Here is a 131916-nt window from a genome sequence, read left to right on the forward strand (position 1 = left end):
TGTGTTTTTTCTGTTCTGTGACTGTTGTTTCATGTTGTTTTATGTAGCACCTGGGTTCTGGAGGAACGTTGTTTCATTTCACTGTGTACTGCATCAGCTATATATGGTTGAACTGACAATAAAAGCTTCTTGACTTGACTTAAGAAATCAATTATGTGATAGTTTTTCAGGGCAGTACTAAATAAACTGCTATGTGTATGATAGTCATATATGTGAATACACATTTACCTTGCTACATGTACATGTCTTCATTGAATTGAAATGTATCCACAGGACATTCCTGCTATGCTGCTGTTCGCTCAGTGTGGACCTCAAGATTGTGAACGATGACATCACTACTTTCATCAATGCTGTTTGCCTAACGTTGGGCAGTTACTACAGTTTCAACATTCACTACCTGTCAGTGCTTGAATTCCTGCAAAAGGAGGGGAGGTTCACTTAATATTTACAGAGTTTCAATGTTTTTTCTTTCTTTTCAAGGTGTTTTTTCATCATCAATCCCGAAAAGGGCACAGAAGTTGTGGAAAAGAACAAAGAGCGACTCCCCAAGAGCCTTCACCCTAATCTCTGCCCTTTCTGATCATGAGTGGCGAGAGACTTTGTTCAGGTGGCCTCTAAATGGTTTCCAAGTTTAAACTTTATAAACATTGCAATGTTAATGACTTGAGTTGTAACTACGTTTAGCGGTGGCTATACTCTGTAAGCACTTGTGCCTTGTTCTGCTTTAGTAGTTCTTACTGTAAATGTTTATCTGAACCTTTACCTTCTGTATCTTAGGTCAAAAAAAGCTTTTCAGACATGTTGATCCTCCTGGTCTGGGTTTGGGTTGATCTAATAACTTAAATTTACTCTGATTAAGCAGCAAAAAGTGTTGATATAGAGCTAGGGTTTTGATGATTTAATTTAGGCTTGTGTTCATTACTCAGAATGAAAGTACTCTTAATAGTTTCTAAAAGATAAAATCTGAATGTTTAGAAATGTAACTTATCTCTTCTAGCTCCCAGCTAGTGTGATTACATGGTGCTTTGAATTCACTGTGGTTATTTATAATAAAAAATAGTTCAACAGCATTTACATATTTAATGTTTTTTCCTTAGTTTAAATAGTTTCCTGTTTGCTTTGTGAAATAATTATAGGTTCTAATTGTATTACAAAATAAACCTTTAAATTAAACAGTTCTGAGCTGTGAAAAAGATGGTATGAACTGTAATTATTATTACAATGTAAACCCTGTATTTTGACGGGTATAAACAGCATTTTTGTAAAAACGTAAAATATACAGTACAATGGGTGCAATCCTGTAAAACCTATAACGTTCCTACCGTACTTTTGACGGTAAAGTTCTGGCAACCACAGCTGCCGGACTTTGACTGTAAAACCTACGCGTTATGTTTTACAGTGCGGAGAGTTATCAAAACGTTGCTTGTCTGTTCTTCACCAGTATATCAGTCTCACTAGAGACTATCAAAAATTGCCATAGCCGACTATATTGCAAGTCGTCCAGGCGGGGTATTGGGTAAAGTTTTCAACTAGCAATAATCGCGCCTCGGATAAACCTCATAGGCTACGATACTGCCACTGCGCAAAGCTGAGGAAGAAATTAAAGACCCCGGGAGAAGAGTTCAGCTGATTAATACACGCACTGATGGTGAACACTATATATCACCCCCCCCCCACCCACACATAAACACAATCAAAACATAAATAGCAGTAGGATAAACACCAACTGAACGAACACACGCACATTCACGCACACAGTCACACGAACTCACGAGTTTCCCTGATCACTGAATGAACCATTCCAATACAGCATTTGGAAACACTTGCATAAATAATCATTGCATTAAGCAAGATATGGAAGATGAATTAAGGAGCCAATCAGAAACGAGAGACCGTAGAACAGGGAGACCTAAACACCATTTCCAACTGTACCAATTTCCAACAATAAGTTTTTACACATTTTCCACAACACAGACTAATAACTCAGTTTACAAAAATAGTTATAGTTCAAAAGTTTAGATACACTAGAAACTAAATACTGTACGATATTAGATAAATCATGAGCATTTCTGGGTTCTGTGATTATTGTTCACAAGTGTCTTGTTTAATCTGAAACTTAAAACTCATACAAATGAACCCAGTTCTTGCACGTTATTTGCTTTTTGACATGTTCTGCATATTTAGCCCCTTTCTACCACTGACTGTATCACTTGAAGATTTGTCTTTAAAATATGTGGACATCTGAGAGACGGGGGTAATAGTTGTGTATGAGTCTTATAATTGTCATTAGTGTTAAAAGATGAGGGTCATGGTCAGATATTTGGATGCTGGAAATTCAAAGCATGTTCAGGACCTGGTGGATTTTGTTTACTGTCCCAAATCAAATGAGACAAAACAGAATGTTCATCTTTCATGTAACATCATACAGTATTAAGCATTTGGGGTATCTAAACCTTTGAACTAGGTTATTTCATTAAATGGAGTTAGTAATTTGTGTTGTAGAAAGTGTAGAAATCTATGATGTGATAGTTTTTCAGGGCAGTACTAAATAAACTGCTATGTGTATAATAGTCATATATGTAAATACACAATTACCTTGCTACATGTACATGTCTCCATTGAATTGAAATGTATCCACAGGACGCTCCTGCTATGCTGCTGTTCGATTCATGCTCAGAGTGGACCGCAAGATTGTGAACGATGACATCACTACTTTCATCGCTGCTGTTTGCCTAATGTTCGGCAGTTACTACTGTTTCAACATTCACTACCCTACTGAACTGGCGTCAGTGCTTGAATTCCTGCAAAGGGATGTAAAGACACCTCGGAGAGGAGGTTCACTTAATATTTACAGAGGTTCAATGTTTTTTCTTTCTTTTCAAGGTGTTTTTTCATCATCAATCCCGAAAAGGGCACAAAAGTTGTTGAAAAGAAGAACAAAGAGCGACTCCTAGTGAACCCAAGAGCCTTCACCTTAATCTCTGCCCTTTCTGATCATGAGTGGCGAGAGACTTTGCAAAGGTCTTTGCAAATGGTTTCCGAGTTTAAACTTTATAAACATTGAAATGTTAATGACTTGAGTTGTAACCACGTGTTTAGTAGTAACAATATACTATGTTCTGTAAGCACTTGTGCCTTCTTCTGTTTTAGTAGTTCTTATTGTAAATGTTTATCGGAACCGTCACCTACTGTATCTATCCAAGCTCAGTTTAAAGTGGCAGTTAGGTAGCAGAAATGTTTTCCATTCTGAGTCTAAATTTCAAATGAGTAGTCTTCCCCGACTGATCTTAAACCTCTGTACACTTCTGTTAAAACACGAGAACAAAAACACATTTTTTTTTTTTGTAATGTAGTTTGTAAATATCTGGCAACCACAGCTGCCGGACTTTGACTGTAAAACCTACGCGTTATGTTTTACAGTGCGGAGAGTTATCAAAACGTTGCTTGTCTGTTCTTCACCAGTATATCAGTCTCACTAGAGACTATCAAAAATTGCCATAGCCGACTATATTGCAAGTCGTCCAGGCGGGGTATTGGGTAAAGTTTTCAACTAGCAATAATCGCGCCTCGGATAAACCTCATAGGCTACGATACTGCCACTGCGCAAAGCTGAGGAAGAAATTAAAGACCCCGGGAGAAGAGTTCATCTGATTAATACACGCACTGATGGTGAACACTATATATCACCCCCACCCCCCACCCACACATAAACACAATCAAAACATAAATAGCAGTAGGATAAACACCAACTGAACGAACACACGCACATTCACGCACACAGTCACACGAACTCACGAGTTTCCCTGATCACTGAATGAACCATTCCAATACAGCATTTGGAAACACTTGCATAAATAATCATTGCATTAAGCAAGATATGGAAGATGAGTTAAGGAGCCAATCAGAAACGAGAGACCTGGAAGCCCAAGATTATTTACACTTGCTCTTTTTCATGCTGAAGTGAGAACTCACTCTCTCTCATCACACACACACAAACCCTGATACACTAAGCTTTGGAGAAAAATAAAAAAAATCAAAATGAACAAAAATGACCCATACATACATACAGTACATATATATACACAGAGAGCGAGAGAGAGAAAAAGAGAGAGGCAGCTATAAAAGCAGAATCATATTCAAGTATCAAAATACACACTGATTACAGTCTATTATTGTTCACATCTTTAATAAAAATCGCCAAAAAAAAAAAAAGAGTGCCGACGTTAGCATCGTTAGCTTTAGCGCTGCCCTGCCAGTGTTCAGCACTGTACCAACACCCATCAGATTTAAAATCCTAAAATAAATTTCATTTTCTGTAAACTAAGACTAGATGTGTAAAGTACCGCACTGTTCTAGGTTTAGCATCTTCTATACACTCCAGACTCGCACACGTTTTCGTTTCAGCATTCTGTCCGACTCGTTCATCAGCGAGTCGATAAAAAAAAACTAAATAAAACCAGAAAACGAAACATCTGAAATCTACACACAAACTGATTTTAGTGTCACTTTATACAAATTAAAAGTACAATTAAATGCTTTAAAGTACATAAAAAAAAAAATTTTAAGAAAAGGAAAAAGTACCAACTCTGGGGAGTAAAGGTATTAAAAAAAAAAAAAAAAAAAAAAAAAAAAAAAGGGATGAATTGTTATACTCCAGCTAGTATATGAAGACGAACAAAAACCTGAGGACATACGCACTTCTATTTCATAGTCTTCGGACACGGCAAATCACATCAGCATTACATTATAGTAGGTGAAAGATGCAGTTCTATATATAAAACAAGATTGTTTATAACGTCACATCTAAAGGCCACGTGTTCGGCTTTTGAAATGTTTCCCGATCTTGTTTCATCTGCAAAAATATATTACAAGTGGGTGGGGCTTAGGATTACTCAGGGGGAAAAAAAAAAGAAAAAAAAAACACTTGTACCGCTAAACCGTCCAGTAAAAGCTTCAGCTCGGCCCAGACATACGATCATGTCCTGCTGTCTGAACGCATTACACCAAGAGCACTAGAGAGGCTGCAGGAGAAATGTTACACAGAGTGCACGAGCAGAGTCAGTATCGAGGGTTAGTCATTAAAAAACACGTTTCACGCAACGTCTGAATGAAATACACAGTGTCACAATAACAGGTTAGTGTCCGAACAAGGAACGTGAGGACCTCGGCTGGGTTGAAGTGGTTTGGGACACGTCCACAGTGACGATGTAGTGCACTCTGACTGTCGTACCCTCGTGTGCACTGTTATATCCAAAATTATGGAGTCTGTTTAAATCTAGTCACGTGATTTCTTAGAAATGAATAGGAGGAAAACAGTGACAATCATCCAGTGTAGCAGAAAGAGATTAAGCCGTCTATTCCGTGTGTGTGTGTGTGTGTAGGAGAGAAACACTGATCCGTAATAATGCTGTCTGACCATGGATGGAAACGCGTGCACGCACACACACAACATGCACACACACACACACACATATCAAAGTGGTGATGTGTAAGGTGAACAGTCAGAATCATGCTACTGGTCCTGTGTGGTTTGGCATCATGTTCAGCTATGGGAAGACACACACACACACACACACACACACACACACACACACACACACACACACACACACACACACACACACACACACACACAGAGGTTAAATAGACATACATTAAAACAAAAAAAATAAAAAGGACTGTCTGCTGTTCTTACTGGAAAAAAAAGGAAGGAAAGATGCAAAGCTTCTAATAAAGCGTATTATAAAGCTTCTAAGGCAGAACCGATTTGCCCCCATTGTTACTACGGTAACGAGTAGCGACCCCAATGTCACGAGATTCGACACCACAGCTTCAACTTCAAGCCGAAAAGCTCTACAGCAGTCACAAATATTAACAAAGAAGTGCAGAAAGCTGTAAAATGATTGGCTGAGGCGTAGACTTCGACCCTGTTTGTTCCGGATGCATGCTGTGACTTAAACTTGATAAAAAGTTATTCCAGAGACCGAAAACAACAGATAGCAATTAAACCTGCAATAAAAAAAAAAAACAGAAATAGTATGTCCGGCACTACCAATTAAAAGTAAAGACTTATTTTTCTGTTTGGTATGAAGGAGAGCTCAGTTTTGGTTTACACGGCGGTCCTAGAAAATGTAAATTAGGTGATTTGAAGGGGACGTGGACTGGGTGTGTATAAGGGAGAGGTCATTACAGTACTAGAAGATGTGCGGATTTTTACAAATGCGTGTGTGTTTAAAATGCTACATGTGGCTCATCTGATTAACACGTGAGGCTTATCCTCAAGTAAAGACGGAAAAGTAAAAAAAAAAAAAATAAATCAGCAAAATGAAAAAATGATATGTTTAAGTTTGTGCAGATTTAGAGCCTGCATGTGCAGCCATGACTTGATGCTACCAAGATTTTTTTTTTTCCAAACCCAGGCTCCGTCCAAAACACCAGCATCTGACAGAACCAGTGCATGCAATGCCTGTTATTGCAAAGCCTCTTACTGAGTGACCGAATTCGAAGTTTGTCAGCTCTTAGTTTCCCGGTCTTCATACGTCTGCCCTTTATTTCAGGACACACTAATCTGAACTTTTCAGTAGTGTGATCACAGTGGATTATGGGTTGATATAACAAAGTCTCGTTATTCTGATTCCGGTGTATGGGACAGAGCCATGATAATGGTGTCACAGTGAGGGATAAAAACCCCATGAAGAAGAACAGTCTGACAAATCATTTAAACAAAACCCTTTTTTTTTGAATAAGTGTCTCGCTCACATTATGGACTCGATTCATGTTGGGTAACAGAAAAAAAAATCCTCCTGTCTGTGTTCTTGGCGGTGGCGAGGTTGTTGTTTTTTTAGTTTGGCAGTTGCATTTCCGTTCAGATGAAAGAGAAAGGAGGACTGACTCCGCCCACAGAGCTTCGCCATGGCCGATGCCCACTACACATTTGCTTGCGCAGCACCAGAGATGAGAAGACAGACAGTCAATCGGAAAAGGAAGACGGAGGCATGAATGAATGTACATATTAAGGGGCGCTGTGTGTGTGTGTGTGTGTGTGTGTGTGTGTGTGTGTGTGTGTGTGTGTGTGTGTAGAGACGATTCTTTACATAGACAGCACGAATAGAGATGAAAACAAAGAAACGCGTACACACAGGAAGCAGTCACAGTGAAGGCACCCAGGAATCAGAGAAAGGGGAGAGTGTATGTGTGTGGGTATGTACAGGGGGGTGTTTAATAGATGGGGGTCTCATACTTAGTGCCAACAGTGTGTTTGGGCTCTTTTGGCTCCACAAGCCAGGCAGGGTCTTCTGCAGACTCCACCTACAACACACACAGATTTCTGTTACACAACTACGATACAATGAACTCCACCCACACTGATACTGATTAATGGCACATATTTCAGACAGTCATGTGTTCCTGAACAAACTAATCTCTCCATTAGCGGTGGGAAGCTCTATATCATTTTAGTGATTTGTTTTGGTGATTTGGACGAATCTTTGAGTCATTTGGTTAATTTCGTTCCTTTAAATCAGAAATAAAATAAAATGTTACAGGTATAATAAGCAAATCCTCAACATGTCTACATACACCAACTTTGACTATAGTTCCAATAATTCCTGTACATAGATATTAGGAGTGGCACGGTACATGGGAAAAACACCCGAACCGTTTGGTTCGCTTGTCTCGGTTCAACGCATGCGCAATGTAGCCCCGTGCTCAGTTTCACCTCAGACAGTTTCGCGCGAACATACATATAGACAGTAAAAGTTGAGTAAGGAGTGCTGCAGAAATGGCAAGTGGAGGAGATAATGAAGGCTGCCCGGAGTTGGCGGATGCGCCCGCGTCGTTCAAATCCGGTGTGTGGGAACATTTTGGATTTCATTTTACTTACGATGACAACGGAAATAAAACAGTAGATAGAACTGCGACTGTGTGCAAGCATTGTGCAAAATGCATTCAATATGCTAATGGCAACACTTCTAATATGACAGTTCATTTGAGAAGACATCACGCCAATGTGTCGATAAGCACAAACAGGAAACAACTTCTACTGTCTGCAGCATTGAAGCAGCCTCTCAGTGATAAGTCAGACAGGGCAATAGCCATAAATATGCAGCCATAGATATGATATTTATAGCAAAAGATATGCAACCGTGCAGCGTGATTGAGTGAGAAGGATTTTGTCAGCTGATGAATGTACTCGAGCCGCGGTTTAATATTCCCTCTCGCCGACACTTTATTTTTTTTGGCCAATAAACGAAAATCATGTCATCATCAATGTCTTCTCTCTTGCTGTTTTAAAATCTCACCTAGCTTTTACTCAGAGATGGTCCCAAGAATGTGCTTAAAGTCAAGTCAAATTCAATGTTGAAGATCAAAAGAAAAAATAACAACAAGAACCATACAGAACCGAAAACCGTGACCCTAAAACCGTGATACGAACCGAACTGTGGGTTTTTTGAACCGTGCCACCCCTAATATATATATATATATATCTGCATATATCTCAATAGTTTAGATGGGAGTCACGTGACAAAAGAGCAAAGAATCGGGGTTCTTAATTAATTAATTAATTCTGTTTCCTGTGTAATGCACTGCATAGTGGCTGTTTGAGTCATATGATAAAAGAACAAACAAGTGGAGTGGTAAACTACTTAATTCTGTTTCCTGTACGTAACCTTACTTATGCGTGCTCTTTGAGTTGACTCATTCTTCTGGGTCAAATTGAAGACTCATTCAAAATAAACAAATCGTTCATGAACGACCATCACTACTTTACGTGACAAACTGGGAGAAACGAGTTTTAAAAACCTTGCTATGATCTTCTACCAGCGAAACACCTGCCACCTCCACCATATAGTTCCTCTATGAAAACCCACATATATAGAAAGTCACACGTAGGCGTACTTACCCCTGGCTTTTGAGTCCCTCCACGTGGTTTAGGCACTGGCCTACTACTCTTGTTGTTGATCTCAGACTCAGTCCCTCCTGCCAAACTTTGTTTCTGTCTCTGATTGGTCCTCTGAGCCTGCAGAGCAAGCTGATAGGCCACTTCAAACGCTTGTCCGAGAGTCAGGATGATCTCATAGGTCAGATTCTGAAGAGGGAACAACACGTTCATTGAGTTTATGACTAGGGGTGTGTGTGTGTGTGTGTGTGTGTGTGTGTGTGTGTGTGTGTGTGTGTGTGTGTGTGAGCGTGCACATCTTACCACATCCACCGTGCTGAAGACATGACAGTAATGGTGGTCGGTCTGCAGGTCTTTGGTGATGTATGCGAATGTGCACAGATCCTCTGGATCCTGAGCCGCGCAAGAGATGTTCCTGATCTCGTGTTCTGCTATGATATTCTACAAAGTCGCACAATCACAATCGCACAAATCAGTCAGGACTGTCCTGATCGAGATATGATAACACAAGAGGTAGAGAAAGAGAAAGAAAAACCTTATTAGCAGCATCGATGAACTTGACTCCTTTATATGTGATGGAGAGGATGATGGAAGGAACCTTCCTCATCTGCTCTGTAGACCTCTACACAGAAAGAGACAGACAGACGTCAAGACATAAGTGCGACAGTGTGTATACAAACAAATGAAAGACACGCATATTTGAAGGTACATCCATCTGTCCCACCCAGAAGACATTTCATAGGGACATAAACACTTACTCTCATTTTAGCGCAGGCGTCTTGCGTAGACTCTGTTCCTCTCAGGTCCTTAATGAGCATGGACCCTAAATACTATACACATGCAAAAAACAAAACAAAATAAAAACAATAAAAAGTTATGCAGACAGAACGCATAGTAGCACACTACCCAGGTACTATACTGCTTTTAATCAATCAGAACTGTTGTACATCCTGACAGATCACAGAACAGGAGTGAACATCCTGCAGTAGATCCTGACAGATCACAGTGTGAATATCCTGCAGTAGACCCTGACAGATCACAGTGTCAACATCCTGCAGTAGATCCTGACAGATCACATTACAGCTGTGAACATCCTGCAGTAGATCCTGACAGATCCTGACAGCTGTGAACATCCTGCAGTAGATCCTGACAGATCACAGTACGGTTGTGAACGTCCTGCTGTAGATCCTGACAGATCACAGTGTGAACATCCTGCAGTAGATCCTGACAGATCACAGTGTGAACATCCTGTAGTAGATCCTGACAGATCAGAGTGTCAATATCCTGCAGTAGATCCTGACAGATCACATTACAGCTGTGAACATCCTGCAGTAGATCCTGACAGATCACATTACAGCTGTGAACATCCTGCTGTAGATCCTGACAGATCACAGTGTGAACATCCTGCAGTAGATCCTGACAGATCACAGTGTGAACATTCTGCAGTAGACCCTGACAAATCACAGTGTGAAAATCCTGCAGTAAATCCTGACAGATCACAGTACGGGTGTGAACATCCTGCAGTAGATCCTGACAGATCACAGTACGGGTGTAAACATCCTGCAGTAGATCCTGACGGATCACAGTGTGAACATCCTGCAGTAGACCCTGACAGATCACAGTGTGAACATCCAGCAGTAGATCCTGACAGATCACAGTACGGGTGTGAACATCCTGCAGTAGATCCTGACAGATCACAGTACGGGTGTAAACATCCTGCAGTAGATCCTGACGGATAACATCCGCCTGCCCTTCTGCCACCTGTACATCTGGTTACAGCAGCTCTCTGTATGTCTGTCTAACTTGTATTTCTAACTAACCTGTATTTCTGTCTGCCTGTCTGACTCAGTGTTAAACAGTAGGTGTACATAATCAGTTGAAATACGCTTTGTGTGTGTGTGTGTGTGTGTGTGTGTGTGTGTGTGTGTGTGTGCACGCAAGTGGTTTGCCAGACATACATTTGCTTCGTATCCGCAAGACTCAAATATGAGTTTCTCTGGTTTGTGATGCCAGTTCTGCACAGGTGCACAGGGAGCTGCCTGGCTGGGGGGCCGCAGGGTTAACCTTGACTCTGCATGCTGATCCTCATACCTCTCCTAAAAAAAACAGAGAAAGAGCAAACCATTCATCAAACCCCTTCCCAACCCTCTATTCATATAGAAGATAAAGTATTGACAGTGCGTACCTGTGCTCTTGATCTGACTGACAGGTCGTAGTCTGACTCCGCCCCCTTTGTCCTCCCAGAATCCCCTGCAGGGTCCATTAAACGACGTGTGTACAAGTCTGGGAGACCCAGATTCGATGATGATGCCTGAGGCATCAAATCAGGACACTGACACCACACACACAAAAAAAAAAAATAATTAGACAGTAGATACGCATGTGCGTGTGTGTGTGTGTGTGTGTGTGTGTGTGTGTGTGTGTGTACACGCAAGTGTCCTACTCTGATCTGAGAAAGTCGAGGTGGTTTCACTGGTGGCTCATCATACAGTCGCTCAGTTAACGATGCGATTATTCGCTTCCTGTGACCCAATAATGTGATCTTCAGCACCTACACACACACACACACACACACACACACACACACACACACACAGCAGAATAAATAAATAAATATCTCTCCTATATGTTTTTCTGCTTTAATATGTAACAATAATCAAAATGATTGACTGAATTACTAAAATGATAATAATAATGAGTTACTATTATTCATGATATTCATAAACAAACAAAAAAATTCATTTAAGATTTAATATCTTAACCCCCAACAGGTACGCTCCAAACTCTAGTCTAATTTCCTCCCAGAAAAATGAAGACTATATAAACAGTAAAATGGGCAGATAAATCTGGAATGGGATGTTCAACAATCACAGATGGGTGTGACTGGTCGGGTGTCCACATACTTTTGGCCATAATGTGCAGTCCTAAAGGACAGGACTGGCTTGGAAAAATGTGCAAAAAACAGACCCAGCAAATAAAATTGAATGTGTTTTCTAGACTGAAAAAAAATAATAATAAAAGAGCCGGTCTATGTTATTCGCCCACTAGGGGGCAAAACACTTACAGAAATCATGTCCCAGTAATTATAGTACAGTGGAACCCGGTTATGTCGATGTCCTAGGGGGTGGCCAAAAAGCATCGAGGTAACCGATGCACGTGTTTTTGAAGGGTTTTTTTTACACAACAGCGTTGCCGCGATTTGTTTGATGAAGGCATGCTATAAAAATACATACAGTACATGTTTATCTGTCAGGAATCCACCTGCCACGCCCCTTTGGCCCTCTTCAGCGTGGCAGGTGCTTTCTCAGCCGCTTTCTCTGAAGCTCCCGGCTTCAATCGCGCACATATGGTGCTCGTTTATCATCATCACCAGCTCCTATTTAAACTTCCACACTCTCACTGTCCGTTATTGGTGGTATATGTTGGTTCACGGCGGTCGTTGTTATCGAGCATGCGTATCCCGGTACGTGCCTTCCCACCGGCACTCTCTCAACGGCTGCTCTTTTCTTCCAAAAGCCGCGCCGTGCCCCTACTAACACTACGAACACTAGCACTAACTAACAGCAGAGATTCACCAGTATACAACACAACACCTGTAGCAGCTGTAAGCCTTGATTTTTCCGCCACTTCCGCGAGTTCTTCTGCGGTTGCACCGAGATAACCGACGTTAAATGGCAAATTTTCCCCCCCTTGTGCTCGAGATATTAGGGTTCGGCGACATAAAAACCCTACTTAACCGATAAAAAATGCTTAGAAAAAGCGAGAATTTGGCGGTTCCACTTCAAAAACGTCGACTTAATAGGGTTGTCGAGGTAACCGAGGGCGAGATAACCGGGTTCCACTGTAATTACTTGTGCCATCATTATATATATCTATCTATATCTGTCTATCTATCTATCTATCTATCTATCTATCTATCTATCTATCTATCTATCTATCTATATATACACACACATATATACATTCAATGCAATTCGAACTTTCAACGTATGTGCATAAATTTACTTTATTTAAAACATTTACAAGTATATTTTGTCTTCATGCTCTATGTTGAGTTTGGTTTCACTAATAATAAACATACATTTGCATAAAGCATCAATATTTGTCCATGGCCATGTTGTGGATGAATGAACACAAATCTCCACAGGCACACTCTAAAATCTGATGGAACATCTTCCCAGAAGAGTGGGGGTGGACATCTTTTGATCAGGAAACCTTTGAGCAAATAGGGTATATGAATGTACATATGCAGTATGTGTGTGGGAGCATACTCACATTGACTATTTCAAGCTCCCACAGGTTCCTCACAGACTCGATCGTGTTGTATCCGCTTTGCAGGAAGTTGTGCAGATATTCACTCAGACCCAACGAGTCCAACCAAGAAGAGAGAGAAAGACTACCCTCACAGCTTCTAACCTAAACACACACACACACACACACACACACACACACACACAGAGAATCTTAGGTCATAAACTATATGCAATTGCATAACAAGCACCATGTACCCCAATCTCCTTAGTGTTCTCCAGTTTCATCCTACTTCCCAAAAACATGAGCCAGGGTGTAAATAAGCATGTGAATGGTTGTATGTATGGTAGGAATTGTAAGATTTATGACTCGCATTGGTGCATCAATAGGGCTGTCAATCGATTAAAATATTTAATCGCATGATTTTCATGAGTTAACGTGATTAATCAAGCGCACATTTCTATCTGTTCTAAATGTACCTTAAATTAATACTTTTCAAGTTTTTATTACTCTAATCAACATAGGGATGGACATAAATATGGATGCTTTATGCAAATGTTTATTAACTCAACATAGAGCATGAAGACAAAATATTCTTGTAAATGTTTTAAAGTAATTATGGTGTTTTAAATCCAAAACACCGAAACTTTATGTTTCCACAGGGACGGTTTTATTTGCCGGATTTGTGCGTCATTGTGATTAATTTCAGCCTTGGCGCATCAGTAAAACAAATGTTTAGTGATTAAGAAAAAAAAGTTTTTTTAAAATATCTGAGTAAAGAAAGGATGTCATAAATGTGTGTTGAGTTGAAGGTTTTAATTTCACCTCTTTTATATTTATTTTTATTTGTAATAAAAATTGTCCAATCACATCGGCCTCGGTAACGGAGATAATCGTGTCCTCTTTTGTCTGTACATCTGTACACCCTGAACGCTGTCTCAATATTGTGCTTCTTTAAGCTTGTACATGTACGTGTGCGTGCGTGTGTGAAGAAAAAAGACCTTAGGCAGTGTGCGAGCAGCTTCCAGCAGTCTCTTCCTTTGAGTCGCATCTGTGATCCCGATCTCTTTCAGATCCTGCTCCTCCATCACATTGCTCCCCTAGAAGTGCACACAGTTTTGTTTTTCACGACATCGATTGCAAGACGAAACCAATCCAAATTCCCTGCCCAAATCATATTAGTTGTTCCTAGTTATGACACTAGAAGGCCTTTTATTTCCTCCACGATGATAAAGTATTCATTCTGCTCAATGTTCAAAATGCCATAAAATGCATAAAATAATTTGTGTTTCTCTCACCATGAAACTCAGATCATCAAAGCCATTTAACAGCAGTTTACTCTCATACTGTGGCAGGCCCACGCGCTCCAGCCAGTCACCCACCGACTGATCAGAGATCATTCCCAGCCCTTGTGGATAAAAGCGAGAAAGAAGATTACCTGCTGTGTAAATTCCTATCTTCCTTCCTTCCCTTCCATTCCTGTTCCTTTCCTTCACTTCCCTTATATAAAAACCGTGTTGTAATTGGAGTTCAGCTATCGGCAAAAATCCATACCGATAGTTTTTCTGGCTTCGGGTCAGCTGTCATAACAGGAGCGGCCTCTAGAGGCGAATCACTGACACCACATGCTGTTTGTTTTTACATGCGAGAATGCGTGCTGCACGGTGAGCGCTTTATTATATTTATTATTTATAATTCATTATCTATATAATTATATTTATTAATTCAATTGATATATTCATTTATTTCATTTTGCACATTTTCATGATTTATTTTTTGTGTTTGTAATAAATTTTAGTACTATTTTACTAGTTTGTGGGGTTTTTTTTATCCAGTATCCAGTATATTTAATCGGTTGATTAATCGGTTATTGGCAAGTACGATTGGCCTAGTCCTATAAAACAGTATCTATTTAATCAGTTGATTAATCGGTTATTGGCAAGTATGATTGGCCTAGTCCTATAAAACAGGAGGCAGTAAATCATCTGGTACCAGGCCTCAGAGCAAGAACTAAAATTTACATTTTTATTTTAATTCCATTTTATTAATTTTTGCAATCTGCAGGGTGTTATATATAAAAAATTATTACATATGCTTAGGCCAATTCCCCAGTGCATCGATAAATAATTGAATAAAAGGTTAAATCATTCAATCAAAGATTTACTGAGTCGCATCAGTGCATCGGCATTTAAAGTTAACCAAGGTATGCTATTAAAAAAAGCGACAATTTTAACATATTTGCATCAATTTATTTATATATAATTATTAGTAGATGACCTATACTATTATTATTTAGTAAGTGACCAATATCACAACACTACGGAGACCGAGGCGTGTCCTGAGAGTCACATAGAATACAGATTAACATGGCAGAGGTAGAGCTGCATTTTCCTGGAGACAGAAAAGGAAAAGAATATTTGGTTTTATTTAGTTGTCTTGCACTACAAAGGTCTGTTTGTAAAAGAGTCATGCGTCAGAAGTCTTTTAAGTAAACTGATGATTTGCTGTTTGTCTGAACCACAGAAATAAAAATTAATCTATACTATATTGAATTGCACAGTAATTTTTTTTTTCATTGCATCGTGTTGAATCAAATTCGAAATTGGATCGCACTGCATCGTAATGGGGGTGAATCGTATCGCATCACATCAGTAGCTGCTTCATATTCATCGTTATCATATTATTAGCTATGCATAAGCCTCGGTTATTCAGATGCACATCCCTAGTCTTTGGGGTTCTCCTTTTAAGTGATGCTCTTGTCTGTATATCTACATCTTCATACCACACCCTTTTAGGCTTCCATGCAGAGATATGAGCATTAATGACCTTGTTTGTAGGAGGTGAGAAAGTCGAGCAATAACATTAGAAGGTTGTACCTGTTAAGCCGCTCTCTTGCTCTTTAGGGATGTCGATTCCCGCTCCGATGAGCGTCATGATCTTCTCGATCTGAAACGGAGAGTAGCAGACGACAGAAATAACATCAGATCGGAGGCTTATTTAACAGAATGAGACTCAGCGCTGATGCAGACAAGACCCGAGAGCGAGGATGTGATCCGACTGGCGAATGAGAATGAGAAGGGAATACACCTTCAGCAGCTGAAATCAGGGAAATAAAAATGAAAAAATTATAGAAGGAGCTCTTTTCTAATCATTCATCTTTTCACAGTTTTAGTCACATGCTGAAGCCCACATGCTAACGCATCACAGCAGGAGATACCCACCGCTCAGAGGAAAGCCATTTCAGTTTAAGAGACAGAATCAGACAATACCACACATCCTCCCCCTGTAGATCTAAAATGGTTTATTCCAGCGTTAAAGGGATAAAGAGACAGGATGTCTCAGGGAGAAACAGTGTGACGGAGAGAGAAACTGTAATAGATAATATTATTTAAACACAGACAATCAGACAGACGGATAAAGGAATTAATAGATAGAGATCCAGAGAGCAAACATACAGACAGAGATATAGTCAAAGTGCTGGTGGACGGACAGAGAGAGATTATAAATTATAGTACAGGGGGAAAAAGTGAGAAATAATAAAGAATATGACAAACAGATATATGAAAAAGCATACAAAAAAGAAAATTAAGAGAGAATAAAAGAATAAGACAGACAGACAGACAGACAGACAGACAGACAGACAGACAGACAGACAGAAGGCAGACAGATGGCAAACAGAACTGCTGCTGTATGTATAGAGAGATGCAAGATTTATAGAAAGACAGACACAAAAAAAGGAAAGACAGACAGACACTCTCAGACAGATTGATGCTTTTCACTCCTCTACAAGGATGATAAAGATTTATTGACGATGTTTGGTGGAGCTCAGAGCTCTTGGCTCTCTGTCCTGAAGGTCACCGTGATGGAGGACGATGTGAGATGAATGCGTGTTTAACGCTCACACGACAGCTGAATCAGAAGAGCTCTGAATAAACGTCTCAAACTCTGCATATCATCAGCACATCATGATTATTCATAAGCAGCTGAACCAACTGAAGGAAACAAGCTGGCCTTTAGAATTTGAACAGGAAGTGATGAAACCAGAAAGTGATGTCTGATGACATGTTTGATAATATTCAGCACCAGGTCTGAATATTCACACCTACTGAGAAACATCTGCCCTTCACCCGTCCATGCTGCAAGCAATATGATCTGAATACAGAGGCTGGTAGAGAGAGACAGCAGTGTAGTGAGACAGGAGGGCAATGGAGGAGACAATCTTACGTTGCGCGTGGATGAGTGTCTCCGCCATTCGGACGAATACCGCCTCTGTCTCTGCTGGGACAAAATCAACTTTCACACAAACCACAAAGGAACGAAATAGGAAAGCTTAAAAAAAGAAAAAAATGTAAAAAGCAACTGTATAGAAGGAAGTGGGGGGAGGGAAAGAAAATTAAATGGAAGTAAAGAAAAATGTAAAAATAGGATTGCTGAAAGAAGAACTGAAGTAAAAAATGTATGTATTTATGTAGGAAGGAAGAAAAAAAGAAAGGAAGGAAGGAAGGAAGAAGGGAAAATGACAAAATAAACAAGGCCAATGAAGTGATAAACCAAATGCAGTATGGGCAGAGAAAAAAAAAGACTGGAAGACAAGTTTAGAGAGAAAGGGTGAAGGAACAGATGAAGCGAAGCCAAAGAAGGAGGAAAGAAGCAGGTCAAAGATGTAACACTTGTCCTTTATGCGAGACAGACCGAGAGGAGGAACGCTCTCCTACTGACTGCCGCCATGGTGATCAAGCTCAAACAATCAGGAGGTCAAAGGTCAAGCAAGAGTCACAGGTCAACAGCTGAAGAGTAGCCATGTGGTGTGTGTGTGTGTGTGTGTGAGACAGCGAGAGTGAGAGCCTCCAGCAGACACGGGCAGAAAATGAGTGTGTGTGCCAGCTTCTGGAAACAAAGGAGAAATCAAGAGGCATTTACTCCCACACTTTCTTTCTCTCTGCAACACGCACACACACATGCACACAAAATGAATACAAAGCAACATCTACAAACAAATTCAAACTTCAGCTTGTGTCTCGATCCAACTCATCATTTGAGTTTGGGTCCCAAACCACATGTCCAACAATCGGTACAACCCTACATGTGCATGTACATTTCCAAAGTCATGAAAAATATGAACCCCTTGATACAATGCTGTGCTTTGGTATGTTGTTTGACAGTGCGCGTTACAGGTAATAAACAGTAGACCATCGAACAAACTACTACTGGTGTGTGTGTGTGTGTGTGTGTGTGTGTGTGTGTGTGTGTGTCCATCCCAAATCACCTGCTAAACAGCCTCAGTGAAGGACAGACTGGAATATGCACTCTGTCTAGTCTAATGCAAACTCAGAGGATGAATCCCAAACCGCATTAGAGAACACTGTGGGTAAGTGAAAAGTGCTAGTGAGCTAGCTAATCCTTTAGCATCCATCAAGACTTTCCCAAGAACCACGTCAGCCTGTGAGTGTGTGTGGCTTCTCCCAAACGACATACTACAAGAGAATTTAGTTTCAGTGAAAGAGATACTTACAAACGCAGATCTGACAGCAGCCATTAAAAGGGTGTAGGGTGTGAGGAAGCAGGAGAGTGGACGATGGGAACACGCTTGAGTTTTGACACCCTGAATGTCAGCCTCTGCACATCCATATGTGTGTGTGTGTGTGTGTGTGTGTGTGTGTATGGGTTTGAGTCCTCCCTTCTTTCCTTAAACAAAAGAGTTGAATTAGCATAAGCCAGCTTTGTCTAACTCCCTCCCTCCCTCACACACACACACACACACACACACACACAGTGTATGGGTACACTGTCACTCAAAGCCAGTCTTGACCAACAGGATACACACTTGTAGACAGAGAGAAGCCACACCTCCTTTGCTGTGACTGAGGCCACACCTCCTTTTGGAGTCGCTGTGATTGACACCAAGGCATCTTCACTGACACTAAAGCCAAGGCCACACCTCCTTTACTTCACTGAGGCCAAGGCCACACCTCCTTCATTGACACAGAGGCCAAGGCCAAATCTCCTTCTCTAAGGCCACACCTTCTTTGAGACTGACACACCAGGCCACACCTCCATCACTGAGGCATGAATGAGGCAAAGGCCGCACCCCTTTCATTCAATTAAAAGGCAATTTTATTTAATGCTATCCATCACTGTCCATATTTGCACCCTCTTCGTACTCTTCTTACCTCGTCCCACTCGGACGTGAACGACGGCGTTTTCTCCATCCTCCTCTTGGCCGCGCTGCAGTTGGACACAGATTCGCTGCGGCCGCTAAGGCCCACCTCCTCTTCAGTGGGCGGAGTCGAAAGCAGGTCCGAGTCCGATTTGGACAGGCTGCGAGAGAGCTTCAGGTCTCCGGGCCGGTTCCGGATCGGCGAGTCACGGGGCTCTTTGTTCACAGTAGCGTAGATAGCCTTCGGGTCTGGGTCCGCTCGGACGGTTGCCATAGAAACCGGGGGTGGGCTCGCAGGGGCCGCGGGACCAGAGGGCAACCGCGAGGGCTCCGCTTCTTCCCGTGTGTCGACAACTGGAGAGGATCCGTAAAGAAGACCAGTGAACTGCTCGGGCACGACTGAACTTTCTGTTATAGAGATGAGGAGAATAGATGGGTGGGTGAAGAGAGAGAAATAGAGACAGAGAAGGGGACAGAGAAAGGGACAGATGGACAAACAGTGATGGAGAGAAAAGGAGAGAGAGAATGTTACAAAGTGTGATATCTTCTCTAGCTAACAGGAATCCACCCACATCTCTGTGGAACAGATCTGCTATTGTCTGCATATTGGAACAGGGGAAACAGAGAGAGAGAGAGAGAGAGAGAGAGAGAGAGAGAGAGAGACAGACAGACAGCTGGACGCAGCTGACATTCTTCTAGTGTGAGAACTATGTTTCTCTCAGACACCACATCTGTCTGTCTCTCAATGCATCTCTCTCTTTCTCTTCCTGTTAAGTCTCCCTCGTTCCTCAACTTTTCCTATGAATCCATCTGTGTCACATTCTATTAAACAGAATTCAACGGTCTCTCTTTCTACCGCCCCTCCCTCGTTCTCATTCGATGTCTCTGTAGCATCACTGCATTTCTCTGTTTGTCTTTCTTGCTGACTAAACCCTCTGTCTGTTTAACCTCACTCAATCCATTATAGTCTCTGTCTCCCCCTAGTCTTTCCTTGGCTCTCTCGTTCTGTAGCTCACCGTCAAAGTGTATATCTTATTTTTTTATTCCCTCTTGTTCAATTCAAAGCTTTCTCTCCCGTTCTCTTTTTCCCACTTTCTCCCTCTTTGTCCTTCTTTCTTATCCAAGTCTTTCTTTTCTAACAAGCTAGACAACTTTAAAAGGCTGAAGATCAAAGTCAACATGGTTCGTCCCACACACACACACACACACACACACACACACACACACACAGACACACACACAGACACACACACAGACACACACACACACAGACACACACACAGACACACACACAGACACACACACAGACACACACTGCATTGGAAAGAACCCCAAACAGCCAATTTTTTTTTTTTGCTTTTTTTCTTTCTTTCTCTCACCTTATGTGGAGCACTATCCTTGAGGAGCCATTCTTCACGGTTAACACACACACACACACACACACACACACGTAACTCTAACTCAGCTCGGTACCTCAGACACACACCAGGCAGCCAGGCAGAGAGCCATAACACATGCTGCAAGAGAAGTGGAAGAGAAGCATGTGTGTGTGTAAGTGTGTGCACAGAGTGTGTGAGAAGGTCACGGTGTTTGGTAACAGGCAGTGATGTCAGAATCAACCTCTAACCTCCGTCCTTAAGCGACAGACACAAGTTGTGTTCTGTGTAACAATACAATGATAGAGAATGCGCGACAAGCTCAACACTCTGCCAACGTCCTCAAGAGAAGGAGCGAGTTGACGTCAAAAAACAAAAACAAAAAAGGCACCGGCCAATCACGCAATGCCATGGAATTGCTCCAACTGCTCATGGGCTACATCCCAAACTGAACTGCAACACACTAAAACAAGTACATACTGCTTAGTATAGGAGGGCTAAACCTTGAGATTCACAACATTCCTTGTTACCATAGCAGTGTGATAAAACCTGGAAATTCTAACATCTTGACCTACTACCCAGTGCGGAAATGTATGCGACTGAAACGCACGCATTCGGGAACGTGGCTGTGTCCCGAATAATTTCAGCAAAATTAGTACTGCGGACATGCAGGAAAATCATTTAGCTGCGTTTAAAATTATCGAATGCGATTTGGGATGCAGCCACAGAGTCTCTGAATGTGTGTAAGTGTGTAAAAGGGAAAAGTGTGTGGGTGTGTTTAGAGTTGTATGAAGTCATGCAGACCGGGGTCCACCCAAACCCCCCACACCAATACGTGCACACACACAGAGTTTAGGTCATTACACTGGGTTTTATCTGGTGTGTAGCTGCTCAATAAATGTAAAAAATGATAAACAGCACATGACTAGCGCGCACTGCGATCGAACTTTGGGATGCATTGGATTGCTGACTACATGCGCAGGGCTCCTCACCACACCTACGTCCCTACCTGAATTTACTATCACTCGAGCACAAATCTCCACAAGAACACTCCAAAATTAAGTAGAACAACATCTCAGAAGAGTGGAGGTTACCATAACAGTAAATGGGGACTAAATGTGAACGGTGATATTTAAAAATTACGTTCACGATAAACTTACGACTCGTATGAAAAGATGTGTGTATATATACGTACAGCCGAAAGAAGATGACACATACGATTATACGTTATAACTTGTGCCTCATTATTGGCATTTTTTTCTTTTAATATTTGGTGTATTTTGCCTGTAGCTTTACTTAAGCTTTTATTCGAAGGAACTGTCACTGACATTTGTACATATGACAAAACATTTGGCAGACACCATAATCCAGAGTGATTTACATTACATTTTATACAACCAAGCAGTTGAAAAGCCAAGGGCCTTGCTCAAGGGCCCCCGATGGTGGCTGATTGTAGGTGCCGGGATTTGAATTCACGATTTTCCGACCAGAAGTCAAATATTTTATCCACTTCCATATAGTGTAAAGGGTTCAAATCCACTGGAGCTTATTTAGTGATGTCACTAACCAAACACAAGCATCACTCCACTGTTGCTGCCTTCCTGTGGAGACTGAACATGTACAAAACACCATTTCAAACCCCTGTCCTGCTGCCCGCTTGTATATTAGTCATTTAAGACGTGGGCAGAGCTCCAGTGCACTGTAAGCAAAAGACTTGTCAACTCGCATACTTTGGCAGCACTCAGAGCCCAAACATACACTTCAACAACACGAGGTAGGTTTTATATGTTGTTGCTTTCGAAAATGTGTCAGGCTGAAATGTATTGCACGCCGCAAGTACACGCTGCATTCTGAGCGCTGCAGTAAGGGGGCGCTCATCAACTCTGGGGCAAAGGCTCGTTCCTAATGTTCTCTTATACAAGACCCCCAGTTTGAGAAATCCATAACAGAGCTGGTTCATTCTATATATCCACATAGTCTGTTCAATTAATTTTATTCTATGTGTATAGTGCTTTACAGAGGTACTGTGATACAATATATGGACAAAGTTCGAAGGTTAGTTTACACCTGACAATAAGACTGGTCTTTGATTTTTGGACATCTTATTCTACATAAAGTCCCCATTTGCTGTTGTAATGACCTCCACTCTTCTGGGAAGGTGATCCACTAGATTTTGGAGCGTGTTTGATGAGATTTAATTGGTGTTGAAATAAACCCAGATGTTAAGCTAATGCTTAACGCTCAGGAGCTGCTGGTTCCACAATTCCATCTGATTGTATTATACTGTAGAAAGGACATTACTCATTACCACACACTCCAGTTTCTCTTTCTCTGGTGTTTGTATTGTGGCTTTTAGGATTTATAATCACACTCCTGGTGTCACCCAAATGAGGATGGGTGCTCCTTTGAGTCTGGTTTCTCTCAAGGTTTCTTCCACATACCACCACAGAGAGTTTTTTCCTGCCCCAGGCTTGCTCACTGGGAATTCACTTATTTAAATTTTAGTTATTTAAGTCTTATATTCCTTAATGCTGCTTTAAGACAATGTCCATTGTGAAAAGCGCTATAATAATAAACTATTGTGATAATTTAGCCACAAGGGTGTTAGTAAAATAATGTACTGATGATGGAGGTGAGGTGAGGAGGCCTGGGGTGCAGTCAGCACTCGCATTCATCCCAAAGGTGTTCAATAGAATTGAGGTCAGAGCTCTATAGAAGGAGATCTTCCACTTCAAACCATGTGAAGCATATCTTAATGGTGCAGGCGTTGTGCGAGCCAACAAAGCCAAACAAAGCCAAAAAAGCATGCTCAAAACACAGATTTTCAGATCTATTAAGAAACCAAGTACTTAAAAAAATATATATAGTCAGAAGCTGTGCTCCGAATCAATCAATAAATCAATTAATAAATCAATAAATTACTTTGAAAAATTAAAAAGAAAGTTGTGTAAACTAAAAAATCTAGTGCAAAGATTACTTGCCTACATATGCCTGTGTCTCAAACTACATACTATATAGTGCACCTACCACTGGAGTTTCTTATAGCTACAATAAGCTGCCTTATAATGTAGTATGCGGTTAGGGACACAGCCACAAAATTGGAGAAAAAAACATGCATGATTGGGTAAAACATTCAATTGTATATAATAAATCATGAAGGTAGATATAATACACACCTGTAAACACACACACACACACACACACTCCTGTTCCTTCGAGTCTCAGTCAGGAAAATGGCGAGGTTGTACTGTAAAACACTCTCCAGACATTTGCATTTGGTTAACACCCTGCTCTCTCTCTCTCTCTCCCTCTCTCTCTCTCCGCGTGTGTGTGTGTGTGTGTGTGTGTGTGTGTGTGTGTGTGTGCGGGGCAGCTGCAGAGTGCTATTACAGCTGATACAGTATGTGCAGCCTGTCAGGCATTTGGGATAGAGGGATCGTGAAGTGTTTGTGTGTGTGTGTGTGTGTGTGTGTGTGTGTGTGTGTGTGTGTGTGTGTGAGAGAGATACAGTTGTTAGTTTAGTGACAGGAGGAGGTGGAGGGCTGTACTAATGTGTCCTGTGAGACTGAACTATTCACATTAAGAAAGCACACCTACTGTACCTCTAACTTAGACACACACACACACACACACAAAAACATATGAAGTTATGCAGTCGGTGGCCAGCCACTCAGCTGACACACACACACACACACACACACACAAGTGTTGCCACAAATACACACACACACACACACACACACACAGAGTTCTTGCTGTAGAGTGTGTACATGGCCCTTTTTTATTCTGATTTTTGTTTATTTTCTATGTGTGTGTGCATCTTTAAAAGCATATGGGTGTGTTTAAAGTCATTTGAAGTTATGCAGTCAGTGGCCAGCCACTCAGCTGACACACACGCACACAAGTGTTGCCACAAACACACACACACACACTTACCTCCAGAAGATGGAAGAGTGCTGCCAGAAGCCTTCAATGTATGTGAGTTTGAGCCTGGAGGTCGAACGTCAGCGGGTGTGGTGCTCTTCCACTGATTCAACATAAAAACAGAGATTTTTTTTTTTACAGACAAACACGGAAATGATACAAATGTAACATACATACATTCCATAATAGAGCTACATAATGCTACCCGCTCCTACCATTAACCACAATGTCAGATGAACCCCAACTCTAAAACCTACCCCCGATCTAAACTAAAAACACCAACCCCTAAACCCTGCACCTAATCTAAACCCCAACACCAACCCTTAAACCATAACCTCGAGTCTAAACCCCAACACCAACCCTTAAACTATACCGTCGAATCTAAACCCCAACACCAACCCTTAAACCATACCCTCGAATCTAAACCCCAACACCAACCCTTAAACCATAACCTTGAGTCTAAACCCCAACACCAACCCTTAAACCCTAATCCTAACCCTCACTCTATCCCCTATACACTACTCCCGATGCTTACACATAAGCATTAATCATTACTTTATCCCCTGAACAACAAAATTAACTTAACTGACCCGAATTATTTTTATTTAAAAGCACAAAGTCAGTTCTTTTTTGTAAAAGTTAAATACCAATCACCAAACACACACACACAGGAACGTTTTAGTTTTGTGTTACCTGAGGTAAGAAATTGTTGGAAGACTTGGCCGAAGAATCCTTATCTAGAGAGAAAAAAATAATGACAAACATCAAAATCTAAAAGCGGAAAAAACAAACACAGTACACAAACCTTCCTCACAGAGGAAAACCAAGCCAAAGCACAGAGGGAGTCACGCTTCAAGCTGTGTGTGTGTGTGTGTGTGTGTGTGTGTGTGTGTTACCCGTTTGTGTGTCAATGGAGTGTTTGGTCTGTGCTGTGTGCAGAGTTTCGTATGTATGATCCTCGTCATCTTCCACTCTCTCATCCAAACTACTGCTGGTGTAGACCGCCTACAGAGGGAAAGAAGGGGAGAGCGAGAGAGAGAGAGAGAGCAGTGGTGGGGGGGAGAGAAGAGAAACAGACACAAAGAGAGAGGTGGGATAGAGAAAGGGAGAGAGAGATACACAAAGAAAGACAGAGAAAATACAGAAAGTGAGATGGAAGGAGAGAAGGAAAAAAAACAGTGAGATTCGCAGAGACATGGAGAGAAACCTACATTAAAAAAAAGAAAAAACGGTGTGTGTGTGTGTGGGGGATATGCATACTGCACTTCCAGTAGACAGGTTAAAAAAAACTAAAGCACAACTTGAATCTCTTGAAGCACAGAACTAGTGAGTGTGTTTGGAATTTCTTTGGCTATAACCACTATTTTCATGGACCAGCCTTTAAGGTGTCGCAAATAAATACAAGAAAATAAAACGATACGACCAGCAAAAAAAATGGTATTTTCTATATATAATAATAAACGTGAATCCACTGTGGAGGTGTTTCTTCATTTTGCTAGCTTGGGGGGTGACCGAGGGAACCATCATGACATGCATCAAGAGTGAGTCATAGACAGATGTGGCGGAGAGAATCTGGTAATTTTCCAAAATAAAACATCGTTCAGAATCAGATAATAAATAAAACGGAAAGAATGTAAGTTATGTATTCTTTCTGTGCGGCCCGGTACCAATTGATCCACGGACCGGTGCCGGTCCACGGCTGGGGGGGTTGGGGACCACTGCATTAGACCACAGTAGACCCCACCGAATCTCACTAAAGCCACCCAGACCCCGCTGATCTAATTAGACCCCACTAGACCTTACTAAACCTCCCTAAACACACTAGATCTCACTAAATCCCATTAGACAACACCAAAGCTCACTAGACCACACCTGGACCTCATTAGACCCTACTAGACCTTATCAAACCTCCCTGACCCCACCAGACCTCACAAGACCCCACCATAGCTCAATAAACCCCAGAAGACTCCACCAGATCTCATTAGACCCCACCATACCTTATTAGACTCCTCCAGACCCAACCACAAAACACTATAACGTGACTAACAAAAAACACGATTTTACCTTTAATACATTTTTTCTATCCATCTACCTGCTTCTCTTTCCACGTGTGCATCGATTTTGCCATTCTTCAAGCCGTGTGCATCTCAGTGACTGCGTGTGATTGGCACGTTTTAACGCATTAAACGGAGGATGTTGGGGGGAAAAACAAAAAAAAACAAATAAATAAATAAATAAAAACCTTGTTTACCTCGGAACTGAGCTCTTCCTCATGCGCTGTTCCTCCAGAGTGGGACGGAGGTGGAGGCCGGTCTTTCACAAACGACTGCAAAACACACACACACACACACACACACACACACACACACACACACACACACACACACACACACACACACATATTAATGAACTGTACACTAAAGACTGTACAGCACATTATAGTGCTAAGGTAAAAATGTTTCACAGAGCATACGGTCACGTAACCATTAACATCATAAAAAAACCCATATGTTTCCATTTGATAAATGTTCCCATAGCTAACTTGTTACAGGCCTTCATAGTGACAGAACTCACACATTTAGAAAGCACTGAACTGAACACAGTTGGAGTGTTGTGTTTTCAATGTTCCATCACATTCCTAGGTCTCTCTGAATGTAAAATAGACACCATATGGATAAATGTTAGTGACCACCTGCCCATAAGATGGATATTAGAGGTTGACTGATTCATCGGTTTTGCCAATTTATCAGCAACGATAGTTGATTGCTGGAACGAGCAACAAAATTCCACAACGATATCAGTTTTTCCGGGTTGCTTTATTTGGTACGAGAGCAGCCTCTAGAAGCGAATCAATGACACCACGCACTGTTTATCTGAAGTGTGCTGGGAGTGTTACTTTTTGTTTCGGTCTGAATGCGCGTTTTATTTTTCTCAATATTTACTAGCATATTTAATATATTCATATTTAATTTCATTATTTAGTACTGTTTTTTTTTTTTTATAAAGTTTAGTACTGTTTTACATGGATTGTTGTGGGGTTTTTTTTATTAGTTATCCATTTTAAAAACTGTCAGCTGATTAATCAGTTATCAGCAAGTAGGATCAGTAAAGCTATAAATCAGTATCAGCAAAATCCACTAACAATCAAACTCTACTTAATATGTAATCTTTGAAAATCATCCAAATCCACATAAAGTCCCCATTTATTGTTATAAGGTCCACTTTCCTGGGCAAATGTCCCACTAGATTATGTGCTCATTCAGCCATAAGGCTGTTAGTAAAATCAATGTAGTCATCATATTCAAAAGAGTTGAGGTAGCAGGAGATCTTCCACTCCAACCGATGTACAACTGTGTCTCCTACCTTGTGGGAACAGTTTGGGGAAGAACCACATATGGCTGGAAAAGTGAAGTGTCCCAATACTTGTGTTCATATAGTGTAACTTTGAAACGGCGTGATTTTGACTCCATCTAGTGGACGCGCCTGGAACTGCACACCTGCTGTTTTGCGGTATTCAAAGACATCTATGGTGACCTTATGACCTGGCACTGTGTGTGTGTGTGTGTGTGTGTGTGTGTGTGTGTGTGTGTGTGTGTGTGTGTGTGTGTGTATGCGTATCTTACTCTGCCAGCTTCACTCTCTGGCCTTCCTGAGTCTCTGTCTGACGATTTCCCGCTGGCTAAACTGTCCAACGAGTGACACGATGAGGCTTCAAACAGCGCTTCATAAGGACTCTCCTCACACACGTCTACACACACATCTACACACACACACACACACACACATTTAAATTGAGCAAACAACAGTAACAGTGATCTTTTGTTTGTGTATAAACACTAATAGAGGTATAAAAAGCCTGTTTGAAATGACCTTGAACCCTTTTTAGGTTCTCCTGGGTAGTCGGCCCTGGTGGAGGAAGGAGATCTGGAGGCTGCCCGCTCATATGAGCTACAGAAAAACACAAACTTAAACAATTGACATTTGGAACACTTGCTATTGGATATTCAGACAAAGCTATTCAATAATTTTTCTAAAAATAACTTATAATTATGGTCACACACACACACACACTCTCTCTCTTTCTCACTCACCCTGGATGAGAGAAGCGATCTGACTACTTTTCTGGGATGGCATTTCCTTCACAATGTCCAGCGCTGTGCGATTCTTACTGTCCACAATGTTCACGTCGATACCTGAGACAGGGGAGACTCGCATCAGCACCAGACATCAGCGTAAAGATTCTGAACGTTCTCACTGCAACGCATCTATTTTCTAGAAAGATTATCGAAAACGCTCCAGAATCACCAGTAATGAGTTTTATGTTCTAAAAGAGAAATAAGAGGATCCCGTGAAGATCCTGTGTATGATAGTTGAGGATTCCAAATGTAATGACATTCCGGAAACCTCAATGCATGAACAACTCAAAAATATGATGAGGTACCTAGAGTTATTGAACTTAAAATATTTAAAAATACAGATCACACATGTGGAACGCCGCAATGGCCATCAAGCTCTATAACTCCTCTCCTTTCATTAGGGAGCAGAGCTGACACAATGGACACTGACAGCAACACTGTGCCATTATACGTTATTTTATTTATTATTATTATTTCGAATATTTTATTATTTACATTTTATTCGTTATACGCATCAAAATCTCAATACTTTAACTTGCGTTAATAAAATACCACAGTCAATATTACACCATCATGTGCAATATCACATCGCATTCAATTTCATATCAATCTATTCTTAGTTCCCCAGCACCTTTTTTATTTTGGAAAACATTTGCATACATAATATATTTAGTTAATTTATCAATTAGATTTCATTTAGATAAATTTTTGTTTCATGTACTCTGAAGGGGTCTCTGGCAAAAGAATTTCCTTCCCCATTAACAAATTTGAATCTTATCTCACACTGCTCATGCAGTCTTTTTTTTTTATAATCAAAATTGCAGATTTAATGGCAGAGCCTTTCGCAAAATACTGACTCTAATACATCAAATTCAATCGAACAATTAATAACTAATCACAGGCGTTTTTTTAGTTTGCGATTGTTGCAGATTGCACCAACATGATCCCCATGTCACACTGCAAGATCTCAGTTGTTATAATGCCAGACTGTATGATAGACGCACACAAGAAAAAGACTCGGCTTAAAGTTTTACGTCATCAGTCCGTGAAACGTTCAGACCCGTGTTCGCTCACTGACGGTAGCTAGCAGCGAACAAAAACGGAAAATCTGTAGCGTTCATCTCTCGCACCATCTACACTCTGAGGTGCCATTACTCGAGGCAGCAAAGTGCTGTTTTGAGGGCGGAGACACACTGAAATTGTATCAGGAAAAAAACGGGGTCTAGATTAAACGTCTGACACTTACAGCCAAAAGCAAGTACAGGAGTACAGAGTCTGTTGTGTGGATGAAGAGATACGTATGGATTTAATAATTCATAGTTATTTTTCAATGATGTCATTATTTGGCCTCTAAATAAAGATTTTTTTTTTGTTACCTGAACTGAGCAGCTTCTGCACCACTTCGGTCTTCCCAAAAAGAGCAGCTTCATGAAGGGCACTGCCTTTCTCCGTCTTTATATACACATACACACACAAACAAATAAGTTGAGTGTAACTAGGGCAGAAACACAACAGCAGCTTGAGTATGTGGAGCATAAAGACGTGTTAACGAGCCAACACAGGAGGGGACAGATTGGTCACAGTGGTATTAAGGGTGGTATTGATGCTCTGATTGGTCATAGTGGTATTGAGAGTGGTATTGATGCTCTGATTAGTCACAGTGGTATTGAGGGTGGTACTGATGCTCTGATGATCACAGTGGTATTGAGGGTGGTATTGATGCTCTCATTAGTCACAGTGGTATTGAGGGTGGTACTAATGCTCTGATTAGTCACAGTGGTATTGAGGGTGGTACTGATGCTCTGATTGGTCACAGTGGTATTGAGGGTGGTACTGATGCTCTGATGATCACAGTGGTATTGAGGGTGGTATTGATGCTCTGATTGGTCACAGTGGTATTAAGGGTGGTATTGATGTTCTGATTAGTAACAGTGGTATTGAGGGTGGTACTAATGCTCTGATTAGTCACAGTGGTATTGAGGGTGGTACTGATGCTCTGATTGGTCCACAGTGGTCCTAAGAGTGGTAACGATACTCTGGTCACAGTGGTTTTGGGATGGGAAACTGCAGTCTGATTGGCAACAGTAGGATTCACAAACTGTGCTTCTACTGGTTACCAGTACTGGAGGTAGGAACTGTGGTCAAACTGGTTAAAAAGGTATTGGGGTCAAAAACAATGATCTAAATGTCTACAGTGGCATTGGGGTGGGAACAAAGTTACTGGAAACTGTGGTCAAATTGGTTACAATTGTATTAGGGTAATAATGTATTGGGGTACTAATGACTACAGTGTTAATGGTGTGGCTCTGATGTTTGCCATGGTATTGGGGTGGAAACAATGTTCAAATTGGTTACAATTGTTTACAATGTGTGAAAACAATGACAAACTTAGCGAACTCCCATAGTGTCTTTTGAGTAGTTGATGTTCATATGAATCCAGCTATTTACCTGGTAGTTGATGTCCATTCCGGCATTGAGCAGCACCTCTACAACAGGCAGGTGTCCATTGCGTGCAGCAAGGTGAAGCGGCGTGTGTGTGTGTGTATGTGTGTGTGTGTTGAGCAGGTTGGGGTGAGCGCACAGCAGCAGCTTGACGACCTCGAGGCGGCCGTAGAGGGCGGCGAGGTCCAGCGGAGTCTCGAAGCGGTTGTTCCTCATGGTGGGGTCTGTCAGTTCCTCTAGCAACACGCGAACCACACCAGAGTGTCCGTACTGTGCTGCACAGTGCAGCGCTGTCTCATTGTCATTGTTCTACAGACATGCAAGAATGAAGGGGGAAGAAAAAGAGAAAGCACACAATAACATTTCCAACAAATTAACATTATTCAGTTCTCTTGTATTATCTTTTGAGCTTCCTTAAGCCCTATTTCATTGGTTAATTCCGGTTCCAGACTTGGTGCCTAATCTGCAGCTGTTTCATGCTTTCCCATTACAATGTTTTCAAAAGTGGTTGACGATCGATAATCAAAAGGCTGCCGATCAGCAACTGCATTGGCTGTTATTTTATAACTAAGACGAGCAAAAATGACATAGCTACCAATACGATCGACATGAACATTAAAACCACATAAACAACAACCAGTAAACCTAATCAGAATGTTCATTGATGTATTCGCGGTAGGGGGGGTAACGGTACACGTATTTGTGCCGAACTGGTCTGGAACAGGACTTTTGGTACGTGCATGAGTACCGAATGCAATCCTTTATTTTACATGCGGAACACAATTAAAATCTGAGTTCCCTAAAAAAAATATTAAGTAGTGGACCGCAAATTTGTTTAGTCTCCGCAGCGTCACACTGTGGTTACCGGTACTCTATCTGTACCGGACAGAGAATGTAAAGCATACACACACACACACACACACACACACACACACACACACACACACACACACACACACACATCTGTATTACTCAAATGCAGTCGAAGACATGTAAACTTTCTTTAAATATTTCAGTTTATTTCATCACTTTTTATTTTGTGCCTATTAAATTAATTATTATTCGGTTTAATCAATATAATAAAAGTGTATAGAATTAATTACATTTATTCTATTTAAAAAAAAAAAAAAAATGTTATAGTTGTAAAAAAATGTATACTGTCGATGATCAGAAATATTTAATAATTAATTTGTAATTATTACCAAAATAATTTAAACATTAAATGTTTTGCATTTATAACAACTAACTCTACAGAAATTGTACCGAACCTGTGAATTTTGTGTCCCGTTACACCCCTAATTCGAGGACACTTCTCAACTAATGGTCTGAGAAAGACCCTCACAATCGTCCCCAAAAACAACCCAAGTGTTAGCTATGAGCACTGAAGCTGGTGAGATGTACTCTAATGGCCTACAAACGCAAAATGAAAAGCGAAAGGCAACAAAATCATGAACTGTTTTTATGCCAGGTGTTATTACACTTTCAAACGCAGCAATGCTGAAAAAAAGGCACCAACACCAGAACAGATAACAGAGGAAGTAGCGGGCTAATCTATGCGGTATGGATACTCGACCAAATCCCATCACCAGATCGCCATATACCTTCAGTGCACCATGACCAAGAAAGAGAAAAGAGGGGAAAAAGACTGAAAACCTTCCATGGGATTTTATATGATTGCAGGTTTGCCTATAAAGGGGAACTTAAAAATCTTCCAGGATAATCTCGGTTAAAACAACCAGCTTTAATGCAATTTCAGTTGAATTTCTATCTTGCACATTTATCAATCTCATGCACACAGCACACTTACTGCAGGGCCTCTGAGGCCACGCCTCCTACATGTACTGGTCCCCAAACTTTATTGTGCCAAGGACCGGATCAATGTCGGACAATATTTTCACAGACCGGCATTTAAGGTGTGGCGGATAAATACAACAAAATAAAATGATACCATCGGCATAAAAACGGGTATTTTCTAAATATAATAATACACGTGAATCCACTGTGGTGTTTGTTTATTTTGCTCGCTTGGGGGTTTGAATTTAGCTGTAATGTATTATGTGTTAGCGGCAGGAGCAGTCCCTTTAAGAAGGTAGCGGATGGAAATAAGACATGTGACCGAGGCATCATGACATGCATCAAGAGTGAGTCATAGACAGATGTGGCGAAGAGAATCCGGTAATTTTCCAAAATAAAACATCGTTCAGATTTAGATAATAAATAAAACGGAAATAATGTAAGTTATGTATTCTTTCTAATTCATTCCCATAAACTTCCAAAATTCCTGGTAAGTTTCCAATCTGGAATTTTTTAAAAATTCTCTAGATGAAGTTCCCATGGAAAGTTTCCGTCCCCTTTGCAACCATAGAAAAGAGTGAAGGAGACCTACTCAAGCACCATGTGGCAAACAAAAAAGATCAACTGCAGAGGGGAAAAGGAGAAAAACAGACACAGAGTAATGTATAATCATAAAAAATAAATAATATGCTGTTGAATCAATACTTTGTGTTAAAACACACTCATATTGGCACGCTATTGATTTGATTCGAAGACTAATAGGTGGTGAGGCAAATAAACAAACAATACATTTATTACTCATACAACTGATTCCTTTTGAGCAACACCACGTAGCAGCCTGTGTGTGTGTGTGTGTGTGTGTGTGTGTGTGTGTGTGTGTGTGTGTGTGTCTTTAAATGCACGAGTGCAACATTAAGAAGCCCATTTGGACAAAGTGCAGTTTAAACAGCTCACTCCCATGATAAGGAATCTCAGCAATGAATCACAAGCACACCCACAAACACGCGACTCACAAAGTGCATCAGCGTTTCGAGAGCGTTAGAATCATAATATGGTTGGGGTATTTCCCAATCCAAAGACACGGGTTTTGTTCTTGAGCATAACACACCTGAAACAGACAAACACTTTCCAAAGGGGTGTGTGTGGCGCCGGTAGAGATGAGGATGAATGCATATACACACACACACACACACACACACACACACACACACACACACACACACACAGTCACATTGTATGATAATTGAGAACAAAATCACAAAAAATTTAAAACAACTCTGTGTTCATGTCCACTAGAGGACGCTGATGAAACTGAATCACTGAATCATAGTGTACTGTACATAATCGAAGTTCAGCGTACGTGTGTACCTGAGTGTTCCAACTGTGTCTAACTCTTTGTAACTGAAGGTTTTTATTCGACACATTAAGAATCATCTAAAAAAATATGCTCTGGAAATTTCAGGTCGTTTTTATATGTTCATCTGTCCCTGGTGCTCGTCATGATTTATAACGTTTGTCATCTGATCCAGAGATAATGTATCATTGCATTACATTATACTGTACAAATCGTGACATCATATCCGTGAGAGTGGATCAAAGATTCTTCTTCATCCAGTCTAGGGCACGTGCTTTACACTAACAGAGTGCTGGTGGATCAGATGAGGTGGGATTTGGACAATAGGACAAGATGACGAGACGAGATGATGAGACACCAATTCACCTTCATATATTCCAACAAACAGATCAAAAACGCCTGCAAAATGTCAGTATGGTAGATACATCATATGGCTCATATGTCCACAGACCATCATGTTCCTCTTTGGCATGACCTCTGACCTCACATTTGTCATCTTAACGAGTAAACAACAACAACGCAGTGATTCAGAAAAGCGTAGGTAGTGTGTGTGCGTGTGTGTGTGTGTGTGTGTCAAAGTGTAAGTGAGAAAATTGGTGCATGTGTGAAAAAGAGTGCGAGAGGGTGTTGAACTTCGCAGCATGTAACAGCACGAAAGATACGTGCTACAGCCTGTTTTAAAAACGTGAACAACAATCCTATGATATCGATCAGTCAAACACAAACAGACAGGGCTTAGAGCATGATGTCATCAAAAAGCGCCGGACCAGTAATGGGTTGGGGCTGAATACTATACAAATCCACAATTTTCCACTTGAAGGTCTGCCAAACTGGTGTGTGCATGTGCGAGTGTGTCTGTCTGTGAAGCTCACACACACACACACACACACACACACACACACACACACACACACACACACACAATCACACGATCACAAATTGATCTCAGCTTTGAGACTATAAACTTCTTACATCCACACAAACTCTCTAGAGGATGGGGGACTTTTATGTCATCACTATGAGCCTGAGGGCCCCACGGGCACACACTCTCTCGCGCACACATGCACGCACATACACACACACACACACACACTTACACTTGTCCATCCTATTCAAATAAAAAAGGAATCACCATATCTCTCTTAGGTTTTTTTTCTGTCTATCTCTCTGATCATGTCACACCGACACCGTTGACTTGGATACAACCCACCTTTAAGAAGCAGAGCGGTAACTCAGTAAGACACACACACACATTATTTTTCCTTCAGCCACCTTACACACACTTCTTGATGATGATGCACCCAGACAGAAACATGGAAAAGCTTCCTACCTTCCAGTCTGTGTGTGTGTGTGTGTGTGTGTGTGTGTGTGTGTGTGTGTGTGTGTGTGTATGTATGTGTGTGTGTGTGTATATATACATATATATATATACACACATACATACATACACAGTACAGACCAAAAGTTTGGACACACCTTCTCATTCAAAGAGTTTTCTTTATTTTCATGACTATGAAAATTGTAGATTCACACTGAAGGCATCAAAACTATGAATTAACACATGTGGAATTATATACATAACAAAAAAGTGTGAAACAACTGAAAATGTCATATTCTAGGTTCTTCAAAGTAGCCACCTTTCGCTTTGATTACTGCTTTGCACACTCTTGGCATTCTCTTGATGAGCTTCAAGAGGTAGTCACCTGAAATGGTTTTCACTTCACAGGTGTGCCCTGTCAGGTTTAATAAGTGTGATTTCTTGCCTTATAAATGGGGTTGGGACCATCAGTTGTGTTGTGCAGAAGTCAGGTGGATACACAGCTGATAGTCCTACTAAATAGACTGTTAGAATTAGCAGCTAAGTACAGAAAAATGAGTGGCCATCATTACTTTAAGAAATGAAGGTCAGTCAGTCTGAAAAATTGGGAAAACTTTGAAAGTGTCCCCAAGTGCAGTCACAAAAACCATCAAGCGCTACAAAGAAACTGGCTCACATGCAGACCGCCCCAGGAAAGGAAGACCAAGAGTCACCTCTGCTGCAGAGGATAAGTTCATCCGAGTCACCAGCCTCAGAAATCGCAGGTTAACAGCAGCTCAGATTAGAGACCAGGTCAATGGCACACAGAGTTCTAGCAGCAGACACATCTCTACAACAACTGTTAAGAGGAGACTGTGTAAATCAGGCCTTCAGGGTAGAATATCTGCTAGGAAACCACTGCTAAAGAAAGGCAACAAGCAGAACAGACTTGTTTGGGCTAAAGAACACAAGGAATGGACATTAGACCAGTGGAAATCTGTGCTTTGGTCTGATGAGTCCAAATTTGAGATCTTTGGTTTCAACCACCGTGTCTTTGTGCGACGCAGAAAAGGTGAACGGATGGACTCTACATGCCTGGTTCCCACCGTGAAGCATGGAGGAGGAGGTGTGATGGTGTGGGGGTGCTTTGCTGGTGACACTGTTGGGGATTTATTCAAAATTGAAGGCATACTGAACCAGCATGGCTACCACAGCATCTTGCAGCGGCATGCTATTCCATCCGGTTTGCGTTTAGTTGGACCATCATTTATTTTTCAACAGGACAATGACCACAAACACACCTCCAGGCTGTGTAAGGGCTATTTGACCAAGAAGGAGAGTGATGGGGTGCTGCGCCAGATGACCTGGCCTCCACAGTCACCGGACGTGAACCCATTCGAGATGGTTTAGGGGTGAGCTGGACCGCAGAGTGAAGACAAAAGGGCCAACAAGTGCTAAGCATCTCTGGGAACTCCTTCAAGACTGTTGGAAGACCATTTCAGGTGACTACCTCTTGAAGCTCATCAAGAGAATGCCAAGAGTGTGCAAAGCAGTAATCAAAGCGAAAGGTGGCTACTTTGAAGAACCTAGAATATGACATTTTCAGTTGTTTCACACTTTTTTGTTATGTATATAATTCCACATGTGTTAATTCATAGTTTTGATGCCTTCAGTGTGAATCTACAATTTTCATTTAAAATAAACAAAAAAATAAAAATAAAGAAAATAAAGAAAACTCTTTGAATGAGAAGGTGTGTCCAAACTTTTGGTCTGTACTGTATGTGTGTGTATATATATATATATATATATATATATATATATATATATATATATATATATATATATATATATATATATGTTAGTTAGTGCACATATGCCTTTTGTTGTTAAATGTTATGTGATGAATGGGAGGCGAAAGCCGCCATGTGATGTACTGTGTGTGTGTGTGTGTGTGTGTGTGTATATATATACACATATACATATATACACATATACATTATATATATATATATATATATATATATATATATATATATATATATATATATATATACACACACACACACACACACACACACACACACACACACACACAGTACATCACACGTTCGCCAAGCGGCTTTCGCCTCCCATTCATCGCATAACATTTAACAACAAAAGGCATATGTGCACTAACTAACAGCAGAGATTCACCAGTATACAATACAACACCTGTAGCATCTGTAAGGTTTGATTTTTCCGACACTTCCGCGAGTTCTTCTGCGGCTGCACCGAGATAATCGACGTTAAATGGCAAATTTTTTCACCCTTGTACTCGAGATATCAAGGTTCGGCGACATAACCGATAAAAAATGCTTAGAAAAAGAATTTGGCGGTTCCACTTTAAAAACTTCGACTTAATAGGGTTGTCGAGGTAACCGAGGGCGAGATAACCGGGTTCCACTGTATTTAAGAGAAGTCAATGTGCAGCTTGTGTAACAGTACAGATGTACTGTCCTCTAAAACTAATTTAGTTTTGGGACATACAGCCAATATTGTCTTAATAACTGGCATTGAAAGTGAGTACACCCTAGATAAACATGTTAAAACTAAAGTGTTCAAAGTGTCGATATTTTGTGTGAGCACTGTATTATAAATCACTGCCATAATCCTCCTGGGCATGGAATTCACCAGAGCTGCACAGGTTGTTGCTGGGATCCTCTTCCACTCCGCTGCTGGATGTTAGACACATGGCACTTCTCCACCTTCCGCTCGAGGATGCACCAAAGATGTTCAATAGGACTTAGGTCTGGAGATGTACTTGGCCACTCCATCACCTTCAGCTTCCTCAGCAAGGCAGTTTTCATCTCAAAGGTGTGTTTTGAGTTGTTATTATGTTGGAAAACTGCTGTTCAGCCCAGTTTCTGAAGGGAGGGCATCATGTTCTGTTTTAAAATGTCACAGTACATGTTGGAATCCATGCTTTCCTAAATGAACCTCACCTCCCCAGTACCAGTGATGCTGCCACCACCATGCTTGACTGTAGGCAAAACAAAATTTTCTTGGTACTACTCACCAGGACCAATGCTGCAGCACTCATGAGTCTTTTTAAAGCAGCTTCTGCAGCTGACACACAGCACGAGGACCCAACATTTTTGATGGACCCTTGTGTTGCCTGTTTCGAGTGGAACCAGTCTTGGAAAACCTCTCTATGACCCTGACCACTGTAGTGTAACTCAGTTTCAGGGTGTTACTGATGATCTTATAGCCTCGGCCATCTTTGTGAAGAGCAACAATTCTAATTCTTAAATCCTCAGAGTCTTTACCATGAGGTGCCTTGTTGAACATCCAGTGGTTAGTATGAGAGAATTGTACTCAAATCACCAAATTTTAACTGCTCTAATACAAGATACACACATTTGTATGGTCCTGTCAAGCAGACAAAAAGACGTGGATTTGCATGGTTACACACAAATAGCTGTTGTCACTAAGGGTGTACTCAGGTTTGTTGCCAAATATTTCAGTTATTTTCAGAGGATAGTAAATCTATACTGATAGATATACACACACACACACACACACACACACACACACGAGTAGTAGCAATCAATTTTAGAGTAGCAATCTCCAACAAGACATGGCAAAGCATTTCAGCTGAATGCTTGGAGAAACGAACTTTCTGGATACTAGGAGTGTGTAAAGCTGTTATTCATGCTACGGTAGGATTTTAGAGTAAAAATAAAGTTGAACATCATGACATTTAGATTTTAGTTTGGTCAAAGTCAATCTTCATATAGTTAAGTGACCTAGTTTGTAGCATCGAAACAAAAGAAACATCTCTCTGAAAAAAAACACTTCCAAACATTTGGTTTCCAGCACATACATTTAATTACATGTGATGTTCTTGGATAAGGTATTATACCTGTTTCCCATGTAATACTGCTACTACCACTCCTTCTACTACTACTACTGCTGTAGTTGTAGTAGTAATAATAAGGTACAACATTTCTTGTTAGTTTATTATCTGTCCTTCTCTCTCTCACAAACTGTTTTGTTGTGTATAAAAACTGCAGGCATTCAAAAAAGCACACTTTTTTTGGGGTGAAATATCTGCTACAGGACAGGACTAATGGCCACCACATTTACCACGTTAGAACACTAAGCATGTGTCACCGTGTCGAAGCTCTGAGGTGCAAGGAGTTCACACTGGAGTACGCAAATTGTCCAACATCAGAGCTGCACCTACCCGTAATGACAGATTGAACAAAACAAACAAAAAAAAAACAGAAATCTTTGGGAAACTGGAATATTCCTAGGGATTATTCGAAGAAAAGTCAAGCAGCAGAAGCACCTCCCCGAGCAAAGCCAAATAAAAGGAAAAGCGAGCATGCAGACAGGTCAGAGGTCAGGGTTTCAGAGATCAGGGAGAGCTTGGGTACACACCTTGGCATTAATATAGGGGTCAAACGGGCCACAGCGTTTGAATTCTCTGTGGTCTAGAGTCTGGGGGAGGAAAAGAACAGGATGGAGATGAAGTCAAACGTTTCACACACGCACACAGGATTAACAAACACTGCGATGGTGTTATGAACCAGGCAAAGAAACACTACAAAGCGAAAGGAAAAGGCTAAAAATGAAATGAACAATTTTCGCGTATTCGTTTTTTTTTATTCGCTTTTGAACTTATTATCAAATTCAAGGTAATGTTTTCATTTCATTTTGAGTCATTTTTTTAAATAAAAAATATGGGTGAGAAGAAATAACAATTAATAAGGAAAAATAATTGATGACAGTGAGATAAGCGATGCACAGCAGCCTAACGTCAGCATTGTAACACATTCCAACACTTTTAGCATCAGGATGTTAATATTACAGCACCATAAACACACGCTCGCACACACATACACACACGTCCACTCCGCCTGAAAAATAAACACAAGCGCACTACATACTTCTAAAATTAGACTTAGCCTAAAGACTGAGAAAGAGAAGACAGACATACAGACAGATGGTCACAAAGTCTCACAATCTGCTCTGGCTTTACAGAGAGATCGGCAGACCCACAGATAATCATTTATCACCCCCTCTGCTGAAACATGGTTTGCTCTGGGTTTGGGAATAGACTGATAAGGCAGACAGACATAAAAACAGACAGAGTGAGAGACAGGGAAAACATCAGGTCCCTATAGTTGTTCAGGAATGGTTTCTTTTCTGGCTTTGTATTTATAGTAACACAAATAGTTTGACAATAAGACAGACAGACAGACAGACAGACAGACAGACAGACAGAGACAGACAGACAGACAGGTCTCCTGAACTTCATAGAGAGAAAGACAGATTCTTCCTTCTCTGCACAAAAATGGTTTGTTCTAAATTAGGATAGACAGGGAGACACTTGGGACAGACAGGAAATTAACCAGACAGACAGAACAATCTGAGCACGTGGACATACACAGTGAAAGACAGGACAAGGACCCAGACAGCAGGTTTTTAAAAAGAAAATCTGATCCACCAGTTTGATAGGTAATGGTTTCTTTCGGCTTCGGACAAACTGATGAATTAAATTGAGACAGGGAAAAAAGAAAATGACAGACAGGTAGCTTGAGAGACAAGACATCCCCAAAACCTCCCTAAATGCTCAGGTAGGCAGATTAAAACAAACCTGTTCATTGAGTTTGGGATACGTCGCCCCCTTGTGGATGAGCAGCCGGACGATGCGCTGATCTCCTTTCCACGCAGCGAGGTGAAGCGGATAACAGCCCTTATTATCGGCTACGTTAGTGATCGCCTCGTTCTTCAACAGCAACTCTACCACCTCACTGGCAGACAAGCAGAAAGACAGAGAAACGATGTTAATAAAAGTTCCTCCTTCTGCCTAGCCACACCTCATGGTTCTAGTTTAGACTCACCTGTGTCCGTTCAGAGCAGCGTGGTGGAGAGGCGTGTATCCGTTACTGTCCACGCAGTTCACATTAGGGACCCTCCATATACTGTAAAGACAAATGCGGTACTTTATTAGGTACGCTAGCTTACTATAAGTTCACGTGGCAAGATTTTTTGAGAGGATTTTTGCTTTATATGTACATGCATAGTTAGCTTGCTTGAGCTAATCTGATAGGACGTTTGTTTTAATTTTTAGTGCCAATGTAGTGTAAATTAGCAAACACAACAGCATTTTCATGTTATACGCAAAATATTAATAATCCTCAGTGCTAGCGCTAGCTAGCTAGCTGACGAGTTTGACTTGAATTTCTGAAAGAATTTCAGTTTATTCATGCACATTCATCATTTTCTTCCTTTGTGAATGCCACGTAGTGAAAATTTAGTTAAAATGTAGTGAGAATTATCCAAACAACAGGATTGCCAAAATAATTTTCACATTATATTCCAAATATGTGTACCGTAATTTCTGGACTATTAATCGCACCCATATATAAGCCGCACCCACTGAATTTGATTTTTATTTTGAACATAAATAAGCCGCACCTGTTTATAAGCCGCAGGTGTCTACACTGAAACTAATGTACTTTACACAGGCTTTAACAAAAGACACGTTACACACGATGTAACAGGTGAAATATGTTGCGCTTCCTTTAGGAGCATAGCGGTATTTTGGGAATAGCCTGCCGCCGCATTTTTCCGCTATTACTGCATGTGTGCAAGACCGAGGATTATGTACTTATTATTTTCTGATGCTCATTTCTAAGTTTCTTTGACTAACCCATAAAGCTGTTGCCAAGAATAATAAAAAAGCACGTGTTTTGGAAACCTGTCTGTGCTTATATGATTTCTGTTGCAACTGGAGTTAGTGAGCTCTCCCATGAACCAGACTCAACGTGTTACAACGGCTTGTATCTAAACAGTAGCCGACCAAGAAAATCATTGTTCACTGTCTTCCTCCTTCCTTTCACAACTATTTCTCTCGAGAGTTTATCTTTTGGCATTGTCGTGCGTTTAAGAAAAACTTTTTTTCTCCCGATGCTGTGCAGCTCAGAACACAGGTGAGGTGCGTTTTTTTGTTTCCGTTCGGAAATTTCATTGTTCTAATGTTATGGGGTTCAGTTTTTTGGACAAGGACCCAGACAGCAGGGACCCAGACAGCAGGTTTTTAAAAAGAAAATCTGATCCACCAGTTTGATAGGTAATGGTTTCTTTCGGCTTCGGACAAACTGATGAATTTTGTTGTTTCCGTTGTTTAAGCCGCAGGGGTTCAAAACGTGGGAAAAAAGTAGCGGCTTATAGTCAGAAAAATACGGTAATCTACAGTGCTTGGTACATACAGCTAATTTTCAAGAGCTAGATAGTTCAAATGTCCGCTGATGCTCATATATAGATCGCTTATATAAGCTAACCAAAACTGGTTTCCAGGTACAATTAAGAATGTCGATCATGTTGATTACTACATAAGTAGCTTGAATTGTAGCTTGTATTTTATATTCATAACGTTTTATCATTGTAACATGCTAAATCCACACAGCTAGGGTAAATATAGAGGTAAATAGCTGAAACAACAGGATATGTAAAGGGATTTTCACATTATTCAAAACAATTTATAATCTTTTGTGCTAGCACTAGATGGTTTCTTCCTCATACTATCTCAGGGAGTTTTTCCAAGGCATCATCGCCACTGGTTTGCTCGAACCAATCAACTGCTAATTATATATAGTTAGCTAACGTTAGGTAACCTGACAGGATTTTCAAGTTACAGTGATGAATGTTTATAATCTTTACTGCCAACACCAGAAGCTGTTTATTCGATCCAACAGGATTTTTTTGGTTACTTTCATTAATGGATATAATTTTCAGCACCAATGCCACATAGCTAGCTTACATGAGCAAACCTGACAACATTTTAAGCGTGATTTTCGTTTTATATTCAAAAAAAGGTCGCAATCCTCACCGTCAATGCTAATCATATAGCTTTCATCGGATAACCTGATAGAACTATCAGGTTATTGTATATTTTCATAAGTGTCTCAAATTATCATTGCAAACAAACTGACGAGATTTCTGTGTTATATTTAAAATGTTCGTATTCCTCAGTGTCAATGCTAGTTACATAGCTTTCATTAGATAACCTTATAGGAATGTCATGGTATTTTTACAAGCGTCTCCAACTGTTGTTGCGAACCCTGAAGACTACACAAGATAATCTCACTGGATTCCTGTGAAGATTTTGAAATTCTGTAAATATTTGATAATTTTCACTGCCAATCCTGACAGATTTCCTCAGGATATTTTCAGAATGATTCAAATACATGAACTAATTGGATTTCTGAGAGAACTTAAAAATGATCAATATGTCCTAAGTCAATACATTATATTATCTCCACTGCTGAAGCTAGATAGCGTTCAGAGCATTCACAATGCTAACTGCTAACTCTAGATGGCTAGCTCATCAGCAAATGCTTTATAGACATTGAGAGAATTTGCTAGCCTAAATGAGTCAACCTGGTGTGATTTGTTTTGAAGGATTACCAACGTTTATTCATAAAGGTTGGCTGCCAACACAACCAACGCAGGTTAAAAGGGTATAAGGGAAGAGAAGAAAATCGAAGAGAAAAATAGAAAATGACATGGAAAAGAAAAAGAAAAGATAAAAAAATATATATGAAGTCAGATGTGGAAAGGGGCGTACAGAGCAAGAGAAAGAAGACGAAGAGAAAAGTGATGGGGCAAAAGATGAAAAATGAAATGAGTCATCTCTCTCTCTCTCACACACACACACACACACACACACACTTAATGACATCATCCACGTCCATTCTTTAATACCCCAACCTTGTTGACCCATGCAGTGGTATCGCCATGGCGACTAAGCCTTGGTGCAGCAATCGAGACTCGTTCAGAGTGATGCTGTGTTAATGAGAGATAATGAGGGAAGAGGAAGAGAGTGGTGGGGATAAAGAGAAAGACGCAGACAGAGGCAAGAAATAGAGGCACAGCAATAGACTGAGAGAGACAGAAAAAGAGAGCAATAAAAAGACAGCAATAGAAACAGAAAGACAGACAGAAAGAAAGAAACAGAGTGACAGAAAAAAAAGAGACAGCATTAGACAGAGGAAAAGAAAAGAGGAGAGCTTTGCATGCACACCTTTAGTTACAGATTCCCTGAAATATCTTGACATAGAGAATGAACACAGGCATTTTTATATACGTGTGTGTGTGTGTGTGTGTGTGTGTGTGTGTGTGTGTGTGTGTGTGTGTGTGTGTGAGAGAGATAGAGAGAGATCTTAAGAAGTGCACACTGAAAGGAAACTCTAATCCCTTATATCCCCACAGAGGGATCGGACCAATAGAGGGTGCAGCTTACACTACATTTTCCCATGATGCACTGCAAACATTAGCGTGCCTGTATCCTCTTTCAGGCCAGTAGAGTGTTGCAGAGCCGCATCTTGTGTTGCCCCTTAATTAGCCCACTTTCAGTCAATACTGTGCACTTTATGGATCAGATTATCTGATTCGTTGTAGATTTGACTCATTGCCTCTTAACACTTGTGATCGCTGTTGTTCCACTCATCCGAACCCTTTCGTCGATTTCTTTCGCTCTCGCACTGCCGTCGCTCGTCACGTTACCTACTCGTAAGTTTTACGCTTGCTCTTGCAATTTATCGCTCTCACTTCCATGCGATATAAATGATCCATGACGGACTTTTTAGTCTCAAATCCCACTAATTTCTATTTAGAGTGTGTACACAAGTATACAGGGCTCCTACACGCTTATTTCAGAATTCCATACTTTTCCAGACTCAAATGCAGACTTCCTTAAAGATTTTTAAGTCTATATTTAACATCTGAAATATTGATGTTAAATTCCAACTATAACATGCGTTACGTTACAATCAATGCTGCATGTCAGGGTCAAAATCTCTGAATATTTCCATGTGTTTAGTCGCACGATCGGGGGCACTGTACTGGCATGGCAACTGCTGCCTCACAACGTAACACCCAACCACAGCTGCGCAGGTCCGGTCTAACGGCGATCTTTTAGCAGCGCTGAGAGTCTGCTCCTAATTCCACAAAAAAAATAAAAAATAACCCCTTTGGCCATGTCCACACTAATACGTTTGTAATTGCATATTTTTCTCGCAGTTAATTTTTCTCATTTTCAGCTTTTTGACAGCGCTCTCCAAAGCGGATCAAAAAATGCTGGACAGGGGCTGTAGAAAACGTCGTTCGAGTCGACAATTCAAAGAGCCAGAAAGTAAATAAACCGTGAAGCGGGTCGAAGCGCCTTATGTTTTGCTATGCACAGCGCAGGGACGTAAACGTTTTTCAGCTGTTTCCGTGTGGATAAGCAACTTTTGGGAAACTATTTAGATGAAAAAGCCACAATACAATACAATACAAATGTATTAGTGTAGACATAACGTAGCCTTTGTTTAATTAAAAAAAATTTAACTTAATTTTATATTTTAGAAAACCAAATAGGCAATAGTATGAAAACCCCCGCTATAATAATCCAGACCTGGAAATCACTTAAATCAAATTCTATACTTTTTCATACTTTTCCAAAATGGGTAGGAACCAGTGGTGGACAGTAAAGAGGTGAATGAAATTTGTTACTGTAAGTAACTACTTTTCTGAAATATTTTCATTTGGGGAGACTTTTACATTAACTTTACTACATGTCAATGTCTAATATCTTTCTTTTTACTCAACTACATTTAGCGAAATTAGTCGTTCCTTTTTATGGGTGGATAAGAACTTAACAGCAAGCCAATCAGGTTAAAGCGTGCGCTCTGTTTTGAACTGTTTTGATTGGCGCTTGGTGGGATCTACTCAGCACGAGCACAGTTCAGCGCAAGTTCACCAGCAAGCAGAACATTTTGAGAGGAATAAATGATGGAAGAAACTCCTGACTCTGACCTGCCACAACACCTGTGGCCTCATTTGCACGATTGATTTAAGTGGTTGAAAAGCTTTTTGGCTTATAATTTTAATACATATCAATTAGTGTTTAAATAATTTATATCATTCTATTAATAGATTGGCGTGCTAAGAGTAACAGAGTCTTTTCACATAAACTGAGTTGATTTAGTAAAGAGTCTTGTGATAAAACTGATAATAGGAACATTATAGCTGAAATAAATCATAGCACTTTGGATACTTTGTCCGGATACTTTGATAAGTCGATTGGAGTCAAATACTTTTTTACTTTTTCTCAAAGGGAGCACTTTTACCTGTATTTTTTACTTGTAGAAACCCTTGGTATAGTGTAGATATGGTGCGATGGTCCATCCCAGCTTTGCTAAAGAGGAACAATTCAGACTCTGAACACGTCTTAAGTGTATTTTTGGGGTAAAAGGAAACATTGGGGACACTTTTTTTTTTTTTTTTTTTTTTTTACAGAGAATGCTCCTCCTTCGTGTCAAGTGCTTGCATGCTTTACAACATCGTTGTTCTAGATGGTGGCTGCAGTGTTTCCTGCCATTTTCTGGCCATTTAAATAGCGCACACACACACACACACACACACAAAACTATTTTTGGGAGAACTGGGTCAACCGGTGCTGTGGGACTTCCTAGCCTGTCCAGTCTCTTCTCTTATACTGATAACCAAAACTAAAACTGCAGCCAGCAATGCAGGGGGTCACTGATACTGAGGTAAAGTTTGTACAACGTTACGGCCTTTGTATTTCCAAAAGGTGTCTCGGAATCACATGAAGTCATGCCAATTAAAAACCATAAAGCAAATAAAATATATAGAACATTGTCCACTCTCAAAGAAGCAATGGTTCAGTGGGTGTTTGGTTTGCCAATGTGGCAAGTCATGGTCATGTGACATACTTCTGATCAAGCCTTACAACAAGGTGAAATATTGTATTATAATGAGGTCTATGTATTGCTGATGGTATACTTAGCTTGTTGAGCAGGTATACCTAAAAAGTGTCTTAGACACTTCAATCTCTGCAATTTATAGAAAACATACATATATACACATATCCAGGAAGAAGAAAAAAACTACAATTAAGGCATTCTTTTTAATTCCTTTTTTTATTTCCTCTTGTGCTAAGAACACTGCTTCAAATTTTATTTGAGCTCACTTTTGTTCTTTTGTCCATTGTTAAAGCTTCTGGGGAAGAAAAACAACCCAAAAAATCAGGTCTGTTTTCGATACTTAGCAACTCAATATACTTTACACCCAGTCACGTATCTACTTATTAATAATCATTCTACCAGTTTTTCTTTAGGATTTTGCTGGAGATCCAAATAGACAGATCAGGGCATGTTACACAAGGAACTCAAAACACAATGGGGAAAAGGCCACAGCGTAACACATAATGAACTGAGAGAACGTTTATCAGTCAGTAACACAGCTCAGCACAGGAAGTGTTTAAAAAGAACACATGACTCTTCAGCAGAAAATGAAATGTCTGCATCCCAGTTCTTAGAGTTCTTGGAGTTCATTGCACAAGTAAGTCTATTATATATTTACTTGTACAAGTAATTATATATAAAAGAACACACCTTACATTGCTTACAATGAAGAAGACTTTACAACTTCAGAAGCAAACTAATCACCTGATAATTAACTTAAGGTCACCAATCAGGCACAACTTTGCTGCCAAAACTGTATTGACTCAGAGCATTAACAGCATTAACTTCTTCAGCAGTTTGAGCTATAAAAGCTCTTCTGTTGGATTGGACCACATGCCCCAGCCTTCGCTCCCCACTTGCAGCAATGAGCCTCGGCCGCACATGTCCCTGACACCGGTTCACCCCTGTTCCTTCCTTGGACCACTTATGATAGATATGACCACTGCAGACCAGGAGTTTTGGAGTTGCTCTGACCCAGTCGTCTGGACATCACAATTTTGTCAAACTCGCCTAAATCCTTAGGTTTGCCTATTTTTCCTGCTTCTAGCACATCAACTTTAAGAAGAAAATGTTCAATTGCTACCATATATATCCCACCCACTAACAGGTGCCATGCTGAAGATATAATCAGTGTTTACTTCAACTGTCAATGTTATTCCTGATAATATTTATATATGTATGTGTAATTTTATGTATGTATGTATATATACACCATTATATTATATATGTGTTCAATTAAAAAAAAAGAAAATGCAAGATGTAACTTTTCATTGAAAAATCCTCCCTTAGCATGAATAACCACTTTTATATCAGGAGTGTAACAATACACGTATTCGCTTTTCAGTACAGTGCTTTTGGTTCGATACACGTGTGCAATTCTTTTATTATTATTAGATTTTAACATATGAAACAAATGCAAACATGGTTAAAATCTAAGCTCCCCCAGGAACGTATTAAATGGCGGACCACAAGTTTGTTTAGTCTCTGCCTCGAACTTAGAGCGCATTTTTTAAAATTATTATTATTTTTAAACTTTCAAAACATAAAAAACAATGCCAGGGGTAGGTATATATAAACTAGTTTTAGCGCAGTGTCACTGTGGCTACTCACTCTGTACCGGAGATAAGATTCGTTTTAGCAAAAACAAAAAGGACCAGCTTCGAGAATTTCTCTTAAAAGAAAAAAGATCCGGATATTTCTGCATATCGAGGGAATAAATGAACTGAGGATGGAAGGAATGAAGATATTGGTTAAAGTATGCTGAAATAAGTAGAACAGTTAAGTAGAACATAGTTTTAGAAAATTTTATATTAAATAACACAAACCCACATTAAACTTCATTTGATCAATTTAATTTGTGCTAATTTAACTGCTTACTCGGTATTCATTTGATTTATTCTCTTTTAATTTTATTAAATATTTTATATAAATATTAAACCATAGAGGCATTTTATTTTAAAGCCCAGCCATTTGAGTTGCACAAGCCAGTGCAATTTCATTTTTAAAATGAAACTGTTGATCACAAATGTTAATAATAATAAACTGGATTAATACAATATAATTAAATATATAAATGAGAAACCACAAGAAACTTTGGGTTTTGCATTTTTTCCCCTAACAGTACCAAAATTGAACCAAACTGTTACTGTAAAAACCGAAGTACGTACCGAACCGTGAATTTTGTGTACCGTTACACCCCTAATATATAAAGATATCTGAGCAACACACCAAACGTACGAACGTAAAACTGACCGAAAGCAAAACAGCTTCTGTACAATTCAGTTTAGAGTTGAGTTGGAGTTTCTATTCATGTAAGGGCACTAAATTAAGAAAACTAAAAGGAAGTGTTACTTCAAGACTCTAAGAAAGACAGGGTTATGAGAGAATAAATGGAAAAGGGTTCTGAAAAAGAGTTCTGTTTTCTGACTTGCAGTACTTTTCACCATTTTTTTTTTACATTTATGGAAGGAGTCTCCAGTTTAAGTGCTGATTCTATAGGGCAGAAAAGTTTCCAGTTTCTTGTTATAGTCACAAATCTTAATTCAAAGAAAATAAAAGAGAAAAGGGGGAAGTTACTTTTGGGATTTCTGGCAAATCAGACGCAAAGCTTACAAAGAAAAGAAGGCAATAGCTGCTGTGAAACATGGTGGAGGGTTTTTTTTGTGTTCTTTTTTTTGTGTTCAGAGTTAAGCGCACTACACGGTGTCAAAAAGATCAATAGGTCCCGCAAGTCCCAAGAGGATAATGACCCATACAACTAAAAGCAGCCAAGAAGAACAAACTGCTGGACTATTCTAAAGTGGCATTGTATGGATCCTGATCTGAATACTGCCACCTATCTATGGAAACTGGGAAACATTCTGCAAAAAGGCATCCTTCCAACCTGAGACAGCTGGAGAAGTTTGCTCATGAAGAATAGGCCAGATGGCATGTAGACAGGTGCAGAACTCTCTCTGAGAGCTACAGAACTCGATGCCTGCAGTGATTGGCTCTAAAGGTTGCAAAACCAAATATAAACCCTTACGGATGGCAAAATTCGTTTTTGTCCATTTAAAGTTACAGGTAGTCCCAGAGATGCGCTGGCTCAATTTTTCGACAACAGCGATAAGGGAAAGATTTTCACACGGCATTTCCATTTACGTATGATACGCTGGGATTAGAGATGTAACAATTCCTCTTGAGTTATAACTCGAGTAATTCAATTACGAAAATTACGCTTCTTTTAGTCCATTTAACAAAACCACTGTGTTTCCTATGGACCATTATTACCGAAACTCCGGAGAGCTCTGGACAAGTAAACACAGAACATTTGATCACACGCACTTTATCAACTTGCGCTTGTTAATATTATGAACAGCAGCTACGCTAATTCCACTCCACTGCTTCTCTTTCTCTACCCATCCCGAGACATCCTCCAGTCACGTCCCACCTCATGAAGATTGTGGACCTTTAAAGACGTAGATGCCCGCAAACATCCCAAACAATCTAGAGACGTACCGGCGCCATTTGGATCCCACTTCATGTGGAGTTCGGACATTGGACCTCTTTGAGTGTTTGAAGGCTCTTTCATGGAGAAGCTGGTGTGGGATTTATGATGATTGCAAATGTTGAGCTATTTTGTGAGTTGCTCAGTAGCCCCTGGTTTCATAACCACAAATGACTGTATAAGACTGTATAAAGGACAATAATCTTAATCACACATTCCGGTGCTCATGTTAGTTCTCACTCTCCAGTGTTCTTTATTGTTTAAAGATTTATAATCACTCTCTTATCATCCAAATGAGGATGGGTTCCCCTTTTGAGTGTGGTTCCTCTCAAGGTTTCTTCCTCATAAGATCTGAGGTTTTTTTTTCTTGCCACAGTTGCCATGGCTGCTCATCAGGGATAAATACACATCGTTCACCTTAACTGCTTTGAGACAATGTCTGTTGTGAAAAGCGCTATAGAAATAAACTTGACTTGACATGCTGCAGAATGCAAAAAAATAGAAGGACAGAGCGAAAACAGCGAGGGCCGAGGAGAAGATTCATATGGAAGGCCGTTTCTGCCGCATAAAAAAATTTGCCATATCCTGATTTTATTTCTCACAATTTCGAGAGAGAAATCTGTCTAACGATCAGCTCTGGAGGAGACGGAACAAGACAGATGATGCAAAGGAGACCTCGTTTATACACCAACAGCTTCAAACTTCAAGCCCACAACATGTGTGTGCGTGTAATTGAATATGAATATATTATTATCAAATGAATTGTACAAGCCCATACTAATCACCACTCTTTAAGACTCTTTAAGGCTAGGCCATGTCTCAACGATATTCAGTTAAGATGGGCTCATCAGAACGCATCTTCATCGTAAGTCGAGGACTACCTGTATTTTAGAGAAGATTGTAGAATTCAAATTTTCTCATCAAGTGGTACCAATAAATTTGTTTGTAACTATAAATGTATAGCAATCGTGAGATCAATCTACAATTAATGAAAAACTGATTCTAACTGAAGAATTCTCTTTATGAGTACTTGTCGTTTGTAATTTTCCAACAACAGCACAGTCTGGTTTTACTCTTTATTTTCTTTACCCAACTCATCTTGATCTTTGCGTTACCATAACCAGTTTGCCTACAAGATGAAGAAACATGCTTGGTCCTCGCACTCCACTTAGCATACTCATACTGAGACACAACCAAAACGGATATCAAGATCCCCAGTGCCTTTAATAACTTCCTGCCTTTCCAACTAGAAGTTACTTTGTAGATTGATGGCCCCCGAAATCATGAACTACTAAACCAAAAGGCTGTGAGCTCAGACAACCTTACTTGACCAGCTTGTCTATGTTCAGATGTTTGTAGCGTGTGTTCATCATGTTGATGATTCAGGAGGTTGGTGAGAAAAAAAACAAAACAAAACAAAAAAAAACACCTGCAGCTTTACATTAACAGAACAATGGAACTGGTGGTGAATTTCCAGTTTGTTTGGGAAACCAGTCAAGCCGGTCTGCATTAATGGTGGAGAATGTGGAGATGGTGCGTGGAGGTGTATCTGAACAACAGGACCGAACTGGACCAACAGCACTGAAAGGCTTTTTTCTACGGACGATACTGTGCTCATTCATCAGCCTATTGTGGCAAACATTCTCGTCTTCTGTGGTCTGCCCAAGAAGGTGGTATGCTTAAGAAGTGCTGAACAAGAAGACCAAGAGTCTTAACTAAAGCCATATGTTTTATCCACAATATCATAGTGCTACCCATGATCTCTGTACAACATCCTCGCTTTTTAGCTTGGGCTAAATCCAAAACTGCTGCCTATTAACAACCGATAAGATTTAGCCACAATGAAAGAGTGTCTGCTTGCAAGTATTGGCACCCTTTGAAACAGAAACGGGTGGTCCGCCAGAGCCATTAGTCTGCGGAAAAGTAGATCTTTTATGAGGAAAAGACACACATGACTTTCTTTCTGAGGAAAAAAAAAAAAGAAGTCCTTTGTCAGCTGTGCTTCACTTTCAAACTTTCTGAATCGAAACCAAAGAGCAAAAATCTCCCTACTAATCAGCTCTGTCTTTGTTAACGCTCTATCAAATCAAAACTATCACTTCTATTTTCACTTTATCTGCTGACCCGGACAGGAAAAACACATCAGGTGCTGAATTTCATGAGCAAAAGCTGAACGAAAGGTCAAGTAGTAGCCAGTTAGCATAAGGGCTTCATGAGGGCTTTTCCGACTGCAAGGCAAAAAAAAAAACCTTTGAAGCATGCATAGCAGGAAAAAGGGGCCTCAGATGTGTAGCTTTGAAAACAGCGGGTGGGCCACGGGCTGAGGAAAAACAAGAAATTCGGGAATCACTGAACTAGAATCCCAACCCATGCCTCTGGTAACCAGGAACACGCTTTTATCATGTGGAATTTACGGTGGAAAACAAATGTGTCATTTAAGAGCACATTCTTGGTAAAAATGTGACACTGAGGATCACATAAATAATAAAACACTTTGTGTGTGTGCACATACGTTTCTGTATGTGCAGTGTGTTTCTATTTTAACACCAAAACCACAGCAAGGCAATGTAAATCTGCGCTTCTCACGTGATGACTCAGCACGATTTTCTCAGCCAAGACTGGACCACTTTTTATTTATGACCTTCTGAGTAAAAACACCACAGCTGTGAGTTTTGCTATATCTCTCTGCCAACGAACTAAAGAGACGCCTCAAGATGACGGCATCAAGTAGGCATATTCTATTCTAGTAGGCATGGGTTGGTTAGCCATCGGCTTCAATCGCTCGCTTCGATCGCTCCTCAATACATCGATGCATTGTAAAGAGAGACAATAAATTCTAAGATGTTCTGTATTTTACATAAACATTGTGGAGATCCTGCCACCCTTCACTCCATCCTGCTAAGTAAATTTCTAACTAATAGAAAAAAATTACAAATCCAAATCATAGAAAATGATACCAGAAATCGTCAGAAGCGGTGGATGTCAGTGAAATGTTACAAACGAGACACAGTATTTCACACAGGACGCTTTCACTCAATAAAAAAAAAAAAAAAAAAAAAAAAACATAACAGGATGCTGAGGCAAAATGTGCTAGATGTGTGGGGACAAAATGGACCTCAAACACGGGGCCTTATATCCTGTGCATGTATTCATTAGTACAGAATATAACTGCCTTTCAGAATGGCATTCTTGAATCACATTATTAATTAGGACAGTTTTCTCTCAAAATCCCTGTCTGTCCTCATGTCTGTCTGCTCCTCCACACATCTTTCTATCTGCCAGTCCATACGTCTGTCAGCTTGTCCACACCTCTTCCGTCTGCCTGTCCATACATCATTGTCTGCTTCTGCCTCTCCACACCTTTTTCTTCTGCCTGTCCATATATCGTTGTCTGCCTGTCTGTCAGTTTATGCATCAGTTTCCCTGTCTTCTGTCTGGTCCATTGTCTGTTTGCCTGTTGAGCTGCATGTCTGTCCACATCCACCTGCCTGTTTGTCTTTGTCTGTCCATTCATCTGCATTCCTGCCCGTCTGTCTCTCTGTACATACCTCTACCTGTATGGCTACCTGTCCACAAATCTGTCTATCTGTTTGACTCTCTGTTCAATATAATGGCTGCCACTTCCACCAATCATATAGTTTCTTCTAACAGCCTTTTCTCCGTCTGTCCGTTGAGTGTTTGCTTGTCTGCATAAACAGTAGTCCACCTGTCTGTCCTTTTGTGGTTGCCTTTCTGTCCAATTTCTTTTCACCCTACCAGGTGCTTTGCTATCTGACTGTCTATCTGCATTTTAGTCTGGCTGTACATGCCTGTCTGGCCATTTATTAACCTGTCTGCCTGCCTGCCTCCATGTTCCCCCTGATCTCCTTTCTTTTTTGTTGTGAAATTCTGTCTTCCTCACTATATGTCTGGCTATCGCTCTGTCTGTAAATGCCAGAGCGATTTGTCCTATCTGTCTGCCACAGAGTCCTGCCATACATCTGCCTGTCTGGTCAACTGTCTTCCTGCATGTAATTCGGTCCGTCAGTGTGCCAGTCTGGCCTTATGTCCGGCTGTCATTCCAGTGGTCTGTCTGCCCACACATCCGGCTTGTGGGCTACCCGTTCATCTGATGCACTTCACATATGTTACATACACCAGATTTAACGGACTGCATCTGACAAAAATCAGGAAATACCAAGTGAGCATAAACCAACCACTTCCTGTTAGTGCAATAAAGCTGGACACAGAGCACCTCATTATTTACACAATGATTTACTCAACCCTGGTAAATGACACTGGAGAGAACACCAACCACTTCCAGTTTAAATGGTGCCATTTAATTAGCAGTGAGACTAAGTACAGAGAACATGCAGCAGATAAAGGTCAGAAGGCGCTGAACATTTTGTCCGGAATGTTTTGCTAAGTATCCAGAACACAACATCAATAACACAACCCTTTTACAGCAGTACGGGTGTTAGCATTTAATTAAGCATTTTATATAACATAACAAGCATTTAATGAAGCATTATATATATAAAAAATATGCTATATCAGCATTTTTATTTCTCTCATTTAAAGTGTTAAAACAGGACATTTGACAACTTCTCTTCATGAAGCTTCCTCTTTCATTTAAAGCCATACTTATCTCTTAATTCACCCAAAACAGTTTGGTGACAGAAACTGTATACAATATACAGACAAAATTATTGGGACACCTGACTTTTCCTGCCATATGTGGGTTTTCCCCAAACTGTTAACACAAATCTGGAGGCGCACAACTGTACAGGATGTCTGTTGAAACCCGCGTGATCATCCAGCATGACAATGTCCCTGTACACAAAGCCAGCTCTATGGAGATATGTTTTAAATAGGTTGGAGCAGAAGATCTTGAGTGGTCCCTAATGAACACCTTTGAGGCTTCCGCACCTGACATCAGTACCTGACTTTACTAACACCTTGTGGCTGAATGCGCACAAAGCTTCACAAGTACACTCCAAAATCTGGTGGAACATCTTCCCAAAAGAGGAGAGGTTATTATAAGAGCAAATGGGGACTAAAAGTCTAATACAATTTTCAAAAAGCACATACCAGTCGTACGCTCGGGTGTCCACAAACCTTTGTTTCTACAGTGTATGCTGTTATATGACGTAAAATCTTCGGTGAAGATGAAGGTGATGAAGACAAAGATGTGCATTTCAGCTGACGCATGAGTTTATTGGTGCCTTTTTGATGCCATTGTTGACACTTTAGAGCAGCATGATGAGAAAAATACTCCATGAGTGGATCCGAAGGTCACGAGTTCAAATCCCAGACACACACTCACTGTCACTCCTGGGCCCCTGAGCAAGGCCCTTAACCCCATAGCTGCTCAGTTGTATGAAAATCTAATTCGCTGTGGATGAAGGCACCTGCCAAATTCCATTATTATAAATGAAAAGGTCTTCTATACATGATGTTTGTAGACAGACCAGGTGATTTCTGGTGTAATTTTTAAATGTCTCGTTTGGGTGAATCTGCACCCATGACGGCTCCAGAATTCTGCCCTGGCTGACAGGAATGGAATCCAAAGCAGCCTATTGCTATTACAGCTCATAAGGCATTGCCTGTTGTGCATGCTAAGATGCTTTTTTGCTTGCTACGGTTGTAATGAGTGATTACATGAGTTGCTGCAGGACTTTCCTCACTGTTTTGTGTAAACTCTACAGACTGTGGCATGTAAAAATCCTAGGAGACCAGCAGTTTCTGAAATACTCCAACCAGCCCACCTGGTACCACAATCCATAAAACGGTTAAAGCTATCGAGATCACACAGTTTACTACATATATAGGTGTACAGGTGTTCCTATTATATTGAACAGGAACTATTTTGAGATTTGAAGACCTATATGAACGTATCAGCTTCTATTTCAGGCTACCCAGAGTGCATCTGCAGCGTACATGATCGTGCAGCATGTCAGGGTCTGTTATTCGGCCATGATGGAATGAGACGAATTCCTCGGGATGTACTTTAACTCCGTGCATGGCTCTTGCACAACAAATCGACAAGTTCTGACATGAAAGCGGGCGGCGCGCTGCATGTGAATAGCGAACAGAAAAAACCCAGCAAAACATGAAGAGCTTCTCGAGCATTCCTGATCAATTAGGAAATACTGAGAGTGGCACACAAATCCGCCGAGACTCACCTGGCATCTGAGCAAAATCATTCGGTACTCTATTATAGTATATGGAATATATTAAGAGATCAGAGAAGGCAATCCCTTAATTCTGTTCAAACAGAGCATCACAAGCGTGTGAAAGAGAAGTGTGTTGGGGGGGGTGTCTGATAGTGGGCAAGGCATGAACAGGTGTACAAAAAAAAGTGTACAGTCTGCTGTCTAAGACATTCAACATCACTGTGTTACTGCTGTTTATTATCAATACTGGCGTAATAAACATTGATGATTAGTGGGTTGAGAATCGGGGAACATCGCCTGATTGCATTGTGGGATTTACTGCACCAAGTTATTTGGAACAGCAAATTTATCCTGAACTGACTGATTTACATAAAATATATAAAGATAAAGCAGGCTCCTGTCGCTATGTTTCTCTCACCTAGATAACTAATGGAGCAAAGGGAAATAATAACATTGATACATTGTATTATGATCATTATACTCCATTCTCTGTTCCTGTTGTTGAACATGATTCGATCGCACAACACCTCGGAACTGCGTTTGCAATCAATTAATCCAATTAAAAGTAACAGTGCCTTCAGGCAGCCAGCTCTGAGGTGTGTGTGTGTGTGTGTGTGTGTGTGTGTGTGTGTGTGTGTGTGGACTAGATTTTCCCAAAATGCAATTCCATTCTTTTTAGAGAACACAAGCAGACAGAAAGGGCTGTGAAATGGGCAAAGAAAAGATGTATAGACCAACCAGCAAAGAGATGAGCAGGGTGATGGAAAGATTGGTAGAGAGAAGCAGAAAGATGTACAGAGGGGCAGACTGGTAGAGAGACAGTCACAGAGACAGTCAGAGAGACAGGCAGAGAGACAGGCAGAGAGACAGGCAGAGAGACTGAATAAAGGGCAGTCAGACAAGCCGAGAGACAGAGAAACAGCCAGAAAGATGGGCAGATGGGCATAGGGATGTGAGAGAAACAGGCAAAGAGAAAGCATGAAGAACAGAGAGACAGGCAGGAAACGAGTTCAGACACAGCATGAAGAGCAGCGACAGAATGAGGGACCACAGAGACGAACAAAGACAGGCATTGAGGCAGCATGTAGAGCACAGAGACAGGCAAGGAGGCAGAATAAAGAGCCTTGAGGCAGCAGGAAAAGCACAGAGGCAGCTTGAAGAGCACAGAGACGGGTAGAGAGGCAGCATGAAGTGCACAGAGACAGGCAGAGAGGCAGCATTAAGAGCACAGAGACAAGCAGTGAGGCAGCATGATGAGCACAGAGACAGGCTTATGAAGTAGCATGATGAGAAGAGACAGGCAGCATAAAGAGCACAGAGACAGGCAAAGAGACAGCATGATGAGCACAGAGACAGGCAGCATAAAGAGCACAGAGACAGGCAAAGAGACAGCATGAAGAGCACAGAGACAGGCAGTGAGACAGCCTGAAGAGCACAGAGACAGAAGAGAGGCAGGATGAAGAGCACAGAGACAGGCGTTGAGGCAGCATGATGAGCACAGAGACAGGCAGTGAGGCAGCATTTAGAGCACAGAGACAGAAGAAAGGCAGCATGATGAGCACAGAGACAGGCAGTGAGCCAGCATTTAGACACAGAGACAGAAGAGAGGGAGAATTTAGAGCACAGAGACAGAAGAGAGGCAGCATGATGAGCACAAAGACAGGCGTTGAGGCAGCATGATGAGCACAGAGGCAGGCGTTGAGGCGGCATGATGAGCACAGAGACAGGTAGTGAGGCAGCATGAAGAGCACAGAGGCAGAAGAGAGGCAGTATGAAGAGCACAGAGACAGGCTTTGAGGCAGCATGAAGAGCACAGAGACCGGCAAGAAAAAAAAGCAGAGAGGGAGATACAAAAATCTAGTGGATCAATCCAACATTTGGGATCATTTTAAACACTAAGGTTATGAACATCTTCGTTCTTATACACATGGAGAAGAGGAAACGCTGCTCATCATCGCACACTGAACACGAGACTAACACCTAATCAAATCCCAATCCATTTCCGGGACTGCATTGTGTGAAAAGCTGAAAATATACTGCTTTGATGTGTTATATTTGTATAAAAATAAAAAAAGAGTGTGATGTAGAAGTGTGTCGCTGTGTCACGCTTTGTCATGGTGTAAAGGTTTGCGATCAGACGATTACCCCCTCTCTTTGTTCATAACACCGATTTAAAGGACATTTCTGTTCTTTACTGTTTACCCGATTTTGTTTTTATTGTGGCTCCAGTGTATAATGGGAAACGTTTCATGTTCTGCATATCATCCAGGTTATTTTGGACTGGTCAAGAATTAAAAATAAATTAATGAATTCAAACAATCGAATATTGCAACATCTAGTACAACTATTAACATGAAAAAAAGCACTGTGACTAAATATCATGCCTGCCACCTTCACACCGAGTCTCGCCCAGTTACTGTAAGTACAGTGAGCATTTTATTAATGAAATTCAATGAGTACAGATTCGTAACAAGATTTTTTTTTAAAGACACTGTTTTTGCTTTGCGGTGATCATCTTCAAAAACTGCTTCATGCAACCATGTTAACAACCCGCCAAAAACATTAACAACCCTGAAGCATGAATATGTTCTGGTGGACGATTACCATATAAATCCCCTCCACGGAGCACACATTTGCAATTTTATTCATACTTCTGCATCGGCAATTCTGAGAAAACATGCGAGCGTCAGCACAGAGCGCCTGCGCAGGTGTCTGCAGGCTAAAAAACCAACAAAAAACCTCTCACAGTAGTCTTACTGTAATAGAGAGGAAGCAGAATACTGCATACGTCAAAGAAAGTCACTTCTTACACCGCAATTGAGATTCCATGAATTGCATTTCACACTTGGCCTCGTTGTACAGTCAAGAAAGGACAAATCGATCTTGAGTTATCCTGCAGATTGAAGTAAAAATCTGCAAATAGCTGATATTTAAAAGCGTACATTACAAAACGTGTTTCTAACATCACTCGTTTGCACATGGCGACGCCCACAAACTTCCACGAAAGGTAAAGTGTACCGGTGACAGCCTGTGATTAAACTGTCACAATAGTACAGATTTATTTTTTTAGCTTATTTGCATTTCTAGCTACGCCTACAAAAACCCATAAAAAGAAAAGAGTTTGAATTGAACAATCAACGTAAAACCTGAAAGCCTGTGATTAAACTTTGTGTGATTGAGCTCTGTTTCTATAGAAACAATAAATGTTTATTAAAAAACATTGAGCTTATTAATATTAGTAGTATCTTATTTGCATGTTAGCCACGCCCACAAAACATCACAAACGGTTCAGCTGTATTAGCATGAGTGTATTAATATGAATTGTAATTTGCCCTGTAGCCGGAACTACTTACCGAGATGGTGATATAGAAAATGAATCACATTCATCTGACCAATCAGATTATAATAAGCTGTAGAATAATAAATAATTATGTGTGCCTAATTAGCATATCTATTTAAATTCTATTTCCTTTTCAAATATCGCGATATCAATAACAACGAGAAGTTCAACCAAAACTTTATGGAATTCTAGATCCTATCATAATCCAGGAACAAAAAAGAAAAACGTTTTTTTATATTTGACAAATCTAAGCATCAAAATAGTAATATATGTTGTTAAATTTGACTTCTTTCATGTATTTTAAGCCCTAAATGCTTGGCCTGGGTACATCAAGTCTATTTTCCCGTTAAATAATGAAAGAAAACGAGAGGCTTCTCCTACCTGAGTAAGCTGGAGAGCGCGTGCGAGCTCGCGCCGCTGACACCGCCGCCGCCTCCCCCTCCGAATCCTCCGCCACCTCCACCTCCACCGCCGCCGCCGCCGGACGTCGCTCTCTTGCCGCTCAGCAGCTTCTCCACGGCGGCCACGTTCCCGGTGCGCGCCGCCTCCAGCAGCTCTTGCTCCTTCCCCATGTCAGCCGAGCAGAGTCACCAAAAAGCGCGCAGAGACAGAGTCCACCGAGTCGCGCCGCCGCCACCACCGCCGCCGCCGCCCCGAAACGCGCATTCACCCGTAACTATTCCCAGTCCAGTCCGGTCCGATCCAGGTGGAGAAGAAACTTTCCTCCGTCCAAGCACCACTCACACACATACACCCAAACATACACAAACTCACACTCACTCACTCACTCACTCTCTTACACACATACACACTTCCTCTATCCGGCTCGGGCACGTCACTTCCGGGCATCTGGTCCCATCCTGTGGGCTGCTTCCCAAATAGTTCCCTACAGGACAAACAGTGCACTACGCAGGATATGGGACACGGTCTAGTGCACTTTATCAGAATTCTCTTATTCAAACTCCAATCCCAAATTCCTCCTATCTTGGCATTAATGCACCAAAGGAGTGTAAAAGCCATAATTCCATGCACACTTTGGAAAATACTTAGTAGCTGTATCCTGAATCCCTATTTCAGGCATATATAGTGCACTATAACAAGTGTAAAAAGCCCTTATTACCTGGATGTTCATCTGAACATCAAACTGGACTGGACAGACAACACAGATGCAATTTACAAGAAACGACAGAGCAGATTCTTTCTGCTGAGGAGACTGAGGTCTTTGGAGAGCAGGGAGCACTACTGAAGACCTTTTTTAGACTCTGTGGGGTCAGAAAGACTAGCTCAGTCTTGGGGATTCCCCCTGGACACTGTACAGGAGGTGGGAGGAAGGAGAATATTAGCTAAGCTATGACCATTTCTGGAGAGCGACTCTCACCCCCTGTATGAAACTGTTGCATCTCTTTACAGCGATACAGAATGTCTTTTCTCCTTGCTGCTATCAGAGCTGCTCCTAGTGAACCAGTCACCATCATGCACACTGATAATACTGTCTTTTAAACTGTGCAATAACGGTCACTTAAATTATTGTCTAATAACAACTGTGTACTAACAGTATTTAAAACTGTGCAATATTACCTAGTGCACATTTTTTGAAAGTGTAACTACTATATTGTTTGTTTATTTTCTTTTGTATTTATACACTATGTAGAACACTTTGGCAAATACTTAGGAGCAGTATCCTAAATCCCTGTTTTAGGTGTGTGTGTGTGTGTGTGTGTGTGTGTGTGTGTGTGTGTGTGTGTGTGTGTATACAAAGGGTATAAAAATTTATTTTACTTTATTCCATGCTATAATATAGTGCACTTTTAAATATATTTGAAAGCTATAGGCAAAATGCCCTCTATTATATATATATATATATATATATATATATATATATATATATATATATATATATATATATATATATATATATATATAATATATACAGTACAGACCAAAAGCTTGGACACACCTTCTCATTTAAAGAGTTTTCTTTATTTTCATGACTATGAAAATTGTAGAGTCACACTGAAGGCATCAAGGGCTATTTGACCAAGAAGGAGAGTGATGGGGTGCTGCGCCAGATGACCTGGCCTCCACAGTCACCGGACCTGAATCTAATCGAGATGGTTTAGGGGTGAGCTGGACCGCAGAGTGAAGGCAAAGGGCCAACAAGTGCCAAGCATCTCTCGGGAACTCCTTCAAGACTGTTGGAAGACCATTTCAGGTGACTACCTCTTGAAGCTCATCAAGAGAATGCCAAGAGTGTGCAAAGCAGTAATCAAAGCAAAAGGTGGCTACTTTGAAGAACCTAGAATATGACATTTTTCAGTTGTTTCTCACTTTTTTGTTATGTATATAATTCCATATATAATTCCACATGTGTTAATTCATAGTTTTGATGCCTTCAGTGTGAATCTACAATTTTCATAGTCATGAAAATAAAGAAAACTCTTTGAATGAGAAGGTGTGTCCAAACTTTTGGTCTGTACTGTATATATATATATATATATATATATATATATATATATTTTTTACATTACAGGGTTTGTACATTATGTAGGGTTTAAATACTGAAACACTACATATATAATATAGGTTTTCCCTAATTCCCTACCAGTGCACTTCAATTAAATTTTCTTTGGAGCTGTATCTAATTGCTTTTTACTAGGCATATAGTGCAATAAAAGGATTTAAAAACAACTATAAAGGGTGTAAAAAAATGCCATAATATAGCACACTTTAAAAGATATTTGGAAGCTGCACTAAAAGAGTGTAAAAGCCCTTATTCCATGCTGTAATGTAGCTACATTTTGGAAAATACTTGGGAGCTGTATCCTAAATACTATGTATTAGATATATAGTGCACTACAACGAGTGTAAAAAGCAATCAATTCATGGACTAATGCAGTGCGCTTATACAGGGATTTGAAAGCTGTGTCCTAAATCCGGGAATTGGACAATTAGTGCACTATAAAAGGATTAAAAACCCTTATTTCATACTCTAATGCAGGGTTTCTGCATTATGTAAGGTTTACACACGGAAACCCTACATAGATAAAAAAAAAAGGGGTTTCCCTACTTCACATTCTAATCTAATGCACTTCAACAGAATTTTCTTTGGAGCTGTATCCCAAATCGTTCTTTACTAGGCATATAGTGCACTAAAGGGATGTAAAAACCCAAAACAAAACACCTTATTTCATGCCATAATATAATTTGATTCTATGTGAATTTTTTAGATCATTCCAAAATGCACAAAATACCCGTACTTAATGCATTCGTATATGAATTTGAATATCTTGAATGCCTCTAATTTAGTACAAAATGCACTACACAGGAAGTAGCATATGTTATGTCATACTCTATCATGAGCACTTCTATAGGCATATCAGATCTGTATTACAAATGTTATACAACAGGCTTCACATTGTAATCTGGTGCACTTAAATATCAATTTATTTGCTGTATCTCAACTTGCTCCTAACTAGACATATAGTGCAGTACAAAGGGTGCAAAAAGCCCTTATTCCATGCCATAATTTAGTGCACTTTAAAAGCTAATTAAGAGCAGTATCCTAAATGCCCTGTATCAGATATGTAGTCCACTACAAAGGGTGCACTATAAAGGGTGTAACACACTATCATGGACTAATGCAATGCATTTGTATAGCGATTTAAAAGCTGAGTTTTAAATCATTCTTATTGATCTTTAAGAATACACCATAGGCTCTCTATGGCTCCTAGGGTATGTAAGACATCCTTTGAATGCACAAATATCAGGAGGGGATAAACTGGGTGCACTAAAAAAGGAAAGGTGTTAAATAGGGACACTTGTGTCAAGAGTAAGAAGCTAAATTCATAACGTTTATTAATGGGTATTATGGATGTGCATCTCCTCAACGATTAGCATCTTTATGCATAGCCAACGATACAATACATAAAAGATACACATGAAGCAGCTACCAATGCGATACGATTCCCCCATATCACGATGCAGTGCGATTTGATTTCCATTTGATTCAATACAATGCAATAGGAAAAAGATGATGCTATGGAATACAGATATATTATATTTTATATAATTAGTTTAGAAAGACAGCAAATCAATTTAACTAAGTGCATTATGAATTATAATACATGGCCCTTTCACAAACAGGCCTTTGTGGTGTGAAAAAAAAAGAAAAAGAAAAAAGATTAAATAAAATCAGATGTTTTTTCTTCCGTCTTCAGAAAGATGCAGCTCTACCTCTGCCATGTCAATCTATTTTCTATGTGACTCTCAGGATACGCCTCAGTCTCTTTAGTGTTGTGATACTTCTTTTCCCATGAGGGCGACTGGGGTGGAGAGGGGGTGGTGCAATACATAATATAGTATACAGTCATGGCCAAAAATATCGGCACCCTTGCAATTCTGTCAGAAAATGCAACACTTCTCTGAAAATTTTTTTCCAATTGCAAATGTTTTGTTATTCATGTGCTTATTGTGCTTGTTGGCACAACAACAACACAAAACGTACTGAGAAGAAAAGTCAAACTTGATAAGATTTCACACAGAACTCAAAAATGGACTGGACACATTTATTTTCACCTTGTCAAAATTTTTAAAAATAATTCCTTTTTTAAGCATGTGATGCTCCTGTAATCTGTATTTAGACACATCTGTAGCAAGTAACAGGTGTGGGCAATGTAGTAATCACACTTGCAACCAGTTACAATGAAGAAATGTTGACTTAACCTTTGTGTTGTGTGTCACACTGAAGATGGAGAAAAGTAAGAAGTGTAAAGAGTTGTCTGTGGATTTGAGAGAAAAAAAAAAGTCCATCTCCAGACATCTTAATGTTCCTGTGTCCATTGTGCGCAATATCATCAAGAGGTTTACAGCCCATGGCAAGTCAAGTCAAGTCAAGTTTATTTCTATAGCGCTTTTCACAACAGACATTGTCTCAAAGCAGCTTTACAGAAATTAACAGTTAAGGTAAATGGTGTGCATTTATCCCTGATGAGCAGCCATGGCGACTGTGGTAAGGAAAAACTCCCTTAGATGTTATGAGGAAGAAACCTTGAGAGGAACCAGACTCAAAAGGGAACCCATCCTCATTTGGGTGACATCAAGAGTTTGATTATAAATCTTTCAACAATACAGAACACTGTTTAGTACTGAAGTATAAGATTATAAGTAAATGTTCTTTCTACAGTCTTTGGTATGAAAGTAGAAGCTACTGAGCGCAACATTTGTGATCATCACAGATCCAGCAACAGCTTCTCTATGCAAGAGCCTTTAAACACTCCAGGAGGTCCAATGTCAAAACTCCACACATGTATTGGGATCCAGCTGGCACTGTAGCAAACATCCCTGGAACTGGACAGAAGAGCAAAATGTACAAATATGGCAAATATTTGCTGCTTCTGGCACTGGATGCCTTGACTGTGTGAACGGTATCATGAAATCTGTTAATTACCAAAGCATTTTGTTGAACAACTTGGGTCTTCAAGCAGGACAATGACCCAAAACACACTTCAAAAAGCAGTCCAGATCTAAATCCCATACTGTAGAACACCTGTGAAGAGACCCCAATACAGCAGTTGGGAGAGGGCATCCTTCAAATCTGAATGACCTGGAGCAGTTTGTGAAAAAAAAGTGGTCTAAAATTCCAGTAGAGAGGAGTAAAAAACTCATGGTTACGGAAAGCGATTAATTTCGGGTTACTTTTTCCAAAGAGGGTGCTACCAAATATAAAGTTAAGGGTGCCAATAATTATGTCCAGTGCATTTTCTGGGTTCTGTGTAAAATCTTATCAAGTTTGACTTTTCTTCTCTGTTTTTTTGTGTTGTTGCTGTTCCAAGTTTGCTTTGTAGAATTCAAGAGTTATATTTATATTAAGTTTGTAATCTTGCATACCAGTGTAGATTTATTCATTGCCAGAGATTCATGTAAATGTAAATGTAAATGTAAACAAAAAAAATAAACATGAGTACCAAAACATTTGCAACTGCAACAATTTTCTGAGAGAAGGGTTGCAAGGGTGCCAATATTTTTTATTATATATATTAATTTGGGAATAAAAAGAATATGTACAGTATAGGGGAAGTGGTAGCTCTGGGGATCAAGATGTTGGATTAAAACGTTATAAAATATATTCCCTGCACCACCAAGCTGCTATTGCTTGGCCCCTGAGGAAGGCCCCTAACCCTCAATTACTCAGTGTATACATGAGATAAATTGGATAAGGGCATCTGCTATAGTGCTATAAATGTAAATTAAAAAATTATGATTTATTTGAAAAAAATAGAACATATACACACACAGATGGCTTACGATCTTATGACAATAGCGATATGACAAAATTAAAAAAATATTTACAATTTCATGAGGCCGACGGAGTAAAGTTGCCTCAGTGTGTATTCTTTTCTGTTTTAAACGGTTTCAAACAGCAATTTTAGTGATTAAAGCATGTCTTCCAATCGCCCAAGTATCTCCTGCTTGTAGTAAAAAAAAAAGAGGAAAGCCATCAGTTTAGAGGAGAAAATAAAAATGATAAATCAGCATGAAGCAGGAAAGTCTGTCACAGTCATAGTACCATCTTTGACTTACGATACGGCGTCGTCGTAACGCATCTCCATCATAAGTAGGGGACTACCTGTATATTTATTAGCAGCCATGGAGGCAGATATGGACTGAAACTTTGAACCTAATAAAGTGCAGATTGTGCAAGATGTGTCATTTATAAGGTATAAGTATGAGGTAGTGAATATTGTGCATCTCAATCCAGGCTCTATTTATTGGTGGTCTTCTAGCTGAGGGTTTTAATTGCCTACGGGAAGTAGCTCCTCCTCAGTGTTGTCCTTTAGGAAGCATGAACATTTCCTTGACCACAACATAAAGAACTATCCATTGTTGGGATGTCTGAGGTTCATTATCTTCCTGGCCTTGGTCCAGGCCTGCTCACTGTAGATGGACTGCTGGTCAGCAAGCTCAGTGCAGATTGTGTGCTCAGATGATTGCACCACCCTCTGGAGAGCTTGACCGTCTTGCTTGGTGCCAAACACAAACCAGGCTGTAATGTTTCCCGGCAAGATGCTTTCAGTGGTGAAGGTGTAAAAGTTCCTGAACAGCTTGGAGAGCAGTTTAAAAGTCTCTTAGGTGGAACAGATGCTGAATTCACCCAGGTGTCGTTGTAACAAGTCATGCGTTATGCAAAAACAAATATCCACTCCCTCCACTGGGATCCTTTTGGTCTGGAAGAGGTAGTAGTTCCTTGAGGAGATTGTTCTTTGAATCTCCTACAAGATCACGTCCACCACAATAGTGTCATCAGTAAACTTGACAATAGGGTAGAGTTTGAAGTGGCCACACATTCAAAAGTGTATAAAGAGAACAATAAGGGGCTCGATACACATCCCTGCTGGGCTCCAGTGCTGAGGGTGAGGTAACTGCTTGTGGTCTGTCGGTGAGAAAGTGATTTTGGGGGAATGTTTGATGTTGAATTCTGTAGTTTTAACATAACTTTCCTCCTAGTGTCTAGAGGCTCAGAGTAGTGTGAGGGAGATGTGTGATCTCATCGTCTGTAAAGAGATTTGGAAAGTGGTGGATGAAGTACACAAACCATGTCCTTAAAGAAAAGTAGAGATACAGAAGGTAAAATATGACTCCAGTAAAAGTGTCCCTTTAAAGTTTCACTTGAGTAAAGGTACAAAAGTGTTTGCCTTTAAATGTACTTAATGTCTTATTATAATTATTATTATAATATGTCACGACTCTTTTCCTAATCAACTCAGTTTATGTAAAAAGACTCTGTTACTCTTAACACACCAGTCTATTAATAGAATGATATTAATGAGTCAAACACTGATTGATATATAATACATTTTCCCATTCCATGGAAAAAAAATTGTGGGGATTCTGTCTTTTAAATGTTTTATAAGGTTAAGGATGTATCTTATAAAATACTTCATCTCTTCTATCCTACCAAGCTTTATTTAAAAAAAGATGAAGTATTTTATAAGATACATCCTTAACTTTATTAAACATTTAAAAGACAGAATCCCCACTATTTATTTTTTCCATGAAATGGGAACATAAACTTAGAGAGTAAGAGAACAGATGAAAAGTAGTGATGGTCGTTCATAAACGATTTGTTTGTTTTTATCTAGTCTTTAATGTGACTCAGAAAAACGAATAGTCTCGAAGAGTGATTCGTTCATTTTCTACAGAAATCGCATGCGCAAAGCATCGAAAAATTAGAAAACAAAATTTAATAGTTCGTCTCGTGAATCCTCTGTACGAGTTGTTCCCTATTTTGTCAAGTGACTTCAATGTATGCTATGCAGCTATATACAGTATACATATACAAATTATTCAAACTATTGTCAAGGTTTGTGTTTGTAGACGTTGGGGAATTTACTTATTAAAAATGTAATATTTTATTTTATTTCTGATTAAAGGAATTTTATTTTATTTCAGAACGGAATGACTCCAAAAAGAAAATATTTGCTCATCGAGTCACTAACATGATCCGATCTTTTTATCACTAGTGACCACTGGGCACCTCTCTAGTCCTCATAGTACTTTTATCTTGAAGGTACTTAAAAAGGTTTATTAGAACTTTTATTTTGCTTGGTTGGTAAGCGGAAGTTGGGTTAATTTCCGGTTAGCTGGTCATTGAGGCAGCTTTGAGCTTGTCGATATAAACATCTTGGTTTTTAGATTGTATTAGTTGGATATATATTATTTTTTGCAGCGTTTCTTATAACGTGTTTTGAAAGGTAATGTAGAAAACAAGCAGAAAAAATTCCTTATGTGTTTCTAAACGCTTAGAGATAGTTAGCAAAACTGATAATAAACAGAGCTTACGACTAATTGAGGTAAGTAAATAAATGTGTGTGTGTGTGTGTGTGTGTGTGTGTGTGTGTATATATATATATATATATATATATATATATATATATATATATGTATGTATGTATGTATGTATATATGTATGTATGTATGTATGTATATATATGAATATATGAATATATGAATGTATTTGTATATAAATAAGGCTGAATACTAATTGACTTGTACTAGATGTTAGTGCACTACGTTGGGTGTAGAAGGGTCAGGGCACTTTCATGGGGAGGGACTGAGCCATGGTGAGTTTCTCAGTCCTGGTCCTGGTCCTTGACCTGATCTAAAATGTGGAATGAATTGTTCCCAGAATTATGAAACGTTGCGGTATTATTAAGTCAAAGTATTCCAAATAGCTTTATATTGACTTTATAATGTACTACCTCAGGTGTAAGGACAGATTTCCACACTGATAAGCTAAAAAAAACATTGTGTGACTGCTGCTTAAACTTTACTGCAAAAATGCAACGTTTGGGTGTAAAAAATAAAACAGATGTGTGGCATCTTTTAGTTCCCTTCTTTCACTAATTTACGATGGAGATATCTGAGACCTATTTTTGAGATTTTCTGTAGTATTCAAACTGCATACAATGTGGTATCAATAAGTTTCGAGACTCACTCTGTTTACAAGAAGTACTTTGTTTATCTACATTTACACACTATCATAATCTAAATAGTTCCCTTGCTCAGCAATACAGTGTTCCTGCCACTTCTGGAATGTGTCCTGAAAGTCTTCTTTTTTACAAAATGCGTCCAGCACTTTCGACCTTCATCTTTGGGAAGAGGGCGTATGGATTGTTTTCCGACGATCATCATGCACGAGTTGCATAACGGTTTCGACATTTTCAGGCGTTGAGCTCGTAGAAGGTCTTCCTGATCTCTCGTGATGTTGTTCTTCACTTGAAGCGCACGTGCCACTGAAAACACCTGAAAAAACCTGGTTTCACGCAGATTTTCACGTTTGCTCTTTGTTCTACCTCGCTGTCTGCGATGAAAGAATAGCACCAGTTAGTCTCAAAACCTTCTTGTATACAGAAGAAAGTTTGAAATACTAGGAAAAAATACACCACGTCGAAATGAAGCGTGCATTTGTTTCACAGTTATTTGTAAATATTTTGTGTATATTTTCAGTCATGGCCGATCCGGCGCGCGTTAAAAACGAACCAGGAAATGATGCAGAGACCAGAGAGAACGTTCGCCAGGATGAAAACGCAGGCGAGGGTTCAAGCGGAGGAGCCGCGGATTCAGAGACGCCGATGGATCAGACCAGCATGAAACAGGAGGATAGAGTGGTGAGATGTTTCCCTGTACCCTGTACAAGGTCCAAAATATGACCTCTATCATACAGACGGGTGTAAAGCAGCATAGGCACGTTTATACCTGTTAACATCGCCCCCTGCAGGTTTTGGCAAAAGGAGTGACGGGAGGAGACGAGGATGACGAAGGACAATCAAGTGGTCAACCTTCTGCCGCCAAAAAAATTAAACTGGAGCCGGAGAAGAGGAAGGAGAAGAGACAAAAAGTGGACGAGGACGAGATCCAGAAGATGCAGTGAGTTTTTTTTAAGAGCTGAGATAATATTTTAACTTGACTCAGAGGAACGAGTGGTCTCAAAGAGTGATTAGTTCATTTTCTCCTGGATGCGCATGAGCAAAGCAAAGCCGTAGGTTATGTAGAGGAAACAGAACAGAGCAGTTTAACTCTCGACTTTTCTAGGGAGGCGAGATTGAGATGGTTTGGACATGTGCAGAGGAGGGACATGGGGTATATCGGTAGGAGGATGCTGAGGAGGATGGAGGAAAAGAGGAAGGCTAAGGAGGAGGTTTATGGATGTGTTGAGGGAAGACATGCAGGTAGTCGGATTGAGACGGATGATCCGCTGTGGCGACTTTTAATGGGTGCAGCCAGAAGTAAAAGAAGCAGTGTAGACGATTTCCTGCACCTTCTATACCCTATAGTTGGTGCAGGGTGGAGAAAACTTTATTCTGCCACATGAGTAGTGCACTTCAAATAAGTTTAGAATCCGTTATGTAACATCTGATTTATAAGCTTATGAAAGAAGCAGGGACCAAACCACAAGATTTTTCTTGGAAGAACGAATAATCAGAAACACTGAGTGGAGAAAAGTTTGTGGACTATAAGATTTAGTCCCTATTTACTGTTGTAATAACTTCCATTCTTCTGGGAAGATGATCCATCCAGATTCTGGAGTGTGCTTGTTGAAATTTGTGCTCATTCATCCACAAGGGTGTTACTAAAGTCCGGTACTGATGTAGGTGAGTTGAGGAGGCCTGGGGTGCAGTCTGCTTTCTATTTTAAAGCAAAGCAGGAATAAGGTCAGTGCTCTACAACAGGCCACACATGATCTTGCACTCCAACCCATGTAAAGCATATCTTCATGGAGCTGGCTTTGTCAACAGGGGCATTGTCATTCTGGAACAGGTTTGGGTTTCAAGTGAATGGGAATATAATGCTACCACATAGTTTGTGGATGCACCACTTACGGCTGGAAAAATCAGGTGTCCAGATACTTTTATCTATATAACAACGTAAGACACAAATTACTCCAGTATCAGCCTGCGGTCACACCACGATCCCACTGAACTTCAAATCAGTTCATACAAACGAACGTGGAGAAAGTCCCATTATTTATAATTTTTTAAAAATAATGCTCCAGACTTGTACTGAGTGTATATTTGAACTTTTTGATATCTGGTTGCTGGCCGTATCTGCAGCAGTTATCTGAAGAATATTTGCCTGATGAACATCTAGTGTGACTGCAGTAGACACAGTGCACTGTGTAGAAGTCTCTGTTTTACAGTCTGTGAAGTGCACTTTGAAAGTCTGTATATGCGGTATACGGTATCTCTATATTATCGGCATGATTTATTGAAGTGTGTGTGTGTGTGTGTGTGTGTGTGTTGCGCAGAGTGTTGGTGTCTTCGTTCTCTGAGGAGCAGCTGAACCGCTATGAGATGTACAGACGCTCAGCTTTTCCTAAAGCGGCTATTAAAAGGGTGAGGAGAAACACAGCATTTACTTTTCTGAAACATTTCAGCACTGAAAATCCATTCAGAAATGAAGCTTTTGATTCCTTCCAATTTTTTATACATATTACTGAACATGTCGTTTTTAAAACGTTTATAGTTCTATATAACGATGTAGAACACCAGCGAAACAAGTCAGCAATAATAAGGTTATCAGATAATAATAATATCTAATACCAATAATAATAATAATATTAATAATAATAATAATAATAATAATAATAATAATAATGTTATACCGATCCAGAAGACTGGATTCCTGAACATCCCATTCTACATTTAGTCCCCATTTGCTCTTATGATAACCGCCACTCTTCTGGGGAGATGTTCTACTAGATTTTGTGGAGGTTTGTACTCAATCAGCCACAAGGGTGTTAGTAAAATGTTAGTATAGTATAGTCAGCATTCCAGTGAATCCCAAAGGTGTTTAATATGGTTGAGATCAGAGATCTATAGCAGGAGATCTTCCACTCCAACCCATGCAAACCATGTCTTCATGGAGCTGGCTTTGTGCACAGGGGCATTGCCATGCTGGAACAGGTTTCCAAGTTCAAGTGAACACAAAATCTTATTATACCACATCCAAAGACGTCCAGTACAATTGTGTGCCTCCAGCTTTGTGGCGTAAGAACCACATATGGCAGGAAAGGTCAGGTGTTCCAATACTTTTGTCCATATAGTGTATTTTAATATATAAAAAGAAATGCTAATAATCATTAGAAAAAAATTTATTTGATAATTTTAAACTCTTCCACACAATCATTTACTATAATAAAGTATACTAATTAATATAATAATGTAAAGGTTATCTATTTTATTATAATGATTATTTTAGGAAAGATTGATAAAGGCAGATGTAGAGCACAGAGTAGTATGGAGACGAATGATCTGCTGTGGCGACCTCTAGTGGAAGCAGCCGGAAGATGATGATTATTTTAGGAAAGATTGTTTTTTAATATAATGTTTTTGGAGTAGTATTCCTTTGAGCTTTTGTTCTCGAAAATTCTGACCAATCTGATTCAGTTTGATCAATGGAATGATAAGATTTACTGAAAATAATAATAATAATAATAATAATAAAAACGCTCTCTTTCAGCTGATTCAGTCCATCACGGGATCATCGGTGTCTCAGAACGTCGTCATCGCCATGTCCGGCATCTCCAAAGTCTTCGCCGGGGAGATTGTTGAAGAAGGTAAGAGCCATTAAACAAACAGGAGCTGAATCGGGTGTATACATTCTCTTGTTAATGTGTGTGTGTGTGTGTGTGTGTTTGTGTAGCTCTGGATGTGTGTGAGAAATGGGGAGACACGCCTCCACTGCAGCCCAAACACATGAGGGAGGCGGTGAGGAGGCTGAAGAGCCGGGAGCAGATCCCCAACACCAAACACAAACGCATCCTCTTCCACTAAACACACACACGGAGCTACAGTGATCATACAGTTTAAACGTTAAAGGAGCCATTTGTAATGTTCGCCATGGAGGTGAACTGCTATGGAAACACTCCCAGTCTTTGTGATTGAAGCTGTATGTTTTGTGGAATTATTTTTCTTATTGGAATCTTATTCCAGGACCAGAAGCCTGAAATGAAGAAACAAAACCGCTCTATTCTTCGAAGATATCTTTTTGAAAGTGTATAAATATATATAAAAAAACAGTCTTGTTACATGTGCCATAAAAATGGCTGAGATTACATCCTCCCATTCTTGTTTCTCCTCTAACAGAACATTGATGAACACTGAACAGATCATGTGACCTGGTATCGTTTCCATCATCCCCTTGTTCGGTTCCTGCCTCTGTGCCGACAAACTTGCGTGCTATTCGGTTTCCAGCAGCGCGTCGTCCCTTTTCTAATGCACTTCTATTAAATTCGGTTTAGTGTGAAATACAGGATTGAAGCAAAGTGATGACGCTCTTGCTGGGACTGAAAATCCTGCAGTTTTCGGCACACGGGGTGTTCATTTTTCTACTTTTAGTCCACATTAGTGTCGCTGTAAATACCTCGATGAGTGTTTTAGTTTTGAAATAAAAGTTGTTTTTACCATGTCTTTCCTGTGTTATTTTGGCATATTTCAAATAATATGCTTTTCGACCTTGTGGAACCACTTACTTTTAATAGATAAAATAAAAATCCCTACACCCCGCCCCCTTTTTATATGACCTCCGCTTGATGTAATCCTGATAATGGGAGATAAACCTGTTCCTGAACAGGAGTTTGTTCTTTATATGTGGATAACCACATTACCACTGGATCATTTTTGGTAACGATTTGATGTGATCCGGGATTTCTTTCTTTTTTATTTTATATATTTTTTTTAAGGCTCATCCTGGAGTTGCTGTCATAGCGACAGGCCTCTCTGCGCTCCCTGGTCTCTATACTCATCATGCTGCCTCTCTGCTTTTTTTCTCTTTACCCATCTACTCATTTCCGTGTCCGTCTCTCTGCCCTTCATTCAATCTCTCTGCCCGTCTATGCTCTTCATTGAATTTTGTTCATCTCCGACCAGCTCAAGATCTGGATTAGTTTATGTAAACCGGATTACATCATGGCCTTCCTTATAAGCAGAGGTGATAGAGGAAGTCTGTCCCAGCCACAACCTCTCCATTTTTTTTGAGGGCAACCTGTTACAGAAGAAGCAGAAATGATAAAAACTCAACGCATAATCCTGGGCAGACCAGATCCTTCAGCACAGCATAAGAGTTTACTTTCTGAAAAAGATTGCTTTTAATAGAAATGGATTAATTTGCCTGGTTCATTTGTTGGATATTAATATTTTGGCTCGTTGACTATGGTATATCTTCTTCTTCTTCTTCTTCTTTCGGCTGCTCCCATTAGGGGTCGCCACAGCGGATCATCCGTCTCCACACCACCCTGTCCTCTACATCTGCCTCTTTTACACCAACTACCTGCATGTCTTCCCTCACCACATCCATGAACCTCCTTTTTGGCCTTCCTCTTTTCCTCCTACCTGGTGGCTCCATCCTCAGCATTCTTCTACCAATATAATTTATGTCCCTCCTCTGCACATGACCAAACCATCTCAATCTCGCCTCCCTCACCTTGTCACCAAAACATCCTACATGCGCTGTCCCTCTAATAAACTCATTTCTAATCTTATCCATCCTCGTCACTCCCAACGAAAACCTCAACATCTTTAGCTCTGCTACCTCCAGCTCCACCTCCTGTCTTTTACTCAATGCCACTGTCTCTAAACCATACAACATCGCAGGTCTCACCACAGTCCTATAAACTTTCCCTTTCAATTTTGCACCTACTATCACAAATCACTCCTGTCACTCTTCTCCACCCACTCCACCCTGCCTGCACTCTTTTCTTCACTTCTCTAACACACTCTCCATTACTTTGCACTGTTGAACCCAGGTACCTGAATTCCTCCACCTTCTGAAGCTCTTCTCCTGCAACCGCACCACTCCACTGCCCTCCCTCTCATTCACACACATGTACTCTGTCTTACTCCTACTGAGTTTCATTCCCTTCTCTCCAGTGCATATCTCCACCTCTCCAGGCTCTTCTCAACCTGCTCCCTACTCTCACAACAAATCACAATATCATCCATAAACATCATAGTCCAGGAGACTCCTGTCTGACCTCGTCCGTCAACCTGTCCATCACCACTGCAAACAGGAAAGGGCTCAGGGCCGATCCTTGATGCAGTCCAACCTTCACTCTAAACCAGTCTGTCGTACCTACTGCACACTTCACTGCCGTCACACTGTCCTCATACATGTCCTGCACCACCCTTACATACTTCTCCGACACACCTGACTTCCTCATACAGTACCACAACTCCTCTCTTGGCACCCTGTCGTACGCCTTCTCTAAATCCACAAATACACAATGCAATTCCTTCTGTCCTTCTCTATACTTCTCCATCAACATTCTCAAAGCAAATATGGCATCTGTGGTGCTCTTCCTCGGCATGAAACCATACTGTTGCTCACAGATGGTCACCTCTTCTCTCAGCCTGGCTTCCACTACTCTTTCCCATAACTTCATGGTGTGACTGATCAACTTAATACCCCTGTAGTTACTGCAGGTCTGCACATCTCCTTTATGCTTAAAGATCGGTACCAGCACACTCTTTCTCCATTCCTCAGGCATCTTCTCACCTTCCAAAATCCTGTTAAACAATCTGGTCAAAACCCCACTGCCATCTCTCCTAAACATCTCCACGCTTCCACCGGTATGTCATCTGGTCCAACCGACTTTCCACTCTTCATCCTCTTAATCGCTGCTCTCACTTCCTCCTTACTAATCTTATCTACATCCTGCTTCACCATCTCCACATCATCCAACCTTCTCTCTCTCTGATTTTCCTCATTCATCAGCTGCTCAAAATACTCCCTCCACCTTCTCAACACACTCTCCTCACTAGTCAACACATTTCCTCTCCATCCTTTACTGCTCTAACTTGCAGTACATCCTTTCCAGCTCGGTCCCTCTGCCTGGCCAATCGGTACAAATCCTTTTCTCCTTCCTTAGTGTCCAACCTCTCATACAGCTCCTCATATGCCTTTTCCTTGGCTTTCGCCACATCCTCTTAACCTGCTGCCGCATCTCCTTGTACTCCTGCCTACTTTTCTCATCACTCTGTCTATCCCACTTCTGTTTTGCCAACCTCTTTCTCCTTATGCTCTCCTGCACTTCCTCATTCCACCACCACGTCTCCTTGTCTTCCTTTCTATTTCCAGATGTCACACCAAGTACTTTTCTAGCTGCCTCCTCATCACTCCTGCAGTAGTTGCCCAATCATCCAACACCTCCTTAACACCACTGAGCCTCTCTCTGACCTCTTCCCTGAACCTCACACTACACTCTTCCTCCTTCAGTTTCCACCATCTTATTCTTCTTTCAGTCCTCACTCTCCTCCTCTTCATCCTCGCCTCCAAAACCATCCTACAGACCACCATCCTATGCTGTCTAGCTACACTGTCCCCTGCCAACACCTTACAGTCGCCAATCTCCTTCAGGTTGCATCTCCTGCATAGCACATAGTCCACCTGTGTGCACCTTCCTCCACTCTTATACGTCACCCTATGATCCTCCTTCTTTTAAAATAAGTGTTCACCACTGCCATTTCCATCCTTTTAGCAAAATCTACCACCATCTGCCCTTCCACATTCCTCTCCTTAAAACCATACCTACCCATCACCTCCTCATCACCTCTGTTCCCTTCACCCACATGCCCATTAAAGTCCGCCCCAATCACTAACCGTTCTTTCCTAGGTACACCATCTACCACTTCATCTAATTCACTCCAGAATCTTTCCTTCTCCTCCATCTCACAGCCAACTTGTGGAGCATAGGCACTGATGACATTTATCATCATCCCTTCAACTTCCACCTTCACGATCATCACCCTATCAGAAACTCTCTTCACCTCCACTACACTCTTACTGTACTCTTCCTTCAGAATCACCCCTACACCATTTCTCTTTCCATCCACACCATGATAAAACAGTTTAAACCCACCTCCAATGTTCCTGGCCTTACTCCCTTTCCACTTGGTCTCCTGAACACACAACATATCTACCTTTCTCCTCTCCATCATATCAGCTACCTCTCTCCCTTTACCCGTCATAGTACCAACATTTAAAGTACCAACCCGAAACTCCACTCTCCTACACTGCTCCTTTCCCTGCCGTCTCTGTAGGCGTCTTCCTCCTCTCCTTCTCCTCCTTCGCCAACAGTAGCCCAATTTCCACGGTACCCTGTCGGCTAACGATACCTGTGGCGGTCGTTGTTAACCCGGGCCTCGACCGATCCGGTATGAAATTCTCATTTGTGATCCGCATATTTGATTTGGCACGTGTTTTACGCTGGATGCCCTTCCTAACGCAACCCTCCCCATTTACCCGGGCTTGGGACCGGCACTAAGAATGCACTGGCTTGTGCCTCCCTAATGGCTGGGTTCGTTGACTATGGTATATAATGTTTAGTAAAAAATAAATAAATAAATAAAATTATATATATAATATATATATACACACACACACACACATACAATTGGACAGAATTAAATAATTCACATCCCAAGTTCTATTGGATCCTGTTATGGTTCTGACATCAAGAAAGTAAGATTTGATTTAAAAATGTAACATTAAAAATGAACGTTCTCCTTGGTTTCGCAGATTTCGAGGTGTAAGGTCTAAGATTCTGAAATTCTTCACGCCTTCAAATAATTTGTTTTGCAGTGGTCAGAAAATGGACTCCCTCATTGGCCATTGTATTATTAACCACCCAATCACAGCGATCTCAAACACCTGCTCCAGGTTTGAGTTTAGTTGCTATGACGACTCCAGGATGTCACCAATTAAACTAATCTAGTAAACCACGGACGAAGTACGGTCCCCTAGAAAGCAAAACAATCCTCAGATTATTGCTGAAATGTCGGCGTTCAACAAACAGGAAACCCAGACACCATATTTTGATCATTAGGTCAACTTTTATTCATTTCTTTTTTTTTTTAACCCCACATACAGTCATGGTTCACAGAACCAAATATTTACACCCCCCCCAGTACCCGATGAGAATATTAATATAAAATGTGCATGTGAACACTGTTATAGGATCCGAGACGCATGTAATGAGTTTGTAGTGTATTAATGTGGAACCCGATACACCAGGATGTTTCTGGGTCGCGCCCCGTTTAGACGAGAACTTTCTACTATTGTTCATGACGCTGGTAAAATTACCCGGGTGTTAATACATGTCTATAAGAGCTGTCAAAGGTAAATAATTTCAATTCTGCTCCTGAGTCAATGAAACCAGCTAACTTAAGGAACGGCTTCAAGTTCTAACGCTTACCTGCTGGTGCACCTCAACATTCCGGGGAAAATTAGCAAGGCCTGAAAAAGTGCAGGAAATAATCATTGGAAATATAGAAGACCTTCAAAAAAGTAACTATGACTGAAAAATCGTGCAAAGTTAAATCTAATCCTCAGTTTTGATCATAAAAGAGCTACATATTCAATATAGTTTCTTATGAAAATGAGTGATAGTTTTTGCTTTTATCGCATTATCTAATTTCTCATTATTGGCAAATACAGAACTGAGATGTTTGCAGTTTTTATTTTTGTATTTAAAAGAAAATGCATCATCTCGTAATTATCTTGTTCTCCAGCATCACAGAGTCATTGCCACATTTCATTATCTCGTTCTCTAGCATCAAAAAGTTGGGGTCACATTTCATTACATCGTTCTATAGGATTACAGTTATGAACAAATTACACTTTCGTTCTCTAGCGATACGGAGTCATGCTACATTTCATTATCTTGTTCTCTCACATCTTCGAGTTGCGGACATATTTCATTATCTCGTTCTCTAGCATCACAGAGTTGTAACATTTCATTATCTCGCATTAAAGACTCGTGGCCACATGCCATTATCTCGTTCTCTAGCGTTACGTAGTCATAGCCACATTTCATTATCTCTTTCTCTCATATCACAGAGTCGAAGCCACAGTTCATTATTTCATTCTCTAGCATTACAATTGTGGCCACATTTCATTATCTCATTTTCGATTATTTTGGAGCCATTGTCACATTTAATTATAGCATTTCCTTACATCAGTCGCATCCACAGTTGATTATATCGTTCTTGAGCATTACAGAATACTGGTCACATTTCAGTATCTCGTTTTCGTAGCATTACAAAATCCTGGCCACAATTCATTATCTCGTTTTCAAGCATTACAGATTCACGGCCACATTCCATTATCTTTTTCCTGTAGCATCACATAATCCTGGCCACGTTTCAGTATCTCGTTCTCGTAGCATCACATAATCCTGGTCACATTTCAGTATCTCGTTCTTGTAGCATTACAAAATCCTGGCCACGTTTCAGTATCTCGTTTTTTAAGCATTACAGATTCACGGCCACATTCCATTACCTTTTTCCTGTAGCATTACATAATCCTGGCCACGTTTCAGTATCTCGTTTTTTAGCCTTAACATTTAATGAGATTATTCTTGTGTGCAAGGTTACACTTCTGTAAGTACCTCGTTCCCCGGCGTTAATTCATGTTTCCTGTTGAAAACTTTGACAAACAAGGCCACGCATTATTTTTTATTAAGTCATCAGCAGCACTGTAGAAATGTGACACAGGAACGCAGAGTTTTTTTTACTATACCATTACAGAATCTGTGTCCTGAAACCGTATAAAAAGAAAACCTGCCTGTATGCCAAATCTATAGACAGGACCTGTCCATAATCCCCAAAATCTAACTGTCTAAACTGGGCATAGAACTCAGTTACAAAATATTACAGTATGTTAAAGACTGTACCATGGGTGTGTAATAACGATGTAAAGTCCCCTGGTATTCCGTTTAGGATGCGGCCTGGGTTGATAGACCCTTAGATAAAGTCTGTCAAATTCTGCAGCATAAGGACAACAGTTTTCTGAATGTTTAAGGGAAACACATTACCATAAAATGAACACTTGAGATCAGCACCTAGCGAGTGCAAAGCAAGAATTTCCCTGTGCACTTCCTAGTCAGGGAGGCTGCCTGACCAGGGATGACCTTGAGAATGGCGGTTTGAGACAAAGCCACGGAGCTGATCGTGGATTGAATATCTTTCAGCGTGGAAACGGTACCGAATGGCAGGGATTCAACACGACCAGGAAATGGATCTTAAAAGTGAAATGAACAGTCGATCGTACACCTTTCCCACAAAACAAAAAAGCAAAAAAAAAAAATTCACACAAACTACAGGAGACGGGGCTGTGGGCTGTGTCCCAATCCAACACGACGTCTCTTAAATAAAACCCATGACACCGATATACAAGCTGATATATACACAATATTGCACTTGTGTAAAATATCAAGTATGATCATGCATAAAAATGTTACCGAGAAAGTAAGAGAGCCTATCTGTACAGTAGCAACCACATACACACTTTCGCACACGCTCGTGTGGAAGACCATTTCCTTTCGAAAATGCTTATAAAATGCTACATTTTTCACACCGTCATGCTGCGATGGCGTACCATGAGAGTTAACATGAAATTGTTGTAACGCGTCTAACACCGAAGACGTCCTACACTACCACACACACCACACACACACTACTGGTTTAAATAAAGAGAAATGTATTCTCCCTTTGTATTGAAAGAAATTATTCATTGTCCACTCTCGGACTGTAACAGGACTCCGAATGTGTGATTTATTAAAGGGGACGTTGAGCTCAGTGGTTCAGACAGAACAACCTTCTGATCAGAAGTTTGTGACTTTGCCACTGCTGGGCCCTTAAACAAGGCCCTTGACCTCAACTGCTCGGTCGTGCATATGAGATACAGGATTACAACACATTTTTCTTTTCCAGACTCAAATGCAGACTTCCTTAAAGATTTTTAATCCCAGATTTAACATCTGTAATAACGATTTGAAATTCCAACTATAACATGCCTTACGTTTAGAATCTCTGATGATTTCCATGTGTTTAGTCGCACAGCCGGGGGGCGCTGTACTGTCTGCCTCACAACGAAGCCATTGAAAATTAGCTCTCCAAAACGGATCAATTTAAAAATGCAGTTTTTTCTTCCCCACGTCGCAGTGGGAAAACGTAGGCGACGTTTAAAAAAGTAGGAAAGTAAATAAACAACAGGTGGAAATGGCACGGGTCGAAGCGCAGTACGAAACGTGAGCGTTTTCAGATGTTTCGGTGTGGATGAGCGACTTTCAGGAAACTAAATGATTGAAAACAAAAGTGTGGACGCGAAGCGATTTTTTTGGACGAAAACGGCATTTTCAAATGTAATAATTTAGGCATAATAGGCATTTCACAAGAAAGGGGGAGGGTCTTAATAATGATAATAATAATAATAATAATAATAACTTCCCCTCTTGCAATTATAATGTTCTTTAGAACGTACACCGCAGTACAGGTGAATTCTGAAGGTGTTGATTAATTTTTTATTATAGCGGCTCGGACCGTAGTTGCCACTACAACATAAAGGTTGGTCCTAATACGGTTTATCGTTTCTATAGCAACAGCTTCCCTGACATTGTGCGACTGGTCATACGCCGGTCATTTCAAATGTAAAATCGTTGATATAACAGATAAAGTTTGTTATAAAGTGTTATTATAAGGATGGAGTCTACAGTGTCAGCACATTTGTTGGGTCAGAACGTGGGAAACGTCCCGGGTTCCAGTGACATGGCAAGCTGGAACCACAAAACGAACGGTTACAGCTACTACAGCAGCAACGTTGTACAACAGCAGGAGGTAACGGGTCTAACGGAGCAACAAGCGGGATGTTTACTTATAAACTACTGTGGTACAAGCGGAATCAAACACTTCAGGGTGTGCCGCTATAGGGGAACCATCTGATGCCATTCCTCCACCCTGTCATAGAACATGTCCTTATTCCTCACGTGTACACACACGGATATTAGGGCCTCTCAGGGATTACTTCCATAGAAATCCTCCTGTCATGTAATATTCCTCACGTATATACATAGATACGAGGCCACGTGACGTGTTCAATGAAAATAGTCCGTGACACGCCCCTCATATCCATGTATATACGTGAGGGAAATGGAATGGATTATTTCCTTGAACACACCTGTGTCACGTGCTATTCGTCACGAATGCATAGATATGAGGGTGTGGATTTCGGTGTACACAGAACCTCTGTCTCTGCCTTGCCAACCTATATAAAAGAAAAAGATTTACACGAAATCGGGAGTCTAGCACGCAATTTATATCGAAACCTGTCACATTTTCAGGTTTGTGCAAATTGTGTAAAAAAAAAAAAACCAACTAATAAAAATATCACTTCCAGTAACAAAATATACAAGAAAAAAAAATACAAATGAGACTACAGCATGCGTGAGAGGGTAATGAATGAGGGATACAGTCTCATCACACACTAACACTACAATCGTCTTGATGAAATAGCTAACATTCACGGCAATGTTTATTGTTCTAATCAGCGCTCAAACCCTCTGCACTGCGTTCAAGGAAATCCCTTGCAGTATGTGTGTGTGTCAAAAATGACGATTCTTATAAATTGTGTTCAAAGAATTGAGGAAAAGATTGTGGCTTAAATTCTTTTTTTTCAATTGGCACCTGCAATGAGCGTACGATGCGCTGAGTGTGTGTATATGTGTGTAAAATCATACACACAGCTAACAAAACACACATGCACCCATACGTACACACACGCGCACACACACAGTGCAGCTAAAATAAGGCCAAGGTCCCGAGCTCTGTTTTCAGCTCTCACACTCTGAACCCATGAACCCACACACACGTAATGACACGTCTCATTAGCAGCTAATACTAACGGTTCCACTACAAAATAGAAATAAAATATTAAATAAAAGTATAGATAAAACACTGTTTTGGTCACTACCTAAATACGAGGAAGGAAAGCTCTTCAGTACAGCAGGACGTCAGTACAGCAGGAAGAGGACACACTCGTTCCTTCCACACACACACACATATATATATATACACACACAGAAATCTTGTTCTTGGTGTCTGAACCGTAGCGTCTGACCTCTGTCCCTCCCGACAGCAGTGTGAGGTCATATCGTAAAGGACGGGTCGTATTTACGGATTTCCTGTAGGAGACGTTCTCGGTCTGAAAGGGCAGAGGAGAGGGCTGAGTGAACATCAGCAAGCTCCGCCCGCAGCGCCTGGATACGAGAACACGCACGCACGCACGCACACACACACACACACACACGCACACACACACACACAAATAAGAGACAAGGTCTATTTGGTCAAACAGTTCTCTGTGTGTGTGTGTGTGTGTGTGTGTGTGTGAGAGAGAGTATACCTTGTCATCTCCTTCAGGTCCACAGCAGGCTTTGTCTAATTGGCTGCCAGTGGCTTAAAGAGAAATTTAGAACAATGTGAATAAACCACACACACACACACACACACACACACACACACACAAAATCACTCGCTCACACTTTCACACACACTTACTCTCGCTTATCTCTCACACACACTGTCTCGTACACTTGTATAATAAATATCATTCTCAGATATACTCTCTCTCTTTCTCTTTCTCTCTCTCTCACATACACACAGTCGCTTTTAAATATACTCTCTCTCTCACACACTCACCCATACACTCTCTCTCTCACACACAGACTCTCTCTCTCTCTCTCTCTCTCTCTCTCTCACACAATCACTTGCTCACTCTCTCACACACTATACCCACGTCTGACTGTAAGTATGGCATCGTCTAGCCGCTCCAGAACTAAACCATCTAGAACAAAGGAGATAGGTACAGCCTGGGGAGCAGTGGGATACACACGGGGGCCGTCATCCTGTCACACACACACACACACACATTCTGTTAGTGTTGCCAAGTCCTCAATATCCTATTTTTAGTAAATCATGACTTTAATCTGTGAATTCATTACAAAGACATTAGCCCCCGTCCCCTCACCTTAAGCGTGATGCGGGTGTTGTGTATGCTGATTCTTATTGGCTGGCCTTCGGAGTTTAGCTCGTCCTCCATGAATGGGCCGAGTGTGTTTATTGTCGAGGTGAGCAGCTCTGCCTCGCAGCCATGCACACACACCTCTACGAATCCCGTGCTCTCCGCCGTGCAGCAGTGACGTCCCGCCCCTGGCCCCGCCTCCATCCTCAGACACACCACCGGGGCACGGGACACAGGGGACATGGGTAGAGAAAGAGCACCTTTAGAGAGGAGAGAAAAGACTGCTCTGGTACTGGGTTAGGGCAATGTCTCTCGCAGTGTCTCAGCGTACGCGAGTGTGTCTCACCGTGCGAGAGCGTCTGCAGATCCACCACTCGCTGGTTTCCCAGCTGCTTTGGTGTGACAGACCGAACCTCCATCGCCACCACTGCGTCCTGCCCCCGGAGCTCCATCAGAGAGCGGACAGCGCGCACAGAAACCAGAAGCACACACACCTGTCGTAATAAAGTCTGTTAGCTCCGCCCCCTCTCACAGGCAGTAAGTATATGTGTCTGTGTATGTGTGTGTCTCACCATATCCTGAGACATGTCCTCGGTGCTGTGAGACAGTGAGCTGCTCAGATCGGCTGATGATCCTCCGTCTGTCCTCACTGAGTGGACAGGGGTGCCGTTAGGACGAGCAGACTCTGAGACAGACAGAAGAACAGAGTAAGACACAGAGAAAGAGAGAGCAAGAGAGAGGGGGAGACAAAAAGACAGACAGAGAGAAAGGCAGAAGCATGCTCAGAGAGGGAGAACCAGAGAGGTGAAAAAACAGACAGACATGGAAAGAGAGAAAGAGAGAGAGACAGATGGACAAAAGAAAAAAAGGACAGATAGGCAGAAACATGCCCAGAGAGTGAGAGTAATGGACATGCAGGGAAAAAAAAGAGACATGAATAGAGAGGTAGTGTGAGATGTAGACAGAAAAAGACAGAGAGCCCAAAACACTGACAGACATGCAGAGAGACACATGAAAAAAGAGAGATGTAGATAGAAAAAGACAGAGAAACAAAACGATGGATAGATAGAAAGACAGACAGACCTGCAGAGAGACTCATGAAAAGAGAGAGATGTAAATAGAAAAAGACAGACAAACAAAAACACGTCTAGACAGAAAGACAGACAGCAGGCACCAGACAAGTCTGGAAGACTATAGAGACAAAGAGAAAAAAAGATGTAGCACGAGAGACAGAAAAAGAGGTGTCTTAGTGAATGATGTCAGAGATCTAGCAAGGCTGGTGACTGTCACACAGTGATGATGTCACACCCGAGTCTGTGAGGATGACAAAGTTCTCGCTGGTGTCACTGTCTAAGGAGAGGCCATCGTCAGCCACGCTGGTGTCCATGAGCATGCTGTCACAGGAACTCTGGGAAAGGGAGTGTTTGAGGGGTGGCAGACGCAGAGCAGAATCGTCTGGTTCCCTACACACACACACACACACACACACACACACACACACACACACACACACACACACACACACACACACTGCGTGACGGCGTTTCTGGATCATGTTAACGCACGGTTACATTTTTAATAACACTTACTTTTTGCATCCATCAAATTCAAAATGACCTTACTGTGTCCTTAAAATTATAAATGTTTTCAGTTTAAACATTTCGTATGTTTACTACGTTCTATTGCGAATAAATTGTGGGTTTATGAGATTTATTATCCACCAGCTGCACTCCTAGCTACAACCTTCCTCATCTCTCTGCTTACCTGCTCTGAGTGCTGAAGATTTTGCTCATGGCAGATCCCCGGCTCAGCATGCTGAACGCGTCTTTAGTGATGTTCAGCGCCCCCTTGGTGAGGTCCAGGGAAGCACTGAGAGCGTCTTTAGTCACGTCTTTGGTCACACTGAGCGCATTCGACAGCTCCCCCTCCAGGCTGACCATGGAGGTGCTGGGATTCTGCACTATCGCAGGAGACATTCGCAGAAAGGTCGTGACCTGCGACTCGCCTCCCTGCCCTCTCTCTTCGTCCAATCCCTCTTCGACAGCCTCGCGTGCCTCCTCTACAGACTCCACCCCCACTCCGTCACACTCTGCCTCATCCTGCTCTAGCGCTTTCTCCGTGCTTCCTACGATCCCGCTGTCCGGGCGCGTTGGCGAGAGATCCGAGTCCGTGAGGCTTTGTGTGTCCGTTTCCTCTGGCGCTTCTTCTTCTTCGTCCGTTTTCCCAACAAGCGGGGGAAGAAGTAAACCGATCTCCAGCACCTCCAAGTTGAGTGATACACACACCGTCGGAGGAGGGGGAGTTTCGGTCTTTGAGCTCGGAAAGCGATCGAGGTCGGAGGCTAACCTCGTGAGGTAATCCTTCATCCGGAGCAGAGCAACGTACTGATAATGACTGAGCCACATTCGGATCGGGGTGATGCTCTGAACCAGGAAGTGGACGGATGCTGACGGAGGGTCGTGATTGGATGTTTTTTCGGTGTACGTCGCTCCCTCCTGACTCAGGGACCTCGTTAAAGCTTGCGGGCGGCACATCCATACGCATGCAGCGAACGGCTCCATGAACGCCGGTGCTTTGCCTCCGTGCCGTGCACCCTCGAAACACCCCGCTGCTTGAGACAGGCTGAGACTCCATACATCCCGTGAACGTGGAAGTGAGAGCGAGGGATCGGACTTCAGGAACCCTGGAGGGAGAGGGTGCAAAGTGTTCCGGTCACGAGGAAAATCAGCGGCCGGCGAGGGCCGGAAAAACGCCTGAGCAGCGAAAGACGAGAACGTGGACTCGAGGTCGGCAAAAGACGAGTGAGGAGAGTGATGCGTGTTGCTCAGAAATGCCTGAGAGAGCGTGAAACACAGAGCATGTGGACGATCGGGGTGGTCCAAGATGGAGGAGTCGAGAGGAACGATCAGCTACGGAGAAATTGTTTTTAAAATAAATATGACAATCAGATGAAGCGAGTGCTTAAAGCGAAATATCTTGAAGCAAATCTTACCTTGAGCTGTGTGGCGTCCACTCGGACATCCACGTGTTCCTCGCTCTTGCTGCTGTCCTGCAGGTGATAAAAGGCTTTCACCTGCTCCAGAGTCGTCAGCAAGCCACGACAAAACACGTACATCCATAACACACTTGCGGCGTCGACACACAGCTGCAAACCGTTCAGCTGACCGTACAGATTAGAGCAGGGCACTGCAGAAAGACAGGACAGACAAAAACAGACAGAAAGTAAAGAGGAGGCGAGAGAGAGAGAGAGAGAGAGAGAGAGAGAGAGAGAGAGAGAGAGAGAGAGAGAGAGAGAGCCTTGTTAGCATGTTTATCATAGAGCTTGTAGTCAACTTTCTAACTATAGCGTATTAGCATGAAGGTTAACAATGTTATACATTGATTTTTAAAAAAGATATCATTATTAGTAGATGAGCAACTTTTATTATTTAGAAAGTGACCAATATTTGATATGTAGATCGATTTCTCCTTGCTAAACTCTTCCTCACAGCACCGCTGTGCGAATAGACGTGTCACAGCACTACAGAGACTGAGGCGTGTCCTGAGAGTCACATAGACTACAGATTAACATGGCAGAGGTAGAGCTGTGTTTTCCTGAAGACATACCAGGAAAAGAACATCTGGTTTGATTTTATCTTTTTTTTTTTTTGCACTACAAAGGCCTGTTTGTGAAAGGGCCATGCGTTAAAAGCGGCAATTCAAGAAAGTAAATGGATGATTTGCTGTCTGTCTGAACCAAAAGATATAAGAGAGACCGATATGGTACAGATTGAATTGCATAGTATAAAATTTGTCTCACTGCAACGTGTTGCATTAAATCGAAATAAGATCGCACCGCATTGTAATAGAGGCGAATCGTATCGCGTCGCATCGGTAGCTGCTTCATATGCGTCTTTAATGTATCTTTAATGTGAAAGTTGAAGTCGTTCACAGCTGGGGTGAATTGATGTATGCGTGTCGACCGCCATTGCCTGTACACGCATACACACATGCACGAGACCTGTTCGGTTAGATATTATGGTTTGAGTCATAATATAAAATTATTTGAAAGTAAAAAAAAAAATAAATAAAATAAAAAAAAATGAAAAAAGATATTTGACATTAAAGTGTTGTGAAGTTAAAGCAAAAGTATCCCCAAAAAAACATCAGTAAAGAAAAGAAAAAGTGTAGTCTGAAATATGATGTGTGTACTTTTGCCATCTCTGGCAAAGGATCCTACACAATTGTGTGACTTGAGGATGAACCACAGATGCCTGGAGAAGTCAGGTGTCCCAATACTTTTGTCCATATAGTGTGGATTGAGGAGGCCCTGATATCTCTATGGGAAGAGTCCTGTTCTTGTTATGTTTGTAGTAAACTAAAAACTAACCTGTAGTGACCTTTATAACGTACATGAAGTTAGAGTGTACTCACAATGACTTCCTGTTCCTGGGGGAGGGATTCTGTTTCTCAATCCTGTATCTGAATCAGTATATACAAATTAAAATAAAATAATAATAAAATAAACAAACGCAAGTGCAGTGAAATAAAAGAGGTACCGGGTCCTGCAGCGCTGTGAGGGAAGTAGTACTCGGTAAACTGCAGGTGGATCGCAGGTGTGTTCTCCGCCATGTTCAGCACTTTGCGATTACATGATAAAAGCGACTGGGTTTTCTTGCTGTGACGCCCCCTGATGGACACCTGAGACAACAAAGAGGCAGAAAACACTGAGAAATAAGAGCTGAGGGACAACACAGGGATAAATAGAGGACGTCTGTGTGTGTGTGTGTGTGTGTGTGTGTGTGTGTGTGTGTGTGTGTGTGTGTGTGTGTCTAGTAGCAGTGAGTCACAGATATATCTGAGGTTCCGCGTTTAGTTCTTCTAAACTTCCTGACATGTAAGAGAGAGAAAAAGAGACAGAGAGAGGGAAGGGAAGAAAAAGAGGAAAAGAGATAGAGAAAGTATCTCTTTTCCTCTTTCAGGAAGTTCAGAAGAAGTTCAGAAGAACTAAATTAGGTAGGAGTGAAAGATAAAGAGAGAAAGGAAAATAATAAAGGTTAAGAAAGAGAGGGGAAGAGTTAGCATAGGAAACAAGAGAGTGAGGGGGAGAGAGAAATAAAGAGAGAAAGAGTAAGAAAGGGCAAGAGAGATAAATATTAAGAAAAGGGAGATATAGAAGAGAAAGAGAGAGCCAGAGAGAAAAGAAATGAAGAGATGGGAGAGAAGGAAAAGAAAAGAAATAAAAAGAGATAGTGAGAGAGAAATAAAAGAAAAGAAAGAAAGAAAGAAAGAAAGAAAGAAAGAAAGAAAGAAAGAGATAAAAAGAAAAAAAAAGGCAGAGGGAAAAGTAGAAACAAGAAGTAAGAAAGAAAGAACAAGAGAGACTAAAAGAAAAAGACTAAGTAAAAGATAAAGAGAGTGACGAAGAGAGAGAGAGAGAGGTAGGTAGGCAGAAAAACAGAAAAAGCCCCACATGTTCAGTAGTAATCCCTCACTCATTTTGTTTCTCTTCCTACTTCTCTCTTCTGAATGTTCCCTCTATCTTTTCTGTGATTACAAACTCTTTCACTTCTCTGTTCTGTTTGTCATACTGACTCACTCAGTCACCAGAGGAGAGAAGGGTGGAGAGAAACTTCTACACACAGACAGGTGGAAAACGAGTATTTTTTTTATTTTATTTTAAACAAAAGATCAAAAAGTTAAACAATTTGCAAAATATTTCGCAGCCTTCTTTGCTCGTAATTACCAGGGAAGCCAATATAAACAAAGGGCACTGTGGGTAAAGCAACAGACAGAAACGAACGGACACGAGACAGTCCCATGCTTTCGAGATTGGAATTACAATCAGATATTAGTCTATTGCTGAACGATAAAGGGGCGGAGCTAAAAAGAAACCCGAAACCCCCAGTGGAAAAGTGTCTCATCGTCCCCCTGGAACGTTTAATTATTTCTTACCATTTCTAAATGAAACCTATGACTGTGTGTGAGTGTGTTTGTGTGTGTGTGAATTGACAGAAACCTGACGGATGTCCAGATCGTCCACTCGGATCACCATGCAGCTGGAGCGGAGGTTCTTCAAAGCCGAACTGTCATCAGGGTTTGGAACGGACTCATCTCCTTACATAAAACAATCGGCATCCTTTCATCAGTTCACAAAAACCTCCACACTCATACTTCTGTGAAACATTTCTGCTTTTTCTCACTGTGCATTTTTCGACCCGGAGACTGTGCGTTAGGATCACGAGGTTCGGATGGAGGTTGGGGAAATCCTGAGCTCTCCAGTTTCTTCTGAAAATCCTGTAGCAGTTTGGATGCCCATTGAGTGCGAGAGTCCAGAGCGCTACAGTGACGCTCCCAATGTCGACAGCCATCACCTGTACACGCATACACACAAGCACGAGACCTGTTCGGTTAGATATTATGGTTTATAGTATAAAATTATTTTAAAACATTTAAGACTATTAGGCTGAAATAAATGTAATAGAAAATATATTAATAAATTAATAGGTGAGGCTGAAAAGGTATCCACTTACCTGGTCTGTGGAAGGGGTAATAATCAAAACCCAGTTTACGGAAGGTCAGCTGCATTGCACCCTGGGAGCCTGGAATAGGGGGTTCACCTAAAAAATAATGGTCAAATATTGAGACATCGCCTATTAAACCTGGTCACTTAATGGACCCAAGCAAATAACTTTTATGCCGTTTGGACTAGGACAAAATGTCTCTGATTACAAGCAGGTAATTAGAGCAGGTGGGTTCAGGTGAAGAAATCAGCACTAGTTATTAGTCTCCGTAAGTGTACGATTGGACGAATAAAAAGGTGTAGTCAAAACTCAAAACTGTACTCAGGTTAGGTAATCAGGACAGCCAGGTGTGTTGTGGTGAGGTACATGTGGCCACACATATTGGAGTGAGGTAAATAAAGCCAGTTAAATAAATGCAAGTGTGTTGGTGTGATGTAAGGCCAGATGTGCTGGAGTGAGGTAAAATAAGCCATGTTTGTAGGAGGGAGTTAAATAAGGTCAGGTATGTTGGGAGTGAAGTAAATAAGGTCGGATGTGTTGGATTGAGGTAAATAAGTCAGGTGTATTTGAGTGAGGTAAATGAGGCTAGGTGTGTTGGAGTGAGGTAAATTTAAAGCCAGATGTGTTGGTGTGGTGTAAGATAAGTAAGGCCAAGATGTGTTGAAGTGAGACCGGGTGTGTTGGAGTGAGGTAAATATAACGCTATTAGTAATTGAGGTAAACATAAACCCAGGTGTGTTGGAATGAGGTAAATGTGGCCAGGTGTGTTGGAGTGAGGTAAGTAAGCAGGTGTTTTGGAGTGAGGTAAAAAGGACAGATGTGTCTGGGTGAGGTAAATGTGGCCAGGTATGTTGGAGTGAGGTAAGTAAGCAGGTGTCTTGGAGTGAGGTAAAAAGGACAGATGTGTCCGGGTGAGGTAAATGTGGACAGGTATGTTGGAGTGAGGTGAATGTGGCCAAGTGTGTTAAAGTGAGGTAAATAAGCAGGTTTCTTGGAGTGAGGTAAAGAGGACAGATGTGTCTGGGTGATGTAAATGTGGCCAGGTATGTTGGAGTGAGGTAAATGTGGCCAGGTATGTTGGAGTGAGGTAAATGTGGCCAGGTATGTTGGAGTGAGGAAAATAGGACAGATGTGTCTGGAGAAGGTAAATGTGGCCAGGTGTGAGGAACCGAGGTAAGAGTGATGAGGTAACTGACCTGTTTCTGATAAGGAGCTGTCGTTGCAGATGTGCAGATCCAGGCGAGAAATAAACGTGTGATATGATGACTCCTTCACATCATACTGATCAAAATACTGTGCCAACGTGTTGGGAGTTGCCAAGGAAACCGGGTGCGGCTCTGGCCATGGGGGGCGGGGCCCAGGAGAGCTAGGGACAGTCTGAAGCGAAAAATATAGGACATTTTTTTATCTTTGAAAAAATGTGCCCTTTTTAAGCGAACAAACTATTCTTAAGCCAAGGTTGCTGATAGAACTCTTCTCTGATGCCAGAAGTAAATACACCCTAATTTAAAAAAATCAGCAGGTATTCAAAACATTGTAATGGTGTTTTCACATATATTTATTCAAATGAAGAACCAAATCAGCAACCGTGTGTGTGTGTGTGTTTACCTCCATGCTCTTCCTCTGCTGTGCAGATTTCTCCATGGCCTCACTCAGAGATTTAGCGTAATGGATGACGGCTTTAAGCTGAGAGTCGGTCAGAACCCACAGCAGGTCATCCAGGATGAAGAGCAGTTTTGACGCTAGAACATTACAGTCCTTCACCTGTCAGCAGATACATGCACCAATAACAGGTTTATAATGTCTATCCCCAGATGTTTTCTAATGACCTGAAGCCACACTTGTGATAGAAAGAAAACACTGCAAAATTGCAGGTCAGCCTATAACAGGGAACTTGCAGAATAATCTTGATTAAATCATGTCTACAGTTGTGTTCAAAATTATTCAACCCCCAATGCTGTAAATGGTTTTAGGGAATTTAGTGTACATTTGTAATTGTATTCAGAATGAAATCCTACAAGGACTTCTTAAAGAACCATATGCAACTAAAATGACATCAATTAGTTTTGTAATACAGTAGTAAATGTTTCTTTTGTGAATTCTTCATTTACATAATTATTCAACCCCTTAAAGACTACCACTCTGAAGAACAGAGGTTCAATGAAGTGTTTTCAATCAGGTATTGAAAACACCTGTGGATATCAGGGAGCAGCAATAAAGCCTAATAAGCACCAATTAGGCAGATTTAAAATGACTGTGATACTCAGCTCCTTCTAGACATTTACTGGTGTGGTTACAAACATGGTGAGGTCAAGAGAATGGTCCAGGAAGACAAGAGAACAGGTGATTACTCTTCACAGGAAGGGCAATGGCTATAAGAAGATTGCAAAGATGTTAAACATACCAAGAGACACCATAGGAAGCATCATTCGCAAATTCAAGGCAAAGGGCACTGTTGAAACGCTACCTGGTCGTGGCAGAAAGAAGATGCTGACTTCGACTGCTGTGCGCTACCTGAAGCGTAGAGTGGAGAAAAGTCCCGTGTGACTGCTGAGGAACTGAGAAAAGATTTGTCAGATGTGGGTACTGAAGTTTCTGCTCAGACAATACGGCGCACCCTGCGTAATGAAGGCCTCCATGCCAGAACTCCCAGGCGCACCCCCTTGCTGTCCCCAAAGAATAAGAAGAGTCGACTGCAGTATGCCAAAAGTCATGTGGACAAACCACAGAAGTTTTGGGATAGTGTTCTGTGGACTGATGAAACAAAATTAGAACTGTTTGGGCCCATGGATCAACGCTATGTTTGGAGGAGGAAGAACAAGGCCTATGAAGAAAAGAACACCTTGCCTACTGTGAAGCATGGCGGGGGGTCAATCATGCTTTGGGGCTGTTTTGCTTCTGCAGGTACTGGGAAGCTTCAGCGTGTGCAAGGTACCATGAATTCTCTTCAGTACCAGGAGATATTGGATGACAATGTGATGCAGTCCGTCACAAACCTGAGGCTTGGAAGGCGTTGGACCTTTCAACAGGACAATGATCCCAAGCATACCTCCAAGTCCACTAGAGCATGGTTGCAGATTAAAGGCTGGAACATTTTGAAGTGGCCATCGCAGTCACCAGACTTAAATCCGATTGAGAACCTCTGGTGGGACTTAAAGAAAGCAGTTGCAGTGCGCAAGCCTAAGAATGTGACTGAACTGGAGGCTTTTGCCCATGATGAATGGGCGAAGATACCCGTAGATCGCTGCAAGACACTTGTGTCAAGCTATGCTTCACATTTAAAAGCTGTTATTACTGTAAAAGGATGTTGTACTAAGTACTAAGATTGAATGTCACTTGGGGGTTGAATAAAACTCAATGATGTGAGCTCAGAAAAGACATTTGTGGTTATTTCATTATAAATGTTATGTTATATTTGTCTGACCTACACGTGCCTCTTTGATTTAATTGTAAGCAGGATGACTGAATGATCATAATCAATGTCAAACCGACCAAAACAATCAATTTCAGTGGGGGTTGAATAATTTTGAACACAACTGTACACTGCACATTCAACAATCATTATGCACACAGCAGACTTATTGCAAAGTTTAGTGAGGCCACGCCCCCTACACGCACTGTGCATTCCTCTAGAACATAACACACATCATTTCTTAAATACTGCACACAAAATAATGTAAAACAATGTCCATCTTGGTGAATACTGTGCAAACAAAATTAAACTGTCATCTGTATATGTTCGCATGCATGTCAGCTTATGACCAAACAAATGTTTATATTTATGCTTGTATTGGAATGTTTCCAAAATTCCCCACATGAAGTTCCCATAGAAAGTTTCTGGAAATTTACTGGAAATTTTCCGCCCTTTTCCAACCCTATTCAGGACAAATGACTATTTAAAGTTGTATTGTTATTATTAGCATCGCTTGATATATTACCCTGCGTTTAAGGGCGATCCGGATGCGCCCCTGGTTGGTGATAAGGCGTATGGGTGTGGTCCCTAAATCCTGTTCCTCGCTTTCTATAGCGTCTGCTTCGATGCGCAAACTCTGCCAGTTGATTTCTTTAAAAGTCAGCACCTGCAAAACACACACAAACACACACACACACACACACACACACACACACACACACACACACACACACACACACACACAAAGTTAGTTTCTAGTTAGATGTTTTTGCTGTTAGCAAACTCAACACTTTTGATTCCGTGAGTTTAAAATGACCTAGAAAGATCTAAAAAAAAATAAAAGTAAAAAATTATGTCATAGCACGTGCCAAAACAGCATTCTGGCCACTGGATTGGTGCCTGATGCCATGAAATGGACTTTTAACAATATACACTTTATGGACAAAAGTTTGTAGACACCTGAGTGTGAACATCCTATTCCACATTTAATGTCTATTCTCTGTTATAATAACCCCCACACTTCTGGGAAGATGTTCCACTAGATTTTGGAGTGTGCTTGTGGACATTTGCGTTTATGTGCCATGATGGTGTTAGTAGTCAGATACTGATGTTGAGAATCAGAGATCAAACAGTAGGCCACTCAAGATCTTCCACTTAAACCCATGCAAACCATATCCTCATTGATATAGCTCCAGGTGTGCCACCTCATGAAGTTAGAAGATGCAGACCCGGCTTGAATCAGGAAGCATCCAGAGGGCTCTAGTTATAAAGACCTTCAAAAAGAAGATGACTTCGTGAGGATCCTTAGACATCTAGATATGTACCAGTGCCAGTTGGATCTCACTTCATGAAGATTTCAGACTTTGGATTTTTGAGTATAAACAACCTTTTATTCAATACTCCAAAAAAACCTAAATTCTACATATGCTGTTTCTCCATTATTGAACATTTAAAGGCTTGGGCATGGAGGAGTTGGTGTTCAATCTAAAATGATCTCAGATGTTGAGCTAATTTATGAGTTACTCAGGAGCTCCTGTTTCCACAACTCCAACTGACTGTATAAGACATCATATATTACTCATAATCACATGATATTACTCACTCGCCAGCGTTTGAAATACTTGAATGATTTATAATCACAATGTTGGAGTCACCCAAATGAGGAGGGGTTTCCCTTTTGATTCTGGTTCCTCTCAAGGTTTCTTCCTCATACTATCTAAGGGAGATTTTCCTCACCACATTCGGGAATAAATACATACAAAGTTGAATATAAGTGAATTTTGTTCTATAATTTGTACATTCTGTAAACCTGCTTTCAAACAATGTAGATTGTAAAAACACTAGAAATAAAATTGATTTGAATTGAATTCTATTGTGTCCCACCAACTTTGTGGTAACAGTTTGGGAAAAAAAAAACATACGGCTGGAAAAGTTTGGTGTCCCAATACTTTCGTCTCTCGATGTGTTATTTGTGTGTGTGTGTGTGTGTGTGTGTTACCTCTCCTCTTTTAGGGTGTGTGATTCGTGTGTATCTGAGGTCACTCTTCTGCCATTTGGGGTTCAGACTGAAGCCCTGAAGTTGCCAGAGCTCAAAAGAGGCGTGAAACGCTCTGGACTTCACTTTAATCACGATGGAGTTGATGATGACTGACATGCCTTCCACAACCTTCTCTGCAAAGCCGTACTCACTACACACACACACAAAACATCTCCAGTGAGTTCAGTTCTTTAATATGACCGTTTATTAAAAAAAAAAAAGAAGAGGAAAAAACGAAAGAAAACTGTCCATCTCTGACCTTTGACCTGCAGTGATGGCGATGGGCGACGGGCCGTTTGGAGGGCGGGGCTCTTCGCATGTCATCATCTCTACTTCCACCTTGTCGAGAAACTATGACAAGAGAAAGACGAAAAAGAGGAAATGATACATTATGCAAAAAGGTGGAAACCACCTTTTTTTTTTCATGGAAACTTTACGTAAACGTATCACAAATTTGTGGAAATTTATTGGAATTCATTAGAAATGTGGGAAAATTTATATGAAGTGTATCATATACAAACATAAATATAAAAATTTTATTTGGTCAAAAACTGACCCGTGCAAAACTAATACAGATTAAAAAAAATTACATTTTTGACTTTGATTTAATTGTTTGTATAATTTTCTTGCACAATCGCTTACACACAGCACAAGGAAGTTTTTTAAGGATAAATGTATGTAATATTCATGTATTTTATGTAGATACTTACCAAGACGGCCATTGATTTACATTATTTTGTGTGCAGGATTGAAGAAATGATGTGTGTTATGTTCTAGAAGAATGAACAGTGCATGTAGGGGGCGTGGCCTCAGTAACCCTGCAGTAAGTCTGCTGTGTGCATGTGATTGATAAATGTGCAGGATAGAAATTAATCTAAATTGCGTTAAAGCTGGTTGCTTTAACCGAGATTATCCTGCAAGATTTTGAAGCTCCCAGTTTATTCCCATATATTCCCATTAATTCCTGTGGAAATTTCGAAAATATCTGGAATTTTGCAAACCTAGTTATACAGGCGTCTGTCTAACCATCAGCCTGTTTACAGAAACAGGGACTAAAAAAAGTCCACAATCGAACACACAAAGTGAGGGATGATCATGAGAGAGAGAAAATGAGGAATGATAGACGGGGGGGTTTGAAGTAGGAAAAATACAAATGAGAATACAATAGGGGGATTCCCACCAGGCATATGGGGCTCGTCTTTAATTTCGTCCACTGGATCTGGAGAAGAAAGAGTGACGGAGAGAAAGAGAGAGAGAGAGAGAGAGAGAGAGAGAGAGAGAGAGAGAGAGAGAGAGAAGTGTGTTAGTGTAAAAAGTTCCCTTGTCACAAAAACAAACAGCACATGGAATTTTTTTATCCCGTCTCACTCTGATGGCGGCTTTGTTGCAGTAGACGCGACTGATGGAGAGCCACGTGGGAAGATCTAACATGTTCTGCAGAACCTCCTCGTCCAGCTCCAGGTTGGAAAGCTGACCTTCTCCCTTCAGCGTGCTCAGGTTGATCTTATCGGGAGACAGGTTCTTTGTAAACCTGCGGAAAAAGGAATTCCTTTTAATATTGCAACCTACAGGCACATATTACATATGATGCAAAGAATGAATGCGAGGAATGAAATAAGAAGGAAGGGAGAAAAGAAGTAAAGAAAGAAAGAATAGGGAGGAAATTAGGGAGGTAAAAAAAAGAAGAAAAGCAGAAAGGGAGGATAGAAAGAGGAAGAAGAGAGAGTAAAAGAGGGAGAGAGATGAAGGATGTGAAACAGAAGGAGCCATCGTTGAAGTAAGTAGAAAGGAAACAAATGACAGAAAGAAAAAAAACAAAGAAAGGATGGAAGGACAAAAAAACAAAAACAAAGGAAGGACGATAGAACTGAAGGGTTGGAATAATATCGCTCGATCTCTGTGTCAGTTCTCACGGGAGTGTCAGTTTTTCTGCTAACGCTACAAACACGGACATTCAGTAAATGAGATGGAGCCTTGGTGACAGAAAGACCAGACACACCTCTTCTGCATCACTCGTTTTCTTTTTGCATTCGTTTTTTTTTTTAATATAAAATAATAAAATCTGACCACCAGAGTGTTTGGGGCTGGACTGAGTCTCATCACCACTACAAATTAGTCTCTCACCGCCTTCCTCTCAAAATAGCCGACCTCTGTTACAGTTGGACAGAAGTTAAGACTCTCACTATCATCTCACACACACACACACACTGTTGACATGTTGGTGCAGGAGGAAAATGCTGATCACCGACCAAGTAACTTATAGCTTGTTATAGCAGCGATAAACGTCCAGCCTATCGCTTTCTTCTCTTTTTCTTCTCGTAAACCCTATTCTCTTTCTCTTTTTTTTGTCACCACTCTCATCTTTTCTTTCTTTGCCAAGCCTCTTGTTTTTCTTTTTCTGACCAGTCTCTTGTTTTTTCTCTTTAATTCTCCTGTCTGTCGATTTTTCTGCTTTTCTCGCAGCATCTAATTTTTTCTCACCAGCCTAATTTCTTCTTATTTCACTCGAGTCTCTCAGTTTTCTCTTTTCCTCAAAGGTCTCTTAACTTTTCTATTTTTCCCTCGACCCTCTTGTTTTTTTTTTTCTCAGTAGTATCAATTTTTTTTTTAACTCTTTCACAACATTCACTCAATTTTTCTTTCTTGTGTTTTTTTTTGGGGTTTTTTTAGTATCTCATTTTCTTTTTCTACCCAGCCTTTAGATTTTTCTCAGTTTTTTCATTTTCTCGTTTTATCTCTTTTCCTCACCACTCTCAATTTTTCTTTCTCTGTCTTTTTTTTTATTATTTCTCTCACTAGTATCTCGTTTGTCTTTTTTCTATTCAGCCTCTAATTTTTTTTCCTCCAGCTTCTACTCTTTTTTCTTGTTTCTCTTGAGCCTTATGTTTTTTCTTTTTCTCATTAGCTTTTTGTTCCTTTTCTCTCGTTCTCACCAGCCTCTATTTCTTTCTCCGCCTCACTTTTTGATTCTTGAATGCAATCGTACAAAAAAAAAGCACCATCATGCTGACTGTGTTACAAAAACAAAAACCAAACAAAAAAAAACCCTGACACCAGAGTCTCCTTTCTGAATACTTGAGTAGACATGTCCTTCAAGAAAAACAAGAACCATCCCCTCTTCATCCTCGTCTTTATTACTCGATCACATACGGAGCGCTGATTGAGCTGGAAGCCGTGTGTCATGTGCTGATCATTTCGCCTCATGCTCAGCGTGTGTCTCAGTAAACAGACACTCAGTGGGTGTAAAAGCACATGCTGTGGTGTTTAATAGCACCCAGTTTTCTGCCAACGACCGAATCTGCACCTCCTCAGTCTGTTCCTGCGTCTGTATCCGAGATCCTGCGGCGTCGCTCAGTGACCGCGCTAACGACAGTGTAAACTAACGCTTCCATCTATTTATACTAAAATCAGGAAAGTCAGGATTTTCAGAGGTTCTGGCGCCCTAACTGTGCAAACGCTGTAATTCGGATACAGTCCATGGTTTGTAGACACCTCACCCCAGTGCTTTTTTAAAATCCCATTTCATATTTAGTGCCCATTATAATAACCTCCACTCTTCCAGGACGATGTTTCATTCAGTTTTGTGGAGATTGGCAGAGATTCATTGAGACACAAAGGTGTTAGTAAAGTCAGGTACTGATGTAGGTGTGGTGAGGAGGCCTGGGGTTCAGTAAACGTTCACATTCATCCCAAAAGTTGTTCAGTAGTGTTGAGGTCGAACCCTATAGCGGGAGATGTTGGAAAACGCTACCTCATCCAAAGACATCTGATACAGTTGTGTACCTTCAAGTTTGTAGTAACAGTCTGGTAATAGACCACACACAGCTGGAAAAGTGAGGTGTCCCAAAACTTTTGTCCACACGACGCATAGCAGTCGAGATGCAGATGATTGAAGTTGGTATAACCATGAAGCTTTGTGGGGGGAGGTGCCACAATCAGAAGGTAGTTGCTGGTAATGGCATTGTGGGTAATTTAGATTTCTTTAACTAAACAACATATACAAATAAGTTACCATGGCAACCAGTAGTGGGAACGCCTGATAAAAACTTTATAGTCGTTCCATGTTTAGAGAGATTGTCTACACATAAAGTCACCAAAGAAAACAGTGTCATGTCACCAGATGATGTCTGTCTATCTATCTATCTATCTATCTATCTATCTATCTATCTATCTATCTATCTATCTATCTAGTTACAGAGTCTCACTGTAAAAATAAAGATCTATCCATCCATCCATCCATCCATCCATCCATATGGTGCAGTCCCTGATCTCTGAATGTGTAGAAGCTTAAGGGGAGATTCCCGCTGTTACGTCAGAGGGAGGAAACCCCCAACCTTTTTATGGCCCTGCAGAAATGCATCATCAACTACACACTGAAGAGCAGAATCAGGGAAGAAATTCTCGAGAAGAATAAAGACATGCAGTGGGTTTCAGAGGAGACTTTCTCCTTTAATTCCTTTATAAATCTGAGCGATCTGAATAATGTTCAAGTTCACATGAAAGACACCGAGAGTGTGAGAGAACCATTGAAGCAAATCAAACCCTGTGTCAATAAAGGAGAAAACCCTCAGAAAGAGCAGGAAAGAGGTGTGTAAGGACGTGGACATGCTGATCAGATGATGGAACAGACTTCCTCGTCCCCCGGTATAAACCCCAAACTGAGCCGCAGCCTGGCCATGCTCTTACCTGGATAGATGCTTCAGGATTTGTTTTTTGATAATCCCAGCCATTTTTGCTTTCTTCTCTGCACTGAGGTCCGCGTCCGGGATCAAGAGCACACCGTCCACATGCGCACTACCTCGCCCCTGGAACTCGCCTATCCAAGCGGACCGGCCAGGCCAGGCTCCGGGGCCAGCATCTCCAGTACAGCTTAGCGGTGTGCCACCGAAATCCGTCAGCACAACACAAGTGTGTACCCGGAACGGCTGTAAAACCGCGCATGCGCTTAGAAGTCGTTCTAACGGTCTCTTCTCCTACCTCTTCTTCTTCTTCTTCTTCTTCTTCTTCTTCTTCTTCTTCTAATTAATATTATTATTGAATTCCAAATACAAAATCTGAAAAAATAGAGGTTTATATAGAATCTACACAAAGCACTAACACATTTGTTGTTTATTCTATCTATCTATCAGTCTGTCTGTCTGTCTCTGTCTTTCCTTGCATCTACCCATCTGTCTTTTTGTCTGTCTGTTTGTGTCAGAATCAGATTGATCAGAAGCAGGTTTGCCTGAACATCAGGGGTTAGATTGGATTTTGGAGGAACCTGGGCGCTGCTTCTGCAATGACACACACTTACACACGTGATTCTGTATAACACAATCAGAGCCTGAAAGCACAAAATCCACTGATCCACTTTATGATAACATTAAAACATTATGAGCGGTGAAGTGAACTGCTAACACTAATTATCTCTTCCACATGGCACCTGTTCCTAGGTGGGATGTATTAGGCAGCATTTTCTCCTCACAGTTGATGTGTTAGGAGCAGGAGAAATGTGCAAGCGTAAGGATTTGAGCGAGGTTGACTAGGGCCAAACTGTGATGGATAGATGACTGGTATAGGAAGGAACAGTGGTGAACTGGAGACAGGGTCATGGGCGGCCAAGGCTCATTGATGCACTTGGGGAGAAGAGGCTGGGCTGTGTGGTCCGATCCAACAGACGAGCAACTGTAGCTCACATTGGTGAAGTTAATGCTGTTAATGCTCGACGGGTCAGAACTGTTTTGGCAGCAAAAGGGGCCAAACAAACAACCAACACGATATTAGGCAGGGGATCATAATGTTATGTCTGATCAGTGTACACTGGGGGTTGGTAGGGGATCTGCTAATTGCATCACATTATTATTATTATTATTTTTATTTTTATTAATAAATAAATATGTACAAATATTTTTCCTTCTTTTTAAAATGTGCCACTGAAAATGTACCCTTTTATTCTATAAGCTTTTATGTTGAAGGCTAAAAGCAACCGGAAGTTTATGTATCACTTCCGGCCTCAGGCTGCAGACTGTCCCTACATAAACACAGTGTAGCAGGAGAAATGCAGTCTGTTCTCCACTCTGGGAAAAATGTTCAGAACTGTTTGATCGGATTCGGTTCCTGAACGGTAAGATGCTTTTACTGTGTGATCATGTGATCAGTCATGACATTCAATCTCAATCCCAGAGTTGTGATTTTTCCGAGTTATCTCGCAGCGACTAGGTGTCATAGCGCAACATGTATCGTTCATATCTCTTATCCTCTAGCACTTCCGGTTTGTATGCGTAATTTGATTGGCTGAGTCCGGATGACGCACCATCTATCGCGTATCTAGTTGCGATTTTATGGTATAAATTTAATTTTTTTGACAAAATGTATACCATAAAAGGCTTTTTAAATTATTTACATGAATTATAATTTTTTATATCCAGGGTATGTTTGCTCTTTTACTGGTGTTATGTAACAGATTTAGCATGTTTACTACCAATTAGCATCTACAAACTGTATCATAGCATTTATTTCCATGTTTTACATTAAACTGGATGAGATTTGTCGCATAATCAGACTCAGGCCAAAATAAGGTCAGGACCAAAGCATTAAGCTCAGCAGTAATACTCAATCTGTGTCGTTCTGGGATACTTTTCTGCCTACTCCCTGTGTAGAGTGGTTATCTGAGCCTTCCTGACTGATCTGGCCATTTTTTATTGATCTCTCTCATCAACATTTCTGTCCACAAGAGACTGGTGTGTGTGAAAATCCTGAGAGATCAGCAGTTATAGACCTACTCCCACCACCCTGGTACCAACAACAATGCCACTGTTATATACCAACATGCCTGCATGATTGTGTGTGTGTGTGTGTGTGTGTGTGTGTGAGAAATAATGTCCCGCTGTCCCCTGTTTGTTCCCAGCGAGACAATGCCGTATTTCGGGTGTGAGGAGACGGTGAAGGACCTGAAGCGGGCACTGTCCAATCCAAATGTCCAAGCAGACCGGCTCCGCTACAGAAATTACATCACGCAGGTCATCAGGTCAGTGCTACGGTAACAAGGCGGGCTGCACACCTTAGACAAAAACACACACACACGTTCCATCAGTTCCTTTTGGTTTCGTATTATTATAATAAATGTTGGTTTTATAATAAATTATGGAGGTGGTAGCTGACTGGTTTCGGATTTGAAAAACAAGGTCATGAAACTTTGAAACAGAAGGTCATGAGTTTAAATCCCATCAAAACCAAGGTGCCACTGCTGGGCCCTTGAGCAAGGCCCCTCACCCTCAATTGCTTAGTTGTAATTAATTTTGGATAAGAGCATCCGCCTAATAAAGCGATAGTGAAACTCGCGTGCACACGTGATCAGAATAGCACCAGTTGCACAGCTCCCGATGTACACAGGATGATGTCTTGTGGCACACTGACTTATGAAGGTCTGTGCTTCCTGTGACTGTGCGTGCAGCCTTGTGGCATGTTACCAAACTAGTCTCAAAACATTTTGATTGCCCCTCGTACAGTGCTTGTTATTGACGGCTGTGTGTGGAATGTGCATCTCGTTTGCAGGTGTATGACTGAGGGCACGGATGTGTCGAGCGTGTTCATGGAGATGGTGAAAGCGAGCGCGACGGTGGACGTGGTGCAGAAGAAGCTGGTGTTTCTCTACATGGTGACGTTCGCCGGCGTGAAGCCCGACATGGCCCTGCTCGCCATTAACACGCTGAGGAAGGACTGTGACAATCCCAACCCCATGATCCGTGGCCTGGCTCTCCGCAACATGTGCAACCTCAGGTACGGACGACGGAAACAGATTGTCGATGTAGTGACGTTTCTCGTTTTATGATCGATATCGTTCAATCATATTGTTTTTCACTTTCTTTGATCGCAGGATGCCTGGAATAATCGAGTACATCCACCAGCCTGTAATGAACGCTCTGCGGGATAAATCGTCCTACGTGAGGAGAGTGGCCGTGTTAGGATGCGCCAAAATACACAACCTCCAGACCAACGCTGAGATCGGTACTGAACCGAGCTATTATTAATAATAGTATTAGTAGTACATGGAGAAGTAGTATAGTATTCTTTATCTTCTTATTTTTATTATTAGCATAATAGTAGTTGTTTTATTATTGTTATTATAAGTAGCATAAGTATTAAATGTTAGTGGTATAGTAGCAATGTATTTTTACTTATTATTATTATTATTATTATTATTATTATTATTATTATTATAGTAATGTGTTATAGTAGTAATAGTATTGTTGTTATTAATAGTAGTAGTAATGTATTCATCATCTTTGTCATTATTATATTAGTAGTATAACAGTAATAGTATTAGAAGTAGCATAAGTATTTTATTATTGTTGTAATAGTGGACAGACAAGTGTTAAATTCAGAGCACATGACTGGTACTGAGTGTGTCCTGTGGGCTCGCCTCTCTCCTCTCACTCATATTAAAATAGATTACACTTCTGCCGGGTCGCTACTGAAAAACTACTTTCTTATTTTCTAATCTAAAGGAAAGAAAGCAGGCTTGCATTTCCTCACATCACAAAGAGGAGCCAATTCAAATTAAAAATAAAGTGTTTGAGTTTAGAGATGGCCATTAGTGTTCAAGACGAGTCAATTAGTAACATAAAACATATCGGTCACCAAACTTTTAAAATATTGTATAGAATTACAGTTTACAGTATAGTATTCAATATGTGTAACACAGATGTTAACCACAAGGGGGCGACATAACTATTTTCCACACTAAACAAATAGAAACAATAACAATAAACATGAAAAGTTTTGTCTCTCTCATTTTAATTTTTTCCTTACATTCTTTCTTTCATACATTCTTTTTCATCCGTTGCTTGTTTTATTTGAGTTCCTCTTTTCTTGATGCTGATGATGATGGTGGTGATGTTCTGCTGCAGATGGTGCCATGGTGAACGAGCTGTACTCTCTGCTGAGAGACCCTGACCCTGTAGTGATGGTAAACTGCCTGCGTGCTCTGGAGGAGATTTTACGCCACGAGGGAGGCGTCGTCATTAACAAACCCATCGCACATCACCTCATCAACAGGTCTGATTCCTCTACAGCTGGAGGCGTGGCCTCTGTACCTCTCAGTCTCTGTGAAAGAGGCGTGGCCTCTGCACCTGTCAGTCTCTTTGAAGGAGTAATGGTCTTTGTGCCGGTCAGTCCGATTAAAGGTGGCATGGCCTCTGTGCCTGTCAGTACCGGTGAAGGAGGCGTGGCCTCTGTGCCTGTCAGTCTCTGTGAGGGAGGCGTGGTGTCTGTGACCGTCAGTCCCAGTGAAGAAGGCATGAACTCTGTACCTGTCGGTCTCTCAGAAGGACGTGTGGCCTTGGTGCCTGTCAGTCCCAGTGAAGGAGTTGTGGCCTCTATACCTTTCAGTGTCTGTGAAGGAGGTGTGGCAATGGTGTTTGTTAGTCCCAGTGAAGGAGGCGTGGCCTCTGTGCCTGCCAGTCTCAATGAAGGAGGTGTGGCCTCAGTGCCTGTCAGGCCTTTTGAAGGAGGCATGGCCTCTGTGCCTGTCAGTCACAATAAAGGAGGCATGGCATCTGTTATAAAGCAGCTTTTGGTTATATATTGAAACTTGCATTATTTTGTCTCATCATCATAAATCATCATTACTTTTTTTTTTCCGGTTCTAGGCTGAAGGATTTGGACAGCTGGTCTCAGAGTGAAGTCCTAACGTTCCTGCTGCGTTATCGTCCCCGTAACGATGACGAGCTTTTCGACATCCTCAGCCTGATCGACACCTTCTTGCTCAGCACCCAGCCGCCCGTCATGGCTGCCACACTCCGCCTTTTCCTGCAATTAGCCGCCGCCCACCCTACAGTGCAAGCTGATTCCCTCATGCGCGCTCGGGCCCCCCTGCTGGCCACCTGCGGGGCTGCAGCACGGGAAATGCGCTTCACGGCGCTCTGCCACGTTCAGCAGGTTCTTCGCAGTCAACCGACCGCATACGGCGGCCATTACAAACGATTCTTTTGCGATTTCTCAGAGCCGCCATACGTCAAACTCCGCAAAATGGAAATCCTGGTGGAGCTGGTGAACGACGAGAACGTTACGATGATCCTAGAGGAACTGAAGAGTTACTGCACTGACGTCTCTACTGAACTGGCCCAGGCAGCTATTAAAGCGATAGGTAACGCACTAGTTACGCTTCTATATCCACAAACCAACACAAATACACACTTATTCTTAAAAAGATACATTCCTTTATATATACATACGTCTTTCGGTTTCTTTACAAATAAAGGAAGAAGGTTGACTTTTAGTAGTTACAGAGATATTTTATAGAAACCATTTATTACGCTTGACTACAAAAAATGTGGAAAATGAGATTAGAATTTTATATATATATATATATATATATATATATATATATATATATATATATATATATATATATATATATATACATACAGTACAGACCAAAAGTTTGGACACACCTTCTCATTCAAAGAGTTTTCTTTATTTTCATGACTATGAAAATTGTAGATTCACACTGAAGGCATCAAAACTATGAATTAACACATGTGGAATTATATATGGAATTATATACATAACAAAAAAGTGTGAAACAACTGAAAAATGTCATATTCTAGGTTCTTCAAAGTAGCCACCTTTTGCTTTGATTACTGTTTTGCACACTCTTGGCATTCTCTTGATGAGCTTCAAGAGGTAGTCACTTGAAATGGTTCTCCAACAGTCTTGAAGGAGTTCCCCGAGAGATGCTTAGCACTTGTTGGCCCTTTTGCCTTCACTCTGCGGTCCAGCTCACCCCTAAACTATCTCGATTGGGTTCAGGTCTGGTGACTGTGGAGGCCAGGCCATCTGGCGCAGCACCCCATCACTCTCCTTCTTGGTCAAATAGCCCTTACACAGCCTGGAGGTGTGTTTGGGGTCATTGTCCTGTTGAAAAATAAATGATGGTCCAACTAAACGCAAACCGGATGGAATAGCATGCCGCTGCAAGATGCTGTGGTTGCCATGCTGGTTCAGTATGCCTTAAATTTTGAATAAATCCCCAACAGTGTCACCAGCAAAGCACCCCCACACCATCACACCTCCTCCTCCATGCTTCACGGCGGGAACCATTTCAGTTGACTACCTCTTGAAGCGTATCAAGAGAATGCCAAGAGTGTGCAAAGCAGTAATCAAAGCGAAAGGTGGCGACTTGGAAGAACCTAGAATATTACATTTTTCAGTTGTTTCACACTTTTTTGTTATGTATATAATTCCATATATAATTCCACATGTGTTAATTCATAGTTTTGATGCCTTCAGTGTGAATCTACAATTTTCATAGTCATGAAAATAAAGAAAACTCTTTGAATGAGAAGGTGTGTCCAAACTTTTGGTCTGTTCTATATATATCATTTTTTTTAATTTTTTTTATGGATAAAGGAAAATCATTAACCTTGTTCCAGATTCGCAAAGAAGTCACAACACATTCAACTCGCCACAATCAAAAAACACTCCTGCTTCCTAGCTATGTAATTTTTTTTTTTTTAATAATTGGATTTTGTGGACAAAAGTTTGTGGACACCTCACCATAAGATTGGTATGTACTTTTTGAACGTCTGCAGTCCAGATGGAATTGCATGGTGTTGAAGTATGGAATGGTTGCCATGTTGGTTTCTTTGTTGCATAGGAACAAAAGGATGTGTGTGTTTTTTTTTTTTTTTTTTTTTTTTTTTTTTAAAATACTGAATTATATATTTCAAATGAATTGTGTTTAGAAATTGTGGCTTGTTCACTGCCTGGTTGTGTATCATCCTTAATTAATTGTTGTGTAAAAGTAAAAGAAAGAAAGGAAACGTGTAAGTGTTGGTAAATTTACCTAGGCTTGTCTAACATACATAACAGCAGTGTTTTTGTTTTGTAAATTTGCATATTCATGAAACCTTGCATAGTTCATGGAGGTTAAACCACAGAAAGCCTTAATTCTTTATTTAAATTCGAGAACTTTAACCTATTTACATGTCTATCATCGGATGTGTTTGTCTGTATCAGCATACAGAAGTGAAAATACTTCATCAATGCTTTAAAATAAAGTAAAGAACATGCCCTGCATGTGTTGGGCCTAAGATAGACTAAAAAAAAAATGTCTTGGCACGTAGTATAGTGATAAACCTGACTGAGCTCTTCTGCCGCACAGGTCGTATCGGACGAACGTATACCGAGAAGTGTTTGGAAATTCTGACAGGATTGTTGGCACTAAAGCAAGAACATATCACTTCTGGTAAGTGATAAACACCCGCACAATAACACACTCCTTGCGCCGTAATCATGAATCCGTTCACCGCGGTCTCATTTTAAGAATTTCCTTCTTTCGAAAATGTATATTTTAAACAATTGGTGCTGGGGGTGCCAATACTTTCAGACTGTTAACGATTTGCCCTCTCCCTGAAGGACATCTGTTTTCGTGATGTTCTTTGCAAACGTGCGGAAATCTGACTCGCGGTGACTTGTGACTTGTTTGGCCAATCAGGTGACGGCATCCAAGAAAAAGGACATACAGACGACCTACATTTCTAAACATGACACTGTTTTGATGGGTATCTGAATTGTTTTTTTGTTGGTGTTTCATGTGTATTATGGGTATTTCCCAGTGGTGGTCAGTAACAAAGTAAATGTAACTCAGGACTGTGCCTAAGTAGTTTTTTCACGTATCTGTAGTTTACTGAAGTATTTCCGCTCGGACCGACGCTCTGTTTTTAACTTTTGATTGCCGCTTGACGGCATCTACACCAACATACAGTTCAGTGTAATTTCAACAGCAAGCAGAAGATTTTGAGAGGAATAAAAATGGAAGAAACTCCTGACTTGATCTTGCGACAACACCCGTGGCCTCATTTGAGCTATGATAAGTGTCATAGATTTCAATCAGCCGTTTGACTCATTAATATCATTTATTGAGTCTTTTCACATAAACTGGGTTGATTAAGAAAAGAGAATTGTGACACAAATTATAATAGGAGCATTACAGCTGTAATTATTCATATTACTTTGCATACTTAAGTACATTTGAAGGCAAATACTTTTGTACTTTTATTCAAGTGAAAGTGTAAAGGGACATTTTTACTGGAGTCATATTTTACCGAGTGTATCTTTACTCAAGAACACTACCTGTTGCTGTCCAAATACTTATGGACCCACCATTGTACTAATGCACTTGTAAAAAGTTATAGGGGACTTGGATAATGGACACGCTGTAGAAGTAAACTTAAATAATAAATATATCTGTTAGGGGTGTAACAGTAAACAAAAGTCCTTAACAATTGCAGTACCTTTAGATGGAAGAAATGCGAAATTGTGCAATTTATTATTATTAAGATTTCTGAACATCAGCAGTATACATTTTTAAAACAATTGTAAATAAAATGCCTGTTTGGTTGAATAATATAAAAAACAATATTTTTGAATATTTTATAAAAAAAAATTAAATATGAAAAGAATAAAATAGAATAAATCAAATTAATGCAATACACTTTTTTTATACTTAAGTTGAGTAGTCAGTTAAATTGGCACAAATTAAATTGATTAAATAAAATTTATTAACTATTAATTTATACAGTTTACATTCGTTAGACCCTATTTGGGTATTAAAGGTGTGTGTGTGTGTGTGTGTGTGTGTGTGTGTGTGTTTGTCCCTCGATATGCGGAATTGTCAGCATTTTCTCCTTTTGAGAGAAATTCTTTAAGCTGGACATAAAACTGTTTAGCGACTTACGCTAGCACTATGGATTGTTTAGCGTTTTCATGTACAAATCTTATTTCCGGTCTGCCACTTAATAAGGAAATTGCCTGCTTTGTGTTGTTTTGTGCGTAGCTGTGATTCAGACATACAGAGACCTGACGTGGTTTTGCCCTCAAAGCACAGCGACCGTGTGTCACGCTGTCGAAGTGTGTGACGAGCTTCCTCAGGATAACGAGGTATGGAAACACAACGTCCTTCATGCTATGCTTTGATTCTATAGATGCCTGAACCCACACAAATGGACACGTGAACACACAAGAATGATGGGTTTTACCGGACCTACGAACAACAAAACGGAAAAGGAGCAAATAAAACTAAAAAACGCAATCCGATTATTCTTCGGACTTTCACCAGCCTTTGTGTTTGTCTCCTGAATTTGCATTATCTAAACTGATTTGCAATCGTTTGCATGCTGACTTTTTCTTGGTCGGGTTCTGCTGCACATTTTGAATTGGAGTTTCTGACACTGAAAAATTGATCTCTCTATCTCGGATCATAGGTGAAGGGAAAAGGTTTTAGACGAGTGTAAAATTTTGATGAATGTAAGCTCCTCATTAGAGTGTCATTAGATCGCGTTAGAGGAGCATTAGGTGAATGTCGGATTTACGTTATTAGACTAATGTTGGTAATTACTTGATAGCCGTTTTGTGGGCATTTGGCAAATGATTTGGCAGATTTCAGATGTGTTAGATAAACTTTGGAGAAGTGTTAGATAAAGGCAAGAAAAGGTTTAGGTAAACGTTAGACAAGTTCTAGATGAATGTTAGATGAACGTAAGACAGATATTAGATAGGTGTTAGATGAACGATAGAGGAATGTTAGATGTTAATTGAATGTTTAATAAAGGGTGCACATGACAGGAGTGTTTAATGTATGAATATTAAATGGACATTGGATAAGTGTTAGGTGAGTGTAACATTCATCAAATGTTTATATCTAACATTAACTTTCATCTAACAGTCATTAGATTGTGTGCATTAGATGAATGTTAGAAAAGTGTTGGATAGATTTTAAATGGATGTAAGATGAGCTTAAGATAGACATTAGTCTTAGATAAGTGTTAGATAAATGGTGGAGAATTAAAATGAGTCTTAAATAATTGTTAGTGTTTAAACATTAGTTGGACATTAGATGGACACCGCCTGAGCGTTAGATGAGCATTAGATGTACATTAGCTCGACATCGCATGAGCGTTAAATGGACGTCACATGAGCGTTAGATGAGCATTAGATGGACACCGCATGAGCATTAGAGGAACATTTAGATGGACGTCGCATGAGCAGTATATAAAGATTAGACGGACACCGCATGAGCGTTAGATGGACATCGCATTAACGTTAGATGAACGTTAGATGGACATCGCATTAACATTTAGATGAACATTAGATGGACACCGCATGAGCGTTAGATGAGCGTTAGATGGACATCGCATGAGCGTTTATATGCATTAGATGGATATTGGAGTGTAGTGTTAATGAATGTTAAACATTATTAGTGTTAGATGGATATTAGATGCACATTTTATGGATGTTAGATTAGTATTAGATGACTGTTACGAGTGTAAGATGAACAATAGGGAAGTGTTAGATAAATGTAAGTTGTTCGATTAGTGTTAGAATAATGTTAGATGGACATGATATTAACGTTAAACGAGTGTTAGATGAATGTAAGATGAGTGTGAGTTGAACGTTAAATGGACAGTGGATGAGTGTTAGATGGATGTTTGGTAAAAGTGCTTTATAATTGTCGCATGTACTTTGTTAGGTAAGTGTTAAATTAACATTGGAGACTGTGAGGCAGATGTTAGATGAGTCTTAACTAGGGATGCACCGAAATGAAAATTCTTGGCCGAAACCGAAAACCGAAAATGAGGAAGCAAGGCCGAAAACCGAAAACAGAAACACCGAAAGAAATTATGCCAATTATTATTACCATTGCATTTATGGCTATGACTGTACAAACCTTACTAAAATCAAGGCATTTCAATTTTTGGATAAAAGGATAAAAAAAATTTAAATTTAAACTTTAATGTTTAACTTAAATGCACTCGTGTACATTAAATAATAATGTACAGGCCCTCTGGCCTGCTGAAAGGTTGTAAAATTAAATATGTTCTTTCATAAAAACAAGAAGTGCATTTAGAACAAGTGCAACTGCTTAAAGATACAAAACAACAATATCACTGGGAAACTTCCTGCCTTTCCAAAAACGTCCGCCACAGACGGAGTGCGCATGCTCGGAGGGGTTTTGCTTTTCTGTGCCGCGGTTCCTCTCATATTCAGTATAGCGATCGGGATGTTTGGATTTCAGGTGATAAATTAAACCTGACGTGGAGAAAGTCTTTGCAGACGCACCCCCCTCTTGAAATTTCGGCATTACATGTTTTGCAAACTGCTATCCGTGGATCTTTCTCAGATATACTGAAATACGTCCACACCGACAAGCACGTGCAGGCCGCTGTTTCTGTTTGTGTCATCACAACAAACTGTTTCGGCCGTGTTTTTTCGGTGGTCAAAGTCTTTCGGCCAAAAATTCACTTTTGGCCCATTTTCGGTGGCCGAATATTCGGTGCATTCCTAGTCTTATCGTTAGATATTGCATTAAAGGAGAATTATATTAAATTTAATTCAGTTTTAGATAAACGTTAGCTGGACATTAGATAACTGAATGTTAAATCAACATTAGATGAGTTTTAAACAAGGAAATTAAATCAACATTGCTGCTTTGTCTTAAAGTCATTGTCCATCTTAAATAGATTGTATTTCTCGTGCTATCTTAGGGAAAACAGGCTCTCCTATGGCTACTCGGAGTGCACGGAGAGCAGATCAGTAATGCCCCCTATGTGCTGGAGGGCTTCATAGACGGGATAAAAATGGAGATCTCCTCTGCAGTGAAGATGGAACTGCTCACAGCATCGCTGAAGTTATTTCTGTCTCGGCCAGCAGAGACTCAGGACATGTTGGGCCGTCTCGTACACTACTGCATCGGTGCGTAAAGGAACCGCTTGACAAATAGAAACCATTGTAAATCTATAGCTTCAAAGTATAATTTCTTAGGACTTATTGGGAACTCTTTAATTTGTCTTTGATTATGTGTCAGACGGTAAACACTAATGTAACAGCACGCACTGTTGCCTTAAAAAACTATGTGCACCCACACAAATATTCGTGCTTTAAGTTAACAGTATACACACTCGCACAAAAATATCTGCCTGAAGCTAACAAATATAAACATACCGCTCAACTTGTCAGAGTGTCTGTAAACTTTGTTGATTCTGTTTTGTCGAGCAGAGGAGGACAGTGATATGTGTGTGCGGGATCGAGCTATGCTCTACTACAGACTCCTGCAGTGTGGAGTGAACGAAACCCGCAAGGTTCTCCTGGGTCCTAAATCCGACCCGTCTATGACCCTAATTACCGGACGAACCGAGGAACCTATCAATCGCTGGGCTTCCAGCTTTAACACACTGGATCCTCTTTTAGGAGCCGAGAGCCGTGCGCAGGACGTTCCTGCTCAGATCTCGGACGGAGATGGCGAAATCAGAATAAATGATCCGGATCAGACCTTTCAAAATGGAAGCCTGAGGGAAGGTACGCTAGATACACTTTGTTGTATATTTTATATAATGACGCTACACCACTAGGCATCCTTTCATTAGGTAAATAATACTAGCTAACGTCTCATGCTATTCCACGTGTTCTTGGGCTTGCATTTGACCTATGATACTGTGCTGATCTTTTATGGTTATGTTCTGCAAATTTTTTTGCTTGTAACCAGGAGACGCCGACGCCTCACCCGATACTTCAGAAGAACCAAAACTCTCTCTGAGTCCTCTGATAACCCATGACGCGTTTGAAAAGCTGTGGATGGAGTTGCAGGTGTTGCATCGGCAGTCTCTGGGCGTCCCGCGTCCTTCCGTCTCACCCGAAACACTAAACTCCGCCTTCCAACTGGTGAAGATCCAGATCTTGGCTTATAGTCGGAGCGACGCTTATCCCTGGAAGCTCTATATGTACAGCTGGAGCGGCGGGAGCGTGATCCTTGCCGAGCTCCTGCACGACGGACCTGACGAGCCAACCTGCCAAGGCGACCTCATGCTGTCCATCAAGCAACACCCCGAGGAGCGAGAAGCCGTTGAAGGCTTTGTGTCTGTGGTGTTAGACGTCCTGCGCACTCTCAACTCAGCTGACTTATTATGATCTATTGGCTTTCAACCTCCGATTGTTTAGTTCATCCTTCAAACTTTTTTATTAATAAATACATTTTGATTTGCACGTTTATTCACTTTAAAATTTTGATCTGTTGGACAAATAAGAAGTAAAGAGTGAAGAAGAAAGACCTGAAATCAAGAAAGACTCTCTATACATGATGCTCATGAGATACTAATGATCCTGATAAATACGGTCACGACTGAACACAGACACCGGAAACAGGAATTGGGAATTTATAATGGTGGTTTATTTTTAAATAAAAGTGGGAAGGAGTGTTCTGGTGCATAGAAAAGGGTAGTGGAGAGTTTCTGGAGGTGGGAGTGGGAGCGAGGCTTTCTGCCCAGGCTCCCATGCTTTTGGCCACGATACCCATGAACTAACTCTGTCACAGTTTCCTTCGGCGTGTAGGGATCAGGTACATCCTGCCGCAGGGCTGAAGAGTCTCCCACTTTTTTACAAAGTGCTGCAAGTTGAAATTCCTCTTCTGCTGCTGCCGTCTTCGCCTAGGAGTAAAGAGTAAGGAGAGAGCCAGCTTTAGTCGCGGCCAAAAGTTTTTCGTCTCGTTCTCCACTCTTATCAGTTGCCGCCCCTGTGTCTTGTCTCCCCACACTACCCTCTTGCCAGGTGCTCTGGGCTTTCCAGGACAGCCAAGCCGACTCGGCTCTGTCCATGGCGCCCCTACTGGCAGTTGAGTTCAGTGCGCTTGCACTTCTTTGGGCGTGGGTCCGGGGACACGATACAGTTTTGGTATGATTGCTTCGCTTGCAGTCGCCATGGACAACAGTGAAGAGTTGATAATGTCTTAGACTTACAGTCTAAACAGTGTACAGTTTTAGAAGGAAATGATTCTGGTGTCAGCCAGATGAAGACAAGTTCCCTTTTGAGTCTGGATACTCTCAAGGTTTCTTCTTCATGTCTTCTCAGGGAGTTTTTCCTCACCAACGTCGCAATTGCTTTGCAAATTCATGAAAAATGTATTCATTTCAAATTTATGTCCTGAGTGTTTATACACTATATGGTCAAATGTATTGAGACACTTGACATTTTCAGGTCTATGTGGTTCTTCCCCAAATGGGTATTACCATGTTGGAGGTACACAATTGTATAAGATGTCTTTGGATGCTGTAGCATGAAATAAGGACGTGGTAGCTTAGTGGTTAAGGCATTAGACCTTGGATACAAAGGTCATGAGTTCAAATCCCAGACACACCAAGCTTCCACTCCTGGGCCCCCTGAACAACACCCTCAATGATCTTGAGTGGCCTGCTCTTGAGCTTTGACATCAATCCTACTAAACACCTTTGGGATGAATTGGAATGCTGATTGCACCCCAAGCCTCCTCACCTACACTAAATGAGCTCAAATCTCTACAATCACACTTTGCAATCTAGTGGAACATCTTTCCAGGAGGATATTTTAAGAGCAAATGGACTGGGATATCAATCAATATCAATGGTGAGGTGTCCACAAACTTAATTTTTTGCATATAATGTATTTCTGTGAAGGTTTTTTTTTTTTTTTTTTTTAAGTATGTACATAAACAAAAATAATAAAAGTGCATCATTCTGCAGCTCAAAGGCACACAATTTTTTTTTCTTTGTTAGTATTTTTTGCCCTTTTTTTTCTGCTGATATGTTCTTGAGATTATCCAGTTGTTTCCGCTGCAGCAAACCTGATATCAAGACACTACAAATATTATAAGCTGGTTTTTGTTTGTTTTCCCCCCAAACAGGTCAAATTTCATTGTGTGTTTAGGTTAAGATATTAGCAGCAGAAATCCGATAGCAGCGTAGAGCAAACACCTATTGTTGCCTTAGCTACCCTAGAATGTGTACAAGCACGGACAAGCGGGTGCACGCGTTCAACCCAATGAGATGTTTCTGAGACAGATTGATTATTTGACACCTTTTCTTGTAAAACTATAGCGTTTCTCAACAGATCTTTCGATAGTAATTGCTTTCAAAAACATGACCACGGAATGTAAACCAAACTATTTAACTTGCACTGCAGTATTAATCATCCATCAGGTTTTCATGGAATTTGTGGAATTTTCATGAAAGGTGGTCACACACGAATTAAAAGCAATGTCTCTAAAGACCAACGATAGATTTCTAGAGCCTGTTCTTTCAGCACTCATAACCTGAAAAATCCTAAAGGCAAGACTCTGTACACCAAGCTTTGTGATCTTAAAGAAAGCCTGGCCTATGAAATTATATAAGTTGTATAAAAAAATATTGAATAATATTTGCTCTATACATTCTTTAATAAAACTTATATAAGCTCTTTGTCTCTGTTGCTTTGAGATGATGTCCATTGTTAAAAGTGCTCTACAATTAAAAATTAATTGAAATAAGTCAAACCTGAGATCTACATTTTAAACATTTTATAGGCCAGGCTTTCTTTAGGATCATTAAACAAAGCTTGGTGTATAGACTCTTGACTTTAACTCCCTGAGATGGTATGAGGGGGAAAAAACCTTGAGATGAACCAGAGAGGAAGTAATGTTCTCACTGATAGATATAGCAGGAACTGTGTGCGTGCGTGTGTGTGTGTATGTGTGTGTGTGCGTGTGTGGAAGGCAGAGAATCTCCATCAGCCCCATGACAGTTAGTCGTGTTGAATGTGTTTTATGAGGAAGTAGGAGTGGATGTGGGTGTGGTGAATATTCCTTGGTTTAAAACCTATGCATAACCTGTAGAGAGCGTTACCTGCTTTACATGACTTGTGTGTGTGTGTGTGTGTGTGTGTGCTCTCATCCCAAATCCACCTGTGAGCCTGAATGCAGTGAGCAGGTTCAGATTGATCCAAACTTGGGTGAGTGTGAGCTCTAATTCATTACCGAACGCTTTACCTTTCACTGTGAGCTTTTATCACATGACTGACAGTCTGCTGCTGTTGCTGTAAATAATAATCTACGGTGTTGTTTGTGCAGATAAGCAGTTCTAGCCAGTTGTGAAAAATGCTGTGAAGTAAAAACGCTTTATAAATTCGTGTTAATAGTGTATTTGAATGAATTCAAATAATGGAAAGTAAACCATTGCTGAACCATTAATTTCAAATGTAAGTTGAAACATTTATTAAGTCATTAAATGAAACAGGAACTGCTTTGTAGGAAGCTTAAACTTGAGTGAAACAAAATAAATATTTGGTGTTACCACCCATTGACTGCAAAACAGCATGAATTCTTCTAAGTACACTTGCACAAGTTAAACACGGATCTTTGTGGATGTAGACATCCTCTCCTGTCTCTTCATGTAATCCCATACTTTATAATTTTGAGATCAAGGCTTTGTGGGGGTAAAACTATTTCTTCTAGGACTCCTTGTTCTAATCAGCACTGAAGATAGTTCCTTCCTGCCTGAATCAATCCACCCTTTAAGATCATCAGGCTATGGAAACCATCAATATTATACAGTAGAACAGAACGCTGCGTCACAGACAGGTTTCTCATGCAGCAAATAAACAAATCTTCTTACACTGAACCTCAGCTGCGCCAACTGCATACATCTAGCAGAAGCATCAATATAACCCTCATATTTTTGTGCATTTTTATCCCCTATGCATTAAGCTTTTCCTGGGAATTTGAAAAACTCTTTTGAACTATTTTGGCTGACCTTTTCTCACAATGTCCAGCTTTTCTAGAAAAGTCTGTCTTGAAAACGGCCTTGTAAGTTTATCTGCAACCAAATCAATTTCTTCCCCTCTGTCACAAGTTAGTTATTACCTATTTTATGAGTTGCTCAGTAGCTCCTGGTTCCATAAAGTCAACTTTCTGTATAAGACTGTAGAAAGGACATTACTTACAATCTTACATTCCGGTGCTTATTTTAGTTCGCACTCTCCGGTGTTTTATGATTTATAATCCCACTCTTTATATCACCCAAATGATGATGAGGTTCCCCTTTTGTGCCTGGTTCCTCTCAAGGTTTCTTCCTCATAACATCTTAAGGAGTTTTCCCTTGCCACAGTCGCCCAGGCTGCTCATCAGGGATAAATACACATCGGCCACCTTAATTCTTGAATTCTGTAAATCTGCTTTAAGGCAATGTCCATTTTGAAAAGCATCATAGAAATAAACTTGACGACAAATTGTGGAATAAAAAAATAAAACAGCTATTAAATCCACACATATATTTCAGCTTGTGCAGTTTGCTACAGATGCAGTTTGTGAACACTGATTAGTGCACTCTCTAACCATCCAATCAAACAACGTGAAAATGCTGACGTTACGGTATGCCTGCTAGATATCCCCAATGTCACCAACAGGTCGTCAAACGCGCCGACTCGTTTTGTGGCATTTTTTCCTCATAACGTATTTTTTGATCGTACAGATTAGAGCAATACTTTTATTTTTATACACTCATTACAACAAAACAAATGCCTCTTCACAGGCACAAAAAAAACAACCTGAATCTCAGTGCATACTTGATTCACAGAAATAAAAAAATATGTAAAGAAAGCTCAAAATGTCTACTTTTCAATAAATCACACCGAAAACGAATCTCTGATTATGTAATCCGTATGAAACTTAAGAGGTACACTTTTTCCTGTATCACCTCATTAACCGTGTGTTTCTCTAGTAATGTACTGTTGATTCTGAATGCTCACAAAAGATTGCTTTGTTAACAAGTGAAGTGACAGCTGTAAAGTGATTGGATAGGAACGGCTAGTACACTTCTTGCAGTGTACAACCGAGAAAAGCTATGAAACTAAGGAAAGCAAGTTTGCCTCTACATAAAATTTTATTTTTAGATATTTTTTTTAACAGTTTCTATGTAATGATCTAATCACTCTGTGTGATAAGGCTTTGTCATTGGAAACCTCATCGAATTCAAATATGTTAGAATGTTTGTCTAAGAACCTCCTCCTAAATATCTTCAGATTATTAATCAGGAAAAACTTGATCTTAACACGTGTTTGATTTAAAATGATCAGTGTGGGTGTAGGTATTCAATCCAGTCATATGAGAGCCTCACCTGATTCCACCTGGTATTTAGATGACCATGGTTTTTCAGGAGACTCAGTAAGGTGTGGCTTCCATTTGCTTAGAATGAGCACCTGCACCCACATCAACCTCTTTCAGATAACACTGGACAGCCCAGGTGTAGTCAGTAATATGCTGAGTTGAAGAGGTCCAGAATATGTTTCAGACGTTAAGCACAAAGGTTTTATCATGTGAATTATTATTTTTTTTATTCTACCCTTGAGCTACCACCATCCCCAAACAAGTCATGAAGCTGTCTCTGTCTATCCAAACTTTCAGTGTTTATTATAGTATTATTGCAATTCTTTTAATTTTTTTTCTTCTTTCTCCAAAAAACAGCGTGATATTTTTCTGGCTGCACTTAGAGCTTACATCCAGCTCTATTTTCTCTCCCATTGCACTTACTGGGCAAATTGATGGGACATTAAGGACTATTAAATAACTGACACGAGGTCCATCCAAACAAATCCGAGCTGTAATTTAATATATTTGCAGTTTTTTTTAGGCCATGTAACTCTCACTTTCTGAGGTTATGCTTAAAATCATATTATCTTATCATGTGCTTTAATATATTTTTCTTTTTTGGACTTTTGAAGAATATCGAATATCGAGTCAATCTGGTATTTTGTTCCAGAAAGAAAATACTACTACACTAAAAAAGTAAAAATGACTGGATAAACTACAAGCCCACAATTTCCTTTGTTTTCATATCATAGTTTTTCTGTCAATTTCGCAAGGTTTAATTCTGCTAAAAAGTTTCAGAGCAGAATTGTGCCAACAAGCAACACCCTGAAATTTCTGTGTTTTTCTGTATGCGTGTGTGTGTGTGTTTGTCAGAGAGAGAGAGAGAGAGAGAGAGAGAGAGAGAGAGTGAGTCATGTAGAATAGCACACGAGATCAGCGAAAGTGCACTTCGAACTGTATTAGTGCTCGATAGACATCTTTATTAGCAAAAAGGGCAACCAAACACACACACACACACACACACGTACATGGGACAGAAGCTGTCTTTAAGGTAAGAACCTTTTATTATATATTTGGATGACAAAAAAATGACTTCTTTCTCTTGTTCTTCCTCTTCCTTAGTATCTTTTAATCCCCAAAGCTCTTCAAAATGTCTCCTACATCCTCTCCACGTGTCCCTCCATGTGTTTCTTAAGGTTCTCTAGTTTCCTTCACAACAGCACTAGCACTTTACCTGACATCACCCTAGTATATGAATGAGCCTGAGTGTATGGTGCCTTGACATGGACTGGCTTTCCATCGTCACTACAGAGGTTTCCCAGGAATCCAGAGCAGCCCAGCCCAGGATAAAGGTCTTGCATAAGATTAATGATTGAACAAGAACAAAATACAGAGACACGTGCAGACAGAAATAAATAGCTGACAGGCAATGGTGAAAGTGTGCAACAGTTGGGGGAGGAAATGAAGATAGCTCAGGAAAGAGCTGCTGAACTGTAAAGACTTTCATTTCAATTCAAAACGAATGTAGTCTGAAATCCAAAAAAATGCAAGGCTTCAGACTTTTCGGTTCTATTTTTTCAAAAGAGTAAAGTAGTGAGAGATTTCTGGGTTTTCTATTTCTATTTTTTCGTATTTTTTTTTTTTCTTTCAAGTCCACGGTTTTTGACGTGTTGATCATGTAACACAAACACACCATTTATGTCCACACTATGTAGGCATATAGTGTGGTTAGACAATGCGTGTTTACTGATGAAAATCAAATGAGGAAATAAAAAATAAAATAAAATAAAAAATAGTAATATCTTCGGTTTTCTTCTTCTTATCTAGTTGCAGTTAAAGCTGTTAGGGCGTAACTGTTTATTGGTTAAAAATTCAGCTTTGCATCCATACACACTGACACTCACACACACCATTCTTAAATTAGTTGGTGACCTGGCTTGTGTTTTTGCACCCATCTCGAGCTTGGTGTTTTGTGTAACATTGCAGTTTCCAAGACACAGAGTTCAGTACGCTCATTGATTTAATCGTTACCATCGTTATACTGATGTTGCTGTTATCTTGTAAAACCACAGAATGGAGAGAGATGCCTGAAGCTCTGGTAACTTGGGGCTAAACTATATATACTATATATATATGGACTGGACTTTAACTGCTGATTGTGTGACACTCACTGAATAAGGTAGATAATTGACTAAAATGCAACCTAATAACAAATGTAACCCGGTTTATTCATGTAAAGGCAATGTGTAATATAAAGAAAAGCGTGCGTGTGTTATAGTAACCTGCATTTTATTTGCAGACTTCAAGATGAGATGTCACCTGAAAACGCTTATACAGACACTTGTTGGTCTTCTCATCCTTACCTGCATGTATATCTCAATGAGGAGAGCAAAAGAGACGGAACCAGAACTAGAACCCATGGTAACACACACACACACACACACACACACACACACACACACACACACACACTCAGGATCTCAGGATGATACAAACTTTATCAATTTCCCCCATATGTGCAGCCTGTTTTCGCCCCTCCCTCTCTCTCTCTCTCCCTCCCTCTCCCTCCCTCTCTCACACAACCTCTTTCAATTTCTATATCACTCTTCATGTCATCTTAAAGACTTGATGTTTTTTTTTAAAGGCAGTCTGTTTTCCCACATGACCCAACTTTGATCCGAAGGCCACACATGAGATGCATCATGTGGTTACATAGACAATGACTTTTTTCTTCTCTTAAAAAAAATAAATAATAATAAAAAAGAACATCTAATCCCACCCACTTATCTTGCCAATCAGGCATGAATAAAAAACAATAAAAAACTATAAACATACAAAAATACTCGCTAGTCAATTCAAGCAAATTACAAATTGAAGTGTATTCATTATAGTATTATCCTTCTCTCATATATTATTCTTTGCTTCATTTCCCATTGTCCTTTTTTTCCTCATTTTTTGGCCCTCCTGCCCAATCAAAACTTACTGTTTTCATAGCAAGTTATCATCCTGCCATTAATTATAATATCTGCATTGTTTGGTTTTAGCTCTTAAAGCTGTATTGTTTCTGGTTTCCTGGTTTCTTGAGAGACAAGAACCAAACCCAGAGTGGTCACAGCAGCAGTAAAGTCATTTACCATTTGCTGACATTATAAAGCACATTGTGTACACTTAATGTGCATTGGGTTAGACCTGGTATTTTGGCTATTATTTAACTTTGGTCCTGGTTCCTCCCTGTCTTGTCATGGTTACATTTCTCAAATGTGTTTTGATTTCTCTGTTTTGCAAAGACATTATTATTATTATAATCGAATTATATTGTCTATATGAGACGATCGTTTGTTTTTAAAAGCCTGTGGTTTCTTTTTAATGCTTTCCATTATTCCCTCTCATCCATTACTTCCTTCATATTTAATTTACGCTTTTTAATTTCGCTTATGTAATTGTGCTATAAACTACTTATTATTAATAAGATGACAAAGCTTTTTCTGCACCCCCTAAAAAAGGCTGGTGTAAACCATAGCTGGCAATTTGGGCATAAAATTTACTGAATAAATCACACAAGTCATATCCACTATAGGAACTACTAATCAAATTAGCCACAACGGCGTCACACTGAATGGATCTGTTGTGTGTTGCAGAATGCTGCCTGGCTAATGGGGAACTACAGCAGTGAAAAATGCTCTCAGGAAAATCAGGAATATATCCCTTGTCTCAGAGCTCTTGTTCGAGTCTTAGCTGGAGAGATTTCGCCTCAGCAAAGTAAGAACAAACTCAGGTTAATATATGTAAACTTCACCAACAAGAATGAGGATATGAAAATACACACCCAAATCGTCTATTCCGTATTTTTTCCTCCCACCAAAACGTCAGCTTTTTGCGTTGAGAAGATTGTAATAGCTTATAGTAATAGCATAGCTTAGTTTAGCATTGTCTAGAGTGCTAATTTAACATTTGTTGTTAACTATGTTGCTTCACAAGAATACATCACAGCTTAATTGAAATGTTATTTTATTTTGTATATTATATTTTCTTCAAAAAGTGCAGGTATAATGTAGTGAGTAGAGACCAGCTCAGAGCAAATGAATGACAAGAGACAACAGAGTGCAAACAGCATTACAGTTACATTTCTCAATGCAATTAGTACAAACAGCACCACAAAATAGATTAATGCATGATGGTGCACAGTTTCAGTATTTCCTGATCTAAACTACGGTGTGAATTATAATAATTGAAAATGCACAAGGCTGAATTTCTTCAGTATGGCATTTATGAATTTTATCAGAACAAATGTACACTTTACTATAAGTGGAATATTGATTGCAAGAGACCAGACAGGATTCACACTTTTACTGTACTGTTAAACCACTTCTAACAGTTTTCTTGTTTGGCAGAATATCTCACTGTGGGCCTCTCTTCTGTGAAGAGAAAGAAAGAGAACTATCTTCTACAAACCCTTCACTCCATCTTTAATCAGTCTTCGGAGAAGGAGCTTGCTGAGATGGTGGTCGTGGTTCTTTTGGCTGATTTTGACCTGCACTGGGTTCAACAAACTCTAATCAGCATTAAGAATCAGTTTTCAGCAAGATTGGTCCAGGGTCAGCTTGTTGTAATTCATGCCGATCAGGAAAACTACCCTCCTCTGACAGGCCTGAAAAGAAATTTTAACGACGCTCCGGATCGCGTGAGCTTTCGCTCAAAGCAGAACGTCGACTACGCCTTTCTGGTGGACTTCAGCGCCAGACTTTCCAAGTATTACATAATGCTGGAAGATGACGTGAGCTGCTCTAAAGGATTTTTGTCCTCCATTCGAGGTCACATTAACTCAAAAGGATCTTTACCATGGGTGACACTCGAGTTTTCCAAGCTGGGATATATTGGAAAACTGTATCACTCGAAAGATCTATCTCGTCTGGCTCACTTCCTCTTTTTGTTTTACCAGGAAATGCCTTGCGACTTCCTGCTGTCCCACTTTCGTACTTTGCTAATGCAGGACAAGGTCATCCGCTTTCAGCCGTCACTCTTCCAGCACATGGGAACGTATTCATCATTCAAGGGAACGTATAATCACCTCAAAGATGATGACTTCAACGTAAATCCTGCAGATAATCCGCCAGCCTCTGTTTATACTGACATCAAAGCTTTTAAAAACCACGATCCAGACCAAGCGTACAGTCAAGGATCAAATTATTTCTGGGGTGTGACCCCTATAAACAAAGGAAACTTCTTTCTCATGGCTTTTGAGAAACCAGCCATGATATCGCGTATTGTGATTCAGACAGGCCAGGATGGGAAGGACACGCTTCAGTCTGCTGAGGTGGAGCTCGGGGAAAGTGTCTTGAAAACATCAAATGGAGTTGAGTGCACAGAGATTCACAATTTAGGAATTTTAAACAAGGGATATTTTGAGCTTGAGAATATTCACCAGACACTGAACAGATCGGTGTTGTGTTTGAAAATCAGAGTGACAGCAAGTCAGTTGGATTGGGTGATCATAAGAAAGATCCAGATCTGGTTAAAGAAGTGAGGTAGGACAAGATGTCCATTTTATTTAAATAAATCCTAACATTACACTCAGGATAATTAAATACCAACAATCAGATTTGAACATCTCAGCTGATGATTACCTTTTATTTGATTAGTTATGGAAAAGAGGGGGGCTGTGTATCCTGTATCTAAAAGATTATAACCAAAATGGGTCATGTGACCTTAAAATACTACACGCAGTAATAAGTGGCTAGTGTGTCCTATTGTGGACCGTAGAGTGTCCAATTACTGCCAGGCGGCACATGTCACGGGCCAGTCCAGAATCAGTTAGACAAAATGGCAGACAACAGTGTTGTGGAAACAGCATGTTCCTTGTAAACAGAAGATTTCAAGCGAAGTACGAGACAAGATGTTCAACTGCAGTAAGACATTTGAATGACGATCCCGGTTGTGGTATTTCCCAGCCTGCAGTCATTCCTGTGAACATTCGACGCATTCAATGCCTGATCCTGGATAATTGACCTTTAAAAGAGTTTACCGGAGGACAGCATTCCAGCAGCGATGACGGAGTGAATGATGTTTAAGGCGTACTGACAAATCTTTTAATGCCAAATCTTTACGGGGATTAGTTAAATGCTGGTATAAGTGTAAATGTGTAGTGCTTGTATATATTGAGTTTTACTGAGGTAAACTTCAGTCAGCATACCAAAGCTACTGCCAGCAATCTGTAACTAAAAGTTGAGTTGTTCCTTCTTCTGTTACATTCTGTAAAGAACTATATGAGATTGTGTGGTTTCTTTTGAAATGATTGGTTGTTCTCCATTCTGGTGAGAAAATGTAAAAAATGTGACTACCTCAAAACTTATAACTATGGGAGAGAGCGAGAGAGAGAATATCGTGAATATAGTTTGGATGCAAAGATGGGACATATCTGTTCTTACAATGAAGAATGTCAAACTGGCTCTTTTGCTAAGAATGAAGGGGAAATTGTGGTCGTACCTCTCAACTGGAGTGTGTATACGATGGTAGTAGTTCACAGCAAAACACTCAAATTAAGCACATTTATTTCCTACAGCACTTTATTTCTAGGATAACAGCTGTTCATAGCTGGAGGTATCTTTTGACAACATGCTGTTAGTTTTCATTAGGACGTTCTGTCAGCCCCATATAAAGAGGCAAATACCGTCTGGTTCTTCCTCCAAGTTTATCGTCAACAGAGAGTTCTGAAGCACGGTGACACTTCCTTCTTTCACATTTATGTAAAATGCAAAACAAACAGGTTTGCCTACAAAGAAAAAAATTTTGAAGAAGGAACTGGTGAAATGAAGGAAAGGAAATCAAAAATCTATACAATTAACAACAAAGCAGTGTAGTTGATCAGTCAACAATTTAAAGGTTATTTAAAAAAAATAAAAAAATAAATAAAAAATAAAAAGGTACAAGGACAAGACAACTCAGGGTCTGGTTGTTAAAAACCCAACTTCTAAAATATGGGAGATGATCGAGCATCTTTCAGAACTCCTCAAATCAGAACATATCAGATGTTCAATGTCAAGAAACAGTCTTTGACAGGTGGAATGTGGAGTCAACGGTTAAGTAATCTTCTCAGAAGGGTTTTTTTGGCACCCTAGGCAAGATTATTTTTTGGTTCCCCCCAATAGATCTGCCATCCTACCACAATGCTTCACCCCCTCACCATGCAAATATGTCACAACCTTACATAAAAAAGGTTAAATACATTTATCAATCATAGCAAAATTGTCTAAATAAGAAGGAGGCAGTAGGCGCTCACTTTCGTTTCATCCCCCTCCCCCACCCACGAGCTGGTTGCACAAAAAGTGACCACCTAAATTGCCTACGACTAGGAACTGTGCTGCCTCTAAGGGTTCAGTTGGTTTTATAACAAAGAAGTAATAATTTATAACACCCACTGGAAAGTATTTAATGATGTCTCTTAGGTTTATTCTTTTTTTTCTCTTTTTATTGGAAATTAAACTCTCCTGAGGAGAGTATAATAATGATGCGATGCTGTCTGTAAACTAATAAACATTACTACTGACTACTTTTTACACAATGCATGCTTTTCGTTTGTCATTGTCAATGATAAAAAGAGATTTCTATTGAGCAGGCTGTTGTTTTAAAAGTTGTTGTTTTGATGTTTTAAACCTCAACCCGCTGAGTTGCTTTCGCATCTGTGATCAGATAAAAGAGATTTCTCTATACACAAGGCAAAAACAAAAGCTTTTGTTTAGCCTATTGTGCATTTCTGAAATGTGTACATGGGATTTTTCCATTAGTTCCTGTTTTACCTAGAAAAGATGACATCATTAAAAGTTTGCAAGTCAAACACAGAAAGACATTGAGGCTGCAACAAAAATCTTGTATTTATACTAAACAAACATTTGCCTACTCAACATCTTTACACCCTCAGTAGACCACTGTATATATTAATATTTTCAGGAAAAACAATGCTGGTACAACAAATACTGATGAAAAAATGCAGTGACAAACCAATTATTTTTCTGAAAATGTAGTTGAGACATGGCAGATATTGGCGACTGCAACAACATCCTTGGACACGGTTTAGAAATGTAATTCGACCCTTCGGATTGATTCTCAATCCCCTCTTCAAACTGTACACAGTCACAGGCTGCATATCAAACCACAAATTACTGTTGTTATTGTTTCTCTCAGTGTGGTTGTGGGTGCTGTTTCAAATCTTATTTTACTGAGAATCAACAGCACATTCAAGTAAAAGTTAGAAAGGGTTAAACAATGTCTCTAGAGGTACAGTGTTGCTCTGTTTTGCGAGGCTGAGCGTTACAAAAGCTAGGGGGTGAGTAAACAGCTCAGGCGTCCATGGTAACGCGCCCAATGGAAGCGCACAGCAGGTGTTTTGCTCTGTGTTTTGCTCTGCAGATGTCAGAGAGCTCAGCTTGTGAACACACACACACACACACACACACACACACACACGCTCATGGTGAATTTGCTGCTCGCCTGTGGGATGACCTGATCACCTCTGATTTGCTTTGCCATGGTGATACGAGTACCATAGTCCATGGATCTCATGGCTATTTTTAATGGCCTATTAAATATCTGTCTATCTGTCTGTCTATCTGTCTGTCTGTCTGTCTGTCTGTCTGTCTGTCTGTCTGTCTATCTGTCTGTCTATCTATCTATCTATCTATCTATCTATCTATCTATCTATCTATCTATCTATCTATCTATCTATCGCCAAACCACAGCTTACTGATTATTAATGGTTATGGAACATGCATGTGTTATATGATGAACTTTCCCTAAATGGAGTGATGTGTCATCATCCCGGTTTCTTAAACCACACTAATTGCTTTCAATGTGATATAATATGACCAAACTAAATGCCAAGTAAGAGCATATGTTGGCATGTACTTAGCATCCTCTAAATCGCATTATTGCACATGCTTGTTCTTCTTGAATTCACTTAAAAAAAAAAAAAAAAAGGGGTGACTCTTTTCATATTTCATTCATTATACAGTATCTTTTAGTTTAAATGTACTTTAGTGTATACAATAAATAAAATATATGATCAAATATTTGAGGAACAGGCAACATATATTGTGTTTCTTTCAAGTTGATAGAAATGTACCGCCAGTAATGTTATTACTCCATCATCAGTCCCTCCTAAACCTGACAATTTTTCACAAGACAAATTTTATTACATATAAAACAATTATTTATTTACTTACTTAGTTTAAATAAAGTATCTCGGAAAAAACTAAACAAAACAAAAAAAACCTTTTTATTTCAAAGTGAAATGTTGTACACCCCTGTCATTTCTGGTTGGCATTTCAGTGCAGCTCTGTAATCAGGAATTATTTTACTGCCTCTTAGTGGTAATAAGTAGGAAGTGCAGGTGGCATTTTTCCTCGAGCTCACAGGATTAGCCTTTATCCTGCACACTTTTGTGTTTTCCTGCTAACACTAATAGAACATGAATTGTGTGATACATAGGCAACTTGAGGACGTTTGTTTTCCTGAAGTCCTGCTCCTTTTTACTGTTTCATTACCTGTACAGTATCAGACTTCAACCTTTTAGCACCAGGGGCTCAATCAAAGGAAAAACTTACACACTCCTAACCACAGTGATTCAGGGTTCATTTATTATTAATTAGTGTAATTAAGGAATCACATTGTATACGTGATTATCACATGGTGATAGTGACCGAGAGCTTCTTGTGTTCTTAAAGGAACAATGTCGCCTTCATAATTCTGGTGCATTTTCATGATCATGTAACTGGTTTAAAAATATACATTTATGTGATATGTCTATGTGGTATGTCCAGTAGTGTTATGTGAACTGTCTGTCTTGGAGGTCTGAATATTAAAATCCAAATAAGAAGTAATGTGTAATTAGGGGGACATGTATGTTTAGTGTCCCTTTGTCTTAGGTGTGATCATTTCTATGTCACCTCAGCGACTCGGAACTTCCGATGCTGTTCACCACAGTGGTGGACAATAAACACAAATTCATTTTAAAGGGACCACTTTTACTTTTACTGAAGTAAAAGTGGTCCCTTTAAACTTTCACATGAGTAAAAGTACAAAAGTATTTGTTTTGTTATGGCTGTAATGTTCCTATTATCATTTTTGTCACAAGCTCACAAAACTCTTGTGAAAAGACCCTGTTACTCGCAGCACACCAATCTATTAATATAATTATATTTATTAGTCAAAAACGGTTTGATGTCTATTAAAATTATTATGAGCCTAAAAAATGCCACAGGTGTTGTGGCAGGTTTCTTCAGGAGTTTCTTCCATCATTTATTCCTCTCAAAATGTTCTGCTTGCTGTTGAATCTGTATGTTGGTGTAAGTATATAAGGAAGGAACGACTGATTTTCAAAATGAATTTGAGTAAATAGTATAAAGATATTTGACTTTGAAATGCAGTAAAGTTAAAGTCTTGGAAATACTTTGTAAAGTACAGATATACGTAAAAGCTACTTTACTGTTCACCACTGGTTCACCAAAATGATTTGTTCATAATATTTAATGATATAATCCGAAAGCATCTGTGGTTGCCCGCTAATGCTTTCAGTATACATCCCTCTGCAGAAGAAGCAGTGGGTCATGTTTCGATCTGTCCTAGTTTCACTCAATCATCCGCTCTATATTATGTTACACATCTTAAATTAGCTCCCTTTGGCTTCTCCACTTAGTTACTGTTATTCTGCACTAATACCTCAAAATGTCCTGCTTGTGGCCTGAACGTTGTGGAATTATTATACAGGGGAGTGTTTTCTGCCTCTGTATACACATTTATAAAAGCAGAATCTTGATCTGAATCTGGGCCACAATCTGACATGATGCCATAAGAAATTATTTGGTTTGAAGATGTATTTTTTTTGTCCTTCTTGCCAAGATCTGTAAAAAAACATGAACTATGACTAAAACACATACTACTAAAATACTAAAGCCATTACATTGAAAAAATATATATTTTAAACGTCAATGAGCATTAATCTGGATTTCCATCTATTCAGTGGTCAACACAACATTTACATTTCCAACACAATATTTACATTAAAATATATGTAATATTATTTAGCAGTCATTAGTCTGTGCAGGAAAAACAACTGAACCACCACAAATGTGCTTGAAATATGGCAATAGACTCTTGAGGGTTAATATACTGGTTAATGACACTGAATTTCTCCATGCTCAATGTAATCTATATTTTGGGAATGTTCTTGCCCCTGCCAACAATTCTCTATGCTTTCCAGCTTTCAGTATGTGGTCAGTTGCCATCAGACAGATGTTACATGTCACTATATACCCAGCAAATCATTTTAAATGAGGGTTTGGGCTTATTGCATCCTGAATACCAAATCTATTGGCTACATTGGCCCTGAAAACAGACAGAATTAGCTTCCAGTCTCACAAAAATGCTAATTGAAGGAATGTCTATTTTTGTGAGTCTATGTATGTATGTATGTATGTATGTATGTATTTATGTATGTAGGTATAGTGGGGATCACCTGCTTTACCTTCTCACAAAGAAATTAGCAGTGTAGAGTTTTTATGGTAGGTTTATTTTACCAGAGAGGCAGATTATTAAAGAATATTAAAAACATTAAAGACAGGGTTATATATTAATTTGTATTTGATCGAGTCATGCTGGAAAACCCATCCATGACCCATCTGCAGTGTTCTAGCTGAAGCCAGAAGGTTCTAAGATTCTACAACGCATGGCCCCGTGTATGTGGTGAAGTCTTCCTGTACCCTTAGCAGAGAAACTGCCACAAAGCAGAATGTTTCCTCCTTCATGTTTGACAGTGGGGATGGTGTTCTTGGGGTCATATTCAACATTTTGGTCTCATCTGACCACATCACATTTTCCCAAGCATTCTCTGAATCATTCAGGTGTTTATTGGCAAACTTCAGACGGACCTGCCCATGTGCATTCTGGAGCAGAAGGACCTCAGTGTGTTACAAATGGTTTTTGCTGACTGTGGTCCAAGCTCCCTTAAGATCATTAACAAGCTCCTCCCATGTAATTCTGGGCGGATCCCTCACCTTTCTCAGAATCATCCTTAGCCCATGAGCTGAGATTTTGCATGGAGCTCCAGAGCAAGGGCGATTGACTTATCTTGTATTTATTCCATTCTCAAATTATCACAGCAACACTGGTCTCTTTCTTACCTGTGGTCTCTTCTTGCTAATGGTCTTGTAGCCCATTCCAGCCTCGTGCAGGTCTACAGTCTTGTCCCCATGTCCTTTGCACTCGATCAAATTGAAAATTGTTTGTCTGTCTGTCTGTCTGTCTGT

At 40.4% G+C, this 131916-nt stretch overlaps 5 protein-coding genes and 2 non-coding genes across 17 annotated transcripts; 3 read left to right on the forward strand and 4 right to left on the reverse strand.

Moving 5' to 3' along the window:
- Positions 1-1449: 1449 nt before the first annotated feature.
- On the reverse strand, positions 1450-1590 carry LOC124399365. The gene has a single exon (XR_006928222.1). It is a non-coding gene; the product is annotated as a U4 spliceosomal RNA (small nuclear RNA).
- A 1880-nt stretch (positions 1591-3470) lies between these two features.
- On the reverse strand, positions 3471-3611 carry LOC124399367. The gene has a single exon (XR_006928223.1). It is a non-coding gene; the product is annotated as a U4 spliceosomal RNA (small nuclear RNA).
- A 309-nt stretch (positions 3612-3920) lies between these two features.
- Positions 3921-61834, reverse strand: LOC124398906 (ankyrin repeat and SAM domain-containing protein 1A). 6 transcript variants are annotated; one of them, XM_046869412.1, is made up of 28 exons: positions 60792-61834; positions 41519-41599; positions 41272-41428; positions 40053-40112; positions 31192-31494; positions 30120-30195; positions 28699-28800; positions 28478-28555; positions 28231-28367; positions 26859-26933; positions 25504-25612; positions 25301-25344; positions 24620-24710; positions 19321-19715; positions 17375-17428; positions 16027-16096; positions 14449-14558; positions 14152-14250; positions 13175-13315; positions 11343-11450; positions 11085-11231; positions 10858-10995; positions 9658-9729; positions 9435-9521; positions 9203-9340; positions 8903-9088; positions 7241-7308; positions 3921-5546 (listed from the first exon to the last, which is right to left on the reverse strand). In XM_046869412.1, the coding sequence occupies exons 1-28, from the start codon at positions 60980-60982 to the stop codon at positions 5543-5545; spliced, it is 3321 nt and encodes a 1106-aa protein (XP_046725368.1). In that variant the 5' UTR covers positions 60983-61834; the 3' UTR covers positions 3921-5542. The 6 variants fall into 6 exon arrangements, with proteins under 6 accessions (XP_046725368.1, XP_046725366.1, XP_046725367.1 ...); XM_046869410.1 differs by lacking the exon at positions 3921-5546 and having other exon boundaries at positions 6718-7308; positions 60792-61832; XM_046869411.1 differs by lacking the exon at positions 3921-5546 and having other exon boundaries at positions 6718-7308; positions 17375-17425; positions 60792-61830.
- A 7183-nt stretch (positions 61835-69017) lies between these two features.
- On the forward strand, positions 69018-74375 carry taf11 (TAF11 RNA polymerase II, TATA box binding protein (TBP)-associated factor). Its single transcript, XM_046868956.1, has 6 exons — positions 69018-69259; positions 70416-70576; positions 70687-70835; positions 72214-72301; positions 73428-73524; positions 73611-74375. Exons 2-6 carry the CDS (start codon positions 70418-70420, stop codon positions 73739-73741), a joined length of 624 nt encoding a protein of 207 aa, XP_046724912.1. The 5' UTR covers positions 69018-69259; positions 70416-70417; the 3' UTR covers positions 73742-74375.
- An 8660-nt stretch (positions 74376-83035) lies between these two features.
- On the reverse strand, positions 83036-101627 carry uhrf1bp1 (UHRF1 binding protein 1). 2 transcript variants are annotated; one of them, XM_046869641.1, is made up of 22 exons: positions 101401-101627; positions 98083-98245; positions 97895-97933; positions 96974-97065; positions 96676-96865; positions 95203-95343; positions 92873-93028; positions 92461-92641; positions 91274-91360; positions 90944-91114; positions 90760-90857; positions 89300-89441; positions 89175-89222; positions 87754-87947; positions 86526-87670; positions 86070-86224; positions 85334-85446; positions 85108-85255; positions 84768-85021; positions 84537-84645; positions 84144-84196; positions 83036-83997 (listed from the first exon to the last, which is right to left on the reverse strand). In XM_046869641.1, the coding sequence occupies exons 1-22, from the start codon at positions 101442-101444 to the stop codon at positions 83887-83889; spliced, it is 3834 nt and encodes a 1277-aa protein (XP_046725597.1). In that variant the 5' UTR covers positions 101445-101627; the 3' UTR covers positions 83036-83886. The 2 variants fall into 2 exon arrangements, with proteins under 2 accessions (XP_046725597.1, XP_046725598.1); XM_046869642.1 differs by lacking the exon at positions 89175-89222.
- Positions 101628-102679: 1052 nt separating this feature from the next.
- Positions 102680-114741, forward strand: ap4b1 (adaptor related protein complex 4 subunit beta 1). The gene is made up of 11 exons (XM_046870055.1): positions 102680-102817; positions 103601-103720; positions 104248-104472; positions 104570-104700; positions 105603-105750; positions 106344-106840; positions 108860-108943; positions 110534-110637; positions 113241-113448; positions 113752-114051; positions 114239-114741. The coding sequence occupies exons 2-11, from the start codon at positions 103608-103610 to the stop codon at positions 114658-114660; spliced, it is 2232 nt and encodes a 743-aa protein (XP_046726011.1). The 5' UTR covers positions 102680-102817; positions 103601-103607; the 3' UTR covers positions 114661-114741.
- Positions 114742-117053: 2312 nt separating this feature from the next.
- On the forward strand, positions 117054-127228 carry zgc:101663 (alpha-1,3-mannosyl-glycoprotein 4-beta-N-acetylglucosaminyltransferase C). 5 transcript variants are annotated; one of them, XM_046869767.1, is made up of 5 exons: positions 117055-120671; positions 121693-121799; positions 121920-122041; positions 123259-123379; positions 124012-127228. In XM_046869767.1, exons 3-5 carry the CDS (start codon positions 121928-121930, stop codon positions 125142-125144), a joined length of 1368 nt encoding a protein of 455 aa, XP_046725723.1. In that variant the 5' UTR covers positions 117055-120671; positions 121693-121799; positions 121920-121927; the 3' UTR covers positions 125145-127228. The 5 variants fall into 5 exon arrangements, with proteins under 5 accessions (XP_046725724.1, XP_046725723.1, XP_046725722.1 ...); XM_046869766.1 differs by having other exon boundaries at positions 117055-117486; XM_046869768.1 differs by lacking the exon at positions 121693-121799 and having other exon boundaries at positions 117054-120671.
- Positions 127229-131916: the final 4688 nt, after the last annotated feature.

Source organism: Silurus meridionalis, chromosome 16 (genome assembly GCF_014805685.1).
Source record: "Silurus meridionalis isolate SWU-2019-XX chromosome 16, ASM1480568v1, whole genome shotgun sequence".
Lineage (NCBI taxonomy): Eukaryota > Metazoa > Chordata > Actinopteri > Siluriformes > Siluridae > Silurus > Silurus meridionalis.

Bases quoted from the DNA above. Each gene is read 5' to 3' on its own strand.
- taf11 (XM_046868956.1), top strand. From the start codon at position 70,418: ATGGCCGATCCGGCGCGCGTTAAAAACGAACCAGGAAATGATGCAGAG. The intron at 70,836-72,213 runs GTGAGTTTTTTT...TGTGTTGCGCAG, and splicing joins GACGAGATCCAGAAGATGCA to AGTGTTGGTGTCTTCGTTCT. The intron at 72,302-73,427 runs GTGAGGAGAAAC...GCTCTCTTTCAG, and splicing joins CTAAAGCGGCTATTAAAAGG to CTGATTCAGTCCATCACGGG.
- uhrf1bp1 (XM_046869641.1), bottom strand. From the start codon at position 101,444: ATGGCTGGGATTATCAAAAAACAAATCCTGAAGCATCTATCCAG. The intron at 96,866-96,973 runs GTCAGAGATGGA...GTGTGTGTGTAG, and splicing joins GCCATCACTGCAGGTCAAAG to TGAGTACGGCTTTGCAGAGA. The intron at 92,642-92,872 runs GTAAACACACAC...TTTTCGCTTCAG, and splicing joins AGCAGAGGAAGAGCATGGAG to ACTGTCCCTAGCTCTCCTGG.
- zgc:101663 (XM_046869765.1), top strand. From the start codon at position 117,390: ATGACTTGTGTGTGTGTGTGTGTGTGTGTGTGCTCTCATCCCAAATCC. The intron at 122,042-123,258 runs GTAACACACACA...TGTGTGTTGCAG, and splicing joins AACCAGAACTAGAACCCATG to AATGCTGCCTGGCTAATGGG. The intron at 123,380-124,011 runs GTAAGAACAAAC...CTTGTTTGGCAG, and splicing joins AGAGATTTCGCCTCAGCAAA to AATATCTCACTGTGGGCCTC.
- LOC124398906 (XM_046869410.1), bottom strand. From the start codon at position 60,982: ATGGGGAAGGAGCAAGAGCTGCTGGAGGCGGCGCGCACCGGGAACGTG. The intron at 10,996-11,084 runs GTACGCACTGTC...TGTTTTTTTTAG, and splicing joins CAGTCAGATCAAGAGCACAG to GAGAGGTATGAGGATCAGCA. The intron at 9,089-9,202 runs GTAAGATGTGCA...TTCCCTCTTCAG, and splicing joins TCTTCAGCACGGTGGATGTG to AATCTGACCTATGAGATCAT.
- ap4b1 (XM_046870055.1), top strand. From the start codon at position 103,608: ATGCCGTATTTCGGGTGTGAGGAGACGGTGAAGGACCTGAAGCGGGCA. The intron at 104,701-105,602 runs GTACTGAACCGA...GTTCTGCTGCAG, and splicing joins CCAGACCAACGCTGAGATCG to ATGGTGCCATGGTGAACGAG. The intron at 110,638-113,240 runs GTATGGAAACAC...GTGCTATCTTAG, and splicing joins AGCTTCCTCAGGATAACGAG to GGAAAACAGGCTCTCCTATG.